At 41.0% G+C, this 102,850-nt stretch overlaps 4 protein-coding genes across 10 annotated transcripts; 1 reads left to right on the top strand and 3 right to left on the bottom strand.

Annotated features, from left to right (window-relative positions):
• Positions 1-3,603: 3,603 nt before the first annotated feature.
• LOC131222832 (deoxyhypusine synthase) lies at positions 3,604-29,378 on the bottom strand. 4 transcript variants are annotated; one of them, XM_058218039.1, is made up of 8 exons: positions 28,946-29,377; positions 28,674-28,841; positions 9,632-9,850; positions 8,327-8,413; positions 6,072-6,177; positions 5,731-5,966; positions 4,461-4,607; positions 3,604-3,876 (listed from the first exon to the last, which is right to left on the bottom strand). In XM_058218039.1, exons 1-7 carry the CDS (start codon positions 29,159-29,161, stop codon positions 4,494-4,496), a joined length of 1,146 nt encoding a protein of 381 aa, XP_058074022.1. In that variant the 5' UTR covers positions 29,162-29,377; the 3' UTR covers positions 3,604-3,876; positions 4,461-4,493. The 4 variants fall into 4 exon arrangements, with proteins under 4 accessions (XP_058074022.1, XP_058074025.1, XP_058074023.1 ...); XM_058218042.1 differs by having other exon boundaries at positions 28,674-28,837; positions 28,946-29,083; XM_058218040.1 differs by lacking the exon at positions 3,604-3,876 and adding an exon at positions 3,878-4,370 and having other exon boundaries at positions 28,946-29,378.
• A 2,740-nt stretch (positions 29,379-32,118) lies between these two features.
• Positions 32,119-56,242, bottom strand: LOC131222831 (serine/threonine-protein kinase TIO). 2 transcript variants are annotated; one of them, XM_058218038.1, is made up of 25 exons: positions 56,132-56,183; positions 55,933-56,027; positions 54,692-54,734; positions 54,369-54,467; positions 54,170-54,244; positions 53,313-53,405; positions 53,130-53,204; positions 52,891-52,983; positions 51,808-51,871; positions 49,270-49,354; positions 45,533-45,605; positions 45,364-45,432; positions 45,179-45,259; positions 44,899-45,007; positions 44,669-44,809; positions 42,780-42,918; positions 38,654-38,834; positions 38,351-38,449; positions 37,719-38,270; positions 35,871-37,025; positions 35,559-35,792; positions 34,767-34,910; positions 34,577-34,657; positions 33,278-33,466; positions 32,119-32,527 (listed from the first exon to the last, which is right to left on the bottom strand). In XM_058218038.1, the coding sequence occupies exons 4-25, from the start codon at positions 54,456-54,458 to the stop codon at positions 32,282-32,284; spliced, it is 4,068 nt and encodes a 1,355-aa protein (XP_058074021.1). In that variant the 5' UTR covers positions 54,459-54,467; positions 54,692-54,734; positions 55,933-56,027; positions 56,132-56,183; the 3' UTR covers positions 32,119-32,281. The 2 variants fall into 2 exon arrangements, with proteins under 2 accessions (XP_058074021.1, XP_058074020.1); XM_058218037.1 differs by lacking the exon at positions 55,933-56,027 and having other exon boundaries at positions 56,132-56,242.
• Positions 56,243-58,870: 2,628 nt separating this feature from the next.
• Positions 58,871-78,937, bottom strand: LOC131222829 (small ribosomal subunit protein uS8my). 3 transcript variants are annotated; one of them, XM_058218034.1, is made up of 3 exons: positions 78,642-78,932; positions 60,870-61,030; positions 58,871-59,195 (listed from the first exon to the last, which is right to left on the bottom strand). In XM_058218034.1, the coding sequence occupies exons 1-3, from the start codon at positions 78,769-78,771 to the stop codon at positions 59,097-59,099; spliced, it is 390 nt and encodes a 129-aa protein (XP_058074017.1). In that variant the 5' UTR covers positions 78,772-78,932; the 3' UTR covers positions 58,871-59,096. The 3 variants fall into 3 exon arrangements, with proteins under 3 accessions (XP_058074017.1, XP_058074018.1, XP_058074019.1); XM_058218035.1 differs by lacking the exon at positions 58,871-59,195 and adding an exon at positions 59,240-59,509 and having other exon boundaries at positions 78,642-78,937; XM_058218036.1 differs by lacking the exon at positions 58,871-59,195 and adding an exon at positions 59,516-60,419 and having other exon boundaries at positions 78,642-78,937.
• Positions 78,938-83,134: 4,197 nt separating this feature from the next.
• LOC131222828 (F-box/LRR-repeat protein At4g29420) lies at positions 83,135-92,974 on the top strand. The gene is given in 3 exon segments (XM_058218033.1): positions 83,135-83,703; positions 91,774-92,624; positions 92,626-92,974. Coding segments are annotated over 3 exon segments (1,416 nt in total). The 5' UTR covers positions 83,135-83,237; the 3' UTR covers positions 92,725-92,974.
• The last annotated feature ends 9,876 nt before the right edge of the window (positions 92,975-102,850 follow it).

The following is a 102,850-nucleotide window of genomic DNA, read 5'->3' as shown; positions in this document are numbered from 1 at the left end:
TATCTTCCCTTATTCCATGTCTGTGTTAACTTATAAACAGGTTGGATCTCAAATAAACATCATTCTGGGCCCTATAAAGGTTTCAACGGTGGGTGTCATTGTCCCCACTTCTTTTATGTGGTGGGGTCCACTTGAGCTTTGAATATGCCTCATTCTCTTGCTCATGCCCTGAAATGATACAACACATACATCATGGTGGGGCCCACAGAATGTGGTGACATCACTTCAGTAGGGACTTTCTAGCTAATCCACGTCCCCAGGCGAGGGCAGGAGGTAATCCACTTCCTGTGAGCGCATCCATGCATTTGTTACTCATAAATGTTGTTTTTTGGACCACATGCGAGATGGGGCATGCCTATGAACGGTGTGAATCTTTCACAGATATATGATAGCGTGCTGAGTTCACTCGCATGGTTTCCATCATCTGATAAGTAATCGTTCAAGGATGCGCTTTTCTGCGTCTATGGATTATGCTACAAAAATAGGGCACATTACACTTATCCGCATGTGATATATTTATCTATCACTTACAAGGGTAAATGAAATTATCAAATCTGGACACTCAAATTGATGGATCAAATCTTCTATAGATTATTTGCCGAAAATTGCACTGATCGTATTATCCTAGCCATTTGATCAATTGCCCACAAAAAGGACCTATTGATAAGATGTTTTGGACCTTTTTTAAAAAAAAAAACACAGATCCACACCCTACACACTCACACACCCACCTATACGACATCAATCCCCCGTCTGAGTGTTGAAATAGAGTCTGTCTTCCACCGAGCAATGGCGCCAGACCCTTTATGACAATATAACATCAAGCTAGTGGTGGTAATGTCTGGTAGTTTATAGGATGGCCCCTCTAATGAGGATTGCCATATGCACAAATCAGGCTGCTCAATTCATCAGGTGGGCCACCCTGTATATATATATTTTTTAAAAAGGAGGGAAAGTTTATATATATATATATATATATATATATATACACACCACTTTTTTTTACTTTTTTTTCCATAGGCTAAAAAATCCTCTCCCATAATATGAAATAAGTACTCTTTTTTTTTTTTAGAAGCTGTCATTAAAGACACTGTTTAGCTGTCACCGAGAGTTTACAGTTAAAAAAACAGTTAATTATTAAATTTTGACCATTAACCACGTGAAATAATGCTTTTATAATTGACTTCAAAAAGATCACTTGGCTATGTGGGCCCAACTAGGGGTGTACACGAACCGAGCTAGCTCGGTTAGCTCGCTCTACTCGACTCGAAAAAGCTCGAATCGACTCGGTTTGAAGCTGAGTTCTCGAGCTGATTTTTTGAGCTCAAAAATGAGTTCGAGCAGGCCCAGTTCGACTCAGCTCGGAACGAATCGAACTCAGATTGAACCAATTTGGTGACTCGGTTATCTGACCATTATATAATCTACATATACTAAATGCAATAAGAATAAAGAAAAAGCGGGCAATATCTGCTGCTTGCTCATATCAACTCATGGCAAGATGTGAATATGGGTTTTACTGTTGTACTCAAAGACCATGTCTATCGCTTCTCACTTGTTTTTTCAATCCCGATCTGTGGTTCTCAGACATCCTCTTCAGCTTTTTTTATTTGGAGACTTGCCTCTTTTCCCTTTTGCTTTATTCATGTCCTCGATACACATCGGTGACTGAATTTCTTCTCCATCTACGCAGCAATTTATACATACCCTACAAGCATCTTATTAAGAAGAAATGTCTGGACATGCTCCCATTGCCTCTGACTGAACCGAGCTGAGCTGGCCAGTCAGGCTCAAGGACCGAGCTGAGCCGAGTTCGAGCTGATGTCAGCCAGTGTTCGAGCCGAGTCGAGCTGAGGCCAGCTCAACTCGGTTCGACTCCATGTACACCTCTAGGCCCAACATAGCCACATGATCCAAATCATCCAATGGTACACCATCACGGCATTTGATCTGTAAACTGTATAAATGGTGGATCAAAACCATTGATGACCTTTTCATATTTCCATAAGGGCAAAATGATTTTTTATTTTTATTTTTCATTTTCACAAGGGTTAAAGCATCATATTAAATGGCAGAGAGTCAAAAGCATGGTAATAGTTAAATCTAGTGGTCAATGATCCTCTTTAACCTTTAACTTTGAGGAAAGTCAATCAGGTGGGTGTTTTATGACACTTTGTTATTTGACAATACTAAAAAAGAGGCCTTTTGGCCTATAGCTAAGAGGGAGGGTGCCGTATGTACAGAAATCCAAAAAGAACATTCCATATACTCACGTTGCCGGTCAGTGAGTAGATTGGCCTCACTTTTTGTTAACCTTTCTTTATAGAGGTATCATATGATGCCTGCTCAGTTCAAGCAGTGCTTCTCAGTCGCCCCAGAAACTGCCTTGGTGGAACCCACATTGGTGATAGGGACTATTCAAGCAGTGGGCCCCATTATGAATGGACCATGCTTCAGAAATCTTTTACATCATGACAGTGGACACTACCTAAACCTTTGTCAACCTGGCTAATTTGTGGAAAATCTGAACAGTACTTGAGGTGGTCTCCACAATGAACTATATGAAAAAAATCAGGATCGACAGCTAGTCATGTAGGCCACCTTGCACAAAAAAATAAAAATAATGGACAGCGCAGAAAAACTTCCCAAATGTCCACATTCAATGTAAACGCCGTGCTCCTGATTAGTGTACTCAGCTAACTTTGTATGCCACCATTCTGGGAGAAACCAATGCATGCACGGCACAGATCTACAATGCATGTCAGGTGGTATGTGTGCTGCTCGTAAGCTGTAAGCTGAATAGCATGACGCTGAATAGGAACTAAAAGACTCACTAGCTACCAAGTGATTTGTCAAGCATTTCCCATAGATTTAAGACTCTTCGACTGGGTCGAACTCGTCCACTCTCGACTTGACTCTTGAATCATCCGAGTTGGAGGATATGGGTGGCCCTTTCATCAAACTGGATTGGGTCCAAGCAAGATGGAGTCAACTCGAACGAGTGACAGGGAATCGCCCGAGTCTTAACCTACAGCTGAAGCACATTCCCAAAATTCCCACATCCCCAAAACACCCTTCCACATAGGGTGCTTGACCAGTGATTGTGTCACTACGTAGGGGGTTTGCCTAGTTGTCAAGACCCAGCTAAGGTTTTCAGAAATATCAAGGAACCAAGGTCACTAAGACTTGGTAGAAACTGGCATGAATTTGGTACGTGGTCCCTACCCAAAGAACTCCAACACCAGGGTAGAATTGATCTCGTCGAGGCATGGAATTGGGAAAATGGAGAACTGGATACAAAAGAACTCAAATCCTAATGCACCATCATTTGGAAAACTACAAGGCTGTGCAATGTACAGTTTGGGGCAAGACTTAGAAATGTTGCAGATCCAGGCATGACTGTAGTCAAGAACAATGAACAAAGAGGGGTCTTTAAAGAGACCTAAATTCTAGTACTGTCTTGTTCAAGCTCTAAAACTAGCTGATTTGACTTGAACCACCCAAAACCTAGTCAAAAACCTGGAATGCATCAATGATTCACTTATCTTTCTTTATGCAACTTCATACAGTTGTGCGCACGCCCTTCTTCCAAAGATAAAGGTATCTCAGCAAAATTTAAAATAAGAAGAAAAATATTGTCGGGTACATTTGGATATACCAACAAATCATGGTTGGTACAACAGGTTGAGTTTCGCATTTGGAGCAACACACACATTTCCTTTTTCTTTTTCTTTTTCTTTTTTCCTTTTCTTTTTTTCTTTTTTTTTTCTAATCTCAAATCACTGGTGAGACAATATACAGGAAGGCCCAAACATCTCCCAGGAATGTAGCCTTCAAACACCGCCTGAATTAGAAGACATCTAAGTACCCTGAAATCTGAAGTAAATCAAGACATTAATTAAAGGTTAAAGAAATTGTTGTTGATTAAAAAAAATCATATGAGCACATTCACACTTCGTATAAAGTTACATTCCTAAACACTATCATGATTCTGTTGAACGATATGCTATCATCCTTCTTGCTGTTGTCCATTGCGATATCGCATTTTCATCTCTTCCGCTCTCATCCACCATATTAAAGAAAACTGCATGTGCCAACAATTCGGTGACCAAAATGTTAATCCAATTGCCCCCACTGTGGATTGGCACACCCAACAAATCTCCCAATGAAACTATTTTAACCCTTCAATCCCTTGCATGCAAATAAGCAATTAAGAACAGTACATAGGACCCATCCACATTCATCTGAAAGAAGGCCTAAGATTTGAAGTCTCTGATCTTCTAATTCGGGAGATTTTTGGGTCATTCCCCATCCAAGGCAAGGCCAATCAGATCTATGATCTGGATTGCTAGATGTGACAGATCCCACTTCTACAAAATCAACGCTCGAGGATAGTAAACAGATAAAGGATCAAAACATTTCATCATCAAAGGAGTTGATAAGGTAAAGAAGAGAATTACCCTTGTACGAGCTTCAAGGTAAGGTTAGTGCAGCTAGAATCTGACAGCAACAATAGAATCATGCCCCGTGTCAGCAGATTTCTTCACCTTTTTTGCAAAAGTTTCAGCTACCAGTAAGGGGAAAGCTATAGTTGCATCGCAATGGACCTGATTGACAGAAGCTTGGCACTTAGAACAAAAGAAAATTGAGTGTAAGAACTACATTTTCAAAGGCATCTCTTTTTCTTTTTCTTTTTTCCTTTCTTTTCCTTTTTTTTCATAGGTCATTTTAAAGGCATCTTGAACAAGCAATTCAATATAGAAGTAGAAAGAAGAGTTGCAAATTGATCATCCACATGCGGCAGCAAGTGGCAGAGTTTGAAGCAGTCAATATCCACAGAAAAGCAGGCAGTGTTGCAGAAAAGCTTGATGCATTTGGCATTGAAATCCAAGAAAACAGCAGCGACGAACGCTAAATGAACTAGCATGAGTTTTCTTTTCAAGGGAGCCATGGCTCACATGTGTCGACATGGAGCATGTGCCCAATCCAAGCCCCTCCCTCATTGGGCTGATGAGCAACCGTGTAAATGCCTGGACCAAAAGAGTCAGGCTGGCCAGCTCATCTGGTGGGCCTCCCATGTTGAATATGGATTTTTTTTTTGGATGACGATAGGGTATCCCCGCCCTTATTAAGGCGAGACTATTCCTTGCAGATGCACGCAAACCACGTGCATCGGGTGAAGCACAGGGAGGGAATCGAACTCGCATCTATGGCGAGCAAACCCACAATGCTAGCCATTCGCCAAAACGCCGGGCGGGTATGTTGAATGTAGATAAATCATCAATTTACTACTTTCAGAACGGATGCATTCGCAAGTGCAGTACAGTGAGTCCCATTGGTAACAGTCAATTGCATTTGGGATTGTATTCCAACTACCATTCTCCTTTTCCATTAGTTAAGGGTGTGTTGGTTGCATGCACCAAATCTATAAATATCATGAAATTTCATAATATTTGGTGCAACCAATGCACCATAAGGCATTTCTTTTTATTCATATGCATGATTCTTCATTAGTCACACTACTTCTTTTGATTTGTATGTAAAAGTGACTCTGCAGCCATGAGGACTGTTTGTGCATGCTACAGACTTAAACACACACACACACACACACACACACACACACACACACACACACACACACAGAAAGAGAGAGAGAGATGTGCGCTTGAGTGTGTGTGCAGAAAAAGAAAATGGAACAGAAACCGAGAAGTGGGGCAGAAGAGTGCACACTTTAACAGTTTTTGCAGAACCCCGTATCTTTCCCCACGATACAGCCTCATCAGGACGAGCACCAGAATCACTCCCATCAAATTCCTGCGCTGTATTAATAAAAACAGCAAAATCCGCACCATTTCGCATCATATTGGCATTGCAGATGTGGTGCTTTGGCAGCCCCCCTCCAAGAATTATCATGCCTGTCTTCCTAGGACCTGCATGAACAGCTTCCCCATTCATGGCCCTTATGTCTGTTATAAAAAATTAAAAAAAATAAAAAGCTGTCAATTTATTTTTTATGAGCTAGTGGTCATTGGCAATAGCAGCACCAACAAGCGGAGGGGAAAAAAACGTGCCTTGGACAACATCAATAACTAAACCAGGTTTGCGGAAGGAATGGAAGTACAACATGTCGCCCAATGAACCGTCAGTTAAGCCTGGGCAGAAGACAGGAATGTTGTTCTGGAAGAATATCCACAGGGAATATCAGCAATGCAGTTTTATCTACAGAAAGAAATCAGATAAGCATTCCCATCTACATGGATTTCTTAAAGAGAAAGAAATCGGTAGCGGAATGTGTAAATGTAGGTTGAAGTCTTCAGGCCAGCTTCTAAAACAAAATAATTCATGGCTGTGTAATTGAATACGAGAAACAATCTTTTTCTAGATTTGGGAATGCTTGTAAAACTGCCTGTTGTATCAATTTTTTCCTAACTTGTAAGAGAAGTGGAAGACATGTCAGGAATGATCCTAACTACATTAAATGTATCCAAAAAAAAAAGAAAAGTTCACCTGGACCACACTTGCATGAAGAAAATGGGTGGCTAGAAAAATGACCAGTTGCCCAAATTTGACCCACACTTATGGCCCACCTAATGAATGAATAGACCTGATTTTGGTTCGGCATGTTGACAGGACAAATGATAAATGACCCATATCTCTCATACGTGTGTAGTATAGCATGTGTACAGCAAGGCCCCCTCTCCATTTCGCTGATGCTAATGGTTCACATTCCTCGTAGGGAATGAGAAATCCGAGTGGTAATTACTAAAGTTAACTTGGAATGTGAAGGCCGATAACGCTTGATGCAAATGTAAAAATAAAATAAAATAATATCAACAATATCACACATGTTGCAAACAAAATCTTCTGTCCACTAAAATCAATATTAAAGGCCTATAAAGATAACAGGCAAAAACTAATAAAAGCATGTATGCTCCTAATAAAAATCAATCCTCATTGCTATGAATGGAAACTAATAACAGCGGATTGCTAAGAATATTACAATGACAAAGGTAGGGCTATGAAGAGGACTTTCAATGCCAAAAGTCAGTGTTGGCTAAGTTGAAAAAGTTGAGACATGACTTTTTATGGCAAGGATCGGAGGACGGAAAAGATTTCATTGTATGTGCTGGGATGAGGACTTGGAGAAGATGAACTTGGCTCTCCTAGGTAAGTGGTTGTGGCGATTTGGGACAGAGGACTCCTTGTGGTGAGTCAATAGCAGGAAAGCATGGCAGTCAAGTTGGTGGTTGGAGTGTCAAAGATTCTTCTCTTTACAACGCATCGTGGACATGGAAGGGGATATATAGGCTTACGTCCAACCTCAGTGCAGGGAACTGCTTCTCCATTGGAAATTGGGAGAGAATTTGCTTATGGGAAGATGTGTGGGTTGGGGAAACTTTTCTCCAAACAGCATTCCCAAGAGTTGCACGCCTATCTTTGGAGAAGGATATTATGGTTTCCAAGTGCTATTCTTTCGTTGAGTCTGAAGTGGTGTGGACCCCACCATCCTGAAGGAATATGCTAGATGAGGAAATTGAAGAATTTGCGAGGCTTCCTGGCTGTTTTCACCTCCATGTGCCGGTGAAAGAAGAAGGAGATGGAATGGTATGGTTAAAGGCTAAATTGGGATGCTGCTCGGTTCGATCCTTTTACTAGGCTCTTCCGAGATTTAAAAGGGATGGTGCACACACGACAATGTTTGGCACTATGGGACCCCTCCGAAAGTTGCAGCCATCGGATGGCTTTGAAGAAGAGAGGAAATTCTTACCATTGTCCATGGTTCTTTCTAATGTGTGCATCATGTGTATGGTGGATGGTGAGACTATTAATCACCATTTCATCCATTGTCTGTTTGCGAGAAAGGTGTGGGGAGCTGCTTCCTAGGCCTTTTCAATATTCCTTGGGTCATGGTGGAGTCCACTGGGAAGTTGTTCTTTCTTTGGCATGGAGTTTGGCTAGGAACGAAGGTTAGAGATATTTGGAGGTTGACCTTGTTGGCTTCATTATGTTCTATCTGGAGGGAACAAAATGGAAGGTGCTTCTGAAATGAGTCCATCAAGGCAGCAGAGGTCGCCTCCAAAGCGAAGCTTCTTGTAGCGGAACGGACCTCTTGTATCAAATCTTGAAAAGATCATATTTTTTTCCTTTTTGCTTTGGTTGTAATTGTTTCTTGCGCCATCTCGACACTCTCATAATAAAACGTTTCGTTACTCTTTCAAAAAATAAAAAAAGAACAAAAGAAAGAAGAGGAGTTTAGATGCTATATTGTTTTTGCACGTTTTCCTTTAATACCAACTAAGGAAAAGGGAAGCAGAAATGTGCTTACCTTGAATGCCCAATAAAGGTATGAACTCTCATCATTTATCTCCTTTCCAAGGCGCGCTATCAGCTTTGATGGTGTCCAAAGTACATTCTGAGAAAACAGAAGGCCACAACATTGCATAGCACTGTCAGATTTATATAAAGATGGAGAACAAAAACCAAACACATAATGTTCCTTGGTAAAGAGAACTCCCAAGCATACTAATTTGATTGAAAAAAGGAAGTGTTGAAAATTTGAGGGTGATGAGCAATCACCGCCCTTGCTGTTTCTCTCCGTTGATCAATACAAGTTACCCTTTTGAGTGTAATATGCCACACTCCAGATTGGGAAGGCCACAGCCTCCTAGCCTCTGCCACATGGACAGAACAAGCTCCCTCATGGTTGCAGCTTGCACCATATGGCACCCCTGCCAAAGCAAACAAACATTTTGGCTTCCTAAATCTGTTTCCACTCTTCTGCTGAAACAAATATGGTGAAAGTACCCTGGATTCCACCATGTGGCAAATGCCACAGGCTCAAGGTGTTCCATAATGGTAATAGTGGCTGTAACGGCCACTGCCGTTACTGTTATGATACGGGCTGTAATGGACGTTACAACCCTTTTTTTGAAACAAAATTTTCTGGACTGTTACAGGGCTGTTATGGCTCTTCTTTTTTTCTTTTTTATGTAACGGCTGTTTCGGCCCCGTAATGTGTAATGATTAGGTAACTGATTTTGAATACCTTGCACAGGCTCCTCATGTAGCACATGTGCCTAAAGGCTCCCAAGGGAGTGTGTCCCAGCAGTAACCCTCTGAGCCACAGTGGCTTGAACTACATGGCAGAAGAAGAATGCTCCCAGTCTCCTGAGAGGACTTCTATGCTCTAATCTGACAGTGAATTACCAACCATCACCAAGCAACCATTGCAGCTAATGTGGATGTCCATGAGGACTCCACCCTTTCAATGGTTCCAACTCAAACCGGAGGCAGCTGCAGCTGCAACCATGTGCAAGAGATCCTAAGCAGGCTCCCTGCCACCTTTTCCTTATCAGGGAATATCCTGCAGGCTTCGAGCCATTAGCTGTTGCCATGTTGGTGGCATACCCCTTAGCTGTAGTAGTAGACAAATCGGGAAATTTTCATGGGGGAAATTAGGTCAGATTCTGGTTCCGTTTATTCTGAGCAAATGATTAATTACATAGAGCAAGAAAACACTCCAAAGATTTTACTTTCAGTTGTTTATAGGAAAATAAAAGGATACTGACGATACACTAACAGCCTTTATAATGCACACTTAGAGCTATGCTAGAGGATGATAAAAGATTACCTCTTCAAACTGCTCTTGCAACATACGGTCAAATATCGGAATGATCCAGTCCTCAAATTTGCAGTAGTTGTCATTCGGCACCAACAAGTTTCCGATACGATTCAATCCTTTTGACCGCAAATAAGCACCAGGCAACGAAAAATCACCTTTATATGTGGGGGCAAGGCATTTTATAATGTCCTCTTCTACACCACCGGTAGTAGTAACCACTACATCTACCTGCAAATACCTCAATCTCATTACAAGCAGCACTAATAGCCCATACCAGCAAAACAAGAGTGTGACAATGACGGTTGATACTTTCACTGCTACAAGTTGGGGGAATAAGCCATATTAGTGGAGCATAAAAATTGAACACATTCCATTTAACACAGGTAATATTTGCAATGGGATTTCTTTAGCTAAACAAAAAGGGGAAAAAACATCTTTATTAGTATTGTAGATATAATATCCATGCTGGTCTCTCACAAAATGAATAAGATCTTAAAGTACATAAAAAATTCTGAAGTCTTCTATGCAATATTAGTGCAGATTTTTATTAAGCCTACATGCACCTCTACTCATGACCACCAGACTTGCATAAGGCAGGATAACTGTGTAGATAACCTGGCCAAAATCTCAAGCTGGTCCACTCATCTGGTGGGCCGCACACAGATGTTGAATACAGATCAGTCACAATTTTTTTGAATGACCCTCGTTCTTGCATGCATGCATCCCACCTAGTGAGTTGATCAACCTACTTTTTGGACCAGGTAATATACAGGAACCCACCTGATGCTCAGCACATGCCAGGCTGTAAACATGGCAGCATGTAGAGAATATGTGCATAGTCAGCAAAACTCGATTTAAACTCCACATTTTTCGAAAAATAAAGCACATGTAGTTGATTAAATGTTTAAAACTCCATATATTTCAAAATATAAGCAAAAATACACATTTTTTTGCAAACTGAATAAAAATCTTTTTTAATTTTTACCACTCTTTTTATTTTTATTTATTTTTAACGATGATTCACATATATAGATTGGTTGTGGAAACTTTTAATGGAGAACGATGAATTTATATATAGACTACTTGAAAAGGATTTGAAAAAGTTAAATATGTGCGAGTGTGTGTGTGTATTAACCCGCTGTTTAATTAGGGATGTACATTAATATTCATGCACATGGAAATTCTAACCATTTAAATTTAAATTTTATACCTAAGCCTCATTTATATGCCCGTTACATATGTACATTATGTACATTCTTTTGGCACATGCCGTTTTGCTAACTATGGGTATGTGTGGGGTCACAAACCTTTGTTAGTGAAATAAGCCTATCAATTTTCACCACTACAACTGGTTTAAAATTACCTAAATTAATGTTTTTGCAATTTTTCAATATCCTCCACGATTTGAAAACTATAATTTTTTTAAATCGACACTAATCCCTACAATTATTGTGTAGAACTTTTCAAATGCACAAATTCATCTAAAAAAAAAAGAAAAAGAAATATAATGCTTCAAAACAAAAGGAGTGCTTCTAAATATGGTTGTAGTATAAGAGGGTGGTGCATTAAGGAATCATTTTGGTATAGAGTCTCGGCGATTTGGAAAGGGATCCTCTCAATAAATGTAATTTTTTTTGAAGGAGTTGGTTTTAGCCTAGGAATGGGGAGAGGATTTGTTTCTAGGAAGATGTGTGGATGGAGACTCACCATTGCAAGAGTTGTTTTAAAAAATTGCCCAATTGTCTCCAAATTGTAACATTGTGGTTGCGCGGTGTGCATTGATGTACGGTAACACTATGGTGTGGTCTCCTACGTAGCGACCGCTCCTGTCAGATGAGGAGGTTATTGAATAGACTTCGCTCCTTAACCTGATGCACTTATATCAGCCAGAGTGAGGGGAAAAGGACTGTATGGTGTGGAGGAAGGATAAATTAGTGAAATTCTCTATTAGGTCTTCACAAGTTAGAGGTGGATGGAGTATTCATGAATACCAAGCATGTGTGGTCCTATGGTGCCCATCCGAAGGTTGCTGTTTTTGCCTGGCTAGTGGGTAGGGAAAGAGTTCTCACCATCGATAATCTTCAAAAGTGGGGATGATCTTACCCAATGTCTGCTTGATGTGCAGTGCTAACCACAAATCGGTCAACCATTTGTTCCTTCATATTGCCCCTTTGCTCTTAAGGTGTGGAATGGTTTCTTCACCATCTTTAATGTCTCTTGAGTAATGCCGAATTCGAATAGGAACTTTTTGAAGGCTTGGCATGGTGTGGAGGTTGGGGTAGAGAAAAAGGCTTTGTGACGGTTATCTGATGACCAATGTTGTCGAATCGCATATGCAATCATGTGCGATCACATATGTAATCGCACAATCGCATATGTGACTGCATTTTTTTTTTTTAATTCAAAAAACAAATATACGTGTAAAATAGGGAAATTTTCAAAAAAAAATGTAAAAAAAAAGAAAAAAAGAAACAAATGGAAACTTATCTAAGTTAATAAATAACTAATTTTACATATTTAAAATACATTTGAGAGAGATAAAATCAATTAAACAATAAATTAAACATCAAGTCATCGACATTCAACAATACAATTAACAAGAAGTAACAACAAAATCAACAAGCTATTTATTTATTATTGTAGAAAATCAACAAGCTCTCTTCCTTAAAACTTGAAAGCGCTTGAATCTTGATCTTCCAACTTCCAAGACAAAGGGAATGTAGGGGAGAGAGAGGTAGGGGAGAGAGAGAGAGAGAGATCGCTTGGAAGTAGGAAATACAAGAGAAAGGGAGACATTAAGACCACTTGTAATTAAGAAATGTAAGAGAAGACGAGAGTAAGAGAGTTTTTGAGTGAGAATATTGCAAATGGAGGATATTTGGAAGCCTTTTTATAGGCAAAATGTTGTTTTTTTTGCAATAAAAAATAAAAATAAAAAATTCAATGTGCAATGGCCAATATGCAATCGCATGTGCCACATATGCGATATGTGATCGCATATGTGCCATGATCACATATGTGGTCGTACATGACAACACTGCTGATGACGAGTCTCTAGGCAATATGAGAGGAGAGAAACGGAAGATGCTTCCGCAACGTTAGACATGGTTTTGAGTGGGTGATAGTAAGGGCCAAGTGTTTTGCTTTGGAAAGGGGAACATGCATTGGTGAGGAGAAGTGGCCTTTGCCTATGTAATTTCAGGGGTTTCTTGTATTTTTTGTGCCTTTCCGGCGCTCACTTAATAAAATTACCATTGCCTTTGAAAAAAAATAAAATCTGAACTATCAATAAATTTTGTGAAAAGTATTAAAAAAAGAGGTCTTGAGTCCAACCAGTTGGACCACAATTTATAGCCACCCAGCAAATAGCTTCTATTCTATCATGTGTGTGTGATATCCAACCTTTCCCATTAGTTGGGCCCACCATGAGGATCACCTTGTGCAAAAATCTGCCATATCCATTCATTGTGGTCCAAACTTGTATTCTAATATTTATTAATGGCAAGAAATTGTTTTCTATCATATTGCCCACCTGATGAATGGATGGGGCTGATGTTTTGCATAAGGTGATCCTCATGCTTGGCCCAACCTATTGGAAACGTTGGATTTCGAACACATATGATAAAATGGAAGTTATTTGCTATTTGGACCATAAATTTGGGTCCAACCCGTTGGACTTGAGATATTCTCATTCAAAAAACATTTTTTGATGAGCTTAAGGGCCTGTTCGGATGCCTGTAAGTTGGGCAAGTGGGAAGTGATTTACAGTGAAGTCACTTACAAGTGATTTTTTTTTTTTTTTTTCAAGTGGGAAGTGATTTACAGTGAAGTCACTTACAACCTATAAGTTACTTACAGGCAAAACCACCAAGAAACTTTCAGGGGCTAGGGATGAGAAGTCGCTTCCCTATAAGTAACTTACATGCCAATGGTCTGATTTTTAAAAAGAGGGAAAGAGGGAGGAAACACACCTCCATGACAGCATTGCTCCAGTAAGCTCTCTCTCTCTCTCTCTCTCTCTCCTTACATGCCAATGGTCTGATTTTTAAAAAGAGGGAAAGAGGGAGGAAACGCACCTCCATGACAGCATTGCTCCAGTAAGCTCTCTCTCTCTCTCTCTCTCTCTCTCTCTCTCTCTCTCTCTCTCTGTGCAATCAGCGCCCTCTCCCTCTCTGCAATTAGGGTAGCCACACAACTCTGTCTTCCCCTCTCTCCCTCTCTACAGTTAGGGTTATGACTTTTTTCCTTCCTTTTTTAACTTTTATTTAAAGTGGGCCCAATTCGGTGAGGCTATGAAAGTGGGGCCCACACCTTAATGTATTTTTGGTATATCCACACCACCCATCAATTTTGCCAACTCATTTTAGCACTTGGGCCCAAACATGAAGCAGTTCCAAATCTCAGGTGGGCCACACCACAGGAAACAATGATGATTGAACGTTGACCATTAAGAACTTCCTAGGGTCCACCATAATGTTTATTTGTTGTCCAACCTGTTGATGAGGTCACACATACCTGGATGAAGGGTAAAAACGAATATGAGCTTGATCCAAAACTTTTGTAGCCCACAAGAAGTTTTATTGGTGAGCATTCAATCACCGTTGTTTCTCATGGTGTGGCCCACTTGAGATTTGGATCTGCTTTATTTTTGGGCTCAAGCCCTAAAATGAGTTGTCAAAACTGATGGGCGGCGTGGATCAGGAACTTGGCCTTTTTTCTTATAGCCATTGGTTTTTCAATCCACGGATGATATGGTTAGGAGCACATAGTCAAAGGAGTTGTTTACAACCGTAAGCAATCAACTATGGTCCCTCCAAATGTATGTTTGGAATTCTTGATTAGACCTATTCTTTCCATAAATTATTTTTTACTTTCCATTTTCTGGCAATTTTTTGGCTATTGATTTGATTGGATGGTTACAATCATTTGACTGGCGTGATTTTTGCTTAATGGTTCATTAATTGTGGGCTGAACTTGATGGAAAGGTTCGAATCAATTGATTGGACTGTCCATGTGTCCCTATGCAACCTTTTGTTCTTCAAGCAAATGATCTCGTCTCATTTTACATGCCTTTTACATGGTCCTATATGAGTTGGGTCCACTAGGTCAATAGTCTATATTAGGGAGCCATGAATTCTAGTTGTTGTATCTGATTATGTAATCTAGCACTATTGTAGGTATTTTGAATTCATGGGCCCATTTTTATGACCCACTTGATGATTGGTTTAGCCTAATAATTGGCTTAAATATTCATTTAGATGGACTTAATAAAATGGCATATTTGGTGTCCATATTTCTTCTGTGATCATAACATTTTGGAACGATTTCCTGCTCTAAGCTCTACTTGGTGTGAATATGCAACTTCTACCTGTGACCAGTGTTTGAGTTGTCGGTATCACTACAAGTTTCATTGGCCGGAGATAAAGAAATAATATCGTTATCGCCGATAATATCGCCGATAACTGGAAATGCAGGGGAAAAGGGGGAAACATAGAGAAAATGGTGGAATTTGCAATGAAACTTTATGACATGTCTAAATACACATATTTACATATTTAGGAATGAAAAAATTGCAAAAAGAATGTATTAAATAAGAAGTTTCCATTTAATGGGGGCCAAAAGGCATGCGTTGTCGTAAGAAATCACTCAAATAATAAGCAAAATGAGTTTATGTAATACAAATGCAAACTTATAACAATTAAGACATGCAAAAGTAAATGAATTTTAAAAAAAATACACATTTCTGGCCACATTTCATCCCCACATAGAATGACAAGGTGGCTCGTAATCATTGTTCGGATCTCGTAGCCATTGAGAATAGTACTGTGGCCCACTATGAATGTGCGCGGGTTATCCACGCTGTCCATCCATTTTTTCGGCTCATTTTAATCGTTGTTTCGAAATTTGAAGCATGTCCAAAGCTCAAGTGGACCACACCACATGAAACATTAGTAATAATGATTTTCACAGTTGAAACCTTGGTAGGGCCTACAGTGATGTTTATTTGTCATCTAACCTGTTCATAAGATCACAAAGACATGGATGAAGGAAAAACACAAATAATAGATTGATCCAGATTTTCTTAGGCCTCATGGAATTTTAGACGTTATAATTTCAATTCACACTGTTTCCGTGGTGAGGTCCACTTGAGATTTGGATATAATTGGTTTTTGGGCTAAAGCCCTCAAATTATTTGTTAAAATGGATGGACGGAGTGGATAAAATATGTAAATCATGGTGGACCCCACATAATTTACTCAGTACGCAAACACATATGTACTCGAGTCGGTAGGGACGCGGCTTAGCTACGATGGGTTGAGCAGCGAGACTTGCCACCGAAGTTACATGTAGCTGTTATCTAGCCCAACCATGGTTTATGTTTCATATCTACACTGTCCAACCATTTGAAGATATCATTTTAGTGTACAAGATAAAGAATGAGTCGGATCCAAATCTCTAATGAACCACACCACATGAAAACAATAATGAGTGGATATCCACCGTTAAAATCCTCCTAAGGCCCACTGTACTATTTATTTAATATCCAATCTGTATGATTAGGTCATACAGACCTAGACAAGGGGAAAAATCAAATATTAGCTTGATCCAATACTTTTATAGGTCCCAAAAAGTTTTTAATGGTCTACGTTCATTCAACACTGTTTCCTGTAATGTGATCCACTTGAGATTGGGATATACCTCATTTTTGATCTCATACTCTAAAATTGTCTCGAAAAATAGATGGACGGTAAGGATACAACACATACATCATGGTGGGGCCTACAGAACGTTATGGTGGCCCAACGAATTGTTTAACGGTGAAAATCATTATCTCCGCTGCTATTTGTGGTGTGGTCCACATGATCTTTGGATATGATTCATTTTCTGGATAATGCCCTAAAATAATCTCTAAAAATAGATGAACAGTGTAGATATAATAAATACATCACTGTGGGGCCCACGTAACTTTAATCTCCTTTGAACCGTTCGTACAACTCGGAGCTCGAGGAGCATCAGTGCTCGTCTGCGCACGCCACATACCTACAGCAACTATATAGCTACTATGTGGTACACCACCCATTCCACTTCCCTTTTTTTGATAAACCGACACCAACCATGGCGATTTCGATGGGTTTTCTGTTAAAACTCCAAAAAATCTCTCCCCAAATTCCGATTTTTTTTCAAATCCCAAATCAAATCCCCGTAAGCCTAGGTAGAATCCAGTTTCCTTTCAAAGCTATTCCATTCGAAGGAAAAAAAGGGGATTTTAGGTTTTTCGTTCTTGTGAAAGACCCGGCGCTGTTGACCGCGATTGGACAACCAAATCCAGCTGAAGGCCACTCCTTAGGTAGATCTTGAGTAAAAAGGTAAGAAAGCTTCTTCTTCTTCTTCTTCTTCTTCTTTTTCTATATTTTTTTCTAAATAAGAGGGTCGTAGCCTAATGTCGCCGAAAACACGGCATTTGTTTTGCCTATTTTATCGAAATCTATAGGGGAGTTGGCAGTGATCCGAAAATCTCGCCGATAATATCGAAAATATCGGCGACATCCAGAAGAGAAACGAAATATTGGGGTTTCGGTATCGCAAGTCTGGCGACACCGATAATATTGGCGATATTATCGATTTCTCGCAGATAACTCGAACACTGCCTGTGACCAGTGTTGCCCAAATCGCATATGCGCCAGTGGCATATGCGATCACTACACATATGCGATCGCATATGCCACATGTGCGAGTATATGCGATCGCATATGCGATGTATGCGATCGCATACTCGCATACATCGCATATGCGATCGCATATTGGCCAATGGTTAGAAATCTGCCCGTTTTTTAACCGTTTGGAATTTTTATTTTTATTTTAAAATCTTGATTTTTCTTCTATAAAAAGGGGTTCTACGCACTCCTACGTGCACTCAAAGCTCAAACTCTCTCTCTATCTCTATTTTGCTCTCTCTTTAGTCTTTACACAATTACACTCTCTCTTACTTACATAATTCCAAACCCCAAGCCCCACTCCTCCATCCATATTTCTTTCAAGATTGAAGTTTCAATCAAGGGAAGAGACAAGTACACTACTACAAGGATTCAAGATTCAAGAGCAAGCAAGACAACCAAGCTCCTCCATCTATTGAACTCTCTTTCTAGTTTTTAATTTTTTCAAGTTATAAAAAATTAAAGATCATAAATTCATAATCATATTCACACAACTCTCTTTCTATTTCTTTCTAGTTTCTATCTCTCTCTTAGACTCTTTGTATCTCTCTTTCTTATCTCATATTCTAGTTTCTTTCTCTCTTTCTTATCTCATATTCTAGTTTCTATCTCTCTTTCTTATCTCATATTCTAGTTTCTTTCTCTCTTTCTTATCTCATATTCTAGTTTCTTTCTCTCTTTCTTATCTCATATTCTAGTTTCTATCTCTCTTTCTTATCTAGTTATCTCATATTCTAGTTTCCATCTCTCTTTCTTATCTCATATTCTTATCATCTCTTAAAGTTTCATAATCATATGATTCATATCATATACATATTCATAATCATATTCATATGTATCCAAGTTCTAAGTTGTAAGTTCTAACATCTAACAATATTTTTTTTAGTTTGTTACTTTGTCTTACAAGTTACAACTTACAAGTTACTTACAACACAACTTGTTAGTTGTTACAGCTTACAACTTACAAGTCTACAATATTCCACTATTCAAGACTCAAGGGTCAAGGGCCAAGGCAAAAGTGAAGACAAGACCAAGAAGTGAAGAATTTATTTTTATTTTTTTGTAAATTTGTAATTGTTGTGTAACTTGTGTTTGTGTGTAAATCTCTCTCCCCCCTCTTTTACTACAACTCTACAAGTGTAACTTGTAGTTGTAAGTGTAAGTGTAAGTGTAGTAACTCTCTCTCTCCCCCAAGTCCCATCTCTTTAGTCTCTCTCATCTCTTTACTCTTTAGTCTTACTTAGTCTCTTACTTCAGTAATTTTACTTTAGTTTTTAGTTTACTTTTTATACTAGCAATCAATACACACATACCACCAAGGCACAAACATAATGTCTTCTTCTCAATCTTCCTCTTTGAAACCCAAGTCGAATGACCCGGGTTGGAAGTATGGACACTACCGTAGTGTTACGGAAAAGACTCACATAGTATGTGAGTTATGTGGGTTTGTGAGTTCCGGTGGCATTGCAAGGCACAAGCAACACCTTACACATTTACTGGGGTCAAATGCAAAAGCATGCGACAAAATTAATCCAGAAATCCGAAGGGAGATCATGGAATATATGGAAAAATAGTCAAGAAAGAGATGTGATAGTGCCCTACGTCAGGAGGAATATTTGGAACAAGATACATATGAAGATATAAACGTAGTTAATGTAGATGAAGCTAGTCCCACTCTCCCTACTTCGACAGGCCGGTCTAGACCACAAGTACAACCACGGGCTCGAAAAGAGGCATGGGCTCATGAATAGATGGTGTAGACCACACCCCGAGGATGTGATCGACCAAAGGGGTAGAGGTAAAGGGCCGACTAAAACAACTTTAGAGAACCGATATAAACAAAAAGATAGGAAAACCACTATTCAATATATTGCTAAGTGGTTTTACCAAACCGGCGTCGCTTTTAACGTCGTTAAATCGACAAGCTTCAAAGTAATAGTTGAGGCTATAAGTCAATTTGGACCTGGGCTTAAACCTCCTTCATATCATGAAATGAGGGAAACATGCCTAAAAACTGAAGTTGAATATACACGATCCTTCATAACTGAATATAAAGAATTGTGGAAAACACATGGGCATTCACTAATGGGTGATGGATGGACCGATAGATCCGGTCGGTCTCTAATTAACTTTTTGGTAAATTGTCCAGCTGGGACAATGTCCTTGAAGTCCGTGGATGCATCGGGCCATTCACACACAGGAGAATATTTGTTTAGCTTACTAGATAGTGTAGTTGAAGAAATAGGTGAGGAATATGTTATACAAGTAATTATATACAACGCGGCCTCATATGTAATGGTCGGTCATCTTCTTATGGAGAAGAGGCGACGTTTATTTTGGACCCCCTGTGCGGCCCTTTGTATTGATCTTATGTTAGAAGATACAAGTAGATTATTTATAAATGTGATTGCAAGAGCTAGAAGAATCACGGTCTTTATGTACAAACATGCCCTTCTTCTCAGTCGAATGAGAAAACACATTGGGATAACTTGCTACATCCAGCAGTCACCCGTTTCGCTACAGCCTTTTTAACACTACAAAAGCTACATGCAAAGAAATCAGAACTTAGAAGCTTTGTAGTGTCGGCCGATTTTACAAATGGACCTTGGTCAAAGAAGGCTGAAGGGAAACGGGTTCAACAAACAATTCTTTCTCAAGGTTTTTGGACTCGAGTGATAAAGGCGCTAAAAGCATCCGAGCCCTTGGTCACTGTTTTGCGATTGGTGGACGGGGATGAGAAGCCTAGAATGGGCTACATATATGATGCGATGAAGAAGGCGAAAAATAAGATCATGGACCATTTTAACTATAGAGATCGTGATTACGAGCCAATTTTAGATATTATAGATAGAAGATGGGACAACCACATGTCATCTCCATTGTATTCGGCTGCTTAAATCCTTAACTCAGTCTGTTTATCTGTTTCTATTGATCCAGCGGAAACACTAACTATGCATATGGTTGGATTTATTGATGTCTTGGAAAGAATGATTCCAAATAGAGGAGAACATGACAGGATCTCAACTTTGCTGAACTTTTACACAAAAAGTTAGGGGATATTCTCAAGGGATATCGTAATAAGGCATCGGACAATGAAATTACCCAGTAAGTACTTGTACTACTATATGAATGTCAGTCTTAGACTCTTAATGTCTTACAAATAGTTTTTCTACAAAGTGTCTCTACTACTTAAACTATTTTTCTCAGCTAACTGGTGGGCTGCCTATGGAGTGGACCCGAACAGGAAGGATCCAGCTCTAAAGAAGCTGGCTATGAGGATTCTTGGACTCACGTGTTGCAATGGCCGAGAAGTCTGCGCCCAGGGCTCCACCTGCCTATGGCCATGTGATGCGGACACGGGTGCATTCAAGGTGTACCAACGAAGAAAGCGCCAACCACAAGTGTCGTCCTTGTGGATAGGCGAATATTGAGGAGCTGAAGACCTTTCACATGTGATTGGACATATAGAAGACCCCACTTAGGGAAGACACATGTGAAGGAAGATTGGAGAAAGAGGACCGAGCGCACAAAATTTTCCATACTTATGTTATTTGTGCATTTTTTGACTTAGTTAGCGGTCTTTTAGTAATCTTATATCTTTATTTGCTTATCCTAGGGGTATTTTAGTAATTTTATGTCTTTATGTGCTTATTTAAGTGGGGTAAAGCCCTAAACACGAATTTCAACTATTGATGAATGAAAAGCAAACCCTTTGGTTGCCTCCTTCCTCTCTTCTCTCTAATGGTGCTTCTTCTCTCCCCTTGATCTTCTTCTTCTAATTTCTTCTTGTGCCCCTCCAACTTCCTCAAGGTAATAACTTTCTTTCTTCTATTTTTTTGTTTTGGCTAAGTCCTCTTCGATCAAAATCTTGAGAACCGATCTAAACCCTAAATCCCCAAATTCTCAAATCCCTAATCCGAGAAACTTCTTGGTTCTTCTGACTAGTGATCTTCATTGATCGATTGGGTGTGACCATGCAAGATCGGGAGGTCTCATCCCTCTCCGGATCCAACCTAAGTAGTAATTGAATTCCATACTCCATGGTTGTAGTGATGGCCCGCTCCATTGCATGTTTCCTTTATGATTTTCTCAGTTATGATGATTATTGTTAGAATTTTAGATCATTTATTCCTTTTATTTCCGCTGTTTAATTATTTCCATGAGCATGCATCATAATTAGGGCTGTCCTACGTCAAATTTGGTATCAAAGCCTAGGCTTGCATGGTTTTTGTCTAGATCGAGTTATCAAATTAGGGTTTTGAGTTTTAGGTTTAACTTAGGAAAGTTCCAGGTTTAGAAAGTTTTCAATTTTAGAAACTTTTCAATTTTAGAAAGTTCCTAATCTGGAAAATTTTCAGATTTGAGTTGTTTCCTGTTTCAACTTAATTGTGTCAGTTCATAGTAGTTTTACATTCATCGCATTCATCTTGAAAGTCATAACACCTAGTAGTCTAGTTAGGTAGAGTTTGGTTCAAGTCTTCATTATATGCCCACGAGAAGAGGTAGAGGTTTCGGACTTCAACCTACCATGAATAACGAGCAGTTATCTGAGCAACTTGCTCAATTGATACAAAAGATAACCGCCCTAGAAGCGGGTCAAAGGCGTGAGTTTGCCCGCCTTGAGAACCAAATTACCACCACCATGACTAAGGTGGAGCAACTAGAGGCGTCCCAAAAGGAAAACCCCGTTGTAGGGGAAGATGCGCACTCTCAAGTGGAAGAAATCATTGAAGAACGTGTTGCCACACGTGGTGGTAGTGAGGATAGAGATCGTGGTAACGGTCGTGGTGTGGTGCGAGAGGCACGAGCCACATGTGGTCATCAAGACCGTTATGATCCAGATGAGCGTGCGATGAAGAGTGTGAGAGTTGAGGCTCCAAGTTTTGATGGACGCTTGGATCCCAAGGCATTCCTTGACTGGGTTGCTGACATGGACCACTACTTTGAGTGGTATGACATGTCAGAAAACCGTCAAATGCGGTTTGCTAAGATGAAGCTTGTGGGTCAAGCCAAGCTCTTCTGGACCAACACCGAGTGTAGGGTAGAGAGAGTTGGTAGAGCCCCTATCACACATTGGTATGAGATGAAAGAGAAGTTGAAGGAGAAGTACCTTCCTCTCTCATACCGTCAGAAGCTCCTTGACCAATGGCAATCCTTACGCCAAGGGTCAATGCCTGCCGCTGACTACATCGCTAAATTTGAAGAGTATGTGATGCAATGTGATATCCGAGAAGACCCTCTAGTAACGCTCTCGCGTTTTAAGACGGGCCTTTGTGCGGATCTTCAGCGCGAGCTTATTACTCGGCCCTTAACGGACTTAGATGAAGCATATCAAGTCGTGCAGGAGTTAGAGCAGTATCTGAAGGCTCCTGTCTTTCGTCGTTTTGAGTCCCGAGACTCCAATGCTAGATCTAGTTCCCAAGGAACTAGACCTAATATTGGTAATCAACCTAGGGCACAGGCGACCATTCCGCCTAAGCCTAGGGAGGACAAGGGCAAAGGGGTTCTTGGTGCCGGTCCTAGTAACATGAGCCAAGTGAGGTGTTATGAGTGTGGCAACCTTGGCCACATGTCTAATCAGTGTCCTACGAAGAGACGTGGGAGAGCCTTAGTTATAGGCGAGTCCCACGAGGGTGGAGATGACCAGGGTGATTATGAAGTTGAAGAGTATCACCCTGAAGGAAGACTTACTGATGAAGAAGAAGTGGATGGAGAATCAACGCTTGCAGTAGTCAGGCGTGTGTTAGCTCAGTCTAGAAGTAGTGTTGACTGGCGTCAAAGCACTATCTTCTACACTATTGCCAAGTGTGGTGAAAATAATTGTAAGGTGATAGTGGACAGTGGAAGTTGTCAGAATGTGATTTCCACTAGCACCTTAGATCGCTTAAAACTGAAATCTACATCTCATCCAGACCCATATAAAGTTTCTTGGGTTGACAAGACATCCCTACCTGTCACCCAACAAAGTCTAGTCCCCATCGAGTTTGGGTCATACAAAGAGTCCCTGTGGTGTGATGTTTTACCTATGGATGTGGGATATGTTATCCTAGGTAGACCGTAGCTATTCGATAATGATGTCATGATCTTTGGCCATTTGAATGTGTGTATTTTTATATATAATGGTAAAAAGATCAAACTTAATCCCATGCCACCTGAGAATACACTAGGGAAGAAGAAGGATGAGAAGGCAAGTGAGCCTAGAGAAATGGGGAAATCCAAACCTAAGTCTTTACATATAATCAGCGCAAGAGAGTTTGAAAAAGAGGCTAAGGAGGATTCTATGGTGTATGCCCTTGTGGCTAGAGAAATTACATCTGAGGTTCCATTAGAGTTGCCCCGTGAGGTGACCTCGGTCTTGAAGGAATACAGTGATGTATTTCCTGAAGACTTACCGAATGAGTTGCCACCTATGAGGGACATACAGCATGCCATTGATCTTGTCCCAGGGTCTACTCTACCGAACCTTCCTCACTACAAGATGAACCCTGCAGCGCATGCGGAGTTGAAGAAGCAAGTTGATGAGCTTCTGCAAAAGGGTTTCATCCAAGAGAGTATGAGCCCGTGTGCCGTGCCTGCATTGTTGACGCCAAAGAAAGACGGCACGTGGCGCATGTGTGTGGATAGCCGTGCCATAAACAAAATTACTGTCAAGTATAGGTTCCCTATACCTAGACTTGATGATATGCTTGACATGATGGCCAGGTCCACTATATTCTCTAAGATAGACCTCAAGAGTGGATATCACCAAATTCGTATATGCCCAGGAGATGAGTGGAAGACGGCGTTTAAGACGAAAGATGGGTTGTATGAGTGGTTGGTCATGCCCTTCGGCTTGACTAACGCACCTAGTACTTTCATGCGGGTGATGACCCAAGCTTTGAGGCCGTTCATGGAAAAATTCCTAGTGGTGTACTTTGACGATATTCTTATTTATAGTACCACTAAGGAATCACACCTTGAACATTTAAAGAAGGTCTGTAGTGTCCTTAGGAAGGAAAAGTTGTACGCTAATCTTAAGAAATGTGCATTCATGTCTAACCAAGTTATGTTCTTAGGATTTATAGTGTCATCTGAAGGGATGCGCGACCCTGAAAAAGTCAGGGCCATAGTTGAGTGGCCAGAACCAAGGAACATTCATGAGGTGCGAAGTTTTCACGGCCTAGCAACTTTTTATCGTCGGTTCATTAGGAGTTTTAGCACGATCATGGCTCCCATTACCGAGTGCATGAAAAAGGGAGAGTTCGTGGTGGTCTAAAGCCGCCGTCAAGGCTTTTAAAGAAATTAAGGGCAAGATGGTGGAAGCTCTGTCATGCGTCTACCTGACTTTTCTACAATCTTTGTAATAGCGTGCGATGCGTCCGGTGTCGGTATAGGTGGAGTGTTGAGTCAAGAAGGACACCCAGTGGCCTATTTCGGTGAGAAAACTGAATGAGGCAAAACAAAAATACTCCACTTACGATAAAGAATTTTATGCGGTAGTGCAATCCATGAGACATTGGCGACACTACCTCCTACCGCAAGAATTCGTTTTGTTTTCGACCATGAGGCTTTGAGATATTTGCATTCCTCAAGAAAAAACTCAACCCAAGGCATGCCAAGTGGGTAGCGTTTCTTCAGGAATATTCGTTTGTTTTGAAACACAAGGCCGGGGTTGAAAACAAACCAGCGGATGCCCTTAGTAGGAGAGTGGCATTGCTCAACTCCTTGAGTGTAGAGGTAGTCGGATTTGAGCAACTGAAAGATAAATACCCCATATGTCCTGATTTTGGGGGTACTTACGCGTCACTCTCTAGTGACCAGCATATTATGGGTGAATATGTTCTTAAAGATGGCTTTCTTTTCAAGGGAGACAGACTTTGTATTCCCCGTATGTCCCTTCGTGAATTCCTCATCTGGGAGCTTCATTCAGGAGGGATAGCTGGCCATTTTGGTCGTGATAAGACCATTGCCCTCGTGGAAGATCGTTTCTATTGGCCAAGCCTCAAGCGAGACGTAGCCAAAGTTTTAGGGCAGTGTCGAACATGTCAGCTGGCAAAGCAAAGAAAGCAAAATACCAGGTTGTATACGCCATTGCCAGTGCCACATGCTCCGTGGCAGGACATTAGTATGGACTTCGTGCTCGGGCTTCCCAAGACTATAAAAAAGCACGATTCCGTTTTTGTCGTTGTGGACCGTTTTTCTAAAATGGCGCATTTCCTCCCATGTTCGAAGACGTCAGATGCGTCTCATATTGCTCGTATCTTTTTTGATGGTGTGGTGCGTCTCCATGGGTTACCTAAAACCATAGTGTCTGATCGTGATGTTCGATTTACTAGCTATTTTTGGAAGACACTGTGGCACATTATGGGAACTCGTTTGCAATTTTCTACTGCTTACCACCCACAAACAGATGGTCAAACTGTGGTAAACCGTAGCCTTGAAAATCTTCTACGTTGTCTAATGGGTGAACATGTTAAGACTTGGGACCTAATTTTACCAACTGCTGAACTTGCTTATAATGGGTCAGTTAATAGATCTACAGGGTTGAGTCCTTTTGAAATTGTAAGTGGTTATAAACCTAGAATGCCCATAGATCTCTTACCTATGTCTGTTACCCAAAGGTCTTCTGAGTCAGCCGATGCATTCGCACGCCATATTCATGATTTGCATACACATATTAGACAACGGTTAAATAAGAGCAATAATGATTATAAAGTTTCAGCTGATTCTCATCGTAAAGTGCAAGAATTTCAAGAAGGAGACTATGTAATGGTGCGAATAAGGCCAGAGCGATTCTCTCAAGGATCTGCAAAGAAATTACAAGCGCGTAGTGCTGGACCATTCAAGATATTACAAAAGGTTGGGTCCAACGCGTATCGGGTTGACCTTCCACCTGAAATGAGCATTAATCCAACTTTTAATGTGGAAGATCTAGTCCGTGCCCATACTCCCATTATTGATACATCGTCCCTTTCATGGCCTTTTTCTGAGTTTGCTACCCAACCCCTTCCACCACCTCCTCCACCCATTACCCATAAAGAAGCAATTGAGGAAATCTTGGATGACGAGATAGTATCCACGAGAGATGGGGGTTTCCAAAGGTATCTTGTCAGGTGGAAAAACAAACCATCGTCTGAATCTACGTGGCTGTCGGGCGACGCATTGCAAGGTATTGATCCAGATCTACTCGAGCGCTACAAAAGTTTCAACTCGTCGGAGTCGAGTTTTTCTCACCCAAGTAAAATTGATACAGACACAAGTGCATTCAAGATGTACCAACGAAGAAAGCGCCAACCACAAGTGCCGTCCTTGTGGATAGGCGAATATTGAGGAGCTGAAGACCTTTCACATGTGATTGGACATATAGAAGACCCCACTTAGGGAAGACACATGTGAAGGAAGATTGGAGAAAGAAGACCGAGCGCACAAAATTTTCCATACTTATGTTATTTGTGCATTTTTTGACTTAGTTAGGGGTCTTTTAGTAATCTTATATCTTTATTTGCTTATTCTAGGGGTATTTTAGTAATTTTATGTCTTTATTTGCTTAATTAAATGGGGTAAATCCCTAAACAGTAATTTCAACTATTGATGAATGAAAAGCAAACCCTTTGGTTGCCTCCTTCCTCTCTTCTCTCTAATGGTGCTTCTTCTCTCCCTTGATCTTCTTCTTCTAATTTCTTCTTGTGCCCCTCCAACTTCCTCAAGGTAATAACTTTCTTTCTTCTATTTTTTGTTTTGGCTAAGTCCTCTTCGATCAAAATCTTGAGAACCGATCTAAACCCTAAATCCCCAAATTCTCAAATCCCTAATCCGAGAAACTTCTTGGTTCTTCGGACTAGTGATCTTCATTGATCGATTGGGTGTGACCATGCAAGATCGGGAGGTCTCATCCTCGCCGGATCCAACCTAAGTAGTAATTGAATTCCATACTCCATGGTTGTAGTGATGGCCCGCTCCATTGCATGTTTCCTTTATGATTTTCTCAATTATGATGATTATTGTTAGAATTTTAGATCATTTATTAATTGGAGCACGTTCGAGGCGGTAAGTTTAGACTGTTTACTGTTTAGTAATTGTAAACTACTAAACTTCAATTTTTTAGTGTAAGGCCTTAGCTAAATTAATTATCTAAATAACTAATACCAAATGCGCTTTCTTTCTTGTAGATTCATAATAAGAAAAGGAATCGCTTTGAGCAAAAAAAGCTCAACGACTTGGTTTTCGTTCAATACAATCAAAAATTGCGAGAACAATTCCAAGCTAGGAAAGAAAAGCTCAGTTTCTTTGACCATATCTGCTTAGATGAGTTGGATGCAAATAGCGAGTGGCTCGTAGAGACGGAGGACTCGGTATTTGCTGGAGAGGACTTGACATGGGCACAAGTTGAAGATGGTGCATACGGATCGACACCTGGTGAAGGTAGTACCACTCAAAAGTGAAGGATGGGGGGAGCCAAGGGGCGAGTAGTAACCGTCAACCTATTGAAGAGATTGAGGAGACGGAAGAAAGAGATGGTGATAATGATGATCAAGCTGAAGATCATCCACCATTGGACGTTGATGAAATATTAGTACGTACAGATGATGAAGAAACGGAAGAAGAAGAAGTGTATGTGGAAGAAGGAGATGACTCGAATGATAATCATGATGGTGGTGGTGGTTGTGGAGCTGGTGGTGATATGCCACAATGGCAACTAGATCAATGTATATGATTAGATAAATAATAAATAAATAACTTCTTCATTTTGTTTACTAAGTGTTGATGTTTATTGTTGATGTATATCATTATATATAGTGTTGAATGTTGAATATTGATATTTCATATTTGTTAAATGTTAAGTTATGAAGTTAACTATATTGTAGAATGTAGAATTGTTGATGAATGATGACTTAATAGTTAATATTTAATTCATTACGTAAATGTAATTGGTTTTATTTTACTTAAATTAAATGTATTTCAAGGGCCAATGACATATAATAATTTATTCTGATTTTTTTTAATTTTTTGAAAAAAAAATGTGCCACCGCACAAGCGATCGCATATGCGCACAGGCATATCCAATCGCACACGATTGCATATGCTATTTAACAATATTGCCTGTGACTAACTTACAGGTTACCCAAACACAAAAACCAACTTACCTGTAAGTGACTTACAGTTTACATCCCAACAAGATTACCTGTAAGTGACTTTCAGGTGTAAGTAACTTACTTGTAAGTCACTTACAACTTAAAAAACTTACAGGCATCCAAACAAGCCCAAAAGAGAGAATTCTTCTCACTGTTCCAAAAATATCCAACAAAATAATCACACACACACACACACACACAAAAACATAAAAGCACAACACTTACCATACGATGTTCGACGAGAAACCGAACCGTCTCTCGAACGCCCGATGATATGAGATTTGAAGTGAACCCCAGAAAAACCTTGCATCTAACAGACTCCCTAAACCCTAATTCCCTCTCCTCTTCACTACAATCTTCTGCCGGTTCATCGTCCGCGAGCCTCCAATCTAGCTTCAACCCAAATGGACACAGACATCGCAAAAAATTACAAAATGGCCAACAACGAAATCAAACAGATTTCGAAAAAGGAGAGAAATTTCGATTTTTAAACTCACCATCTGATCCACAATCTCGATGGCTTCTCCGAGATTGGACGCCTGGAATCCGGTCGAGACCATTGATTTCATGAGGGCTGGATAATCAACGCCGCGATTGAAATCGTAGCCGGAGATCCTCTCGCAGCTGCCTTCCAGGGTTTCGGATTCTTTGAAGACGGTGGATCGAACTGAAGCGAGAAGCTGCTGCTGCTGATCTTTCATGGCTTCTCCCATTTCAAAAGAAGAGCTCTTTTTTCTTTTTTTCTTTTTTTAAGGAGAAAATGAGAAAAAATCGAACTGTGTTTTCTTCAACAGATAGAAAAATCGGATTTATTTTTTCACTGTGACAGAAGATTGAAATTCAATAAATTTGGGAGGAAAGATTTTTTGAGCATGAGATGCATGCCCTGATAGCGAGTCAAAACTGGTAAATAGCTGCTTTTGCTTTTTCAAGGGATTTTGCGAAATACTACCTCATTAATACGGTGTTTACATCTTGGTACAAATTTAAATTAACTTTTCTTTAAGCTACTTCATTAATCAAGTCGGATTGTGCTTTTTCATAAATGACAAAAATACCCACCAAGCATAGACAAGCTCCTTCCAGCAAAAGTGTGCGACACCAGAGCCGCTCATCAGGCGACCCATACTTGTAAAGAAATAGATTGATACAATCATCAGGTGGACCACACTCGTATAAAGAAACGTACGATTATGAGAATTGATCAATGACCGACCTGATAACTAGATTAGCATGATCTTTTACAAGTGAGAGCTACATAAGTGGGATCACGCCCTAAAATGAGCTTTGAAAATGGTTGGACGTGTGTGGATTTAAGACAATCTCACATAATCCGCTCCCTTCTCTAACAGCATCTACATCCGTAACTACCTATCTTTAATGGGTCATTTCTATCCATGCCATCCACCCATTTTTTCAGATCATTTTAGGGCAGAAGCCCAAAAGAGAGGCAGATCCAAAGCTCAAGTGGGCCACGTGATAGAAAACAGTGGAGATAATAATGTCCACGTTGAAGGATCTAAAACTTATGTGCCTCATGAAGCTTTCAAAGGTGAACATTCAATCTCCACTGCTCGGTGGTGCGATCATTTTGTTCTTTAGATCCGCCTTACTTTTGGACTCATGCCTTAAAATGAGCTGAAAAAATGAATGGATTATATGGATAAAATGCATACATGATGGTGGAGCCCACATAGCTTTGACATTGGCTAGCTGGTTGGTGTTGGGGTCACCAACCAAACCGCGTCCATTTCCATCCAGGTATGAATTATGTAGAACAGCATCAGTTGCTGGATGAACCACAACACATGCACCAAACGCCTTCCATTAAAATCTTACTAAGCCCACCGTAATGTTTATTTGGCATCCAACCTGTGATGAAGTCACGTAGACCCTGATGAGGGGAAAACACAAATATCAGCTTGATCAAAAACTTTCGTGGCCCCAAGAAGTTAGTGGTGGGCGTTCAATCATCGTCCATCCTCTAGTGTGGTCCACCTAAGATGGGATGTTCTTCATTTTTGGGATCGTGCGGTCAAATGAGCTGGAAAAATGGGTGGGTGCCGTGGTTATAAAACACATACATCATGGTGGGCCCTATTACGTTGCGACCCCACATGTGACACCCGGACTAGATCGAGATCCTTCATTCCGTAGGTGCAATAGTAAATGGACCGTAGAAAAAAAATCACACCGTTTGGACCATCCTAACCTTTTAATTGGCGTTGTCCACATGGACACTTAAAAAATCAGCAACGGACCCCAAATGTCCATATTTTTGTGAATGTGTGGCCCACCTGATCAAGGGATAGATTAGGAACATTTATGCCGAAAACAGGAATGTGATCATTTTTCAGGTTGGACAAGTCGGGCTCGGCTCAAAGGATTTCTATGATGTCCTAGGCCATTACTATATAATGATGGGCGGGCTGGGCCCATTCCTACCCTTCCGATATGAGATATTTTTGGGACATGAGCCATTCACGTTGATACGGAATAGACCAATGGTCTGGATTATTGATACGCGGTCCCATTTGTGGGAATTGAAGACTCACCCCTGATGGGGTATTATTGGCCACCGCTAATGGGGCCCCCAAATTTGGACATGCATGCAAGAAGTTGGATGGATGAGTAACCTCATGGATGGGAGGATGGTAAAACACCGTTTGATTATGGACTTTTATGGAAAAAACCTCTAAACGTTTCTCAACCGTCCAAAAATGAGTAATGGATATGTTAGCTGCAAACTTCCAAATCGTCCCCATTTTTGGGCTATGGTCCATCCAAGAGGTGATTGACTAATTCAAGGGTTTAGATCTATCACCAAAGTGCACCAGTCAATGGATAGGGTAGGGTTGAAACTCTTTAATAAATGATACCCATGGGACAATCCTAAACCGTACAGCAAGTGACCTCTTGGGAGAAAGTGTTAGAGGTTATAATGGTCCACATCTAAAGAGGAAATGAAAACCCATCGAAATAATATACCCAGTACTCAGATAGGCCATATCTCGAACACACATGAGTCTGGTGCCCCTTTTCTACACGGTTGACAATCAGGGGTGGTTAGGTCAATTGGCCTGACCGGCTTTCAAGGTGGGTTCAAGCCAAGATAATGAGCAGTGGGGTGGGTCGGGTCGGTAGAGCCAACCCAAATACAATAAAATTGGTTGGGTCAGGGTTGGGCTTGATTTTTTTAAGTGGGTACGGGCAGGCCACAGGGTAATGGGTCATGGCTCAGGTTTGGGCTAGAATTCTTGGCCTGTTTCACAAACAGGATAGGCAGACCCCGACGCACCATCACCCTGTTTGACCACCTATGCCTACATATCGAATGGTACGTGCACACCTTTTTCCCACCCTCACATGCGGGGATCAGTTCTACTCTTCATAACCATCGGTGAAATTATCCACAGACATGGTGCACTACCATACTGATACTCAGATATTGTGCAAGATATAAGCCCAGATAAACAGACGCATGAAAATACCAGAATTCCAATGAAATATCCAAATGTAGCACAAATATACACACCTTACACTAGATCATCCAATCTTTAAAGATTTGCCGCAGACTGCCAGACACCACAACTCGCACACTAAATGGTCAAACAGAGATGAACCGGACAGTCACAGTAAGATGAGATGATAAAAAATCCCAACTACAGAATTCATAGAATAAATACTTCTCATATATGGATGAACAATTTGTGGTATTCAAGTTTTGAATTACAGCATGTATATGGCCACTGTATGCTTGAGTATATCTAAGCACTCTATACAATCTAAAAAGGACCAAAATGCAATACCAACATATGCAGAATACAGACCATTCATGTCTCGGACACCTTGTTGGTAATGAGAGTAGCATAATTGGCAATTGTTGCATCTGGAGACTGCCTCAGACGTGTTAGGATAGGGAAGAACTCGGACGAGCGGATGAAATGCCTGCAAGGCATGTGAGCACACATTTTCCCAAGGGAAAAGAGTGCGATCTTCAGTGGGGATTCGTTCACAGCATCTCGTCTGCTTGGGCTCAATGCGACCATTGAACACTCAGCAACCAGCTTGAGCAAAGCCTGCAAGAGAGCAGATTTTGATCAGAGCCAATGACTACATTAAGAAAGGAAAATCAAGAACACTGAAGAGTTGGCTTTAACTAAATTCAAAAAATAATAATAATAATAATAATAAATGAGAGAGGAAGAAGAAGAAAGAAAGAGTAATAACTAAACCAATCTACGACTGGCTACTGCAGTCTATTTAGTAAAGGGCGACAAGATGTGCTTGTTTTTCAAATGGCAATGACAGATAAATGTACAGGTGGCATACATGGAAGTTGATCTAGACCGTCCAAATTGCATCCTATTATTGAATGCTGCATACCCCAAAAAATTACATTGATCAGACAATTTTACTGTTCAATAAAGGCTGTTTGATTTGGACTGCTGACCAATACAAAGAGGTGTATTTCAAGGCTCCAGTCTATCCACAATGGGACCATGATTCAGACAATCTAGAATGACGTGCACATCAATGAGCCACCACCATTCATAAAATGGTGGAAAATATTCACAAGTCTTGCCCCCATTAACAAAATATTATCATATTCGATATATGCATCAATGTTTAAGGTATTGTTTGCCCACAAATGATACGGCAGTATTGGCCTGATTAGCACAAAACAGTCTAATAAAAGGGCAAAGCAGGGCAAATTGGGGCCATATCGGTGGTGAACGATACGATACCAGATAAACCAACTTAAAACCTTGATATGTATATGCTAGCATATCAGACAGATGCAAAAAATCAAAAGCCCAATTAATAACCTGCACAGCGCCTTTGGAGATAATATCTTCGCAGAGCCGGTTGGAATTCCGCACAAGGTTGCTTAGTGCACCTGCAGCATTTGCTTTTGTCTTGTCTTCCTCTCCTGTAAGCAATAGATTTGTAAGCTGAGGTATGGATCTCCTTAGCTCATCATACAACATGTCGTTGTGGTATGCCGCATTTCCCACCTGGAGAGACAAGAAAGTCATATTTTTCCAATACCAGAATCTCATATTCGCACATGAACTTGAATTCTCTAGGGCCCAATGTCATAAACTCTCGTTCAGTCCAGTGACTCCAGTCCAAGGTATTCAATAATGGTAACAGTGGCCATAACAACCACTATGGTCATGTAACAGTAAAAAAAAAGGAAGAAAATGCATCAGCCCTGTATTGGCCCCATTTTTTGCAAGGTAACGAAACTTTTTATTAAAAAGGAGCCCCAGAAGGGCTGAAGGCAAAATAGAAAAACTAGAGCCCATACAAAAAAAACCAATCACTTTTGTCAAAGTCCTTATTGCAGGAGACCCAACCTATTACATCTAGCTTTGCCCTCTTATAGACTCCCAACACTGAACTGCTTTTTTTTTTTTAACACACTCACATACCACACACACCCATGAACTACACCACCATAGTTTTTCACCACAATGGGTACTCGAACCCATGACCTCGTGTTGAAACTCTTGTGAGTCTACCACTGAGGCATGAATAAGGACCCAGCCAACTCTGACCCACTTTTGTTTCAGAAGCACCGGGTTCTCTCCCCCCAACTCTGACCAGCCAACTCCTGAAACTCCCCCATCAAATGATCCTAACCATCTGATTCAGCCTTGTGTTTGTAATTATCCCCCTTCATCATATCTCTAGGAACATATCTGATAGAGGAGATAAGGGCATGGCCCATGCATGACAAGGCCCATAGAGAAATGGTTTAGGTCATTCAAAGTGTTCCCCACCACCACCAATGCTGGGCCGAAAAAAAAAAACTAAAACACTGCTCCATTTGATCGAGCAGCATATAAACCTCTAAGACTAAAGAGCGCCATGATGTTGGTTTGTAAACTCATACATAATTGAAATTGTTGTAGGGATAGGAAGGGATATCCTTGCAAAGAAAACCATGTATTCTTAGCAATTATACTTTGAGAAGTTCACAGTAGCACCAGTCTCCTGGAAATGCCATCCCAGCCCTAAAATGCGCATTTTCCGAATAGTTATATTTGAGGTGGGAAAACCACAAAAGCCTCTATACATTACACTCAGAATCACAAATATTAACTAGGGAAAGTTCTTACAGCAAAACACGCAAACTTCCTGGTACGTTTATCTGGGTCAGCACATCTATCAATGAGAAGACTGATTATGTGATGCCTTGCCTGGATGTTTAAAATAAGGGCAAAATAAGGAGAATCAATAAGCATAATAACCACATACAACCAGCATCTAGTTAAAATAAAAAGAGAAATATATAACTCCATTTCTTACTAGCAAATTATAAAAATACGAGCTGTGACGACACATGTTGCCGATGGCACTGCAAGCTTTAGCCCGCACATTTGCATCTTCGTGACTTAGAAAATCTTTCAAGAATTCCAATAAATCAGCCTTGTCTATGGCTTCATAGAAATCCTGCAACAATGCACATTTTATGGATGACATGTGTGAGGTCAGTTACGTCATTCCTTAAAAAATAAGTACTCCCAAATGACCAATTCTGAAATCTTGGGTTGATAATTCAATAGAATGGAGATACTGAAAAAGATGTTGCCCATAAAATTAGAGCAGGGTGGATGAAATGGAGATGTGCCGCTTAGATGGTTTTGCCATGTGCTTCAAAGACCAAGAACTGCATCGGTTAAGAGTGAGTTGGTTCGAGTTGAAGGCTACCAACAAGGGGATGTCCCAGAAGGACACTGGTTGAGGTTGTAAGAAAAGATTGATTACCTATAGTTTAACTGAGAATATGGTCTTTCATAGAGTGGATTGGCATAACACGATTCATGTAGCCAACCCCAATTAGTTGGAATAAGGCTTAGATCATGACAGTCACCTCACAAGAGAAATGTGCATACGTAACCATCAAAGCAAATTATTATTTTCAATTACTGTCTGTTGTCTCAGTTGTCTGCTTCACATCACAGAAAGCAGATGTGGACAATACTGCTGACAGGGCAACATGGAAAAAAAATTGCACTAACTGGCCATGAGAGAAGAAAGGTTGGAAATATAACTTTCTTAGTGCAATGAAAAAACACATAAACAGATCAATTTTCTGACCTTCGACATCCGAGCAAGATCAGAAACTATCATCAGAATGTCCAGCACCACCTCCCTAGGTATAGAACCCTCGAGCAGCTTTCTCATTCTGCTTGGATCCAATAGACCATCTCTGTGAAGTTGAATGGCCAGAGGTTCATAGCTTATCATTTTAGCAAGAAAAGCTACAGGCCTTGCTAAATCTTTTGAATCCACATGTTCTAAGCACCTAAGAATACAACCTGGTAAGCCAACCTGCCAATGAAAAGCACTTCCGTCAAGAACTGTTAACAGCCATCCACTGTCTGAATAACAAAAGATTAAAGATCTGACCTCCATAAGAATTTTAACATATTGAAGCATGTTTGCCTCAATTGCTTTAACCATGTCCTTGTTCTCCATCCCTACTCTTCCACCTGGTGACCCTATGTTGAGAAGGAACCCACTATTGATTGATGCGGTTGTTGATGGCATGCCAGTAACAGCCTGTACCGCGACAAAAGGAAATGCCAAAAGATCAATTACGGCATTGATTAGATCTCTAATCCCATTGCTTCCGCCACCAGGCCCACTCCAGCATTTTAAAATCTTAAGGTGTGCTTCAGAGATCAAACCAGAGATGAGCTTAACATGTTCCCTCCTAAACAAAATCTCACGGAACACACCACCTGAAAGGCAGTGGCATATTGAAGTAACTGTCCATACAACACCAACAGGTGATAGCCCAACTCGATCCTCTGTACCATCTGTTCCTTGCATGGAGGCCTTCTGAAGGCCATCAACCAACAAATAGAGAAGTAGCTGGGGAATACCATTGGAACACGCTTGCTCAATGGCTAGTGGTCCAACCCACTTCAGTCTTGTTTCCAACAACCCAACACACCCATCCCTGAGTCCGTGCCAGTTGGAGAGCATCCCTTTGCATTTGGAAGTCGCTGCTTCATTTTCATCAGACGACATGAGCCTGAGGTGGGCACGCAAGGTTGCAGTAGGAGGAATCAAAGGCAGTGCAGACTCGAAGATTGGGGAGTTCACGGGACCTCCACTTTCAAGGGATATAAGAGATGCGAGAGCCAACATGGCAGCAGCGCATTGAGGTTGAAAGGAGCTTGCCGCCCTATCATCAGAGGAAGACAGGTGTGCGAGAACTGAAAGCCGAGCACGCTGTTTTTTCTGAGTAGTAGTAAGCATGCATGATGCAGAAATTCTACCGGCTGACTTCAAACATTGTGCAATTGTTGCCAGGGTGAGGCAAGAATGCAAAATCAGTGCCTGTGGGTTGGACAATTTGCATTTTTGGTTGCATGTTTCTCCAGTGGATGGTTCCTTGTTTAAAGTAGAAGCACATAGAGATAATATAGTGAAAATGTCTGAAACAATTGTTCCATCACCACTTCCACTGATGGTAGTAGAATTAGATATGGGATTAGGCAGGCCGCAGAGGACATCACAGGTAGCTGTGCTAGAAATACAGATCCTCAACATGAGCTGAAACAGCAAACAACACGTCAGCATTTACAGAAATTCAGAAGCATGACAATTTTGTACAATCATGATTCAGATAAACTGCTGAAAGAACAATTCATGCAAGGCATTGCTTCTCCAGTTTCTAGTTGGAAACTCATAAATCCAAGGGCTTGGAAGCTCATGAATCCAATTGACTGAAGCAGTTGCAGACCTGCACAAATAATGAGGTTCCATTGGCTTCTTCAGATGGGATTCACAAACTTCAAAGCCTATACAGTACCTTCCTTTTTCCTCAAATGTAGAGGACTTCCAAATTACCCCTCATGAACAAACTGTCTTTGACGCATTCAGAACAACAAAACAAGGATTAACAGATGTTTTGCAAAAGGCCAGAAAAGAAGAGAGGTGATAGGTGTGCAATTAAGTCTTTAAAAGACTCAGATATGCAAAATTGACAAGTTCCAAATCCATAAGAGAAAAGGGAGTGCATTGAATCTCATGACAAACAAACAAAAAGGCAAGTGCGCAATTGAAAGCCAGTCATTTATGTAGTGTATCCATACAGTACAGAAGGTTTCTGATTCTTGAAACATAAACACTACAACACATAAGCACAATAAGCAAATTGCTGGTATAAATTGTTTAGTGAAAATGCATGCATGTATCAGTATAGAGATGTTGTGTTGTTATATTAGCACAAAAGAGAAAAGGCACCTGAATAACAGCCGATAACGTAGATTCTAAGCCTTGGTGAATGCAATAATATGTAGCAACCTGCATGGGTTTTGATTTAAGGAATGTTCTTGCAACTCTATCAACAATTTTAGATGATTGTGTCTCTAGCACTGTACTTTGGTTGTTGCACTTGATATCAAGCCGAAGCAAAGTATGGCTTCGGAAAGAATTCAAAGGAAATAGATTGGCATGTCCTTTTGTGGACATAATTTCCAGTGCATCTGTCAATGCCCATAGAGCCTTGCACGCTTCAGAAGCTGCAGGTAACATATTTGAAGAACCAGAGATGAGACTTGACCCTGAAGTGGCTAAGCAGAGACACAATAGATCGACGATGCCAGATGTTCTAGCATGATCCAATATCTCTTTTGAAGTTTCTGGCACTGATGAGGGGGCAGAGACCACCTCAGGACTCACAGCCGACAGAGATGCCTTTAGTCCACGAGCAACTCGAGATAAAATGACGGCAACGCATGCAGTGGACTCATATAACACTCTTCCAGATGATGCATCGTTGGTATATCCCACAACCTGCAAGTTCAAAAGGGGAAGATGAAAATGAAATCACAGAAAGCTCTTGAAGATCACTGATTACACTGGAGGAGAAAGACCTGCGAGTAAAGTTCTGTGATAGCAACCCAATGACGGCTGTAAGAATTACCCATTCCACTTCCACTGTTATCCAGCAGTTTCTTTAAAATTGAAAGGCACTGCATAAATCAAAATTTACAATAATATCACCTCCTAAAATGACAATAAAACACCAACACGACTGCAAGCAACTTTGTATTGCAAGTTCTTTTGCGCCAAATAAATGGCTGAAAGACTAATATTCTTCTGAGATTTACATGTAAAATGCCTAAATTGTATCACCAATTTCAAAAATTCAATTTTCCAGGTCCAAAGAGATGTACCTTTAGGGTTAAAGCATTACCATCAGTACCATCGGGAAAATTCATGCTAACAGTGACACCAAAGAACCCAAGAAGCGTGCATATCATATCATCAACTACTGCACTGCAGCGAAGAGCCCCAGCTGTAATTATGTTTGTAATAATTCTGAACGACTGGTTTGCGCGGGCAGCATCCTGATCCCTGTACAGGTTTCAGAAAGCAAAATTAGTTTTATTGGAACGGGAAGGAGTTGATTTTGACCATTAAAGAAGATAAACAAATATAATGGAACCTGAGAATAGACAAGCAATACCACAAGGAACTACTATGTGTAATAACAACTAGAGAGAACTGCAATAGAATGATTGAGAAGTAATAAAGCATTCCACTAGCGACAAGTTTCTATGTAAATAAAAAGGGTAATTTTACAAGTGTCACAATGAAAGAAGACTTCCAATTTCATGTTTTTCCACCAACATGAAAATATTTTTGCTTACAAACATTGACTAAAGAAAATAAAAATAAGGATTCAAAGCATCATATGATACACATAACAGACTAAATTTACATCATCGTAAATTTGTTTCATGGTTCAAAGGTCAACAGCCTATAAAAGACTAGACCTAGATCACTCATGACAAATGAAAAACAGTTGCAAAGAATGAGCATTTTCACAAACTAAAATGCGCTCAAGTTGGTTCAATATGAGCAAGAAATCATCTATCTAATGGAAAGTATATCCTGACAGATACAAAAATGAAAATGATATATTTAGCGATGAAAATATAAGAATTGCCACAATATAGAAGACCCATGATCAAGCAGCTATCAAACCACTCTCCCAAGGAACCCTATCCTACGATAGATGCATAAATACGATTACTACCTGCAAAGTAATGGGTAGAAATTAAAAAGGTAGGGAACACTATGTATTGATATATAAATCTCACTACATAGTGCTCTAATACCATGGAGTGAGATATAAATCTCATAGAGAAACAAAGAGAAGGATGTAGAATGAAGAAGATGTGGAGGGTCAGTCTTTAAAACATTTGATGGACGGTTCAAACCCCAAGAGCAAGTCACATGCTGATGTCCCGGGTGAACCAAGTAGATCCCTTGTCAGACCGTGTGAACGTTAACAACTATGATGAAACCTCCCAACTACACCCACTTTTAGGGCCCGTTTAGATTGTAAGTTGTTTAAGATAAGCTACTTATTCCACAAGTAGCTTATCTTAGTTTCTACTTATTAAGAAGATAAGTATGTTTGGCAAACAACATACTTGTCAGCTTCTCCTCTCTTTCGTCTCTCTTGATGCCTCTCTTCGGCAACTTACGAAAAGTAGAAAAGCTAAAAAATTTAAATGAAGTGATTATGTACTTTTATGTAAAAAAGTTATTATAACTAATCATAAACCAAACTTACTTATCTTAAATAAGTCACTTATCTACTGTTGTAAGTAGAAAAAGCAACTTACTTGGTGGTATCCAAACAGGCCCTTAGTGATTTCTAGGTACCCTCATAAAGCGAGCCAAATAAGTGTCAAGCAAGATCTCCCCATCCACACACCTTGGTCCAAGGATTTAGCAGAGCTAGTACAATTGCAAGCATCCCTCGTCTAGGCATGATGGGCTTCCCTGCCAATGTGAATGATCGAAGGCCCCAGAGTCATCCATAATACATTCACATAGCCATGTGGGGTAGGGCAAAGGTACACTGACACCAAGCCAGGCCCCATCATGGGGGTTGTCCGTCCTGACACCAAGTCAGTCCCCTCAAATAAGATGACCAATCATAATAGAATAGGTGTGCCCAAGCACCTGCATGATCATGGCCAAGGCATTAATATTCATGGGTCACAACTCTTCCAAACCACGGGCCAATGTATCCAATCTTATAATACCAAAGGAAAATAAACCCATAATGATAAAATCATGTTCCACACACCATAACTAGGCTAATGAATGAACAATCATATGAATAGATCATCATCCATGTCAAGGAAAATGATTATATGAATAGGTCAGGAGCAATATAAACATTGGTTTCAAGGGGCTACCCCAACATAATAGTCTCCCAAAAGAAAATAAAAATCCACAAACTTAATTAACTACTTTTTCTTGGGCCTGGGTTAGGTCTAGATCGGGTCCATTTTAATATGAACCAAATTGGATCCATTTAAAAACTGGGTCTAGGTTTGGTCAGGTTGGGTTGATGTTGAGAGGAACCAAACCCAGCCCATTTAGTAATTCCGATCAAATTTTTGGACCTAGACGTGCCCCATGGGTCATCTAAATTGATCCAAGAACAACGTTGTTAGTCGGTCAGGTTTACGCCCAAACCCACTTTTCAACTATGTGCTGGGTTATTTGGGAAGAGAGAAATAGTCGGTGTTTTCGTAACAAATCAAGGTCAAAGGAGATGGTGGTGGGCTTCTCTTTTGAAAGATGTAGCTGATTGTGATCTTCTCTCCTTTTGGGGGTTGTAAATTCTAAGGGTCCCCCTCTTTGTATTCTTTTCCCATTTAGTTGTTGCCTGCAATTCTTTTAATCAAATCTTCGTTACTCTTAGGGGGGGGGGGGGGGGGTGATTTTTACCACGAAATTCCTCAGAAATTATGGATTTACCAAAAAATGCTTGGGTATTTTGAATTTATTAGAGCATGCTTTTTAGAGGTTGAAACAACCCAAATGTCCAAGTGATGGAGTTCAAGATTGTGGGGTTTACATGTTGTTTGCATGACATCCAACCCTTACAACAGGTATCCCCCATTATGATGATCAAATAAATAAATAAAAAGGTGATCCAATCATTGACGGGGCCACAACCATTAAAAAACAATTACACCATCCGTAAACCTAAAAAATAACGTGGGGCACACCTGATGTTGGATCTGCATGATTTGTAGTTTATTTGATCATCTTGATTAGGTATACATGTTGAACGGTTGGATGTCACACACAAACCATGTGGGCCCGGCCCACAATGCACAATTCCAATGGGTTTTATAAAAGGAAAAAAAGTAAATGAGGGTAATTCAATCATTTCATTTCCTTAACGGGTGTTTGCTTTTCAATTATATATGTAAATGAGGGTAAATAGCTAATAATGACTTTTGAGGGGTGTTTATTTGAGAGGAAAATAACTACATGACTACGCCTCAAAAATAGCATCAAATGAATGAAATCAAAGAGGGATTGGTTACCATTAAAATCTGTTTGTCCCACAGTGATGTGTGTGTGATCCACGCCATCCATCCATTTTACCATCTCACTTTGGGGCATGAGCCCATAAATGGTTCAAAATTGAAACCTTCCTAGGTCCCACAAGGATGTGTATCCAATCATCCAACCTGTGCAAAAGATCACACTGGCATATATGAAGTGTCTACACAAATATCAGCTTGATCCAAAACTTTTGTGGCTCCCGAGAAGTTTTCAACGTTAGGTGTTCAATTCCCACCATTTCCTATGGTGTGGTCCACTTGAGCTTCAGATCCGCCTTATTTTTGGGCTCATGCCCTAAAATGAGATGGTGGAACTGATGGACGGCATGGATAAGATACATACATCACAGTGGACCCCACAACTTTTACATGTGTAAATTGTACGAATGTAATCTATGAAGCCAGAAGCTTTGCAAACAAGTTCCCTGTCAATGTTACCTTGGGACTGCTGCTAAATGATCATTACTCATTTACCATGAATTACAATGATAAATGAAAAATCAAACACCCCCTAAAAGCACTTTTTGGTGCTTATCAAACTTTCGGGTACTTTTTGGTAAAAGCAGGTTCCCCCCCCCCCCACCCAAAAAAAAAGAAGCTTGTTTACATTTTAAAAGAGACATTTCCCTACTCCTACACCCAAATTTGTTGCCACTACGCTTCACACTTTATGCAACTATAGATAAACTCCTTCAACACAATACACTCATAAGCGAGGTATTCAAAATCAGTTATGTAATGGTCGTTACGTAATAGTAATGGTCGTAACCGTTGTGCAGTCAAAACGGCCCTTACAGAAAAAACAAGCTGTAACAGCCTTGTAACAGTCCAGAAACATTTAAAAATAAAAATAAACAAATAAATAATAGAGGTATAATCAAGAAGGAAAGATTCAAGAAACAATAAACAACTTCACCTGCAAGCACTCGATGGTCCTCCGGACCAGGTTTTTAACGGCAGCAAAACATGTGCTAGTGCTTCATTATCTTGACCAATATTGTTTGCTCCTTTGACAGTTCGAGAGTTGTTTTCCAATTTATCCAACACCTGACAGTCTGAAAAGGGGTAGGATCTCAAATAAGCTAACCACTGTATGAAAATCATATCAGGTGGCGTAGGAAAAGTGAGATCAATTGTCAAAGAAATGCATGTTGAATCGTGCGTGTGTGTGTTTGATTTATTGCATCTCTAACTTTGCTAAAAAAAGTATAACCTGCACAGTAGTGTGTTCAGTAAATAGCTTGGTCATTAATTGGATGTAATCCCAGGGCCCTCGTAAATGAGAATATTTAAATTTCACAGCCAGATATGGCATATAAGCAATGCAAAAGGAAATATGGAAACCATATGAGGTATAGTTGCCATTATAAACATGAGAGAGAGAGAGAGAGAGAGAGAGGAGAGGGGGGAGAGAGAGAGAGAGAGAGAGAGAGAGAGAGAGAGAATGTGTCAATAAAGTGCAAGGAGCAACACACATAAATATGTCCTGTGTCAAATGACCATGGAAAACTGATTCACACAATAAATTAATATAAGAGAACATAAAATTTATACATTATGACAAGGACATCACAACTTGACCCACAGAAAACAAAAGGAAAACCTGAAAAGAACCACATGAATTAGATACAGATCCACTCTTGATCGCATGTTCATCTTATTAAGGTTATTAATGAGTGGCCCCACAAGCAGCTCCACAACTAAAAGTTGCCCAGTTACATGTTACCCGTTTTAGCTTGATCAATGAAGACTTAAGAATTGACGTGCAACCAATTGCCCAAAATCATACCATCCACACACATACACAAGCCACAACAATCCAAGAATAAACTAAAATTTTTTTAAAATTCATCAGTTCTGTTTTAGCAACCCATCCAAAGGCAACCAAAACATTTCATTTGCCCAGTTAAAATGCATCCAGCAGTCTAATGACTCAGAAATATGATAAAAACCAAACACCTTTGACACCACAATCAAAGGCATGTACAAGAAAGACCAAATCGCCTACTCATTTATTGACTTCTGTGGTAACTAGTGAATGTGGCACATGTGTGGGGAAAACTTGTTTTTGTAAGGTTTTTCTTTGGGTATTTTTGTCAACTAGCAAGATATAGATGCTTCAGGGGCAGTTTAGGTACGCGCATGTGTGTATAAATACATCATTTGGAGATAATTTAGGTATATTTTCAAATCCCACACTGAAACTAGTTGCATTATGGTTTTCTTACTGGCAACGGTACTTCCATTGGAGCTGCATTGGAACATGGGCTGCACCAGGTTTCCATTGAATGCATCTTTGTTCTTGTACCTAAACACATTGGAAGTCGCTCTTCATTTATTGTCTCCATACGTTCTGAATTTGATTTTCATTTCATCTCATGTTTTTATGGAAGTTGGAGTATTGCAAAATCATTTCATAATCAAAGAAACATAGAGTTATTGTAGTTTTGTTTCGTGCATGTGATCTTTCCAAGTATATAGAAACATTCAGTTTGAATCTCTGTAATTTGGATGTGGATAAAAGGTAGTTTTGGATTGCTACACATTTCACAAATTGGGCACTCAGATATGAGTCCCTTGGATTTATCTGCATCATTTCCCTTTAACCATCCATCATTCCATCTGTTCCAAATAGCTTGCCAAAGAATTACTGATAGCTAAGGCAGGATTGAACAAGTGCTCACCACCCTACATTTCCCTCAACCATCATCCAAAATGCTCTAGTCTAAGCTAAGAAAACAAAAATATAAAAATTATTGATATTGGGAACTTACACAACAATCTTTTTTAAGTGATGAATCATACCTGAAGGAACAACTGTAAGCCCCGAGGGCACCTCTTGTTGTGAAGAATTGTCCAAGTTGGAGCACAGAATGTCAGTTCGCCTATCATTTGAAAGCCTCTGAGCACTGTTCTTCTCAATAGCAGCAGAAGAATGTTTCTTGCCTGTATTGAATAATGTTAGGATTGTTAAAAAGAACAAAGAATAACAGAAAATTAAGATCCAGAAAATAAGAAATAAGCAAAGGTCCCACTCTCAAGGCTGGCAGCAGAGGATCCAGTTGTTGAGCTAAGAGTGTGGTTCACTTCTCCCCTCCAAGCTGCATCACATCCCCTGGATGCAGCTGTTGCAGCACGCATTTCCTGGAAATGGTTAACCAGTTATTTCGGACTTGGAATCATCAATAAAAGAAGCAAAACACACACACACACACACACACACACAAAAGAAAAGAAAAGAGTTTGAGACCAATGTATAGAAGCTATTGCTTTAACTGGTTTTAAAGCTTTGAGTACAGCTTAAGGAAATATTACCCTGGCCTCTAGCTCATCTGAGCTTTCTTTGACAAATGGATGTTCAAGAAGTGCAGGCCAAGTTAGCCTATTTTGCGGTACCTGCAAGCCATGATTATGGAAGTCATTGTAATATGGACGAAAGTTGTATATAAAGGCTATAAATAGCCATGCCTCATCCAAGTAGCAGGTCTTCACATAAAAACCTTGTTAAGCAAACCCTTTAGAAAGCTTCTAAAATTTGGAGTCATGTTGTCCGGATATTTTACTGGATCCTGTTAAAGGACATGAGAAATACATTCAGTCTATTGCAGTGCATTACAAGGTTTAAAAATAAAAAAATAAAATAAAATAAAACTAGGGAAGAAGATTGACCTTGACAATGTGCCGAATAAGTGCATACACTGAATTTGTATAGAATGGAGGCTGCCCAACAAAGAGTTCATACCTATCCATGCCCAATAACTATTTTTCAGTCTGTGAGAGAGCATTTTCAGAGCAAATGAAAAGTTTTTATTCAATCTGAAAACGAACATTGACGGCTCAATGAAATACTCAACATGCCTGTGCTCAAAGTGCTAAGCCACCTACAGGAATCATTTGACAAATGCTAGTTTTCAAGTAGGTAGTGAGTAAAGAATCTTCAATATTGGAATCACGAGCTTTATTTGACCTTACTCCAAAAGGTACCTTCTTTTTAATTGTGAGGCTGCTACGAATGCAAGCAAAGTTGCGTCCCACACAGGCCGCCTAGGCCCAGTTGTGTTGCAGCGAGCTATCTCGGTCATGCTATCAAGACAAATAGTTCTATTCCTTATTTGTATCAAGGAGTAAGGTTGGACTGTGGTACATGTGGGAAGCTTAGAATGGATGGTGGCGCATATAGCATTTATAGCACACATGCATAGTGACACATGCGGCGCATGTTGGGGGTTTGAAGATTGATGGTGATTGCACGTGGGGTGATTGAACTTGGATAGTCGCACATGTGGCATATGTGATTCATGTGTAAATAACGTTATGTTCCTTACATGTACCAAATTAGGGACAAGCTACCCTCATTGTTATTGAACCTTTTTGCAAGGACATGCAATCCTTGCTAACAAACATATTTTGGGGACACATTGTCCTTGCTTTCCTAAGTTCTCATGCATAAATGGGTTTGGTAAACCACAAACAAGTTGTCTGCATCAATACAACTTTACTTGAATCCAAATGGCCACTATAAGTTCGTCCAATATTGAAATTGATTTCCTTGTCTTTCAAAGGATAGTTCCTTTTGGTTCTAGCATGTGCCTTAGTGGTAGACAAAGTACAGTTCAACATTGAGGTCACACTTTCGACCCCATATTACCTCTCAAAAACATGATAGTTGCTTCCAAATTATTTGAATTTCAGGTTAATGCTTTACTAATGTAGATGTACACTAAAAATTAAAATCCCCCCACAAGAGTAAGTATTACCTAATAGATCTACAGCATTGAATACTATGCATGCCTAGTTAGCTAATTATTGCATTTTCTACAAATGTTCTTCTTTCATAGGCTTTCTTGATAAGTTAGTTTAGGGCCTGTTTGGTTTTCCAATTTCCTATGAAATGCAAAGTAAATGAGCCATCATTATCATTTACAAGTGTTTGTTTAAACAACAATTGTGGCTTGTAAATCATGAGTCAAATACACTTGTAAAGGAAGTAGATAAAGTAAATTGCAATCATTACATTTCCACATTATAAAAGTACCATTTTTACAGTGATTTCTGGGTGAAACAAACAATGTAGCAAAATCATCATTGCAGTCAAACGTTAGTGATGTCACCACGCAATTACAAGAGTAAATAACCATTACCCATTTACAGCCATTTACTGCTGTAATTGGAATACCAAACAGTCCCTTATTGATGTTACCATGTACTTTATCTTAAAAGCAACAATACAAAATTCTATCGTGTAGTTAGTGTTGTAGACACCCCACCTAACACTAAGGTCATCAAAATCATTTGATTGGGTCGGATCGGTAGGGCCCGCTTCTCATCTATCACTGCCCTCGAAGAGTGCCTCAAGACCTATTCAACGCATCGAATCATTCCACAATAGAAGGGGGTGGGGCACGCTCCTATCCCTAGTTTTCTTTTCCCAAACTAATATGTGCGCAGGAATTCGATTCCGCATCAACACATATGTCAGCTTGCATGTGCAGTCCCACATGTGACAATAATGAATCATTACGTGCATGGAGGAAATGGATTCCTACCCGCACACGACGTGATTATGACACATTTCATCACCCATAAATAGCTCTTTTTTCACCCACTGAGACCTTATCAAAGAGTGCCATGAGTCATCACACACCCAAGAGCAAATAGAATTGTGCGACATGTCCTTTGCCCTCAAACTACATCCAAATAACCAATCATCTCTCCCATCTATGGATAAGGCTAAACTAAAACCCTCTCTACCACTATAGGTTCTCAATCATTCTCTCATGCCCCTTTCTCCACCCCTTAGCTACCTCAAATCGAGATCCAATAAACCCATTCCCTTAGGAAACAACCCTTGTGAGAAAACAAAAGCCTTAAGGAGTACAGTGAGAGGATCTAAGAGCTTCAAGAATCTTCTCTTTAGGAATCGGCGCAGGAGTACAGCTTGTCTACAAGGAACAACCAACGAGCCATTGCAGTGGGAAAGATTCTAAGATTCCTCTTTCCTCTCAAATTTCTAAGGCTAAGCCAAGACTCATATTCCTAAGAACCCATCTTATGAGAGAAGAGTAGAGGAACTACTCGGATATCAAGAACAGAGTATAGTAAGAGGATCTAAGAGATTCAAGAATCTTCGTGAGGGTTCACCTCACCCTCGAAGAACAGCCTATTGGCCATTGTGATGGGGACGAGTGTGGGAGGTTCTTCCTAAAATGGGGGATTTTGCCTAGAGCACTAATCCTTAAAGTTCGAATCCCATAAAGTGGTAACCATATACACGTATGGGCAGAGAAGGTGCCTCACACCCTCCTTCCCCCTAACCAAGGCCCTTACTCGAATCTTTGAAGCTAGACCATATCTGGAATCATTCACTCAAACTTTGAATCTAACGTTCAAGTTATTTGGCTATATGGATTCTAAGCTTCAAAAGATTGAGATTCTTTCAGTTAGTGGCTACTCTTCTTATTTATTTATTTTCCCTAAATTTCGCTGGTCATCCTGCCGTTCTATTCCAAAAATGTTTTAAATATTAAGCTATGGTGTACGGTAAGTATAAGAGGCTAATTTCCCACAAATGCATCAACAAAGATCTCTGATAAAATAATACATTTCCATCTTGTTTCCACCAAACATATTCTAGACATTTTATAAAATGCTAGCCATGAAAACCATTAATGAGTACAATGAGAACTGAGAAGCAACCACATAAGAAAAGTTGGCCTACTTGATCAGTATCTAATGATATATTACTATACATGTGAAATATTCTCAACAGCAAGGGAGAGCAAAAATAGCTACAGTTTGCTTTTATCAATGCAGGCATCGCAGTCAATATCAACAATGCGACTGGTCCTCGTTTCTTAGAAAGTTTAAACTCGCGAATCTAGAGCAGCTTATGTATAAGCAATAGATATTATTAAATTGATTTATCTAGTGACTTTATGAATGTGCATCAAGACTGAATCCACCGTGATTGTCTCTCTCACAAATAAAGAGGTGATTGACCACCTTAAGCCTTTTTTGAGAATTAAAATGCTATATTGGCAAAGGCACCAAACCATTCAATAGAGAATTTTAAGTATCCACTGGTAGTAAAAAATCACAAATAACCATGTTATAATCTATAATTGATTTAGCAAAATGACACAATCAACTAAAAGCAGGGTGCAAATCCCGGAAAGCTCCAGGCCTTCTCCCTAGCCAATAGATGCCAGAGGAAAACACAGGAAAAGAACTCAAAAGGAAAGAGCTATAGTTAGCAGATTCCTATTATTATGAGAATAATAAGATCCAACAAATTTTTTGAATTAGACAATAACTAGAATATGTCAGTGATAAATGAATCGAGTTGATTTGGAGATATTCAATTAAAAATAAAAGTAAGAGACATCTGGCCTAATTATTGTACATACAGAATAACTCCAAGAGACCACAAATCCGCAGTGTGGTTGTAGGGTTGTTCACGCACCAATTCTGGAGCCATGTATAAAGGTGTACCTAAACAGTGCAAAAGAGAAGATTAAAAGTGACAGGAATTGAGAATGTCGTCGTATTATTTATGGAATTATATTCTAGAGAATGTCACAAATCCAACTGCTTAGATGATCAGTTCACATCCACCTAGCGCCCACAAGATAACTTTCAACCTGTCATGTGTGTGCAACATCCAACATGCCCAATAGTTTGGCCCCACCATGAAGATCACCTTGTGCAGAAATCAGCTCCATCCACTCATCAAGTATACCTACTTTGTTACATCATTTGCTATGGTGGCCCTCCTAATGATTGGAAGGGGCTGATATTTTCACAAGGCGATCCTCGTTGTGCCTGTGGAAGTGGAACAGGTAGGATGTGGCATGCACATGTTAGGTTGGAAGTTATCCACTGGGTGGATAGTAACTAACCGTCCAGCCATTTGGACTGGAGAATTTATCTGTCCTCACTACCAGCTCAGAGACACGAAAGAAAATAACATTGCAAGAGTTTTCAGCATCAGATGCTTTATAATCTAAATAAATCCAGATGGTTTATGGTTATCAGAATGCTAGAGATGCTTAATGTGGACAGGTCAATATTTAATATCAACTCACGAGCTGATCAAGGTCACTAATCACTATGTCATGCCCACTCAAGTGTTGACGTCACTAAGAAACTACTCATACGCCAAGCTGACTTGCTCAGAAAAAAACTGCCTGTCAAATTAAAAGCTAATCAAGATACCAAAGCCTTGGGCAGATTCAGGTTGTGGTGCTCAAATTTCATGCACTTAAACTCTTGCAAATAGTTTTGGCATGTTAAAGCCAAACAGAACAGTAATTGATGCTGTCACTTCTGGCAAAGTAGGAGTGCATGTAAGTATTAAGGGGATCAAGTTCAAATTAGCAGTCCCAAGTTTTTTTTTTTAGAGAACTGATCAGGCATAGCCAGAAGTATGCCAACTTGTCGTCTAAATAGGTCTTTCCTACCATCACTTGTGTGGGACATACGTACCATGAAAATAGTAAGCCCCACCATGAAGATCACCTGGCACAAAATCATGCCCCAGCCTGCTCAACAAGTGGGCCACACCATTGGCATGAATGGTCAATCAACAGTATGACTCAAGATACATGTATGGCCCACCTGAGGCTAGCTAGCCTCTTTTTTTTCTTTCCAGGTGCAATTTCATGGTAGGACACTAGGACCTACTCTTTGCATGGTACATATGTCCTCCACAGGTGCCAATTGACAGAAAATTCTGGTTGGAGGACAAGTTAGTGCACTATGCTATACCCAATCAATGCTCTCCCTTTTTAGCAGAAACAAAGACACTTTATTGAAAAGAATCGAAGCAATGGATTAGAAGCTACACATATGGTAGGGTAGGATACATCTTCCTTTGCTAAAACACCTACAATGGAACTAGCCTCTCTTGAAATGTGACTATACAAAATAAAGAGACCAACTGCCCTATTTTTTATACCACGCACTATCATCCAATGCTTCCAAGGAGCAGCGGACCCTCCCGGTTCGCAAGTAACCTTTGAAGATGAGCAGCCCTGCAAACAACTCACAATAGAGAAACAACCCAGCTGTTATAGCTTCTAACTCTGCCATGTTTAAAATCCCATCCCCCCGCCTTAAAAAGGACCAGAGAAATCAAGACAAGTAACATGATTTTTCATCCCATGGCACACCACCCACCCAATGGACCAAGATTCCCCAGAGAAGATCAATCAACATTCAACAGTTCAACTTACGCCGCCGTCACGGTGGAGGCTACCATGTACCAAGCTCCACCAGTGGAGGTCCATTGAGGAGACACCCCTAAAGTCGGTGGAAGTAATACACCTTATAAGGGACGCCTTAATCTTCTCCTTGTCCACTGAAATTGCCCTCATCACAGCATCAAAGACTCTGCTATTACTTTCTTTCCAGATTTCCCACATATCCATATGAGCAAGCACCCTCCAAAGGATTTTGCCCCCCAGCTTATAAGGAGCAAAAAGCCAACCATTCATAAGGTCCTTAATAGAGCCTAGAAGGACACATGCCACCAAAAAAAGATCAATAAAAAAAAGAAAAGAAAAGTTCATATACCCCAAGCCACCTCACAATGAATGAAGACTAACGAACTATACTGCTTCCAACAAAAGAAACATAAACTAGGAACAGTCTCCTTGGAGAATATCAGTTGTGAGAATCTTAGTAGACACTTGCATCCAACAGAAGCTTCCACACGAGGTGGGGCCTTGATCCCCGCACATGAGCACAACCGGGCATGACCAGCCAGAGTGTCAAAGATAATACCCAGGATCAATGTGTTATAGATCCAAAAGTAAATATAGAGTAACAGATATAACTTGCATTCAAGGTACACAATAAAGTGATAAGATAAAACTAAAAACCCCATTCCACTCCAGAAATGCCAAGAGGAAAGAATAGGTATTTGGTATTGAAGAAAAGCTAACCTTTTATGGAGCGCAGGACAACAGTGTTTGTTGACATTGCTCTTGCAAATCCAAAATCACAAAGCTGTGACATAAGCCAAAGAAGTGCGTCATGGGCCTTATGGCTTGCAAGAGTTTTAAGGGTGGCCTCAAAACGAGCATGGCGAGTTGCCAAGGCACAGACTCATGAATCATGACAAGTACAAGGGACATTTCCGAATTCTGGCTTGCAACTAAATATTTAAACAACTATCAGTAACATTTTTTATGCACTGTCAAATGTCAATAGCATTAAAAGCTGAACAGCATTCAATGTTCAGACTTACAGAACAAACTGATGCATTCATTAGAAGCAGAATAATAAATAATAAATGGTTTCCAAAGGACGTAATGTGTGGAGAATTATTATGTAACCACGACCTGTTCGTTGTTGAATGAATAAAATACTTGATTATGATGGCAAATTCAAACTATCTTCCAACTTAAGCAAATGCAAACTAACACCCCGTTAGAAACAAACTAGAGTTTCACTTGAGTTTGAAGACACCGAATGCATTGTAAAAATTACAAACATCAATGTGGCAGATAGGTTCACAAGCCACATGCATTGGCATTCGGATACATGGATTTAAGTAGCAGTTTTGGAGTGTGACTCGCATGGGACCAAAACCAGTACAACTCTCCCAGACTATCAGAGTCGTGACTCGTTTATGTTTGGACAGAAACTGATACAACTCAGACAATATGAATCGTGTTGGACGAAGCATAGATTTGAAATGCAAAGTATACCTCCACTACTTTCGTACAACAAAGTTAAGCAGTTCATTGCAAAATATCAAAAGACACAATGTTGCCAGGGTTTGATATGCATAGACATGAAGGTTAGAACAGGAGAAGAACGAGCTCCTTTCCTGGGATGATACCACGCATGGAAATACTGACAGGTAGAAGAATTGGAAAGAACAATCATGAACAAAATGTTATTAGCTTCTAAAAGGAGAAAGTGAAACAATTTAAGAAACATAGTCCAATTTGAAAAGAATAAACATTAAACAAAAAATAAAAAATAAAAAACAGAAATTTCCAAATACTAGAAAGGCTAACCTTAACTATAGATCCAGCCCCAATGAGTATATTCTGTGGTTTCATATCCCGATGGATAATGCGGTTAGAGTGTAGGTAATGCAAAGCTCTCACCTAAAATTTCAAACAGTTCAACATTTACTATACAAAGAAGTATAATGAATAAACCTAAAAGAAATGAGCAAACATGTAGAAAACATAAGGAAAAAACATTAAAAGAAACATGAATGTACAAACACCAAGATAAATAGTGAAAATACCAACTGCTTAGCAATTGCTTGAACTTGTTCTTCTGGGAGACATTTGTCATCCTCAAGAATTTCAAAGAGTTCACCCTACACAGTAAACAAGAGCCAAATTATTCAGCCACTGTAATCCATCGCATGCGAAAGAGTCAGAACATGTTCTGACCAAGTTAATCCCCCATGAAAAGAATTTAGTACCTGTGCAAATTCTGTAACAACACAAAATTCCTGGGGAGTCTCAAAGGCATCAAGCATTTCGATTATATTTTCATGCTTCAACTTCTTTAGAATCTGAACATTTCAGAAAATCATAAAAATAGAGATTATAGTAGAAGATGCCCTCCTTAACCAAATCATATAAATAAAATACTGACAAAGATGAGATCATGTCATCTTGACCAATACTACATGTCTACAACAACCATTTCAACAAAAATATTGCCAGGAAAAATTCAAAGGAAGACCTTTAATCCAATCAGCCAAGTATAAAAAGACCATTAAAGTCACATTTAATCAGCCACCAACAGTCATGGTTGACTTTCAATCCCAGGCAAAGGGGAGCTGACTTCATTGAAGGGGTTCAGCCCTTAGCTCAGCTGGAATCATCCTCTGTGCGTACGAATTCAGCGTTATGGGTTCAATCCCAGCATACCTTCAATAACTCAAGACTTTGCCCAAGAGATCTCAAGCATTGTAATCCACACAGCCATGAAACTAAAGCAAAATAGAGTAACAGTGGGGTCATGGCAGCAAACAATATATGTTTTTGAATGAATACTAATTTTATTAGAAAGGAGAAAATAAGGAATGATCAATCTCACTCACAACCCTCCATACATCAGCGATGCTCGAGTGAGAGAAGAAAGTCAAACCACCTCACCATAAGACTCAGAGAGAGTCGACTAAAATCTCCCCTTTCATAGTTCCTAACATATATGGCAAACTGTGTATGTGCGTATATATCTTACACCACTGAAAAAAGGAAGTGCTCATTATGAAATGTTACTAACAGAAAATCATGAAAAATAAAAATGTGATACTTAATGCAACAATACCTCAATTTCCTGCCTTAAACTGTGGATTTCTTTCTCGCTTTTCCCATGTTTAAGGATAAATTTCAAGGCAACAGTCTGCGATCAATATAACAATAAAATTGTGAAGACAAAATGTAAGAGAATTATTTTCAGATGAGCGAATGAAGGTCTCCCAACACATAGAGCTGAATGGCATTTTATTTTTTAAGCTTGTACAAACCTGCCCCGTGTACTTGCGTCTTCCTTTATATACTTTACCGAAGGAGCCCTCCCCTACCAATTCTATTACATGGTAATTTTCCACCCCCATGTTTCTAACCTGCAAAAGGATATTTAAGAACTGCATATCTTACAACTCCAACACATAATAGAGTGATAAACTTCATGAAACAAAAAACACAATAGGAGGGAAAAGCTATACATTGTTATGATTGTAACTTGTATGCGTCATTACACATCCATATAAAACTATGAAAAGAAAAATTTATGAACCATGTTATAAAAGATAAAGTCAGAGAAGACTGCTAATCATAAATGACTCACCCAAGTCACTCAAGAGACTTCAAATGGTTTGAGTCCAAACTTTCTGCAAAAACAAAAGTTCAACTTCTGAAGGTGGCCAGAAACATGTATACATATCATGGTTATAACTTATAAGCTAGAAAAAGGTCTTTGGAACTACTCAAATTTCAGATGTATTCATCAGAAAGAGTAAAATCATCATCAACATAGACTTGTACCAGCACTTTTTGGGACGGCAAGAATGACATCTAATCAATTTTGAATTTGAAAATTGTCTTAAAAAAACTTCAATTTTGAATGATGAACTATTATAGTATTAAACAAAATACCTATAAAAAATTTCAAACCAAGTTACATAAACCCCATCTCAATGGACTTTAGTTCTGTAGTATCATCAATTATGAGGTCTCTCGATTCAACTGAAAATTTAGAATAAGTATAAATGGTGATAAACTCATTACACATCTGCTGAGAGAGAGATGCGAGAAATACTTCCAAGGAGGGTATTCTTGTTCCTTTCTCTCCCCGCAGATGCCAACCAACATAGCACATGTGTGCAAGATCTGCGCCGTTTAAGTGAGTGAGCCACGCACATATAAAAAATGAAGCATAGTAAAATCAGACTGGTCCAGTGATCAGTTAGTTGCATGATCCTTCTAACTAGGTGCTGCTCTCCCACTTCAAATCGCACTTCAACTCAGGCTCAAATTCCCGCTTCTACCTATTTATAGCTGCTAACATTTTGAAACAGATGATTCCCTGCTCCTGCACCCAAACCTGTTGCCGCCTCACTTCACTCTTCTTACAACTACAGGTGAGCCACTGAGTGTATGGGAAGGGGGGGAAAAAAAGATGGCCAGTAAATAAAAATCGACCAACAGCCCTCATTCAATTTCAACACATACAAGAGGCCCACCTTATGACCAGACCAGCCTGATTGCCTGGCCATAGCAAGTGTCAAGTAGGGCCCATCAGATGACTAGCCTGGATATCACACACATGTGCCCCATTCACACATGACAAAGAGAAGAATTCAGGAATATATATATATATATATATATATATATATATATCCTTTCCAAGTTTCGCTGTCAATGCGTAGCCCTAATTTCCCAACAGAAAACAAACGTTACCTACTGTGAGAGTTCCTCGACTAAGTAAATGTCCCATATTCCAAGCCCATCCCCAATTCTCCTTTTTGGGATGATTGAATAATTACAACTGAGAAATCGATGAATGTGAAAATAATGGAATTCATTTACCGCTTTTTGGAGAAGAAATCGGATTTTCCTAGTTCCTAACGTTAGGATTCATCAGCGGAGTTGAAGATCTCCATAGATCTATCTGAGCACGAAAACTGAAATGGAAAACCTAACATTTCTATAGAAAGAGAGAGAGAGAGGACGAGAGAGGGAGAGAGAGAATAAGAAGATTGAAAGTACTAGGGAGATTGAAACTCACCTGAAAGTTTTGAGATCTCTCTCTCTCTCTCTCTCTTTAGAGAATGAGAATATGAAGGAGATTGAAACTCACCTGAAAGTTCTGAGATCTCCCTCACTCACCTTTTGATTTTCCCGCCATTGCGTTTCTCTGCTAGAGACAATTTGAGTAGAGAAATGATAAGATGCATGCAGCCACTGTATCATAAGTTCAATGCAGCCAATTTATTTCCGCCAACTTGTGGCATAAATAGATTATCATTTCCGCTAAAAAGGTGGTAAAAACCATGATAATCATCTGGTATGAAAATTAGACCAATCAACACATAGAAAAGGACTCATCATCCATGTCAATGGACGGCCGTTGGTATGATTTCGTGTACTAGTGTGGCCCACCCAATTGAATGGATCGGAATAATTCCTGTATCAAGTGATCATCATGTTGTGGCCCATCTGTTTTTGAGGAGAGGATATTCTACATGTATGACAAGTTTTGCGGGAAGAAAATGTATGTATCAAAACTTATGATACAGCCACTGTGCATGATCATTTCTCCAGACGAAATTAACTGCAAATACCACTGACGTTGTAGAAAATTACAATACTGCCGCTTTAATTTTCAAAATGACAGATGCTAATGGCATTCGCGCATCGTCAGGTGGGCCCCACTTGTGCGTGGAATTTGAACCGTTGATCCATTTCTCTTGGACACTCGTATGCTTTGGACGTTCGCACGGGATATGGCTGGCATCCACATTTCTCGAATCGGCAACGAGTACGAGCAGCTCCACTCCCATATTGCACACACGTGCCCCGCTGCCACATGTGTGCGACATGGTAAAGGGCGCCGTTTCGGTGGATCCCTAACTGGGGGGCCCCACCGTGATGCATCTGCCTTAAATCCACACTGTCCATCCATTTTGAAAGCTCATTTTAGAATATGATGCCGAAGCAGATCCAAATTTTATATGGACCCCACCACAGGAATCAGTCGTTATTGAATCCCCACCATTAAAAACTCCATGGAGGAGACCAGAATGTCAACCTGCTGACAAGGTCGCAAAGACCTGGATGAAGAGACCACATAAATATGAGGTTGATCCAAAATTTTTGTGGCCCACAAGAAATTTTTAATGGTCGATCACCACTGTTTCCTGTCCTATGGTCTACCTGAGATTTGGATCTGCTTAATTTTTTGGTTCATGCACTAAAATGAGTTTTCAAAACGGATGGACGGCGTAGATATAAGGAAGATACATCAAGGTGGGCCCCACAATAAGGGATCCCACCCGCCTCGGTGGATACCGGGATCCACCGAAGCCGCACCGTATGGTACAATCGGCGTCCCTTTCAAAGTGCAATAAGTATTCCTCATTTTTAATGATGAAACCCACCGGATATGGTACGGCCATCTCACCCCAGCACACGTGGCAACGTAATTTCTCATTTGAGATCGTCCATCTTGTTTTCCATCTACGGATGGAAATTGATCTCAAATACACCTTAGATTTGATGGTTTTAGTCATCTGATCAGTGGTCTTCAACCCAACGGTAGAAAATAAAATTGATTTCGGTCAAAATTAGCACAAGAAACATGACTGATTAGATCATCTAACAGGTAGGATTTCTGAAACCTAAGCCATCAAGAAATTGGCCCATTAGAGGGACAGCCCCAATTGACACATCATCCAACCATAGATGCAGGTTGTGGACAGATTCTCTCCCAAAAATCAGACTCATGGGACGATCTCAACCATCTGATTTTGTTTATAGTAAATTTATACCATTTTACACTTTTATAACCACTCATTTGATGGCCTAGATGGCCTTTAGCGGCGTATCAATGTGATTTCAAGATATCTCCATGTAAGACGGACCCAAGGATTTGAAAGGTCCTGATTAACATATAAATGGGGCATGCGTACGTTGAATGAGCCACCACCATTTAACTATCACCGTCTTCTACAACTCGGAGATGCTGGTTTCAATTTTCAAACGAGAGAAAAAAATAATAATAATAATTCTCCGGTAAAGTGGCTATCCGTACGCATACATACACAGCAGTTTGCAGTACAGGCAGTTTTCATTCTGACAATTGGGTCTCATGGTTTCAAATCCAAACGGTTGGTCTGTTACGTACAATCGTGGATGGCCCATGCTCCAAGAATTTCCTAGAATGGCCAAAGGAATTGGAGCACACCCAATGATGCTCCCATTTCCCTGGGCACCCAAACGCAAGCAAAACCAATCCCAATTTCTGATGGCTTCTGGACATCCGTGTCATTTCTACACAACCAACCATTAGCATTGCACTGATAGTCGTTTTTTTTTTTTTTTCTTTTTTTTTTTTTTGGGTTAGCTTGTTAGTAGACACCCATGTCAGTACACGCACTCCATGTTAGCCACCCCCGCTAGGGATGTACTGATAGTCGTTGAAATCAACATCCTGATGCAAGAATGACAATCCACACAACAGAAGCACTCTTTATCACCAGGCGCTGTACACTTCAAAAAACTCCCATGTACTTCACAAGCAGGATAATCTGATTTAGAGTGTCTAACCAAACATTCATTTCATAGTTGGTGGAGGGCCCACTAACAGTTACAGCTTCCAATGGCAATGCATAGCATATACACCGAACCATCTGTATTAGCACATACACCAAGCATTCAGTGCACATGTCGTCCACCATCTTATTAAAACAATCTGCACTATCATACCAAATTAATGGAAATACCCAAGGACCTGACCGCTGATTACTAGACATCAAAGGCCCTCGTTCTCATATGTAACTAACTGTCCACCCCAATTTTCATTTAGAAAAATAAGATAAGAATCCGCAATTTTGAAAAAAGGAAAGAAAAATCTTACATGATACTCAAAACACCAAAAATCCTAATGAGAAGAAGACCAAAGAGCTCATGAGCTTGAGTTGCCAAATGATGAGGTTGCATGTCCTGAGGAGATCTCTTTTTTCTCCAAAATGTTAATGGAAATACCCAAGAACCTGACCACCAACATTCTGCTTGATGGCTTCTTCATGATCCAAAACACCATTGGGAGTCGTTATCACAACGTAGCCCCACTGCAAAAGGACAGACGTGTTCAAAGAAAGTAAACAATCTCAAATAATCAACCATTGAAATTCATCCTATTTATGATAAAACTCGGCACATAGTTCACAGGTTTCATGTATCTACCATTCCTCCATAAACCTTTCTAACAATGATACCTAAGGACTCACTGATATTTCAAAAAACAACTACTATTCCTTTTGAACCAAATAGACCACAAAACCGCTAGCAAGGCAGTCCACATCTTTGGATCGGGGGCCCCCTTCATTCCACAACAGAAAGAGCTCCTCCATAGACCTCAGCGTAACCCACGGCATGTGGAAAGCTGCAAGAATGCCATCCCGGACTCCCTTCGCAAAAGGACAGCGGTTGAAGATATGCTCCACCGTTTCCTCATTCTTCGTACAGGGGAGACAAATATTTGGAAGCAACAATGACCTTAATGAAGATTATCAATGGTTAGGATCTTATTTCTACCATCGAGCCATGCAACCACAGCTACCTACCGAGGGGCTCCGAACCACTAGATGCAGCCCATATGAATTCTCTGAACATTAGAAGTAGGGCCCAAAAACACCTCAAGGAAGGAGCAAACTGAAAACCCTCCCGACCGATCTCTTAGCCAGATCATGCATCTTTCAGCAAAGAAATTGCAACTCCCATAGTATTTTAATGGAGTGATCAAGATTACACAATACATACACCAAGTGGTGTATGTGTGTACAATACCACAAGCTAACAAGGCATGGTTTTAAGGAGCAGCAGGTGGTGGGGTCCACCACCTGATCGCCTCATAAGAAGACCCAGCAGCCGCATATGGTGAATACATCAATTAAGCAGCATACCCGGTATATCTAGGTCTGAACTTCTAATATTGCAGTCACTGAGGATCGACAGGATAAGGCACTTGGAAGACTGGCAATGATTCTGATCACGGCTTTTTGACTTAGCGACCCAGACTGACTCGTTTGGTCCTCAGTCAAGTCATGAATCAACTGAATTGGGGGGTGAATTATCTGCGTGAGGGTTTTTTTATTTTTTTGTTGGACATTTATCAGCAGAAAAACATTCAATTAGTTGGGACTTCACTGCAGCTATTCAAAAGATGAACTGGGTAATGCAAATACAGAAATGGAGAAGCAGGCAGTAATGGGTGCTTGACAGAATCTGGGGATTTCGGCTTACAAACTCTCAAGATGAGGAAGTAGATGCTAGGTTGCAATCAGGTGGCTCCACTTTATACCATGTAACAATTTAAAATCCACTTCAATAATGCATCCAAACACACGTTACATACCTGAACAAGAAATGAGACTTGCTAGCCAGGCTCACCCACTAGAGAGATGCCTCTTCCACCCCAACACATGATGATCTGGAGTCCCCAAGCAGTCTAGAAGTCCTGTATATAGCCCACACGGCAAAAAACTCACTGATCAGAGATCTTCATAAGCAAGTTTGGAAACTACTTTTCTTGGCCTTTGTTTCTAACTTCGCATAGACAGTCAGATCTGCGATGAGTGAGATATTTTGACACGTGGACCATCGAAATTATTGATGAATGGTCTAGATTATCACAATTGGCCAAAGGGTGTGAGCCTTGCTAGCTCATCTCAAATAAAAATGGATAATGTATTCAATTGAGTGCAAGAGAATGCATGCAGGGGCATCCTAACAAGTGCACGCACCTGGCGCGTTGGAAGCATACGTATTCTGTACTCTTCAATCTCCTTAGACCTGATGTCTTGCCTATATGTGAGAGCCTTGCAATCATTTATCCTGCCTTGCAGTTCTACAGTAATCTTTCCCACTCTATGCGGATTGAATACTTGAAAATCTTTTATATATCCTGGAATACAGACAAACTTGATCGTGAAATGTTATAATTCAATGACAATCGAAGAAAGGACTAGTGGCAAATGGATCCTAATAGCATGCATACTGATAACAAAAAGTTCGATTTATCATCACTTCAAGAAGAAAGTTACGTGCACCGGATCATACCAGCACTAATACACTAGATCCCACCAAATTTACTCTTCAAAAGAAGAAAGTATGTGCCAAGATGCTATTGAAATTGCAAAAGCATTTCTTAAATTAAGAAAAAAGGTTACAGTTGATGATACCAGCGAAACGTTGGTATAAAGTATAAATCAAGATGAGTGAATCTTAGAATGAAGGCAAAAGGATTTGAAGCAGGAGTTTCCCTAAACCCCACTGCAACAATTGAAAGAAATCATCAACATCACTATCATCATCATCACGGCCTTGTCTGGGCTATTTGGGGTTGCGTGTATATTATTGTTGTTGTTTGTGTCCATGAATGAGGGTGGTGAGTGTGTGATGCTCGCGTGAGGTGTGTATTGTGAGAATACATGCTCCTTTTTTTTAATCTGCTGAGAATACATTCTAGGGATCTCTCTCTCTCTCTCTCTCTCTCTCTCTCTCTCAACAACAACAACGAAAAAAAAAAAAAAAGGAGAAGAAGAAGAAGAAGAAGAATACATGCTAGGGGTACAAGTCACAATGCCGCACGCTTCGCACAAGCTCAAAATACAGGTGTTGCAAAAAGCCTGTAAGAAAATAGGTTTTCTTCACATGTGTGGTAGGTTACCATTGCTTCTGCAACCCAAGCTAAACTTCGATAGGCCAAAAGGGTAGAGGCTTGCTCTAGGCCTGGATGCAAAAGGGGGAAGAGAGAGAGAGAGAGAGAGAGAGAGAGAGAGAGAGAGAGAGAGGTAGGAGGACAACAAACAACTTTGCTAAGGGCTAGATCCACCCAGAGTTCCTAAATCCAACAACCAAGGTGGCCATAACGGTAATGGTGGCCATAACGGCCACCACCGTTGTTACCGTTACGATAAGGACCTTAATGACCGTTGCAGTCTTTTCATTCTTTTTTTCTTTTTCTTTTTCTTTTTTCTTTTCTTTAAAATCTGTTTCGGGACCATAACAAGGCTGTTACTGACCGTTATGGGTCATTTTTCTATAACGACGGTTTTGGCCCCATAATGTGCACAGAGGTAATACCCATGTACAAGTACTATCCAGAGGAATGGACCCCTAAAGGGGCTCAAATGGGGGTGGAGTAATGAGTCTAATGACATCTAAGACTTTGTTGTTGAAGTTCCAGTTGGAGTCAACACTCCCAGCATTTATAGGCATTTTAGTCAGTGAGAAGTGCAACACATACCTTCTGCTTCAGCTATACTAGCTACCCCATCAGGCTGGCTTGGAATCGCCCTTTACTGTTTGAAAATCAGTTTTGGAGGACCATTTCAGTCATTGCCAAAACCAGTTTGTATCAACTTTATCAATACGGGCTGATGCATCCAATCTTTTTTTTTTTGAAAGATAATGCAATTTTATTAAAGAGAAAAGGAAAAACAGAGAAGAACAAAACAAGCCAGCCAAGAGAGCAGACAGCAGAAAAACAGAAAAAAGAAAGAGAAAAGGAAAACAAAGGGAGAGAAGGAAAAGGCTACAATCCCAAGAACATCATGTCGCAATCTCTAAGCTTATCATCATAGGAGGCCCATTCAATCAATCTGCGCTTGGCCCTGGACGAAATCACCGAAGCAGAGTTGGAAGAACTCGAAAAGCATCTAGCATTCCTTTCTTCCCAACGGACCACCAGATCACAAGGATTGCCAAAAGCAACCCCGTGCCAAGCGAGAAGCAGAAGATCAACCGAATTAGGAAAACACCAGCTAACATTGAAACGGGATAGGAAATCCGACCAAATATCTGAAATGAAAGAGCAGTAAAGAAGAAGGTGGTTAACAGTTTCCTCATCCTGCATGCAGCACAGGCATATATTTGGAATAACCATGCCTCTTTTCCTGAGATTGTCAACGGTTAGGATTCTTCTTTTGCTTACGAGCCATCCGAAGGCTGATAAGTTAGGGGGCACAGAATACTTCCAACAGAAATGGGGAATACTATCGTTCAGATCTGTCTTGTTGCTAAGGAGGTAATTGTACAAGGAACGGACTGAGAATTGACTGGATTTATCCAAAATCCAAGTAATGGAGTTGACTTCAGTGCAGGAAGGGCTCAAACCGTGGATAAAGTGGAGCAGATCCGAGTACTCGCTGACTTCCCAATCGTTAAGATTGCATCTACAAGTGATATTCCAGGCAGCATTTTCTTCATTGGTAGAGTAGCAGTTGGCCACAGAGATGTCTTTGTCTGGCACAAGTCTGAAAATGTTAGGGAAAAGCTCTCTCAGCAGCTGATGCACCCAATCTTGGATCCTTCCACCCAGATCAGATGGTTGGGACATCTTGATCATTGTGATGTTGAAGATATGCGTCATCCGCAATGTGTCCCACAGTTCAGATGGTTTGGAATGATGAGTTACCACTGTTCTCCAATGGGGCTATTTCAACAAATATCCCTGAATTAGAGGTTAGGATTGTTCAACCAATCTGATTATGCGGTTGTGACTCAGCAACAGTGGGTTTCAAAATTTAGACGGTGTAATTTGAGTTAGTATAGGCTACATGTATAATTTCTGAATGCATGTGTACAAAGCATCATACTCTGCCAGAGTACCAAAAAGTTCCCTAAAAATTCAAAATTCAAATCCACCGCTTGTTATTCAAAGTCACCAGTCGCAAATAACCCAGAAACAAGACCTCATGTACACTCCACATCGATATTTTGGAGGCCCATAGTGATGTATGTGTGGAATCTAAACCGTGCATCACATGTAACGCACCATAAATATTGGGAATCCAAAAAATAAGACTGATCCAAATCTTGAGTGGGTCACACCAAAGGAAACAACATAAAAATTTGCTCTAAACCTCTAAATTTTGAGTGTTGTGACCCACCTGAGTTTTGAATCGTCGAGTTATTAAGTCCCTTCATCTTCATAGGGCGCACCTTATGAACAGGTTGGATGAGCAGATAGACACAAGACCGGTGGGCATTCTCCTCCATAGCTCCCATTGACGTGGCACACCCCAGTTTGATTTTGGCGTTAAGTTCTGGGCCAAAGACCTATAATGGTTGGACGCACCTGATGAACGGAATAGATTTCTTATCAACATCATGGGTGGGCCCACATAGCTGTCCGAAATTTTAAAAAACCGAGTTAGACGCATATTGAATCGACTCAGTCTGACTTGGCCAAATCAGAGCTGGATCAGCTCGATTGAGGCAGGGTGTATATGAACCAAGGGGTGTATCATCCCAGTACCCACTGATATACTAGTTTTGGACAAATTTTAAAACCATGAAAGAGAGAGAGAGAGAGAGAGAGAGAGAGAGACATCAAATACAAACCCACTAGGAAGCAAACTCCCAAAGACAACAAAATGCCCAAAGATAGAAAGAAAACCCCGATCGAGGTTGTGGAAGCCCAATCACTCGTCCTGATTATGCCTAGAAAAAAGGACATTAGGGCAAGTAATGCCCTCAACAAGATTACCAGCCTTAGAATTTCCTCATCTAAGGACATGAGAGAATGATATAAACAATGGTATGCAACTGTTTATGGCTTCGTCCAAGATATTAGCAAAGGACCTAGGATAACACCTCTTCTTAGTCCACACAATAGCATTTCTTGAGTCTGCTTCAATGATGATGGGGCTGAAATTGTTATCGACTGCAATCTCAATGCCTTAGAGAAGGGCCATGGCTTTGACGCGGTTAAAGCCGCAGATGCCTGTCAGACCAGTGAATTCGATCGCTTAAGCACCCCTAGAAATGCGAACAAGCCCCCCAACCCTGCACGGACAGGATTCCTAAAGAACTACAATCAAAATTAAGTTTGAACCATCCTAGAGGAGGGACTAGGGAGCTCTCACTTGACATGGACTCCGCGTGACAAAAGAGACCATTGGATAGCAGCTGCCTAATTCAACTGAAAGATAATCCGTGGTGTACCTGCCAGACATTTATCCACCATTTTCCCAACTCCTCAACAGCCCTCATAATCATCTTGAATGTGAAACTAACAGACTTAGCCTTCCCCGGAAATATTATTCTGTTCCCTTTGTTATTATATGCCCCAAGTTTCAAAGCCCCGCTTCAACTGCCATGTTCCAAAGCATCTTCTTGGTAGGACCCCACACATTTGTGCTCCATCCAGCACACGATTTTGTTATTAAATGCCCCAGATATTCTCAATCTTTCATTAAATGACCAAATTTTCCAGTAATTAATGACCATTACTTGCAGTGCCATACAACCTGTTAGCGGCTTCTTCCATATGACTTCCATTGGGCCATGGGATCTCGGGCAAAAGAGTGTGGTATCATGGGTTCTAGTAGGGACCTATGACACGTGGGATGAAAGAGATCTGCTTGCAAGCAGTGGTGGAGAGGCCCTTGGGCAATGGCCTGACCCAATATGCCATCAACAATTATTGTTGTTGTGGTTGTTGTTGTTGTTGCTGCTGCTGCTGCTGTTGTATTACTATTACTACTGCTATTATTATTATTATTATTATTATTATTTGAAGGGTATTATTATTATTCTCGTGATATCCAGCCAAAAGTTCAACAACCGATTCCCTACCCAGCATCAACCCTCCACTCGAGCTGGGGCCAGCTGGTGCATCAGTACAGGCAGATTTTATTTTATTTTTTCTTTATTTTTGGAAAGATGACGAAATTTTAATGAAGACGAAAAAACAAAAACAACAACAAAAGGGGCGCCGAGAAGGCGGCCAAAGCTATAAAATCCAGATAACAGCCATTTAGGCGAGAGGCAGAACCGCAGAAGAGGCCCATTCAATAATTAAGAATCTAGCCCTTTGAGAGATACAGTCGACTGATTTCTTTGAATTGTCAAAGCATCCAGTGTTTCTCTCTTCCCAAATTGCCCACCAAACGGCAAGCAACGCCACTCTCCAAATCAAATTCTTGGAATTTTTTAGACCGATGCCATGCCATGCCAGAAGACATTGGCACACCAACTACAGGAATGATTAAAAGATATGAAAACAACCCAAAATATCTGCCCAAATCGGATTGAGGAAAGGACAATGCAAAAGGAGATGATCAACCATCTCCTCACCATGCATACACATACTACAAACGTTTGGAAGGATCATCGCTCTCTTCTGCAAATTGTCTATGGTCAGAACTTTCTTTCTTCCAACTAGACACTCAAAAGCCGCAATTTTTGGAGGGACACTATAGGACCACACAAATTTTGTGCATCCCACTTCATCTTGAGGAACTTTATCATGAACTAGAGCGTAGAAAGATTTAACCAAGAATGAGCCCGATTCGTCCACCTTCCAAATTAACGTATCCGGTTCGGACTCGGCCCGCATGAAGAGTTAATGCGCTCAAGAATTTATCCACATACCAACTAATAAATTATAGCAATCTTGTACATCTCTTCTCCCTAACAGTGTGAAACAACCTCAGGAATTTATAGGACAAATATTCCTCCCCAGTCCACACATCCCTGCAAAAACAAACCCTTACCAAACCCAATCAATACATAACCACTACGTAACTCTCTCTGTAAAACCTTCCAAACTACTAGTAGTATTGCCAGTTTCCCACCGTGTTGATGTTTCTCCAAACTCCCAGTCCATTACCTCCATCAATGTCTACTTTGTTAACTCTCTTTCTCACTGTGGAATATATGGCATTGGCCAATGGACTCATGGACTAGAAGCATCAAGGGGATCGAAAGAAATCAATGAAGAAATATGTGTGCATGTGTGTGCGAATGATGATCTACAAACCCTTGCATGCAACCCAGTTCACATGTCAGTGTGTCACCTGCCTTGGATGTGTGTCACCTGCCTTGGGTATGTGTCACTACCCAGCCACGCAAACAGGGAGGAAGAGAGAGAACTGGGCCCCTTTTTTCTTTTCTTTTTATAGATGCTACACTACAACAGCTGCTGCACAAGACACAATCCATGTCCTGTACTGCATGAGTGTGCGCAGCGCATTGTGCGTATCCCTACTAGTGATGAACTATTACAATATCCATAAAGACTATGGATATGACCAAAACACAAATCACGTCCAATCAATCGTTACTGTAGACAGAAACATCCCTCCAATAAATCCCCTTTTTGAGATAATTCATGGCCTGGGTTTTTCAGCCTCAAGAATTGCTGTCCCTTGTGGCCCATTCCACTAGAGAACAGTGGATGATATCTACAATCTTTTGATGCCGTATTTCTTTTCTTTGAAAATCCTTCTATTCCACTCCCTCCATGGATTCCACATGTTGCCATTGAGGGTACTTTCAGAAATATCTGCCCAACTTTTGAGAAAGGACATGTTATCCAACCCTCAATAAGGTTCACCATTGAAGTCGGTATCACCATTTGCTACGGTAGCCAAAAACAAAAACAAAAGCAACCTCAGTAAAGAAATAAATGATTGACACTTTCTTCATTGCCTTAAACAGATTGAGCAAGATCTGCCACCTACTCAAGAATGAGCCTTCCTTCACAAAAATCACTTTGATTTTGCAATCCTAAATTCGATTGGACTCAAGCTTCACCGAGATTTTGCATACAACATCAACTAGACTAATTGCAAAGATTAGCTCATAGATTAAGAGAGGTCACCCCTCTTCACGTTATGAGATGAAGACGGGATTTGTCAAAGGCAAAGAGATTTCAGACAAAAGTCTATTAGCTCGTGAATCAATATACTCTTCTTTTTTTTTCAAAAGTAACGAGAGAATATATTCAAACAAAGAGGAAAACAAAACAGAGGGCAGCTGCTGAGATAGCAGAAGCCGACATTACGTGCCAAGAAAAAGAAAATTAAAGTCCCCAAGAGAAGAAACATTGGCTGCCCACTCAATAATTAAACTTTTAGCCCTTGAACCCACGACAAGAGGAGAGGATTGAGAGTTGTTGAAGCATCTGTTGTTCCTTTCTTTCCAAATCACCGACCAAATGGCCAGAATAGCCATCTTCCACACCTTAGATTTAACCTTACCCAACTTGAACCCATGCCAGTACGCCAGCAAGGAATAGGCAGAAGCAGGAACGCACCCACTGATACCAAACTGAGAAAAAAAATCCTGACGAATTAGAGTAGCAAAGGGGCAATGGACGAAAAGGTGATCCACTGATTCGTCGCTCGCCATGCAGCACAGACAGATGTTTACAAGCTGCATCCCTTTCTTCTTGAGGTTGTCTATAGTGAGAATCTGATTTTTAGCCGCCAACCAACCAAAGCAAAGGAACTTAGGAGGGACGGGATACTTCCAGATAAACGGGCTGGCGAAGGATGTGGGGGGGTGAGAGCAAGATTTGTCTCTCATCCAGAGAATTTTGTCCGGCTCAGAATGGATCGGAGAGACCTTGGATAACTGCTTGAGTAAGGCAGAGAGTAATCGGCGGCCTCCCAGTCGTAAAGGCTTCTGTAGCATCTAATATCCCACACTATCCCGGATGTGGATTAAGAAAATAAATCGGCGATAACGCTGTCCTTGTTAACGGCAAGGCGATGAATAAAGGGGAAGCATTCCTTCAGCTTTATGTCCCCCAGCCAAAGGACGTCGTAGAATCTGGTTGCCGCCCCGTTCCCCAAATGGAAGGCAGAGTTCTGAACAACAAAGGATTTAGACAGCAATATACCCTTCCAGATGCGAGAGGCTCTATAAGAGGTGGAATCCTTAGTCCACCACCCTCCGTGAGACGTACCATATTTGTTTTTTATGATAATATTCCATAAGGCTGTCGGCTTAGAACCCAGTCTCCAGGTCCATTTGCCCAATAGGGCCTTGTTCATAACCTTCAAGTTTTTTACACTTGCACCTCCATCCTAGAAATGCCTACAGACTTCCTGCCAATCCAGCAGATGGAACTTATGATGATTTTCTTTGCCGCACCACATGAAATCTCTTCTCAGTTTGTCGATGCGAACAGCAGGAGGGCAGATGAGGAGAGACATGATGTAAGTAGGGATGTTGGATAAGGCGGCTTTGATGAGAGTGAGCCTACCTCCCATAGATAGATATCTACATTTCCATCTGGCCAGCATCTTTTGAATTTGTCAACGACCTTGTCCCACATCGAGACGGCGGGGCCCCGATAGCTAGCGGCAGGCCAACGAACAGCGCCGGGAATGAGGCAGGCAAGCAACCAAGGAGATCAGCGTACCGATGCAGGTCAATCTCCGACACGTTGACCCCAAATATCTTGGATTTGGCCATATTTATTCTTAGGCCAGAGACTGCCTCGAAGCATCTAAGGGTAGTGTGCAGGTTATAGATTGCGTCAAAGTCTGCTTCGATCATAATAAGCGTGTTGTCAGCAAATTGAATATGGGAAATCAGAGTAGGTAAGCCCGGCATCGAGATACCCCGGAAGAGCCGACAGCTTTGGCCCGATTGCAGCAACTGAAAGAGGGCCTCAGCAACCAGGAGAAAAAGAAGGGGAGAGAGGGGGTCGCCCTGACGAAGACCCCTCGAACTAGGGAAGAATCCTTTAGGAACGCCGTTGAGAAGGACGGAGAAATGCGACGATTCAATGCAGGCCTTGATCCACGTTCTCCATTTAACGCCAAAACCCATTCGGAGTAACATGTAATGCAGGAAGCCCGAGTCGACGTGGTCGTAAGCCTTCTCAATGTCGAGCTTACAAAACACACTCTTCATTCCAGATCTATGGCAAGTGTGAAGAACTTCGTTAGCTATCAGGGCCCCATCAATGATCTGTCTGCCTCTTATGAAAGCATTTTGATACTTGGAAATCAAATTGCCCATCACTAAGGAGAGTCTTGTAGATAAGATCTTCGCCAGAATTTTGTAGGGCCCGCCAATCAAACTTATGGGCCTGAATTGGGAAAATGAAGTAGCACCTACGGCTTTGGGAATAAGGGCGATGAAGGAACCTCCTAATCCTTTAGATAGCTTACCTCTGGCGTGGAATTCAAACAAGAAGTTCATGACATCAGGTTTAACAATGTCCCAGAAATGCTGAAAGAAAGACATGGGGAACCCATCAGGCCCAAGGGATTTGTCTCCTTCCAAAGCATCAAGAGTCGTTTAACCTCTTCTTCCGAGAACGGAATTTCCAGAGAAAGGGCGTCCGAGTCGAGGAGAGAGAGAAAGGGGGTCCCATCCAAGAGGGGTCTTGTCCATCCTTCAGAAGAAATGAGAGAGGAAAAATGATCGACAGCAAGCTTAGATATTTCTTCTTTGTCCTCAATTTGTCTACCATCAACCATGATACTGTGGATGGCCTTTGCCCGAGCTTTCATGTTAGCTAAACTGTGGAAGTATTTAGTATTCTTGTCTCCTTCAGATATCCACCTCGCCCACGATTTGATCTTCCAAGTTACTTCGTCCTCGATGGCTCTGGAAGGTAAGGATTGGATAATCTGGATTCGTTTGGCTAATATTTCTAAAGATAGGATATCACCCTCAACCCTGGAATCAATCTGTAGCAAGTCAAGCGAATAAGCTTTCAGATTCAATTTCTCTCTTCCTTAGAACTTCAGTCTTCCAGACTTTAATTTTCTCCTTGAGGAGTCTCAATTTGGAGAGAAGGCTATGACCAGCGAAACCAGGAGCGTGAAAAGAGTCCCACCATTCCGCAATCAACTGTTTGAAGCCGACGATGTTGATCCAAGCCGAGTTGAATTCGAAAGGCTTAGGGCCCCAATCAGCATCAACGACTGAGAGGAGAATAGGGCAATGGTCGGAAGTCGACCTAGGCAGGGCCGATTGAGAGACTGTGGGGAATTCCTCTATCCAATCCGTGGACAGGAGGAATCTGTCAAGTCTAGACTGAGTCTGCGAGCTTCAGCCGTTCGACCAGGTGAATCTGGCACCATCCAGAGGGAGGTCAACAAGTTCCTGGTCCTGAATCCAATCGGAGAAGGCTTGCATGGCCGGGGTAGAACGCCTCTTTCGAGAGTGTTCGTCAGCAAAACGAATGACATTGAAGTCACCCACGTAGCAGCAAGGGCCTGAAAAGGACTGTCTAACGGCAGTTAATTCATCCCAAAAATTGGACCTTAAAGAGTCATCGTTAGGACCGTAAACAGATATAATGATACAACGGAACGGAGAGAACTTATCTTGAAGAATAAGTGCTTTGAAGAAGGACCCAAAGAGGGAGGCCTCTAAGTCCCACTTAGAGGATTTCTAGGCGATGAGGATGCCTCCCGAAGACCCCTTTGCGTCCAAGGTAACGAACTGAGCATCCGCAGGACCCCACAGGGTGGCCAGTAACGATGCAGAGAAGGAAGGAATTTTGGTTTCCTGAAGACAAATGACGTCCGGCTTTTTTCTCCTGATAGAGCCTTTGATAAGGCTCCGCTTCTGCTTAGAGCCAACCCCCCTTACATTCTAAGAGAGAATGATCATTGGGGAACCGATCTGCCCCAAGTACCCTTTCGACCACGACGAGCAGAGGACGTGGAAGACAAAGCCAGAGAGGATTGGAGGCGGAGAAATTCTCTGTTGCTAACAGACCGGGAGACCTGTTTAGCAGGATGCTTAACAGGGGGTAAAGGCCTACCCCTATTCTCAATGAACTGAAAGAGGCCTGTGTAATCTTCTGGTCGGTTCCCAAAAGAGAGGCCCAGCACTCGGCCCACACAACCCACTGCATCACGGATCCATTTTTTGTCATGGATTTCTTCGTAAATTTCCTCCCCGCTCTTTCCTGCCATGCGTACTGTTGAGATGTCTCCCTCATGCTGATAAGGAATCTCTGAACACATCTGGAGAGGTTCCGCGACTATCACATCCCTGGGGATTTCCTCTTAGAATAAGGTGATGGGCCCCAGGTCCGCCCAGTCTCTACTGTTGGACTGTGAATGTTCCGGGGTTGAAGGGAAGGGAGAGGCGTCGATGGAATCGGACAAGTCATTAGAGATATCTCCTCTGGAGATGTCGTCGGCCTGGATTGAAGGGGAAGGGTTGTGGGATGAAAGCTGTGGGACATTTGTGAGAGTGAAGCCATCTAGGATAGGAATGCCGGTTAGGATCGGGTGAGGAATGAGGACGGGTCAGGGGTTAGAAGGGACTGATTCGAGTAGTTTGAGGGCTCCCCGTTTGCCTGGAGAGAAACGGATTCGGGTTTGCACTTCCAAGTGACCAGTGCTGCTACCGTCGATCAGCCGTTCGGGCGACCCGTGTCGCGATCTCCTGCCTAAAGCAGAGTCGTCTAAAATATTTCTCGAAAGGTGTTTATACGGATGACCACGTGTCTCAACGATGGCTGAGCGAATTGAGGAAAGATCGCTCGCGATGGAGTCGGACTGATGATCCCGAACACGTGTCGCGTTCTCGAAGAGAGGAACGATATTTTCGCCAGCGCCTGGGATTTCGACTATCAGACGGGACTTCGGGTGCAATGAGGGGCTGCCACGTCTCCTTTGATTAGGCCTGACGCCGCCCGGAGAGACGTTTGCTGCAGGCGAATTAATATCCGCCAACACCAGTGGTCCACAAGAGAAAGGGGCCGGTGCTCTTTCTTTTCTAGGGTTCTCCCGCATGTGCACTGGCTGCTGCTCCGCCGGCATCCTTGAACTCCAAACATCACCCCATCTTGTGTGAATCATTTCGGGAATTTCCTTCTGGACAGGGAGAGATATGACCCTGTTGGCAATGTTAACTCGGACGTGAGACGGGAGAGAAGAGCCTTTTTCTCTTCTAACTCTTGCCCTGATAACACCCAATTTCACTCCCAGCTGAGTTTTAGGATCGATTTCAAGGAGAAATCCTAGAGTTGATGCGGCTTGAATGAGAAATTCATCATACCAGCACTCCATTGGAACGTCCCAAATGAGAACCCAGATATTCTCATTGCCAAAGAGAGAGAACTCCCACGCCATGATATTCTTAACCGGGCCAGAGGCGTGCAAGTGCCCTGCCGTTGTTAGCATATCTGGGTTTAACCCTGGACAGACTCACACCCACAAGGCGTTGTAACCTAATGGTTTGATATCGGAGTTACCGTATTGAAAGCCTGTGCAGTCTCTAATCCATGATCTTACGACCGGTATTGACGCTCCATCTTCCGTTATGATCACCACCGACTTGGCCAGATCATCACGATTCTTCCCAAAAATTGCTTGATCTATAGATACGGAGAAGTCGGAATGATTGTCTGCCTTACCATCGTTGCCGGAGCTGTTCGGAGAGGCCGGGAGCTCCTTCTGCAGAGGATTAGGCAGGGGATCTGTCTGCAGTGGGTTAGGCGGGTTAGGTTCGTTCGGTCCCTTGAGGGCATCTTTGAATGACAGTCCGACGGAGCACTGTCTCAGAGGCAGGCCAAGAGGAACGGGCCGATGGTTCGGGGGTTTGGATACTCTAATGGAGGATCGTTTCAGACAAGAAGTAGACGGAAGGGTTTCTGGGCCGAACCGCGCCCTCTGAACTAACATTTTTTTTCCGTCGTAGCTAACTCCGTGGAGCATGGTTACCGCCCTAGCCAGTTTCGCTTCATTGCTCATGTGGACCAGAGTGAAGCCGCGATAAGCCCCTGAAACTATATCTCTAGGCATTACGACGTCCATTACAGCGCCCGCTCGGCCAAAAATCTTCTCTAAGTTTAATGGAAACCAACCATGGGGATATCCTTTAACAAATAGTGTGGGGTAGGAGGAGTACTTGCTCTGGTTATCACCCACCAGCTTTTGATTGCGTCGTGAAGAGGGAACCACGTTCCACTCTCGCTCGTCGATACCAAAGAGGGTCTGGTTAGAATCCATTTGAGTTTTTGTTCCTTTGAAACTATCCTCGGTCATCGTGATCGTCACAGCAGGTCGGTCATCGTCGTCGCGGCAGCTCGGTGATGTCTAAGCAAGTCGGTCATTTACGAACTAAAGATCTAGAGCCATCTTTATCTTAGGTCCGGCTGTCATTGCCAACGCCCCTGACTCTATCTCAGTAGTCTGGGATCTCCCTACATCATACATTAAAAAGCATTGAGCAAAAGCAAGAAAAGAATACAACCAAAACCAGCTAGCATAAACAAAGCGACTGGTGGCAGGAATATCATCAACATAAATAGCCAAACTAGAAATCAAAAACTCTGCTTTCCGAATGACCTCTTCAACACTGGTTTTCACATTTCGAAAACAACACCCGTTCCTAGCACCCCAAATAACCCATAGAACGGCCATGATGGTTAATCTCCACATTACTTTACCAACCTTGCGGTCCTTGCCTATTCACCCTCCATGCCAAGCCACATGAAGTCAACCACTGATTCTAGCATTGCTCAAGCCGTGCTGAAGAAACCCAAAAATGTTCCCCTACTCTAGAAGCAAACTGACAGTGAATGAAGAGGTGATTGACTCCGGGTCCTTCATACACGAAAGGCAAAATGTGGGGAGGATAAGGGCTCTCCTCTATAGGTTATCCACCGTAAGAATTCTCTTTTGACCCACTAGACAAGCGAAAGCCACCACCCAAGGAGGAGCCCCATAAAACCAGTGATGGTAGGGATGTGGTGGATTTGGAGTGTCACGAGGCAAAGTGATTAACCGAAATGATGATCTCACCGAGAATTTGCTAGAAGGATGCACCGTTCAAACTAACGAATCTCTCTCAATGGGAGAGGGGATGTAATCCTTCAAAAATTGTAAAAGCCCAACGAACTTAGCAAACTCGCCATCTGCCATATTCCTACGGCATGAGAGATTCCAAACTACTTGACCACCGCAGATAGAGAAGCAATGCACCACCAAGATAAAGCAATCGGAAGCGATAGCAACCACTCTAGGAAAACAGTTTTGAAGCGCACTATTTCCACACCAAACATCCACCCAAAATAGGATGTAGCTCCCATTACCAAGAGAAAGCGATTCCTATATGAATCAAGTGTTCGGTCTCCGCAATTGCCTTCCAAACGGAAGAGGCTCTATGGAGAGAAGATCTCTTTACAAACCATTCACCCATGGTCATGCCATATCTGTTAGCTATCACCTCTCTCCAAAGCCTTCCTGACTCGGATCCAAGTCCCCAAATCCACTTCCCAAGTAGGGCAAGATTCATATCCCTCAAACTTCTAATGCCGACACCCCCCTTCCCTATAGGCCTACAAACAACTTCCTCCCATCCTTATCCCATTTCCAAAGAAACTTCCTCCCATCCTTATCCCCAACACCGACTTGGGGCATTTGAAAAGAGATAGAAAATATATAGGCATGTTAGAGAAACCCATCTTGATTAAGGTCATCCGCCAACCCAGCGAGAGATATTGGCACTTCCAATCAGTTAACTTCCTCTCGGTCCTTTCTATCACCCTATCCCATAAGTGTTTCATCCGCTTCCCAATGCAAAGAGGCAACCCAAGGTATGTAGACAGGAAAGACCCCACCTTACACCCAAACATGCTTGCAAGCTAACGCAACTCCTCTCCATCAACCCTGATACCCAACATTTCAGATTTGGTGGCGTTAATATTCAAGCCTGACACAACTTCAAAACATATTGTATTTTTATGGAGATTATCAACCAAGACCACATCCGCATCACAAAAGAGCAATGTGTCATCCGCATATTGGAGATGGCTAATTTGAGGCCTAGCGTTTGAGGTCATGAACCCACTAAAAAGCTCACTTTCCACTCCTTTCAAGAGCATCCTGCTAAGCATCTCCCCGATCACCACAAATAAGTTGGGCGATAAAGGATCCCCTTGATGGAGGCCCCTATAAGCCCTGAAGAAACCCTTTGAAGAACCAATAGATGAATGAAGGAGGCAGAGTGCACACAAGATTTGATCCACACCCTCCATTTTGAGCCGCAACCTAGTCTGAGAAGCATATAATCAAGAAATTCCCAAACAACATGATCATAAGCCTTTTCAATGTCTAATTTGCGTACTATCTCACTTCCTCTCTCCCTATTTTTGGCATCAATGCATTTGTGAGCAATAAGTGCACTATCCAGGATCTTTCTGCTCGCAATAAAAGCACCATAATTTTAAGAAATTACTTTGGAAAGAACGTTCTTGAACCTCGTTCCAAGGACCTTAGCCAGAATTTTGTATGGGCCCCTTATAAGACTGATAGGCCTATATCTTTTAAGTTTTCTGCACCCTCCACTTTCGAAATCAAAGCAATATAGGTAGCCCCAAGTTCAGAAAACAAGCAACTACACTCGAAGAATTCCTTAACAAAGATTCGATGGATTATGGTGTAGGACGAACAAGAACATGCATACCTCAGGTGTTGCTTTTCAGTTTTGCTAATTGTGTCTCTTATCAGCTCAAGAGGTTTTAAACTTTGAAGGTCCGGAGATGTTTGCCCACTTGCCTCTTCAACTTAAATTTATTGAGCAATACGATGTCCTACTCCAACCATGCAAGTATCTACAACTTTAGGCTGCATTTGGATGCAAGTGAATTTTAAATGAACTGAAAGCTCATCTCCATAGAGAGGAAATGCACTTGCTAGAATTCACAGTGAGGAAGTTGCCCTCAAATTGCAAATGCATTCCCTGCATGCCTGCCTTGAAAGTAATGTCAAGCTTGTAAGAGGCCTCAAATTGGAATTTAATTCCTTACATGTTCAGCTTCAAAGTAGCGTGCTTACAATTTAGAGCTCAGTCTTTAATATGAGTATCAGACAAGGTACCAATTGGGCATTTCCACTTTGTCGGACTAAATTGTTGCAACTCATTTCAATAATGCATCTAAATGCAACCATGGATTGAAAAAAGGAATGGAACCAATAATTTCTTTGCAACATGCGGACAGCTTGATACTCTTCAGATATACTATGCCGTTTCTCCAACAGCATGAATTATTATCATGCCAATGTGAAATTAACAGAAAGTAAAATAGGTAATGTTGAGGAATGAGGGGTTTGCATATTATGCAGTAACCATAGATTTGTATCTCTATCTTTCAAAAACAAAACCAAAAAAAAAGAAAAAAGGATTTGTATCTCTTCCAATCATGTATACTCTTGATTGGATCATTTGTAGATCTCCTCTAGCAGCCTAGGGCAATATCATTGCCAAAGCTCAAATGTTATATCCAAAAAAGGATGATGTTGATGGGTGTAGCCTTGCCAAACATGTATATCTACTTCATGCATGCAATCCTATGAACCCTAGAACCCAGAGACATATAATATATTAAAAAAAATTCTTTTAGTGGAAGAGTGAGAAAGTGTGGAGTTCTTAGACAAAACTGGGCATGAAAATAATAAAAGACCAAGGAGGAATTTTGGGGAGCATAATGTTAAAGTTTTCAAAGAAAGCTCTCCTAAGGATCAAGTTCTCCACAACCATCTCCATGACTCCATCTGAGACTGAACTGTGCTTTAAAAAAAGGCACGAACGTGGTGGATTTTTACTAAGCCCACGCACATGTACGAGGATACCATCTACATGCCACCAAATGTGCCAGCAAGGCGCACGGATGCAATATCCAAGCTGTCCAATAGGTATGTCTGGCCATGTAGATGTTCTCGCGAATGGAAAAGTCAAAAGAAAAGGAAAGACTGGTCCAGTTAGTAGGTGGGCCATGATGTTAGAAATATGTGGACATCAGTGAGCAGTTAGAAAAGCTCTGGCAAGTTTTCTCAGCCATGCATCTGTTTCAGAAACTATGACCCACCTAACCAGTAGACCAACCTGATTCTTGGGCCAGGGCATCTACAGTGGTACCCCTCTGACGGAGGGATTGGACATACTTATGTGCCATGGTGGAATATGTGTGGCATGTACATTAACTGTCACATGCATGCATGCGAGCTTACCATAGCTCACTATGTAGTTCGAAAGGAACCCCTTCCATGAGTAGAAACGCTGTTACAAAAAACCATAAGGCACAACGAATGGTTTGCATACTCAACTTCAATCGAATATATGGGGCCGCTGCTTCCCTATTAGCTTGTGATTCCTATACTATTGATGGCCTTGTGACTTTTAACTGACTACTCTGAATCCATCAAACGAGCATGTCGACACCTTAATTCATTCAAATATACCGCTCGATCAATACACTTTTGTCCTTGAACTACCGGACGAATAATAGAGGCTGGATCTGACACATGTCCAGAAGCATTTAGTAAATGGCATAAACCCAATAACTGATAAGATTGAGGTTCTGAATATACACATCGGTATCGGCCGGATGCAAAACCTACATCGGACGTTCCCAACCCAAATAAATAGCATTTTCATTCAGTCCCATATTCCACACAGATAGGAACCCGCCGTTCTGAGGGCCCAGACCATCGGTGGAGCCCACTATGGATGGGCAACTGACCACTCCTGCTACATATGTACAACCATCCATCTGAAGGTCCAGATGATCGGTGTCTGAGATGAACGGTGGTGATAAGAGGGTTTTTGAATACAACGTTAAAAAATTGCTGCTTCAAACAGTACAAAATCCAATATCAAATATCCCAAAAAAAAAAAATTCATAACTGGAAGAACAGACAAGGGCAGTAGAATTACACGCTAAAATGACAACAGCTCAAGAAGATTATAGGAAGAGGGAGAGGCATTGAGGGAAAGGGTGGTTTTGTAAATAATACCTCGGTCTTTCATGATCTTGAGAAAAGAAGTCATGACGGTTGAGATGGGTTGAAGGTTTGCTGTGGCTTTTCCTCTCCTCTCTGCATTTACCATAGTTCTCAAGGCGTCGTTCAAGATCCTTCTTCCCATTTTGCCCCCCTCTCTTGATCTTCTTCTTCCTCGCGACTGCGGCGCTTTACGGAAGATTTATTACAGAGATCGAAGGATGGGAATGAGAAAGGGGTAGGGGTACTTTGGTTATTCTGGAAGTTCGATGTGTGTATCTTGTCATTTCTTGGCGTACGCGGTTCATCTACAAGTGCTTGTAGAGAAAGCTTCTTTTACAAGTGATACATTCACTTGCCAGCAAAAAGTGATACATTTACATTGCCGATTCACCTGCTAATACATGTGTGGGACCCGCCATGTTGTGGGTATTCCATCCCGTCTCGAATTTGGTAATGGCCCCTCCAGTACGGAGCTCGTTATTGGTGGGTGCGGGGGAAAGCCCTGTGAGCCCCACCATGATGTATGTGTTTTATCCATGCCGTCCATCCTTTTTTCCATATCATTTTAGGGCATAAGTTCAAAAACAAGGTAGGTCCAAATCTTGGTTAGACCACGCCATAAGATACAGTGGTGATTGAACACCCACCATTAAAAACTTCTCGGAGCCACACAAGGTTTGGATCAAGCTTATAATTGTGTTTTCCCTTTATCCAGCTACGTGTGATCTAACAAACAGATTGGATGGTAGATAAACATTAAAGTAGACCTTAGGAAGTTTTTAATGGTTGCCGTTCAATCATCACTGTGATGTGGTTCACTTGAAATTTAGTTCTACCTCAATTTTGGGATCACGCGGCTGGAAAATTGGATGGATGCGGCGACCGTATCAGCATACGACCAGTATCAATGGTGTGTTGATGCGGCAAAATTGTAAGCCCCGCCATAATTATTAGTTATACCACGTTCTTCATCCCTTATGCAAGATCATTTTAGGACATGAGCTAACAAATGATGCAAATCTAAAACTCAAGTAGGCGGCATCATAGTCAGCAACGAGGATTCAACCCAAACTTTCTAGGGGTTACAAAAAAATTGGAGCTTTGGAGCTGCCTCATTGGCATTGCTCATCCTCTTAAATGACGTTACAGAATAGTTTGACAGTGCTATGGGCAGTACGGTCATGTGTTTTATTAAAACCCATGTATGCTGACACTCGGCCCGCATGGGTACTTGATGGGCGACCTGGGTGTTGAATTCCCCTCTTTCTACCATTGAGATATGGGTTAGATCTCTTCATTTTGCTAATTCATTTTATTGCATCAGCCTAAATTATGACACATCTAAATCTTAGGAAACGTTGACAATTGAGCACCCACTATTTAAAACTTATCAAGGCCATAAAAGTTTTGAACAAAAATAATATTGTGTTTTCCCTTCACCGTCATGTGACCTAATCAACATGTTGGATGGCAAACGAACATTATGTGGGCTTTATGAAATGTTTATCGGTCAGCGCTCAGTGACCACTATTTCCTATGGTACAATCCACCCTATATTTGGAATGAGATCTGTCTCTTTTTTGGGCTAATACCCTAAAATAAGCTGGAGATTGGATGAATAACATAGATGAAACACATAATCATGGCAGCCCTGTAACACCAACCAATACCAAGAAATCCACAAGGGTCACTATGGGGACCGGACCATGGGACTGCTTCTATATATGCATTATGTATCCATGCAGTTCATTTGTTTATCAATATCATTTCATGTAATGGGCCCAAAAATAAAGCACATCTAAATCTCAAGTGGACCATACCACAATAAACTATGGTTATTGAACACCCACAATCTAAATCTCAAGTGCACCACACCACAGGAAAACATGGTTATTGAACACCCATGGATAAAAACTCCATGAAGTCTACCGTAATGTTTATTTGCCATTGAAATGGACCTGAATACATAGGAAAAATACAAATATCAACTTGACCTGTTATTTTTAACCTGCGCTCCTAGGATTTGGACCTGCTTCATTTTAGGCTTATGCCATAAAATGACATGACAAAAAGTTTACTTGGACCCATGCCACAAAATCATTAGACAAGACCGATGAAGGGAGGATACACAGTGCATACATAGAGGTGGGCCTGACAGTCAGGTCCCATCCACGTTGCTGGATCCCAGGTCGACTGATGCATGGCTGTTAATATCCTGCGCACCAAGGGACTCGGATTGCCTAGCGTGGGACAAGGTCAATACTTGGCAAAGTTATCCACACCATCTATCTATCTTTTCAGATTATTTTAGTAAATGAGGTAAAAAATAAGTCAGATCCAAAGCTTCCGTGGACCGCCACACAGGAAACAACGGGGATAGAACACTTATCATTGAAAACTTCTCGGAGCCTTGGAAGTTTTGGATGAAGATGATATTTGTGTTTTCCTTTCATCCAGGTCTTCCACGTGATCTTATGAACAGGTTGACTGGTAAATCATGGTGGGCCTTATGAGGGTTTCAACTGTGGGTGCCATTGTCCTTATTGATTTCTATGGTGTAGTCCACTTGAGATGTATACCAACCTCATTTTTTTAACTTGTGCACTAAAATGATAGGGTAAAGTGAATGGATGGTATGGGTATAACATATACATTATGGTGGGCTTATAGATCATTACTATGTGAAAAAAGTGCAGCTCTTAGCTACGCAATTGGAGTCTCTTCATGGGGGAGGTAGTGAAGTCACTGCATGGATTAAATTAACCTGGATATCAGGTATACATCTCACGTCCTTTAGAGCCAGCACGTATTGGATATTGGTCTCAGCGTGCACAACACCTATTCTCCTTTAGAACCAGCACGTATTGAATATTGGTCTCAACGTGCACGACTCGGTTCGACCCAATGTACACCGCTACTATTATCCAAGAAAGAAAAAATCCCGTTTGTGTTGCTCAAACTCTTTTTAATCTTTGCCTCTTATTTTACTTGGTCATAAGATTAATAACACTTCCACTGAAGCCACGAAGCCACATGTACAAAAAAAAAAAAAAAAAACTAATTAAGCCAACACATGTGGGTACCGACTCCACATGAGGGGACCCAACACGGATTAGGTACGCCGGACCTTACCCAAGTTGGTGGGGCCACACCCAGATCCATAGCTCAACTATCAGACTGAGTGGAGATACATCGTTTCAACACTCACTTGAGGTCTTGGTATAGATCCCTAACATGGAGTGGGTGTAGTGTCTACCAACAAGCTAACCCAAAAAAAAAGCTGGTGGGGCTATTACCATGGGACCACTCAATACATATATTCTATATCCATACAATCCATCCAATTTCGTGAATCATTTTAAAGCATAAGCTACAAAATGAAGCAAAAACAATTTTTTAGGCTGACCATATCATAGGAAACGGTGGTGATTGAATATTAATAGGCCACAAAAGCTTTGTATAAAGATTATATTTGTTTTACAAATGCGGTCAACCCTAAGAAGTTGACAAATAACCATCACTAAAAAATTTGCGGTCAACCCTAAGGAAGTTGTCAATGACGTGGATCTACTTCAATTTTTTTTACGCAAGGCTCTAAAAAGACCTGGCAAAAGGGATGGATGGCGTGGATACTGAATACATCCAATAAAGTGGACCCCACGGTAGGGCCGGAGCCGCACCTGATCCGTTCTCTATATAAAATGACACGTCAGCAGAAAATATAAAAAGTTGCACTGGTTGGTTAACATCCGTTCGCTAAATCGACTGCAGTTTTCCAACCTGTCCACTTACGTCTAATATCACGGTACACCCACTGAGTGGAGCACCATTATATTTGGGCAATAACATATAAATGGTAACTTCCGCCTTGTGGATGGCCTGGATATTTCACTTGGTTTTCAGGCTGCCACATGTATTGGCGTGTGCAACAGCTGACTTGTACTGGGCTTAGCAAAGCTAACGTTGTAAGTCGCGGATTACGTACTACCCCCGCCTGTTTGGAGCTCGGGACAGGCGGAGGTTTCGAGGGCCACTGAGGAGCTAAATTGATGTATGAATTTTATCTACACCGTTCATCTATTTTTAGACATCATTTTAGATTATAAAACCAAAAATAGATAAGATAAAAGCTCAAATGGACCACAAAATGGGGATTAAATTATTACCATTCAAAAATGCTTGAGGGCTACAGAAGTTTTGGATCAATATTATATTTGTATTTTTCACTTCATCCAGGTGAATATGACCGTATAAACAGGTTGGATGGAAAATAAAAAACACGGCAGACCCCAAAAATGCTTCAATGGTGTATATTCTGAGCACAGATGCTTCCCGTGGTGTGGTCAACTTTAGAACTGGATATGCCTTATTTTTATTCCGGTAATCTAAAATGACATGGAAAAATGAATGGACGGTGTGGATAAAATTCATGAGTCACGATGGCCCCTCAGTGACCCTCGGAGCCTCCGCCTGTCCCGAGCTCCGAACAGGCGGGGGCAGTACCTAATCCGCGCGCACCGTTGTAAATGATAATTTCTCCCTCCAGAAAATTGCCAACAGAAAACGTCCTCTGTCCTCTCCCTAAGAAAAGAAAAAAAATCTATCGCCATGTCGATGGATGATCTGCCTCCACCCCTCCTTCTGGAGATACTGAATCGAATCAGCGATTCCACCGACCTTGCTCGTTGCCGACTCGCATCCAAAACGCTAAAATCCCTCTCCTACGAGGTCCGATCCCTCACTCTCATCTGCTCCTTTGACCGCTACCTCCGATCTCGATCTCCAGACTCTAAAACCCTAACAACCCCTTTCAAATCCATCGTCAAGAAAAACCTCCTCTACTTATCCAAGACCCTAGAATCCGTCTCTGTTTCCATCGAGAAGCCGTTCTGCGACTCCTTTGAGTACGATGATGGTGAGGACGAGTACGACGACCTCCATCTCACGTCCGTCGATTTCGTGTCCCAGTGGCTTCCGGAGGTGGGCGAACGGCTGAGATCACTGTCAATTTCGGATTTCTGGATCCAGTCGTGCTGGCGCAAGTCAGAGGTCCTGGCGCTCATCTCTGCCTGCTGTGAGTATTCTTGAAAATCGATCTTCCATATTTTCTTTGTTGCTATGTTTCTTGAAATTGCAGTAGTGTAGAACTTTCATTTAATATATATATATATATATATTCAGGAAAATTGGTTAGATTTTAAGGGTGAATTCTTCTTACCATATTACGGTGCCAATCTGCGAGGTTGGCCTACCTGCGACCATGGTGGACCTTGGTGATGTAATCGCACCCCATATAACATGTCCACGTCCCACGTGTACTGAATTAGGTCCCACTTGATCATAAGTGGCAGGAACCGCTATTAGGTCACAATGTGATTGTGCATGTTCAGGGGAGCAATCTGTATGAGTTTGTGACAAACTGCACATGTGGACGGCTGTGTATACAGCCCTACCTATCACATACATGCCTCAATTTAGAAGGTTTTCGATATTAGAATTGTACATTTTTTTTGTCTTTTATATTTTTTTATTTTTTTATTTTTTTTTGTGAACTCCAGATTGTATTCCCAAGTAGGAATATAGACTCTATTGAGTAAGGAAACTGTCTACACCTGGTCTTATGAATATGGCTTCATGGCCATACACAGTACAATGTTCAAGGGTTGAATAGTGAACAATGCCATGCCATGCAAAGGCAGCTTACCTACACAGAGAGGAAGGCCCAAATAAGATGATGGGAGGGAGCCCACTGGACAGCTAAAGGCAGAAGCCAAGACAATCAATTCCTCTTCAGACATATGGATCCCAAAAAATTCACTCTTAGAACAGTTGATTTTTAATCCTGAAACTACTTCAAACCAACAAACAATCCACCATAGAATTTGAAGGCTCACAGAATAGAAGGGCATCAACAAATTGGAAATGGTTTATTCTTTGAGGAAAATTATCCACAAAGAATCCATGGTGGAGGCCCACTTCTTGACCTCTAATCAACATCCTACTTAAAGCTTCAAACAACATGATAAATAGGAAGGGGGATAAGGGAACCCCCTGTCTCAGGCTTCGAGTGGCCTTGAAAAAGCCAAAAGGATACTCTAGCATGGTTGATTTTTAACCCTGAAACTACTTCAAACCAACAAACAATCCACCATAGATTCTGAAGGCTCACAAAATAGAAGGGTATCATAAGCAAATTGCAAATGGTTTATTCTCTGAGGAAAATTATCCACAACGAATCCACGGTAGAGGTCCACTTCTTGACCTCTAATCAACATCGTACAAGCTTCAGACACTATGATAAACAGGAAGGAGGATAAGGGATCCCCCTGTTTTAGGCTCTGAGTGGCCTTGAAAAAGTCAAAAGGAGACTCATTAATAATCACTAAAAACCTGGCCGAAGAGATGTGGCTACGAATTCAGGCTCTCCTTTTCACCCCAAAGACCAAACGACCAAGCATATAGTCCAAAAAATTCCAGTTAACATGGTCATACGGTTTCTCCAAGTCTAGTTTACAAAGGATACCTTGCCTACCAACCCGATGATATGAATTAAGACATTCATGGGCAAGTAAAGAACAATCCAAAATTTGTCTACTAAACACAAAAGCACTTTAGAAAGTAGAAATCATTTTTAGGGAGAACAAGCCTTATCTCGGAACTAAGCATTTTAGCAATAATTTTATAAGGGTTTCCAATGAGACTATTAGGATGTAAATCCTTCAAACTTTCAGGTCGCTCCAGCTTAGGGACCAAGGCTATAAAGGAATAACCCATTTCTCACAAAATTCAACCCAACTGGGAGAAATTCTGAACAAAATCGAAGGCATCTTGCTTAAGCAACTCCCAAAAAGATTGAAAAAAGACCAATGGAAAACCGTCAGGATCAGAGGCCTTGTCCCTACCAAGATCAAAGACCACAACCTTAATTTCCTCAAGAGAGAAGTTGCTTCCCAGGAAAGCCATATCTTGTAGGGAAATTTGATCAAAGGGCAAATCATCTAAATAAGGTCTGTCATAAACCTCATTCGAAAGAAGACGCGCATAGAAATTAACCACAACATCACTAATACTTTGTCAGATAACCGATTGCCATTAAGTACTACGGAGGAGACAGAGTTGCACCTAGTTCTAGCGTTGGCTATACCGTGGAAGAAACGAGTGTTCTTGTCTCCCTCCTTTAGCCAAACAACACTAGAGGGTCGGCGTCACTTTATTTCCTCTTCCTTGAGTCTAACAGCATAATCATAAATAAAATTAGCTCCAAGAGAAGAATCCTCATCTGACAAGGGACCCTCTTCCTTCCTCTCGGACATCCAAGGCTTGAATCTGACCAAGGATAGATGACATCTCCAGCTCTCTTATACCAAACATTTGTGGTGCCACAACTTTAGCTCCTTAAGCATCTACATTTTCTCAGAAAGAACAAAACTAGTTTTACCCTCAACTAAAAAAGAGGTCCACTAGCCAGAGGCAAAGGATCGAAAGCCCTCCAATTTGAGCCTAGCTAGCTCGAACCTGAATGGTTTAGGGCCATATTTGATATCTTCCACTTCCAAGATATGGGATGATGATCCAAAGTCAGCTTGGGAAGGCCTCTTTGAAGAGCTAAGGGGAATTTATGGATCCATGTAGGGGAAACCAAAAACCTATCCAACAAGGACATGGTTTGGGAAGCATGCCCATTAGACCACGTAAATTTCACTTCCCCCATTGGAAGGTCAATGAAATCATACTTCCCAATCCATTCAAAGAATCAACGCATAGTAGCGCTTAATTTTTCGTGCACAAATCTGACCGAATTGAAATCTTCTCCTATGCACCAAGGAAGCATTCATTTGTCCCAGACAGAGGAAAGTTTTTCCTATAAAGAGACAGGGAGGGGCCATAGACCTCCGAAAACAACCAACAAAAGCCCGAGGTCACCTACATAAAAAACCAGGTTAGCTGAAAACTTACCATAGTAACTTTCCTCCTTACACCAGATAGTCGGGTCCCAACGAATCGGGATGCCACCTGCATATCCTGAGACAGAGAGAGATTCCCATTCTATTCCTCTCCAATTCCAGATAGAGCAGACCATCTTCTTATCCACTGAGTGAAGCTTCTACTCCCGAAGGACTATCAAATGAGCTTTTGACTTGGAACAAATTTCCTTAACAATGGATCGCTTATGGGGGCAACCCAACTCGCAAACATTCCATGAAAGGATCTTCATGGGGAAACGAATCTTGCCCCTCTACCCCTTATCTCAACATGTGGGATGGAAATACCTGCCCCTTCCTCTGCCACTCCCAGATTAGCCAACTCCCTATTCCCTTTCAAGAGTCTAGGTGGTTCCTTTAGGGATCCAAAAGAAGGGATACCAGTACCCCTCTCTGCCACCAAGCAAAACATGGCCATGGAATCATTGTCTATTTCCCCCAAAACTACCCCAAGTAGTCTCCCGACATGATGTTTTACATCTTTAACCCAACTTTTTTCTTTAATGAGGGCAAGGAGCTTATTGATCTTCCTTTGAGGTAGGCCTGAAGCTAAAGGATTTCCTTGGAGGAGGAGATCATTACTAGTGTTAAAGGATGCCTTAATAGGAGAGACCACTAGGGCCTTAACAAGGACCCCCAAGGGAACGATTCCCAAGTCCAACACTGATAGATCCTCCCTTACCAGAGGAGAGATCACGGGGGAAGGGAACAATGGATTAGCAAACCATTGCTAGAGGACCCACCTCCGAGGCCAAGGAAGTCGGCCTCATGCAACCCTCTCCAAAGAAGAGGACTCGGAAGGGGGAGAGAAACATTTCACCGGGAGGAGGGACTGACAAAGCATAGAACGACACCGGATTAAGACCCACAATAGAGAGCGAAGCGGGAGCCTCACCATTATTGAGGAGAGAAACAAAGGAGGGATCTTTAAAAGGGGTTAGAGAGGAGTCTTCGAGAGATGGGGAAGGCACCAATGACGTGTCTCCATTCGAGCTAGCATTCGAAAAGTTGCCTGACATAGACAAACACGTGTCTGATTATGAGTGGGGGATATAAAAAATATCTCTACTCTTTGTCTTCTGGGTCGGTGAAAACGTCATCTCTTGTGTCACCCACCTTCCCACTGTTCTCCCGTGATAATGAATTGTAGCTAGATGACAAATCTATATCTCCCTCAAGTTGAGAAATTGGACAGTTGTCCACCTTTCCTTCCATTGCCTACCCCACTGTCTGATTGAGAGAGGATGGTGAGGAGATGTGTGGGACTTTGATTGCATCACTGTTGCCAGGGGAGGCTACGAGGGTATGGGCGAGAGGACCCGTGGCCTCTACGATTGGAGAGGTCGGCTGAGAGACTGAAGGCCTAGCAGGAGGATTAAATGCAGCTAGAGCCAACACAACAGCCAGAACATCCAGCTGCAGGACTACTGATTTGATATCTTTGGTTCATGGGTCCCTTGACTCGTCTAGGTGAGATGAGAGGATCAATTTCTCGTCGGACGAAATATTCTAGGGATGAATAAATGGTGAGGATGGCCGATCCTTGCGAGCCACCGTATCAGGAGCAATCTCGATTGTCCAGGACTCAGGGTCGACGCCCGAGGATGAGGTAGGATGAGAACAAGGACAGTTGCGTACAGTCAAAAGAAGAGAGAGAGAGAGAGAGAGAGAGAGAGAGAGAGATTTCTAGAGGAAAGCAAATCCAAATCCTGTCATCCATGTGTATCAATCTGAACCCCTAGTGGCCCTGCACGAGTGCCAAAGACCGGCCGAAACTCACACACAAACCCACAGTGGCCTACAATCCCACAAGACTTGGAATGGAAGGACTTACAGACGCTGGAGCTGCAGTGGATTACCAGAAACTGCCATTAACAAGGCCACTGGCCTCTCTAATCCACGACTAATAGTCAAGGGACCCTTCATGAAGGGCCCTAATGTCCAAGGTTATCTTCCCCACTAAAAACTTCACAACAGCTGAAATCTTCACAATGTTACCAACCCGAGTGAGCAGTCTTGCTGCTTGGAGCTCTTCCCACTTCTCGCAAAATGACTTGGATTTCACCAATACAAAAGCCCAAAGCATGGAAAAACTCAAAGGACTAGAGCTCTAAAGCGATACTAAGGAAGAGGAACCAAATGTAATTTAAAAAAAAAAAAACCAGAAAGGGACCAGTCAAACCATTTAACGATGGAGGCTATCGGCCCAACACGGTGGATTTTCCCTGTAAAAATAATTTTATCTAAATCCGGTTACAATAAAAACCAAACCAAATCTCCAAATTCTGCAACGAGGATCCGAGGTTCATGGAGACCACCGGATTCCATTGAAGCCTCGTATTAACTTTAGAAACAAACAAAGGAGAGACCATGATCTTGGCACAGATAGATTCGACCAGAACATTTGGGGGGGGGGGGGGGGGGGGAAGATCCTCAAGAGTTCCTTACCTAGCGCTGCAAGGGACCACTCCCGATTCCCAAAAAGATCCCCGGGAACCCCTAGACTCCCTGCCTTTACCTCTTGAGGCAACAGGTGCCCTGGGGTGAGCATGGATTTCCGGGGGTCCCAACTCTTCAGCCACTAGAGGACATAGATTACCTTTACCAATTTTTTGTTGTTAGCTTCTGACAGACCAAAACAGGCGACTTGGACATGGATGGCTTTCCCGTTAAATTTCTTACCATGCAGTCCTTTGGTGACTTTAGGGAGGTCTGAGACGTTTTCCAACCTCACAAAAGCAAACCCCTTTATGAATTGGGTCTCTTTAACCCTGGGTATGGAGACGTCCACAACCTTACCAAAGTGGCTGAACACCCATGAGAAATTGAACTCCTTCCACTCTGCAGGGAACCGGTCTACAAACAGAGTAGGGAAGTCCTTTAAGGGGACGAAGCTCCTCTGTCTACCTTTCTCCTTGAGCCTTTTTCTTCCTTTTCCCGCAGGGATTCAGACTCCCTTGTCCTGACCTTGGGCATTGGAGGAGCCTGGAGTCGAAGTCCGATGAGTGAGGACTTTACCTTTAGGTTTATCTTCAACAGATGTCCCTGACACATATTCCATCCTCCAGAAACCACCTTCCTCTGCGTTTCTGACTACAAGCACCTGCCCCTTGTCATGAGTCCCTTGTAGGAGGACTCTATTGATTCCTTGAGTCCTGCTAGTTTCATTTTCCTTCTCCAGAACCATACACTACTGGCCACCTTCTACCGAACGTTCAGCTACTACCGTTCCTTCCCATTACGACCTTCCAGAAACACTGTTTCACTGGCCCTCAGCTTTCATTCTATTGCCAACCACTGATCTCTTAAACCGATGTCGTTCACCATTGATTGTGACATGAAATTGATAGTGCGGTCCAAGTATCTAGGAAAATGATGTACACTCCAAGTAGCAAGCACTTGATCATCGTTTGACAGTGGCAAGGTGCTAAGCTGATTCGCATGAGGGAGGGTAAGAGGAATTCTTACTAGATCATTGTTCTAGAATTCCAATTCTGTTATTAGTGAATTTTGTATGCATGTATATGAATGCATACACATACATACAGTTGCAAATAGTTGCATACATTCGCTTATGCATATATACCCATATGCATACATAACATTCAGATGCATGCTGGTGCACTTTTAAGGAAGAATTTGAAGAGATGATGTTACATACGGAAGGTGGTCCCAAATTGTAAGTTAATCCAGAAGTTACAGTTGCTTAGGCTTTGTCAGAGGCACCAGCACTTACTCATGCATCCGTGCTTGTATGTAGGTACTCACCGACTTGTTTTAGATGGTATTTGTGAAATTGGAATTTCCCAACTGTAAGTAACAGCACAAAAAGGTCTGAGCCTTTGAGGAAAACTCGAGTATAGTTTATTACTATCATACACACTTAACATGCATAACATAACAGCTAAAGTTATGCATTGCCATATCGGTCGAGAAAAAGGGTGATGGCTTTTGGGTATCCACATGTTCTTAGGCAACCAAATATCAATTACTAACGATATTCCTTAGTAGTCCATGAAAGGAAAATGTCTTTGTAGATTTTTCTGATTCAACAGAAAGCACCAAGGGCATTCCAGGAATGGAAATATATATTGGTATGTCAAACTATATCACATATTTAATTGTCCAAATTAATTCTGGCCTGAAAGTCAAGACCTCTGCCCTCCAAAGCAGATGTGTTCTAACTCTATCTATGGATTTTTTGCTCTACAGGCTCGAGCAACATTTCATATGCCAGGCAGGGCATTTGGACAATTTACAGTCATGCAAGATCAATATTTTGTCTAGCTCATGCAATCTAATTGCGTCCTCTATTTTGACTATTGGAATTCAAACTGAATCCATTGTTTCAGCAACCCTCATTAAGCATATAAAAGAGAGGGAAAACTTCAAGCACTAAGGATGCATTGGCTAGCAGCTTCTCTTTCAAAATAGAAGCCATTCTACACTTTAGAATAGTTTCTATTTTCCAAGAGAAGCTGCTAGAAGTAACTTCCAGTGGTGTTACCAAACACACTCTAATCTTTGCCATACAAACACAGCCTTTAACTATTTTCACTTGTGTTATAGTTTCTCCATAATGAAAATAAATCTGGAGGTATCCTTGAAAAAGAAAAAGAAAAAAACTTCAACGAAAATTGACCCCTGTATTTAGCATCTTAATGTTCTATTCTTTAGCCTCAGAGTATAATGGTTTAGGGTGCATTTGTATGCTCAATTGAAGTGAATTGCAGTTATCCAATTCAACATAGAGGAAACAACCGAGGTGGACCTGGCACCATTTAATCAAAGATGATGACCAAACCCCTAATAGCAATTCCATGAGTTTAAAGTTGGATTTAAAACCATTGTAAGATTAATTTTGCTGCTAGTATGGAGTGGAACTACCCCCACCTTGCTCATTTTTATTAAATTGCATTATTGCAATTCAGTTCAAATTCAGCATCCAAAAGCTGTGTTAAGAATGTTTACTGTTTAGAGAAGTCCAGATGGTGATCATTACTGGTCGAGAAGATCTTTCCCAGCTTACTGGTCTAACCACAATGGCAACTGCATTGCCAATTCATGTTATTCTTGAGCATAACACTGATCTTTGTATGCCATTAATAAAAAAGAAGTAAAAAAGGACACTGTGGATTGAGGTATGTCTCTGCCTTTCTCAGGTGATAACAGCCTTCTCAATTTGGAACTGAAAAATGCCTGGCTATCAGTGGAAGGGTTAAAACTGATGCCGATGCTCACAAGTTTGACCCTTGAATTCATAAGATTGGACGATGAAGACCTAAACAAGGTGAATGAATGCTTTCCTTCTCTGCAAATTCTTAATTTGATTGGGGTTGGAGGGTTTAGAGAGCCCAAAATCCATCTCTTGCAACTTAAAACCTGCCACTGGACAGTATCCAATGCTCCACTCTGTTTGGCTATACATGCTCCCAAGTTGATCGACTTGACGTTGAAATGTGTTAAACCTAAGGTCCTTGTTCTTAAAGCTCCGCTACTTTCCGTTTTGGATCTTTCAATTGAAAAACCAAGCTATGACATTGACGTAGATAGGTTTCTCAATTTGAAGTCTCTTAGGATTGAGTCCTCTGATCCACGGACCCTCGTGCGGCTTTTTCCGGACGGCAGGACTGTTGAGAAGCTGGTGCTTGAGGCACCCAAACAGGCAGATTTGTTTGAACTGAGGGAAATGGTCGACTTCGAGTCACTGATGAGTACATTTCCTAATGTGGTGACTGTTGTCATGGGGCCTTGGATTTATGTTGAATTGGAAAAATCTTTCGAATGTGAGGACCCTGCTGTTAGGTTTGGATGGAAAAGGTTAAAGAAGCTGACTGTGTATTTGGTGTTATCAGAGCTAGAAGTCACTTGCTCCTTCATATCATTTGTGTTTGACCGGTGCAGTGCTCTATCTGACGTGGCAATGCTTATCCACTCCGATGTAATTGATGATATAAAAAACCGTCTGATCAGTAAATGTTTGTGTGATTGGCCAAGGGTTGGGTGGAGATGGGGAATGTGGAAAGAAGGACAGAAAGATACGTGGCTTTGCGACAGTTTCTAATCCTGCACTATTGTCAGCAATCAGTATCGACAAAGAATCACGCGGCTGATCATGCAGGCAGTGAGTCGGGCTTGATTTTCCTGAAGGATGGTGTACGTCCATGTTGGGTACGAGCGCATGAGCATATAAATGTGGATGCATGCATCTATAAGTGTGTCTGAATGTATAGTATTGTCTCTTCCATTAATGGATAGCTGCCACAAATAAGGGCTTTTGAAGTTCTCTGAGAACTTTTCAGTGAACTGTTTAATTCCATTGTAATGAATACTTGTCTTAGGATCAAGTGCCAACCTGCTCAATGATTCATCTTATATCAGGCAGACTGCCTCGATTGATTCTCTCTTTCCAGCTTTCATATGGTCTCCATTTGACTGACCATTTAAAGCTCTTGACAGTTTAGCTGCTATGTCGATGCAGTACTGGTACACCATCAATGCAGTAATGTTATTGGTACACCATCAATGCAGTAATGGGGACTTGTAAGATAACATTCAGTCAGAAGCAAGAAGAATGGATGTAGAAGTATGTGGATTGAAGGTGGATTTCTTTAATCCGCGCGTCTCTATACACAATGGATGGACCAGATTGTAACATTAAAGATGGCTTATTGCCATGCTTACAGAGAAAAAGCTAGTGAAGAAGCTAAAGGATCGGTTTGGGTGCAGGTAATTACTGTATTTACACATGTAAAGTGCTTGATTCCTGTTTAGGTTTGGGTGTTCCTTTGCACAGGTGAAGTCTTTATACATGTAGCATCTCTAGTTTGAAACTGGGTAAAGTGTTTTGGTGCCGGAGACCTGAGTTGCACTTTACATTTGTAAGGAATTTCACCTTCTTAACTTTTTTTTTTCCTCAAAATCTATCCAAATGAAAGAAAAGTGTAATAATAGCAACTTTTTATCATTTAGAACGTCACATTAAATGGTTTTAGAGAAGAAAAGATTTTACTCACCTTTTCAAAAATACATTGGAAAAGGAAATTGATTTCCTCCTTTTCGAATGTTTCTTAAACAAATGAGACTATCACTTTTAGGGCGCATCTGAATTGTGGGAGAAGAAAATAATAGAGAAATTGAAGTGTAATGATCATCAATGATAGAATCTCGTGGATTCCATAAGCACTATTGAAATATGGATTCCCTTGGATTCCATTTTGGGGGGTCGTGTTTAAATCTAATATTTGTGATCGCTTTGAATCTTGTGCTTAAAAAAATTGACTGCAAAAAAAGGCAATGATAACTCTGTTTTCCATTACAATTTTTGCAATCTAAATATATTACAAATTCTCATAATGAGATTTGCTTTCCTTTCTTCTTTTTTTACCATTCCGCGGGAAAATAAATTTGAAATGATTATCCAATGATGATTTTTCAAGATTTGCATAAGCAGTATTAAAACATGAAATTTTTAGTTCTCCTGTTTTGATTAGAGTTGAAATTCTCATTAAGCCCTGATAATGGTCTACTTATATCCTTTATTTGTGAGTTTAACTATGGTGTTTAGGTTTTTTTTTTTTTTAAATTAAAAATCTAATATCTCCTTGCTATCCATATAGAGTAACTTGTCCCATGACGGAAAAGGTCACTCATTTTCATTTCTTTTCCCACCATCCTGACAACCCTTAAGAATATCGATTACTGTGGACTGATGATTATATCGGGTCCGCGCATGGGGCCACTGCACTTGCTAAATCGAGGATTGGGTACTACCCCGCCCGTCCCTAGCTGGGTACAGACAGGGACTGACGATCATATCGGTATGAGTTTGGAGACATGCAATCTACAGGTGCCGGATCGCCTGACGAGCAGATCTAATATCACACGTCGGTGCCTCGTATCCGCGTGCGGGGCCACTGCATTTACGAAATGGATGCAGGATGCTGGTTGGATACTACCCTGCCCGTCCCTAGCTAGGAACAGATAGGGGCTTTGAGCGGCCACGGTGATGTATGGGTTTTATCCACACCGTCCATCCATGTTTCCATATGATTTTAATGTACAAGATCAAAAATGAGGTAGATCCAACGCTTGAGTGGACCAAACCACAGGAAGCAGCGGTGATAATGACGCCCACCTTCCTAGTGCTCACCGTGATGATTAATTGACATCAACCTGTTCATACCGTTATTAGACGTGGATGAAAGGAAAACACAAATATCAGCTTTATCCAAAATTTCTGTTATGGCCTCAAAAAAGTTTCCAGCAGGTGTTTAACACCCACTGTGTGGTCGACCTGCGCCTTGGAATTGCCTCTTTTTGGGATGGTACCCTAAAATGATATGGAAAAAATGGATGGATGGCGTAGATAAAACCCATATATCACAATGGCTTCTCAGAGCTCCTGTTTTTTCCTAGCCATAGACAGGCAAACCAAGATCCACCAACCTTAAGGGTTGGACCTGGATCAATTATTGCCTATCAACATATCTATTGATGGCCCACCTTATTGATCTCAAGTTGTTAGACGGTCCAGATCAAACTATCTCCTGCATTTAACCATCCATAAGGTGATAGTATGGAGTGAGGCAGGCTTTGACACCTAATGCCACTTATTTATTATTGGGCTAGATTGGATTTAGTTCTCTCACTCTCTTAATGCAAATTAATGTACTAAATGAGGTACTTGACTGAACTGATGTGTCCATCTCTCCCAACTTTGGTCAAGACTACGGTTGGATTGGCTTGAAATAAGTCCGATCTCATGATGTTGAGAGCCTTCTCAAGTATTGTTGTTTCTCCTGACATATGTGGGAATATATCCCATTTTGGAAGGACTATGAAAGACGGCCTCACCGAGAATATCATCTCCATTTCCATGATAAGATCCATTTTAGTAATTTATTGACATGTCGGATACGTTACCTAATAAATGAAAATGTTGATTATGGCCTAACACCAAATACATTTATTTATTCTTTGTTTATCTTTCCTTAATTTAACTTAGCATAGATAGCTATTATATAGTGTTTTCAGCTGCAATACCTGAGTAGGAGTAAATATTCTCAACCTTAAGTTGTAGAATCGTGTTTAATTGAATTTTGATTCAATTGATCGTACCAACTCAGTCACACCCCGCTGACCACTTGCATTGATCGGCTACTTTGGCAGACGAGACATGCATATATCTTTTATTTATCTTGTTTATTATTATTTTGTCAATTGTAATAGACCAAACATTTTAAATATTAATAAAATCCACATTTGTTTAACCTTATTTTGTTTATTTGTATATTTTTGTTCATTTAAAAGGTATACAAACTTAAGACTGGTAGGAGAAAAAAAGTCCATGAGGCAATAAGCTCACGTCTATCATTACAAGGTAAAAAAAGTTTAATCATAATAGCTAACTCTTATCCTTTCACAAATGACACAAATGGAGCGCAAACAAGTGATAGAGAGGATAACCATTTCACAAATCACATGAAAAAAGTGCAAACCGATGGTTGGGAGGATAACTGAATTTTGGTCCAATCTCCAATCTGTCCATCTTGATGGCAATTCAATCAAAACTCTGACTCGAGCATACCATGGCATACATGTGCATTTTACTTTCACACGAACAATCAATTAATGCCCTCACTAAGACGTGTGACCTAGTTTGTTTGAATTGGCAGTAGTACATCTGTTTTTCCAGATCATTTTAAGGCATGATCCCAAAATTGAATCATATCCAAAGCTCAAGTGGTGGACCACATTAAAGAAACAGGGGGAATAATGATGTCCACCACTGAAACTTTCTTAGGCCTCGTAATGATGTTTACTTGTCATCCACCTTGTTCATTGTGTCACACGGACATGGGTGATGAAAGGAAAACACAACTATCAGCTTTATCAAAAACTTCTGTCGCCTCCAGGAAGTTTCAACCGTAGGAGTTTAATTCAGACCATTTCCTGTGGTGTGGTTCACTTAAGGTTTGGATATTTTTTAATTTTGGTATCAACCACTAAAATGAGACGGTAGAACGGATGAACAGCGTGGATATAAGACATAAATCATGGTGGGCCCCACAGAGCTCACTCAGTACGCGATCCGCTTCGCTGCTCACGTTCTGCTGCGTCGGGTAACAGCTAATCTTCGACCACCGACACCACTACCTACCGCCGCAATCTCGACCGATAAGGGGCTGACAGACCCGTGTCGCTGATGGGAGATACCAGTACGTTTCGGGGAAAAATCTGTAACGGCTAGGTAGGCAATGGGCCAGCAGACCTGGCAGCCCGGCTTGGACCTATTAGTTGGCCCGTGGGCCAGAATTGGGCTTGACATGTATGGCCAGATTGAAATGTGGGCCGGGCTGGGGTTCAGGTCATTTTATCTGGCCCTGCCCGGGCCGGCGCAACACTTGTATCTTGTACATAGACTATTGGTTTTATTTTTATAAATTTATATTTCTTCGTGCATGTGTGGCCAACTGGATCGACGGACGGATTAGGAGCATTCCTTATTAGAAAATAGGGATTTGATCCATTTCTTGGACGGCGTGGATGTAAATTCAAACAAAACCAAATTATTCGAATATTGATTTTCTGGCCCAGCCCATTGCAAGTGCCGTCCGCATGGTTTATAATAGAATAGGTCACGACTAACCGTATTATGTAGATTCAATAGCAAGATGACAGCAAGCATGCAACTTTTAGCAAAGTGGAAAAAGAAGAAAGAAATTTCCTGTAGAACGTTCTTAATACTTGAGTGGATGCTAGGATCCACCGAGGTCGGTGGATCTCTGACTGTGGGGCCCACTATGATGTATGTTACTTACATCCATCCCGTCCATCCGTTTTACTACTCATATTAGGCTATGATACCAAAAATGAAGAAGAACCAAATCTCAGGTGGGCCGCACCGTAGGAAACAGTGTTGATTGAATACCACCAATATAAACTTCCTGGGGGCCATTAGAATGTTTATTTGCCATCTAATCTGTTGATAAGGTCACAAAGACCTGGATGAAGTAACCATACAAATGTTAGCTTGATCCAAAAGTTTTGTGGCCTACAAAATGTTTCTTATTGTCAGTCAACAATGTTTCCTATGGCGCGGTCCACATGAGATTCTGATCTGCTTTGTTTTTTGAATCATGCCCTAAAATGAGCTTTCAGAACAGATGGACGGCATGGATGTAAGGCACACACATCACGGTGGCCCAACAATAACGGATCCACTGACCATTGGTCCATATGGCCTTATACCATAACGTGGTCGTGGTGGGAACTTATATGGACCCGACGTAAAGTTTTGTAGTCCCGAAATTACTTTTTTATTCTTTGGATGATGAAAATGTTCATCTACCATAGTTGCCCCTCGTATGATGCGCTTTCGTCTCAAAAAGAGAAATGTCCAGTTGCCCCTCGTATGATGTGCTTTCATCTCGAAAAGAGAAATGTCCAGCTGCCCCTCGTATGATGTGCTTTCGTCTCAAAAAGAGAAATGTCTTTAAAAGGGACATGGCTTGACCAAAATCTGAAAGTTACCCCATTTCTTAACTGATATGATCTATTCATTTTAATCAGACAAATAGAGATTTTTCTATTTGAAGTTCTCTGTGGCTCACAGGTACATTAACGTTGTGCATTAATTTTGAACTATTTTCTCACGTGTGGTTCATTTGTAATGCATTTTGTCCCTCAAACTTGAACCGATGACATGAAATTAAAACCCCTTACATGTGGACGAGTTGTATTTGCTTCACAACAATTCAATGGGTCCCACATAAGACGTTGATGGGTTTAAAATGTAAGGGCCTTTTGCATGATGGCCATTTAGCCATTTACTTATTCCTTTCTTTTTTTTCTTCTTTTTTTTCACGAGAAGAGATAGTGTTTTTTTTGTTCCCGTCCTTCTTCTTTCTTCCTTCATTCTTCCTTTCTTGGTTGCATTTATAATTGTTTTAAAGTTTTTTTATTTGATGTGAATGGTAAGAGATTGTGAAAGTAAATAGGGTGTGGAAGAATATTGTAATTGATGAGTTTTTATAGTAGAATTATGTTGTAATGGATTAATTTTATAATAAAAGAATTAGGGCTGTAGACAAGCCAAGTTAGCTCGAAAAGCTCACTCGTCTCGGCTTAATCTAACTCGACTTGACTCAGCTCGAACGACGACTCGAAGCAAGCCGAGCTTTAAATGACCCAACTCGTTTTGAAAACAAGTTGAGTTCGATCACTGTGGATCTTAACTCGACTCAACTCGATGTTAAGCTTGACCTCGAGCTCGAACTAGAGGAGAGCACAGACAAGTCAAGCCAGGCTTGGCCCACGTCGACTTGACTCGACTCGATGTACAACCCTAAAAAGAATGTTGTGATGGATGGATATTGTAATGGATAACTATTGTAATTGATGAATTTTTGTAATGGAAGAATGTTGAGAATGAATTATGTTGTATGGTGTATCATTGATATTGAATGTGGATTGCCAATATTCACTGTAGATCACGGATATTTTCACTACGGATTGTCGACATTCAATGTAGTTCATCAATGGTTACTGTGAACCATCGATATTAATAGTGGACCGCTAATATTCACCATGGACCGTTGATATTTCAACTGTGGATCACAGATATTCATTATGGGTCATCAATATGATGAAAACGGCAACAACTCCCTCGTTGCATATTTGATTCAAGCAATCTTGTGCTAATCGGAAAGTAATTTGATGAATTTTTAAATGGCTTTCAAATCATCTCATTCAGACACCACTTAATTGCCCAAAAGTGAGCCCAGATATTACTAAGATCATCGTGGGTCGTTGATATCCAATATGGAACATCGACCTGACGAAAACATCCACAACTCTCTCGTTACATGTTCGATTTGGTTGATATTGTACTCGTTGGAAGTTTGATTCAATGAACTTTCAAATGACATTATAATCATCTCATTTAGGCACAATTTGATTGCTTAAAAGTGAATCCAAAATTCACCATTCAACGAGGCCCACTTCTGGACTATCAAATGGTGTCCAAATAATATGATTCCCAATATATTTGAAAAGTTGATTAAATTATCTTTCTAATGATCACAAATTCAACAAATCGGATATGCAACGAGAGAGTTATGACTGTTTTCGTTGGATCGATGACCTATAATGAATATCAACGATCTATGATGATCTTTATGAACCTTGGGCCTACTTTTGGGCAACTAAATGGTGTTCAGAAGATATTATTCTAATTTCATTTGAAAATTTATCAAATTACCTTTACAACTAGTATAAGATCATCCAAATCGGTACATATAACGAGGGAGTTATGACTGTTTTTGTTAGATCAACGACCCATAATAAATATCTGCAATCTATCGTAATATAAGTGGTTCACTCTTAACATCAACAGTCCATAGTGAATATCGACGATCCACAATGAAAATATCAACGATCTACGTTAAGCATTAAATATTGATGATATACCATACAACATCCATCAATCTTAATATTATTTCATTACAAAAATTTATCAATCAGAACGGTCATCCATTATAACATTTATCAATTCAAACATTTATCACATTTATCAATTTCAACATCATTCAATTACAAAATTCATGCATTAGAATATTTTTCAATTACAAATTTAATCCAATTACAAACATAATTTCATTATAAAAATTTATCCATTACAATATTCTCCATACCCTATTCCCATTCACAAACTCCCACAATTCACACCAAATAAAATAAAAAATAAAAATATCTATAAAGGAAACTAAGGTGGAAAAAAATGAAGGATTAAGGAAAGAATAAAGGGAGCAAAAATACACCATCATCCCCTCCCATGAAAAATACAAAGGAAGAAAGAAATCGCTAAATGACCCTCGTACAGAAGGGCCTAACATTTCGAACTCATTTACATCTTATGTGGGGCCCATTAGATTGTCTTCAAGCAAATCCATCCCGTCAACATGTAAATGATTTTAATTCCATGTCGTCGACATAAGTTTGAGGGTAAAACTCATTACAGATGGACTACGTAAGAGGAAACAATTTAAAATTAATACACAATGTTATCCGCCTATTCACGGCTGTCTAATTAAAATGAATTGATCATATCGGCCAAGGGGTGGGATGAATTACAGTTTTGGGTCAGGCTTACATTATCTTTAAAAAGATATTTATTGTTTTAGACGAGAGCCTGCCACATGAGGCGTAGTTATGTTAGAGGGACATTTTCATCATCAAAAAATTTGAAAAGGTAGATTCGGTGCTATAAATCCTTAAGTTTGGTCCGTATACACTATTACCACGACCACAGCATAAGGCCATCTAAACAAAAAATCCTCATTGCTCTCTCAAATTGAATGTCTACCATACTATCATGAGCTGTGACCTATCGCATCATTTTCGAACGTGAAAAAACATGGAGTGAATTAGGTGTTACTCATGGCAGGGCCCACCTTGATGATGTGTTGCATATCCATACCGTCCATCTGCTTTTACAGCCCATTTTAAGAAGGGGTGTTATGCAGATCCAAATCTCAAGTGAGCCACATCATAGAAAATAATGATGATAGAGTGCTTCACCATTAAAAATTCTAATGGGCCCATCGTAAGGTTTTTGTAATGTTTATTTGCAATCTAACACATTGATAATGCCAATAACTTTTGGATAAAGGGAAAGTCGAATGATAGTATTGATCCAAAACTTTCGTGGCTCACTCAAAGTTTTTAATGATTATTTATTACTGTTTCGATTGATATGGTTCACCTGATATTTGGATTTCCTTAGATTTGTGATGACATCATAAAATGGGATAGAAAAACAGATGGACAAAGTGGATATACAAAAACACATCAAGTAGGCCTCACACAATCATGTGAACACCCCCAGGAAGCGGATTGGGTATGAGTATAGCACACCCAGTAAACTCTGGGTCTACGATGGTATATGTGTATTGTTCATGCTATCCACGTGTTTTACTATCTTCTCTCGAGACATGAGCTTAAAATTAATTAAAGCATATTCAAAGCCCATGACAGCACATGAAACAATGTGAATTGAACTCCTACCCTGAATTACACCAGGTAGGGAAGTTTGTAAGTTCTGCATAAATATGATATTTTTGTTTCCCATTCCATACATGTCCATGTGACATTATGAACGGGTTGGATGACAAATAAACATCACTGTGTGGGCGTAGGAAAGTTTCTACAATAGATGTCACCATCTCCATTGCTTCCTATGGTGTGGTCCACTTGAACTTTGGATATGCTCTAATTTTGGGCTCCGGAAAAATGGATGGGCAGCATGGATAAGACACATACATCTGGTGGGGTGACGGAGTTCACTCAATAGCCCAAGCAATCGGTTTCCAAATTGGACTTGAATCACATGGTGTCTCTGTGGCCCCAACATGATGTGTGTGTTTTATCCACCCTGTCCATCCATTTTCCAGCTCATATTGGCAAATCCAATCTTAGGTGGACCACACCATAGGAAACAACATTGATTGACTGCCCACCATAAAAAAAACATCCTGGGGGCTAAAAAAGTCTTGGATCTACCTTATATTTGTCTTTTCCCTTAATTAAGATCTATGTTACCTAATCAACAGGTTTTTTTTATTTTTTTTTAAAATTTTATTATTATTTTTTTACCACACACACACACACACCCCACACACTCACGCCCTAGTGGAATTTCACCACCTATGGGTACTTGAACCCTTGCCGGGGTGTTGAAACTCCCGAGAGTCTACCACCTGAGCAAGAGTAAGGACCCTAATCAACAGGCTGAATAGCTAATAAACATTAAAGTAGGCCCTGGTAAGTTTTTAACAGTGGGCCTTCAATCAACACTATATCCTGTGGTGTGGTCCAATAAGATCTTATCTGCCACATTCTTGGAGCTCATGCCGTGAAATGAGCTGTAAAAATTAGTGGACGGTGTGGGTAAAACACATACATTATAGTGGGCCCACAGAGCTTTTTCAAGCAGCACTCAGTACCTAGATGGGGGTGCTATGTCCTAAACCAAGATAATAACGCATCAATAACCTTCGTTCAAAATATAAACATGGTTCGTCTAACGAGAATATTGGCCTGATTTCTTTGATAAGGGTTCATATTCCCAGAGGCCCACCCAATGAACGGCTTCCATCTCCCCTAAATGTGCCAAGTTATTAGAGCAGGATTCACGCACGAGAGTACCATTGGAGGTGAACCGGTCTGCCTACTGTC

This window comes from Magnolia sinica, chromosome 13 (assembly GCF_029962835.1).
Source record: "Magnolia sinica isolate HGM2019 chromosome 13, MsV1, whole genome shotgun sequence".
In the NCBI taxonomy this organism is placed as follows: Eukaryota; Viridiplantae; Streptophyta; class Magnoliopsida; order Magnoliales; family Magnoliaceae; genus Magnolia; species Magnolia sinica.
Note: the sequence above shows the minus strand (reverse complement) of the source record. Positions and strands in the feature narration are given on the sequence as shown.

Excerpts from the sequence above, each read along its gene's own strand:
- LOC131222832 (XM_058218040.1), bottom strand. The coding sequence starts at position 29,161 with ATGGGAGAAGCCATGAAAGATCAGCAGCAGCAGCTTCTCGCTTCAGTT. Across the intron at positions 8,414-9,631 it reads TGCAAGAGCAGTTTGAAGAG|AATGTACTTTGGACACCATC; the intron begins GTAATCTTTTAT and ends CTGTTTTCTCAG. Across the intron at positions 6,178-8,326 it reads ACCTTTATTGGGCATTCAAG|AACAACATTCCTGTCTTCTG; the intron begins GTAAGCACATTT and ends ATATTCTTCCAG.
- LOC131222831 (XM_058218037.1), bottom strand. The coding sequence starts at position 54,458 with ATGGGGGTGGAAAATTACCATGTAATAGAATTGGTAGGGGAGGGCTCC. Across the intron at positions 42,919-44,668 it reads GCTTACAGTTGTTCCTTCAG|ACTGTCAGGTGTTGGATAAA; the intron begins GTATGATTCATC and ends ACCCCTTTTCAG. Across the intron at positions 37,026-37,718 it reads CGTTATCGGCTGTTATTCAG|CTCATGTTGAGGATCTGTAT; the intron begins GTGCCTTTTCTC and ends TTGCTGTTTCAG.
- LOC131222829 (XM_058218034.1), bottom strand. The coding sequence starts at position 78,771 with ATGGGAAGAAGGATCTTGAACGACGCCTTGAGAACTATGGTAAATGCA. Across the intron at positions 61,031-78,641 it reads CAAGATCATGAAAGACCGAG|GATATATAAAAGATTTTCAA; the intron begins GTATTATTTACA and ends TCTGTATTCCAG. Across the intron at positions 59,196-60,869 it reads GTATGCTTCCAACGCGCCAG|TGGGGCTACGTTGTGATAAC; the intron begins GTGCGTGCACTT and ends GTCCTTTTGCAG.